Raw genomic sequence first — 110,234 nt, 5'->3', positions numbered from 1 at the left:
CGTCCACCCCTGGCCGGGAAGAGGCTCCGCCGACCCGGGAGGCTGAGCAGGTGGAGGGGGAGGAGGGGGAGGAGAGCGAGGAAATCAAGGAGAGGGGTGCGCAAGGAAGCCCAGCGAATAGCCAGCAAAGGGAGGAAGGCGAGCGACGGGACCTCGAGGACGAGGAATGGACGGAGGAGATGCAGAAGCTGCAGGAGCAGCAGCTGCGCGAGGAGCTCCTGGAACAGTACCGGTCGCTGGTGGTCGAGCGCAGCAACTACCAGCGCTACAACAACTACCTGCAGCACAAGATCTCCGAGGCGCTGCGCAAGAAGAAGGGCCTGGACGCCGCCGAGGTGCCCGACAAGGGCCCGGAGCCCGATGCCCCCGAGAAAGAGCAAGCATACCTCCGCCATCTGGCCTTGCTGGAGGAGCTGAGGAAGCAGCAGGCGGACGATCTGGAGTGGTACCACCAGGAGCTGGAGCAGCTGCAGGAGCAGTGCAGGGAGGTGCTGACCAGGGTGGAGGAGGAGTGGGCCGGCTTCCAGGCACTCAAGAAGCAGGTGGTGATGCAGGCCATGGGCACCTGTTGGGTGCGCGGCGGCCGCCAGGCTGCCCTGCGAGAGGTGGAGCAGATCCAGGCGCTGGAGGATAAGAAAGAGAAGGAGATGAGCGCCGTGAGGCTAGAGAACGTGCAGCTGAAGCAGAGCTTGGTGCACTTCGAGACGCGGATGAAGGCCCAGGAGGACCTGACGGAGGGGCTGCTGCTCATCGATTTTGAACAGCTGAAGATCGAGAACCAGACCTTCAACGAAAAAGTGGAGGAGCGGAATGAGGAACTTTTAAAACTGCACAACAAAGTGACCAACAACGTACAGATCATAACCCACGTGAAGGAGAAGTCACACTTCGTGGACTTAGAAAACATGTGCAAAAAGACACAGCTTTTGGAAACTGAGGCCCAGGTGGCCCTGAAGAGGGACATCCTGACCAGGACGAAGCAGGCCCGGGACAGCCTGCGGGCTGACAACATCAAGCTGAGTCAGAAGTGCGGGCTCCTGGGCAAGGAGCTCCTGCTCCGGGACATGGAGGAGAAAGTGGACAGGACAGAAGCCCTCAACCAGCGTATCGAGTCCCTGAAGCGCCATCATGCTGGCCTTACTATGTCCTGCAGAGGCGTGAGGCAGAAGATCAGGGAAGCCAAAGCCTTTCTCCCGTCTTAACCCCCACGACGGGAAGTATCCACAGGACATCTTCAATGTCAGCAACTTTTTCTAGCCTTCATTAATTCTTAAGTCTCTGCTTGTGGCCATTCTTTAAAAGGCTTCCGGTATTGGGGATGCAGCTGTATTTTGTATTAATCTCATCATTGTCAGCTCCTAAATTAGTCCTGAGCACAATTGGGTTAGCCGTCCATTTTACAAAGGGTGAAGTCAGGCCCAGAGACGTGACGACTTACTGTACCTGACTTCTCATAAAAAAGCTGTCAGAAGCCTTGTTGTATCTGAGAATGTCTGTAATTTCAAAGACTTGATCCTGTGGAAAACTGTTCCTCTTCCATATATCAGAGGGCTCAACAAACAGGTGAGGGAGCAAGAAATGTCCTGTGCTTATATAAGCTAATTATTAAATCCCCTTTGAACATGTTAAACTGTGTCATTCTGATTCACATCCTCAACATGAAGCTCACTAGTTTCCTTCGATGAATCTAAACTTGTTTCATATGTAAGCAGCACAGGCTTCTGGGTAATAAACAAGAGGAGGGAAACAGGAGAAATGGTAACTAGGAGAAGGAGCTGACGTTCTGTCCTCTTTCCTCTTTCCATGAGAGGAGGCTCAGTCTGCTTGACCATTAACGTTTTCTTCTGGCTCAACGACAGTCTGCAATTCTAATGAAATGTTTCCTGGGATCCTCTAAAGAAATGCAAAAACATGAAATTTTGTTTTCCAGTGAGGACGAAATGATGATTGCACAGTGTGTCTGGCCAGAATGCCCGTAAGCCTTTTGTTCTCGGCAAGGTATTTTTGGATCTTGGCAAGAGGACCCTTACTGTGCGTGTGATTTTTCTGTATCAAATGTAAAAGTGTCTACTATTCCTTGTGTTAATGTAAGAAACACCTGATAGGCCTACCTCTTTCATCCAGAATTGGGGATTCCATTTCCAACTTACTTTGGTGGTTTTGAAGCTAGGGGCTTGGTTTTATTTCTTCTTAATTTTAAATTGAGTTTTGAAATGTGCAGATTTGGGGTTGGAAGTATCCTCCCGTCCCCAAGTTTAAGTAGGTCATAAGAAGGATGAGTTAGGGGGTGACTGAGTGGCTCAGTGGGTTAAAGCCTGTGCCTTCGGCCCAGGTCATGATCCCAGGGTCCTGGGATCAAGCCCCACATCGGGCTCTCTGCTCAGCAGGGAGCCTGTCCCCACTGCCCCCCGCCACCCCGCCTGCCTCTCTGCCTACCTGTGATCTCTGTCAAATAAATAACCCTTTAAAAAAGGGGGCAGGGTGAGTTAGTTTTTGGTGCCAAATACCCGTAAGGAAGGGTAGAAACCCCTCCCTCTAAGGCAGATGACTCAGTTGATCACAAGAAGGTCACGATGACTTTAACTTTTGGGGGTGTGGCTGTTTTCTAAGGTGTGTTCTCTTTGAAGCCAATAAAGGTCGATTAAAATTCCTTTTCTAACTTTTACAGCTTGGATACACTCTTATAAGACCATACTTGTCAAACCACACAAATGTAAAATCAGGGGAGTAAAAAGCATTCACTTCCTGCTTCCTCTTCCAATCCTCCTTACCTTCTACACTTGTTGTCTTCCCTCTGCCCCGTTCATCAAGGCCAGAGAGGGTTAGTCCATCACCAGCAAGCACAACTTCATTCTCTTTGTGCCTTGTGCTAAGAGCAGCACAGGACCCCTGGTGTCTTCGGTGGTTGGGAAAGCTTCCGAGTGAACCTGACACCCTGTGTTCTGTGCCTTTCCCAGCTAAGCAGCTTTCATGGCCAGAGTGTCCCTTCGGCTCCCCAGCAGGAGCGTGGTAGTTTCAGCTGACTTTGACCCACTGGCAGTTCCCCAGGCTGCACCAAGCACTCCCTCACCAGCATTGAACCAGGTAGACAGGCCTCTTGAGAGCGCAAGATGCAGATCAATGTTGCTAGTGTTGCTTTAAGCTGCAAAGTTGCCCGTGTTCTTGCAAATTACACTCGCCCCCTCTAGAGACTGTTACAGTTCATTAGAAGATAATCTTCCGCTGATGACTTCACAACGAGGTTCCTTCTAATTGAATTACAGGAGAGCTCTTGATCACAAAATAGCAACCCATTCAGGGAGTGTTTCTTCATCTCACCTCCGAGGAAGAAAGCCACAGACCACCCCCACCCGCCCAGCTTTACTGACAGGCCCCATTCCAGCCCCTGACCCCCAACTCCAGTTCTCTGGACCCCAGGGAGACTGTCATCCTCCCTCGGAGCCAGCACGATGCCTACCTAGCCCATAATCGATGCTCAGTCTGTTGGGTTATTAATGTACCAACATCACAGCATTCTCATTTTCGGGCAATAAGTGTTGCTCGGATGCCTAGGAGAAGCAGACGCTGCTAAGTCCTATAGCAGACTCGAAAATAAGCAGAGGCCAGAAAGAGGAGCTTTCTAGAAGTAGAAGCGTTGAGGAACATAACAGTCCCTTCTAGCAGGGGACGGAGACCACCTCCAGGCAGTCTCCCTCCCTCTAGGAAGATGAAGAGGGGGCGCCCCCGCTGGATCAGAGACCTCTGACCTCAAAGGCTTTTAAAGAGCTTGTCAAGGGGCGCCTGGGTGGCTCGGTGGGTTAAGGCCTCTGCCTTCGGCTCGGGTGGTGATCCCGGGGTCCTGGGATTGAGCCCCTCATCGGGCTCTCTGCTTTCTCCTCTCTCTCTGCCTGCTTCTCTGCCTACTTGTGATCTCTGTCAAATAAAATCTGAAAAAAAAAAAAAAAAAAAAAAAAGAGCTTGTCAAAAAGGAGGGCCTGCAAAATGCAGGCACAATACAATCTAAGATGTTATGCAACACGACTTCTTTCTAAATGGGTTGGGGTCAGAAGTGTCCCCTTCCGTGTCACAGGTGGCTTGGGTGGTTGGGCAGCACAGGCACAAGGGAATTGGGCACTACCTGTGCATAGAGTACAAGGCATCGAAAAGGAAATGCTTTTCATGTGTAGGGAGGACGTCCTTGCTGGTGGCTTCAAACTGCATTTGAGGTTTTTCAATGACGTAAGCTGAGAAACATGCCTTCTTTTTTTGTAAGTGGGTCTGCAGCCATAATTTAGGTGTTTGCCATTGGTCAGGAATGCCTATCTGATCAAATCCTATCGGAGTTAATGCACCCTGATCTGCAACGTGGGTTTTAAACTTGAGGACCGTCTTCATGGGAGAAGGAAGAGTCACACAAGGGGCATGATCGGCAAGGACTCTAGGCGGGCCTGCGGCTGATCTGAGCGGCTGGTGGGCACAGGGGCCCGCAGGCTGGGCACCGCTCCTGGTCCACACCTCCTGCTTGCCCACCATGCCCACTCCTGCTGGAACCCTGTCTACACAGGCGTGAGTTTGAATGAATACACTTATGCATGCCCCAGCTTTTTAACTGATGCTGGCTTCTAATATTTTGCCCAAAGGATGCCAAAGTTGAATATAAAGGTGCCTCTAGGGGGAAGACACAGTGTCGTGCTTGCAAATAAGGCCTTGGAATCAGGCTGACTTGGATTCTGATCTCTTCTGATTGTGACCTGGGACACACACTCCACCTCTTTAAACCTCCACGTGCTCCCACGTAAAATGGGGTAAAAAATTTATTCATTATGGAAAAAGTATCTCTTCCCTAGGTGGTGAAATTATGGCTTCTATTTTTTGTATTTCCAAATTGCATACAATGAACATGCAGTTGTAATAACTAGGGGAAAAATACCGATTTTCAAAATCCCTAAGTTCCTCAAGAGTTCAGATACTAAAAGTTCACATGTCAAGGGTATGACTCTATCTCTAGTGAGGAGATTCTCTTAATGACACAATTCAGCATCTTCTTTTAATCCTCACAAGCCAGTGGATAGATGCTGGTACCTGTTTTAAGGTCTGGCTACAGAAAAGAAACGGAAGGCTCAGAGAATTTAAATACTCCTGATCTGACCAGTAACTAAATGACACCTGAAACGGGAGTTATTTTTGGCTGGAGCAGTTTCTCCCGGGTGCTCTGGAGTGCGGTCAAGAAGTCGCAGGACCAGAGACAGACTGGGGTGTGGGTGACTCGTGCTGCCTGCGGAGAAGGCTCCAGCCCCTACCTCCACAGGCTCAGGCATTCTGAGAGAAGGGGGTTTGGCGTGGCCATGGCCTGTGGAGCAGCCGTCCCCTCGAGCCAGCTGGCTGCAGGCGAGGCAGTGCTCACTGAGGAACCCGAGCTCCTGGGCCAGCCCGGCGATTCAGACCTCTCAGAAGGACCTGGCGACAGTGAGCTCCTGGGTGGCCCCGACTGAGGACTTGCCGGGGCTCTGAGGCCTCCCTCTGCTGGCCACGCCCATCCTCTGATGACCAGTGGCTGCTCTCAAGGTCCAACTTGGTCCCTGCCCTCTAGGACTGTGAGATTTCGTCCCCTCTCTGGGCCTTTGTGGCTGGCTCCACGTCTCGGGGGATGGGTTTTTGAACAGCTGGCTCCCTGGTTTCTCTTGGGAAAATGGTCCACAGCTTTCACCCCCAAAGCTGGGGCATCCCCGAGGTCCTCCCCAAGCCGGCCATCAGGCTCATGCCTCGCACACAGGAGGCATTCAGGTGAGTGAATCCAGGCCTTGCCCCAAACCTTGCACTTGGCTGTTGAGGACCAAGCGAGATGAGAAAGGCTTCCAAAGGCCCCAGAGCACACCTGTTCCCTGGGGAGGGGGTCAGCCAGGGCTCAGGAGCCACAGGGGAAGCATCAGATTCCCAGCCCCGTGGCTAACTGGCCACAGGAGCCCAAGCAGATCCGCTTTCTGCGTCACACCTTTGGGATGGAGACAGTGACGGGGTTGCTGTGGAGAGAAATGAGGCCATTCACAGAACTCAGCCTGGGGCCTGGTGTGGGTGCAGTAGGCAGCGAGCCCCGGGACACGACCGCTGCCCAGCACAGCCACCCTTGCCAGCCATAGCAGCCATAGCACCTCCCAGCGGGTGCCAGCTGGAAAGCAGCCTCGGGATCCCTGGTGGGACAGACAGGAGCCTCGTGCTGGGAGCTAAACGCCCAGAGCGGAGCTGCACGGTCTCTGGGGGAGAGAAGCGGGGAGACCAGTCACAGGCTCAACGGTACTGAGTGGCCCAGCGCAGACCACCAGCCTCAATGACACAGGAGGGCAACACTGTCTACTTCTCCCGGGGGACCAGGGGACAAGAGAGGGAGCAGCCCTGAGGCCCCCCCTCCTGGCCGGGCCTACTGCACTTGGATGAACAGCTGGCGTGAGCACGGGTGACACACAAGTGCACACGAGCACCGGCTCTGACTGGCGCCAAGTGACCGCTCAGACCGGGTTGTGCTCCCTGCCACCGAGCTGGGACAGCCGGACTGACGTCTGCCCCGGAGCTGGGAACAGAGGTGCCCCTGGTCACCCGCAGGCTGGATGGGGCGCTGCAGGCAGCCTGTGGCCTACGAGGCGCAGGGGGAGCGGGCACTCACCTCGAGAGCTGGGATCGGGGGCAGGGAAGGGGTCAGCGAGTCAGTGGTCCCCCTTCGATGTGCAAGGAACACACTCAGCTCCCAAATCCCTGCACTGAATTAACACAACCACCACCTTTTTAACGTAACCGAGTATAGTAAGCGGGTTCTAAAATAACGGGATGCTCAGGGCGCCTGGGTGGCTCAGGCGGGGCGTCCGCCTTCGGCTCAGGTCATGGTCTCAAAGTCATGGAATCAAGCCCGATGTCCCCGTGTTGGGGGCCCTGCTCAGCGGGAAGCCTGCTTCTTCCTCGCCTTCTGCCGTTCCCTGTGTTCTCTCAGATAAAATCTTTAAGAAAAAATAACGTGATGTTCGAAGTCGAATTGTTCCACACTTGAAGGTGAGAACTTCAACTGGAAGCCAAACTACAGTAAACGTAAGTAACAATTTTACATGACTTTTATTTAATAAAACCACATTATTTACAATTCAAAAAGTCTTAATTTGATAGACTTTACTAAATAAAATTAAAGGTTAACTGTACAAGCAGTTAAAACATGGTAGCAAGTATTATCAGGACGTTTCTATCAGCAAACTGTTCAAATAGTCAAAAACTGAGCGGTTAAAAAGTACCTTTGAAAGTGAACATTGCTTCTAGATGGGCTTTCAGGGATAGGTGGGGACACGGCTTTCGACTCTAAAGGGCCAGACGCACAAGGGGCCGAACCCCAAGTCTCAGATCTGGACAGCCGGCAGCTGGGCCGGGAAAGTGCAGACGCGCAGGGGGCACAGCCTTCCAGTGGGCTCCCCGTTTTCCTAAATGATGGCATCCGACAGAGCAGCCTGACCCCACAGAAGGGCCACATAGCCCGAGCTCCCAGCCTCTGGGGCAGACCCCAGGCAGCCCCCGAACGGGCCACAGAAACCTCTGTGAGCTAGAGATTTGGTTAAGTATTCTGCATCGGCTCGGAACCCGTTTAAAAACATAATGCCTATGTGGTGCCATGAGTCCCGAGAGACGGACGTCAGCCTGTCCCACGGAGGAGGTTGAGGGCTGGGTCTGAAGGCGCAGACGAGTGGCAAGCACGCCCTGCAGCGGCGGTGCTTCCTGTCCCGACCGAGGAACATCTGTATGTACAGTAAGAAAATATATACACCTTTCAGAACAGAAAGCTCACATCCAGGAGCGACACTCGGCCTGTGTGGGCAGAGGCCCGGGGCCGGCAAGGTGACAATCAGCAGCATGGTGGACGGTGGGCTACGTCTGGAAGTGTGAGCCCTCAGTGAAGACAGGACGCTTCCCCCAAGAGGACAGCCAGGCCAGCCCTTCCAGGCTGAGGCAGAGAGTGGGTCTGAGGCGCTCCGCAACCTCCCTGGAGACTTCAGTTAAGAAGACAGGGGATGAAGGCAACTGCTCCAGGAAACAGGACCCATGGCCATGGTGCGGCCCCCTGCCCCTGCTCCTGCCCATGCTGGCCATGAACATGGCAGACAGAAAAGGCCCCGGAGAGCCAGGCCGCCTCGTGGCAAGCCTGCTCTCAGAGCCCAGGGCGCTCCCCAGGGCTGCACCGAGGGCAGCCGGTCGGAGTGTGGCTGAGGGGGCAGCGGAGCCCTCGGACCCAGTCTCTCAAGCCCTCATGGACACCAGCACGCAGCCAGGTCCGTGCGAGGACCTGTCTCCACAGACCTGCCTGTCCTCTGGGTTCTTCTGTGTGAAAATCATTCCCGTCTTCGAATGTGCATGACCATACCAAAGCGCTTTTAACAAAATTCTTAGTTAAGGAGGGGTTCCAGTGGGAAAGCTGCTGATGAACTTGGTTGGGGCGGGGGGGACCACCTATGTGGGGAGAGGCCAATGGGACAAACACTGGGAGCCCCTGCAAGGCCATCTGCGTGGGTCCGTGCCTCAGCCCTCACAATGCTCTAGCTTTCAGCCAGACGCACAAGGAGGGAAGCACTGGTACTCGGAATGATCCTGCTGCTCGGGGGACACAGGGAAGAGCAGCGTTCTGGGGGAGCAAGGGCGCAGGCTGCCCCCGCCAGCCCGGCCTCTGGACACAGGAGGTGTGGGGCTGAAGGCGGTCTCGGGCCTCCTGGGTGAGCAGCCCTTCCTGCTCAGGAGATGGAGGGAACAATCTTGTGGGGGAGAGCAGGGGTTCCCCAGAACCCAAGTGGCCCTTTTCAGCCCTCATGCTGTGATTCTGTCAAGGTGACAGTGGAGAAAGGCCAACCTGAAAGTCAGGTCAAATCCCAGGTTGCCCACAGGCACGCTGGGTGACCACCTGTGAGAGCCTGCTTTCCTTTCCTGCTGTCTTTGGTAGGTGGGCTTTAAAAGCAGGCCCTCCAGCCCTGGAACGGTCCTCTCGGTTAACTAGCTCCACAACTCCTTCCTCGCTCAAGTAGGTCAGTAGCCAGGAATGCCTCCGAGGCCACCTACGTACATTTCTCCCGCACCTTGGCTAAGGAAGACTGTAATGTATTTTCCATCAGTTGACATAAGAGCATGACAATTTAATTAACTTTTGTGAAATCGTGGCGGGGGGGGGTTTAGCCACCATCTCATTTTTACACCATGCAGAATATGCAGCATTGGCCGCGGTCAACACTGGCTCATCGCCCCACTGAGCTGCTTAAGGCTAAGCCTTGGCTGAGTTCTTTAAAAGTTGTTTGTTTTAAGGCCAACTCCAGGGTTAGGATCAAACGTGCAAAGAGCCTGTTCGTCTTGGCTGTCAGTGTGTCCATCGGAAACGCAGGCACCACGTGGAGATCTGCTCCAGCGCTGAGAGCTCAGTGTCTGAGAGACGGGCTGCCTTTCTCCGTGTCACGGCTGTCCTTCTGTAAGGCGGTCAGCACCTGGGAATCACAGGGGAGACGTCCGTGGGTGATCTGCGAACATACTGAACACAGGTCCTGCCAAGCATAGCGACAGGCTGTGCAGCCTCCTGGTTGCAGAAGGCTCTGGCCCCCCACTTCCACCGCTCCTCCATTCCACCCCCTACGCCCGCACCACAGCCCTCCTACTCATGTGGACTGCAACCGTGCCATCTCTGGGCTAACATCCTACAACCACGTCCCAGCAGCCACAGTACTGTCAGGACCCAGTTACGGGGCTCTCCTTCCACCATCTGGCTCTGGCCCTGGTGCGCTCCACCCCCAAGCCAGGCTCTCAGCTCCTGGACACTAACAAACATGCCTGGGCTCTCACGCCCTCCCGGGCTTTCCCAAAGTGACTGAGCTCCCAACTCCGTGCTCTCCCAGCTCCTGGTTAACACCTTCATTTTCAGAGACACCACAATCCATTCTGACCGCTTAGTACCAGCTGCAGGGCTAACAGAGGCCCCATTTACTGGCCGCCTGAGTGGGGCACGTCTCCGGGGATCTCCCGCACAGCAGCTATAAGGACAAACAAGCAGCTCGGGAAGGTCAAACCCCCACGGTTGGGCACAGACACTCACAGGAGCGGCCATTCAAACAGCCTGTACCCACTCAGACCTAGACTGGTGGGAATTCAAAACCAGGGCCTAATCAACGGGTCAGGCACTATGTCACTTGAGCTGAATTACAAAGGACGAGGAGCTAAGCAGAAACACTTTATGTAGGTTTCAAATGAACTGCACAGAAAAAAGCCTCCCCTCTCTAGCTCTAAGTCGACAGGACCGGTGAGCAAACAGACACGTATACGTGTTTGCGAGCTCTCCGGGGCCTAAAATGGAGCATGTGAGAGGATGCGTACAGACCGCAGTTCCCGTGGAGCCTAGCACCATACGAACTCAACGATGCCTCCCGAGTTCCCCAACAGGCGGACTCCCATCATGATCCCGTGATTAGAAAATACCCTAGTATCAAACAACAACTGACCTAGTTTTGAGCAAACCTTTTTACTTTGTCTCTACAACACAAAAAGGGAAACAACAGATGCGGGTTTACCCCTGCCCTCTGCGTGCCTGCATGGGGGCTGCGTGGGGCAGGTGGGGTGCGAAGTCAGGCCTAATTGAGCTACGTGTGGGACAAAAACCATCAGGAAAGACCTGGGCTTCCCACAGGGACCTGAGAAAGCCCGCCAGCCAGTGAGCCACAGAGACCAGTGTGCCCTCTCACACCGGCCATCACATTGGGTCCCCAATCAGAGGGGCCTACATAGCCGGACGGTCTGCAGTCCCCTTCCTGAAACTCTCAGTAATTCTGAACAGCGGTTGCAGATTTCCACTGTGCACTGTCCACTGACGTCCTAACCAGAAAAAATCTCTTTTTCCCTCTTGGCAGATCCCGGATAATCACACAGCCAGTCCTGCTCGTGCATGAGCAGAGGGCATTCTCTAAGTTTTCCTGAGATATGATTCCTTAACCATATAATTTGTCCCTTTAGAGTGCAGAGTTCAAGGGTTTTTAGTGTATCTGTGGATGTGTGCAATACTACCACGGTCTGTGTCAGGGAACCCTGTATCCTCCAGCTACTCCTGCCCACTGCCGGGCGCCCAGTCACTGACTTCCTGTCTCCACAGGGGACCCTGTTCTGGACTTGCCTATAAGCAGAATCACAGAGCGTGCTGTCCTTAGTGTCTGGCTTTGTCCCTTCAAGTGACATTCTCAAGGGTCACACAAGCTGTAGTGTGTGTCAGGACGTCATTCCTTTTTATCAATAGAATGTATTTAACAATACTTCAGAAATGCAAATCCTATCACCCAAGCACAAAACAGTGCCCTCCCCTTCCCCCCACCGGCCCCCAGTATTACCCCAGGTCCACACTGCAGCCATGCTTCTTCCAGAAAAACACACACAGGGAGGGAGTCTGCCAGCCAAAGAGAGCATCATGTAACAGGCCAGGAAGGCCAGGAAGGACCAGCTCCAGGGCCAGGATGAAGGACCCAGGTGGTTAGTAAATGCTCCAGTTAGTAAGTGAGCAGAACTGTACACTTTCAAAGCGGTGAATTGTATGGTATGTGAGTTACATCTCAATAAAACTATTACTGCTATAAAAACAAAGGCAGGGGCGCCTGAGTGGCTCAGTGGGTTAAAGCCTCTGCCTTCGGCTCAGGTCATGATCCCAAGGACCTGGGATCGAGCCCCACATCAGGCTCTCTGCTCTGCAGGGAGCCTGCTTCCTCCTCTCTCTCTCTGCCTGCCTCTCTGCCTACTTGTGATCTCTCTCTGTCAAATAAATAAAATCTTTAAAAAAAAACAAAAACAAAAAACAAAGGCAGACAGCCTGGTTGCCCGTGAAGTAACCTTTAGCTCTAACAGTCACTTCATGGGAAATTCAGCTTTGAGGGTCGGGCTGAACACCACCACCAGGATATACCCAGCAAGATCCAGAATCTGGGAGACACTGCGGGACACATAAGCTCATTTCTTCAGCTGACAGAGGTCGAGGGATACAAAGAGAGGTGGGGTGACCTACGTATTAAAAAGACACTAAAAAGATCTTTCAACTAACGATGGTGTGAACCTTATTTGGATCTTGATTTAAACAAGCCAGAAAGGTGCCAACAGCTGAGACCGTTAGAAATGTAAAAACGCCTGCATATTTAACAAGGGCACAGGATCCGTTAACTACTTACTCTATTTTAGTATGCATTTGAAAATCTCCCACTAATACAAAGGGTCACAGGAGAGTACGAACCTCCACAGATAGTCTCCAACCATGATCTGTTGCTTGGACAAGCTAGGAGCCGATAGAGGGTCAAGAAGCAAGGCTTTATTTTTCCTTTCTGGTGCTATCAGCACTCGGAGACAGCTAACACTGACCAGTCCCACAGGGGCCAAGGCCTAGCTAGGCAGGACACCCAGAAGGGCCTAGAGAAATCCAGAAGGAGGTCCAGGCTGGACTCGCCTGACTCAGCCACCAGAGGGCCAGCGTGATCTGTCCCAGGGGAACCATCCCTCAGCCCTCCTGTCCCCTATCCACCTCCTGTTTACCAGCGATGGGAGACAATCCCACCACCCAGGCCCCAGACCGCCCGCGGAATGGGCAGGAGGCTTCTGTTATCCACCCTCTGTCTGACAGACTCTCAGGGACCAAAGGACTGTCCCAGACCCTGCGCAGCAGAGCCAAGCCTCAAACCCAGGCTCCTCGGGTCCAGTCCAAGAAGAACTTTATTTAGAGAGGACCATTTTCTCAGAAGGCAGCTGGAGTAACGACTTCCTCGGGGAGGCTGCTTAGCCAGGCTACCTGCAGGAAAAAAGAGAACAGAAGATCTGCTTACCTGAGCCCACTTCCTGTTCCGACTCTGCATCTGAATCGTAGCTATGGACGCGAACACCTCCTCTGCAGGCAGGTCGTCCGGCAGCCTCGTCAGGAACTGGGCTATATGAATGAAGTCCATCTTGGTCAGGATGTCCTCAAACAGCTTCAGGATGCCCAGGGCTGTCCGGAACAGAAACCCTTCCCCGTCACGACAGAACACGTCCCAGACACGACAGGCCAGGTCCAGGGGCAAAGATTTACTATACAAGGTAAAAATCCTGGGGGAAAAAAGTTTTGAGTTTTTCAGATTTTGGATGGCACAAAGAAACAGCTCTGAATTCAGATCAAATCCGCTAAAATGCTCCCTGACTCGGACACTTTCATACTTAAGACACAGTTGGGGATCTGGGGCGGGCGGGCGCGACAGGCCCGAGGCCTGTGTTCATTCCGAAGGCCAATGTTATGAGAAAACATCTCAGCTTTCACGCAGAATCCCAAACACTGTACAGTTTCTGAATCGCTGATTCTGATTACATCCATACGGGACAAATATTTATCGAGAATCCACTACGTGCTTCCTCTGTAGGAGGCGCTGGACACAAGGTTAGCAAGGTGGACAGAGCTCAGAGTCTGAGGTGAACAGTAACAGTCAACAATATAATCCGTGTACACACATACTCCCCACTTCTGAAAAACACTGTATTCTTCTCTCCCACTAGAGATCTGCACAGGAACAAAGAAAAACTTTCAAAATAATCTGAATGTAGATAAGAAATGGAACTTATACTTAATGCAAACGATCGGATGAAAAAGTGAAATGCAGATATGCATGATCTTAAAATGACGTGATAATCGCCATCCAAACTACCCAACACACACAACCTTGGGTGATCGACTACACTACCAGGTTGAAGCGTTTCTGATCTGGAACGTGTCTGTGCTGCAGAGTGAGAGAAGCCAGGTTGGGACGCAGGCCGAGCGGATTCTCTGTGACCCCACCCTCCTTTCTCAGCTCAGAGACACAGCCTGGGTGCCATCCCCGGGCATCTGCTGACCCCCAGGACCAGCCAGATGCTCCCCCGACCCTGATGCCTCTCAGAGCATGTGTTTGCTTCAGTCCTCCCCACAGAGAGGCCCGAGAGCCGGACCCTGCCTGATTCCCTCCCACCTGCCCCCTCGGCACCTAGCACAGCACCTGGAGATCTCTGCTGAGGAAGCAGATGGGCGGACGCCCCGCAGAGCTGCTCCAGGAGTCCTGGACATTGGCGGTTCTCACCACCTCCGCACCGGTGGCAGCGTTCATGAGAAGCAGGGATTCTCAGCAGCCGGGGGACAGCCCCCTCCCTTCTGGAAAATCACCCGTCCAGTTCCAGCACTGCCTAGGGCCGGCCCCATCTCTACAGACAGGTGTGAAGGCACCCGGCCTCAGCTGTCAGACCCCGACTACAGGGCTGAGTGTCCTCCTGCCTTCAACAGCGGGACCCCCAGCTTCCTAGAAGAGATGCTACCAGAGTCCCTGCCATCCAGGCCGACGTGCTCACGGGGCTCCACCGCACGGGCTTTCTTGCCTGCTGTGAGCTCCGAATGCTCACCGGGCAGCGTGCCCTGCCCCAGCCTTTCATCCGGGACGCAGAGGAATGGGTCACGCAGTCAAGGGCACGTACTGATCACAGCAGCAGGCTGAGACCCCCACCCACGCAAGAGACTTTAGGAAGGCAAGCCAACTTAGATTCCATTCAGCTCAGATGATGACATGGGGAGATGAGCGTCACAGAATGCCCCTACATCATGGAGGCGACAGTGAGCTTCAACTAGGGCCCTACTATGCACTCTGCATGCTCCCAACTTCCAGGAGCCAGGGCAGCTGTGGGAGGCAGTTCCTCTAACTCACTTTGACATAAATGGGAACCGAGGGAACTGAGCCCCAGGTCCTGCCACCCACAAGAGGCATAGCCAGGCTGTGACCCTGACTCCAAAGCCCAGGCCCCAAATGGACTGCTCTGAGGAGCTGGGGGACCCACCGCTGTGACCCTGTTAGGACACTTTATCTCTACAAGTCACAACAAGCCTTCGGCCCGAGCCGCTTGTTATCTCACAGATGGAAAACGATTTATGTCATTATTTGGCCCAGAAAACACAGTACGAGGGATCTGAGGGATTTTTCTTAAAAGTTTATTTTTATTTATTTGTAATCTCTACGCCCAGCTTGGGGCTCGAACTCCCGACCCTGAGATCACGATCTGAGCCGAAACCAAGAGTTGGCCGCGTAACTGAACGTGCCAACCCAGCGCCCTGCAAACCCAGAAAACAGACCCAGCTACAGGCAAAGAAAAGGGAGAGAAATGACAGAAGAAATGTCTGTGACGTGAAGCTCCTGGGTTCAGACTCACATGTGTGTCTCCACAAATCACTCTAGATGTCCTGAGCTTTGTAAAATTAAAAGAGTGTCAGTCTGTGCCTGTGACGCACCCCTGCTCGGCCCTCACAGCCATCAAGGCACCTACCACTTCTCTGTGAGACAACTGCCCAGGCTGGAGTCCCTCCGATGGCCCGCTGGTCAGTCTACCCACTAAAACCACCTGCGGAAGCCCACTGCCATGGGCTTACCAGTGCTGTGTGGTGGGACAGAGTCCCTGCCCTCCGGGACAATGTGAACTGTAGGTCAGAGGGTGAGAGACCACGAGCAGGGGTAGGAGGCAGGGCCTACGAGCCTGGGTGTGCAAGCACATGCACGTGCACACACGCACTTCTAAACAGGACGGTCTAGGAACGGAGCACTGTGAAGTGGCATTTCCATAAGGCCCCGAAAAGAGGCTGCAGGCCAAGAGAAGGGGTCGGGACGGCATCCAGACAGAGGAGGCAAGGAGTCCCCAAGCTCCAAGGCAGGAGTGAACGGGACACAGCTGAGAAGGAACAAGGAGGTCACCAGGCTGAAGACAAGAAGAGCGAAGGACAGAACACACAAATGTGCCCGTGGAGACCGGGGCCCCACAAAGGCGGGCCTCACAGGCTGTCAGGTCTCTAGGTTTTATTCTACGTGTGGTGGAAAACCAGTGGAGGGTCCTGCCTACCTCGAAGACATAGGCTTCCCTGGATGGCCACTGAGACAGCCCAGGCAAGGTCAGAGCAGGGAGGCCACAGTGGAGGTGGCCGGAGAGGGGAGGGACCCTGGACTCTGTGGTGGACTGATTTCAGGGACACTAGGTTGGATGGAGTGGTCACGTAAAGACATGTGGCATCTCTGGTTGGGACAGAGAAGTCCAGAGTTGAGTGCGAAGACCTGCCGTCTGAGAGCCAGACGTCCAAGTGGCTGCATGAACTCATCACTTGTGTGTGACCTGGAGATCAGGGAGGGCTCTGGGCTGGCGACAGTGTGGATGGTACTGAACAGAGGCCATATCCCAGGATCAGAGAGGGAGAGAGGCAAATGCTGACTGGATCACCAATGCATACTTCCTCCCCAGGGACGGGGATGGGGACGGCTCCCGTGGGAGCAGCAGGAACCAGAGAGCTCTGTCCTTTCCTGTTTCCAACCCTTCAGGCGCTCTCACCGTGCCCAGTGCACTTGGCTGCCTCCTGCTCGGCCCGTGAGTGTGGGAGGGGCAGGGCCCCAAGGCCTGCCCAGGATGCTACAGGCTTCTCCCCGTGGCAGCAAGACAGAGTTCCAGGCCGCTCTTCCCCGGACCGCTGCATGTTATTGCACTGGATGTCAAAAATGGTCACTTCAGGTACACATTCAACTAATGCAAAATACTCTATTTCCGCACTGCAGAACTAAAGAAGCGGCCATGGGCTTATAGAAGGCATCACACATACCTTAGTGTGCCTCTGCTCCCCCCGTGATGTGTATGGGAGGAGCAGGTCGGATTCTTCCCCCCAAGTGCCCCCAACTTCCAGAAAACATCCCAACTAGCAACGTCTGCTCTAACTGCTGGTCTTGGCTTGCAGGCACATGATGGGGTACGGGCAGGGGGAGAAGGGGGCTCCACGGCTCCCGAAGCCTCCACGGAGGCCAAGGCTCACTCTCAGAAGCCAGCCCTTCCCCAGTCCACTCCCCGAGCAGGTAACAGGGCTGCGGGGAGCACCGGCTCCATGCTGAGCACGGCTTCCTGCCACCTGCCCAGTTTATCCCATTTCTCCCCACTGCAACTCCACGAGCACGTACGCTCATCTCCGCTTTATAAGCGAGGAAGGTGCAAACACAGGGAGGCTGTGGGAAGCAGGTTTGAGCCTAGGGTGCAGGTGCCATCTGGAAGGCCCCCTGCAGAGAAGCCACAGCCAGATTCTCGGACGGGACCTTTGAGGCCCGATGCCACCGACCCCCAGCCATGCCCCACTTTCCCAGGGTTGCGAGCCTCTGTCCCTCAGAGCTGGTTTAGGAAGTGTCCCCAAGCCCCCAACCTCACCAGGTGCTCCCCGTGTTCCCCACAAACTGAGATGAGCCATTAGAACAGATGCTGCTAAATGAGATGATCAGACTCTATAAGAGCTATGAAAACATTAAATGTCAAACACAATCTGCATGTGTGCAAAGACTGGGAGATAGCGGGGCACCTGGGGGGCCCAGTCGGCAAAGCGTTTGCCTTCAGCTCAGGTCATGATCTCGGGGTCCTGGGATCGAGTCCTATATCCAGCTCCCTACTCAGCGGGGAGTCAGCTTCTCCCTCTGCCCCTCTCTCCCAACTCGTGCTTGCTTGTTCTTTCAAACAAATAAAACCTTAAAAAAAAAAAAAAAAAAGACAAAAGACAGGGAGGTAGTTATTTAAGACTCAGTTCCAACTCAGTTCTCAAGTCTAGCCCCTGCCCCAGGCCTGGAAGCAGTCAGATCCTGCTCTATGCCCTCAGAGCTCCCTCTCACTGGGCCCTCGTGCCACAGCCCACAGCAGGGCCGGCAGGTGGCAGGGATGGTTCAGGGCCCTGGCACTGCAGGGTAGGCCCCAGGTGCAGCCAAGCTGAGCAGGCCCTTCCTGCAAGGGGGCTTGCAACCCTCCCCGTCCCCCTGCAAAAAATGAGGGCCCCAGGGCATGCCAGCCACTAGCCCAGGTGCATGGGAGCTCGGCAGGACAAGCCCCTGCTCCTGAGCAGCTCATAGACGGACCTGTCACCGCAACATTAAAACCCACAAATGGAATGAGCACAGGATGCAACAGAAACTGAAATGTGCCAACAACCTCACCCTGAACCTCTCCTCCAAGGTGGAGATTCAGCGAAGCGGTGGGATCCCAAGGACCTCCAACCTCACTTCGACAAACACCACTCATGCTGGGGAACATCCTGCCAGATTCTTTTACTAATCCCAGACTGTTTATTACAACATCCGTTCATGCCTCCAGACAATTCTGCCATTCCACGGCATTGGGCAGGAGTCAAAGGAGGCCGGCGAGCACGTCGATCCTCCCACAGGACATGACATCCAAATGAGCACCCGAAACTACAGGGAGACCAACGCTGCCGGTGAGCCCGTGCTCTGGCCCTCATGTGTCCGTGGCGTGCAGAGAAGGGTGACACGCCACCCCAGGGAAGACCCCTCTTTCCGGGAAGGCCGCAGCGGCAGGTGAATCGGACTGCACCATGAGCTCCTGCGCCAGTGTCCCGAGTGCACGTAGACGGACAAGCTCCACAGCGGGCCTCAGGCTGGGTTCTGGCACGGGCCCCTTGGGAGTAGACGTGAGCCCTGCTCTAGGATTCAAAGCCACCCACGGGGCTGGACACCAGGGACAGCAAGAAAAAGAGATGCCCCAGGAGCGGGTCAGTGCTGTGACGAAGACAAGCTTGCGCCGCAAGGCGGAGAAGGACGAGCACATCAGGCCGGAATCTCTCTCCAACTGTGCTAGGTAAGAACTGACAGCACACCCTGTCATCCTCCACGGGGCAGGGGAACCGTCCTGGGAACGAAGCAGGAACCATTCCCAGCCGGCCTCTGGTGGACGGACGGCGCAGCCGGAAAGGAGATGTCATCTTTGTGCCCACGGAGCTCGCCCGGGACACTCAGCCAGCCAAGGCATAGGGGCGCCCGTCGACCCTCGGACAGGACAGGGGGCAGGAATGAGACTTGATCCGGAGGCTGCCAAGATCTGCCTCGTCTCCCGGCACACGGCCCCTCTGTGGCAGCGCCCTGCTGAGGGTGTGGACACAGCTTTGGGGAGTCCGGGGAAGCCCAGCAAGAAAGCCAGGGCTCTGGCATCTGACCGGGCCCAGCCACTGGCTTCTGGTGTGACAGGGCAGTTGGCTCCTTGGTGAAGACAAAATTCCACGTGGTCGGCTTCCAGGCTCTTTCCCGGCTTCCTGCCACCCGACCTGCTCCCCGCCGGAGCCATTCCCCGGGAGCACCCCACCAAGAACCTGAGTCAATGCAGCTCGTCCCTAAACTGCAAGGAGTATGTTGGGAACACGGGGGCTTGGCTGGGCCCAAGGCGTTTTCGCTGGCTGCCCACTGCTACTGTAAACGGAGATGCCGTTCTCCTCGGTCCTTACTCCAGAAAGCAGAGGCCTCCCCAGAGCGCAGGGCGCAGCATGCATGAGGCATCGGGGACCAGCCATGACCCACCATGCATGAACCCTGGAGCTTCCTTGTCCTGTAGACACCCTGTACGCTGCATCAGTTTCCATCACGGACAAGTCTGGTCCGAGGTTCAGCTCCCCGGAGCACCACTGGCATGCAGATGCAACCTTTGGAGCCCAAGTTCTGGGAGGCAGCTCTCGGGTTACACTGCCTCACCTACTCCCTCAGAAGGGCTCCGTGGACAGGCCACGTGAACCCTGTGACCTCGAGAGAGCCACTAGAGGCCTCCCCGAGCCTCAGTCTCACCATCTATGAGATGGAGGTGTCAGGGCTCACGCCAAGGGGTTGCTCTGAGGTTACAGGAGGTCCTGTGTGAGCAGCACTGGAGTCAATAAACGCAGTTGCCCTTGGCCTCTGCCCTCATCTGGACAGAAACTGTCTCCAGACGAGAACAGAGACGAGCCAGTCCTCTAAGACAGTGCGCTCGGTGCTGCCCCTCGCGATCCAGTCAAGACGACGGCACGGTGAAATCAACCCAAGTGGAGGACCACCGGTGGTTTTTAAGTAAACAGAACAGAACACGAAATCTCCGAATGCTTTACCACAAAGCAAGAGCTAGGTGTTGTCTGAATCTTGCTCCGGTCAAGCACGCAGAGGAAGTTTCTGCACATACGGCCACACACCGATCCCGACACAGAATCCCTTTCCTTTTGTGAGCTGGGGAAAGAGTGTGTAAGACGCCATTCCAGACAGTGTTCTCCACCCTCAGCTTTAGGCCAAAAACCCAAGAATCGGAGTTGGAGGCCTAACACGGGTGAGGCAGAAGCAAAGACTGTGGTGAGGTCTGATCCTCCCCTACTCCATGCAAAGTCACAGTCGGCACTGTGCAGAAGCCCAAATGGGGCTTCTGGCCGAATGACATCTTTTTTTTCTGTAGAGTCCCTCTGTGAGCCAGGTGGCAGGCACCGGGGGCATCACCTCTTAAGGCCCAACAAGGTTCATCACTGCAGGTGACAGAGGAGAAAACGTATGGAGAGAGGGTTAATGCCCTTCCCCGAGGCCACAAAACAGGTAGCAGAGAGGCCAGACCATGTCTGAGGGTTCCAGAACCACACTCCTCCCGCCACCGTCTGCTCTCCTGCCCCCGAACACCGTGTTCTCAGGGGTGACATTCCACCCCTTGCTCCGATGACCACATCCACCTCTGCATGAAGATCGGCCTGGCCTGCTGCTCCACTCACCCAGAACTCTCTGGAGCCCCCCGTGTGTATGTCTACTTAGATGTCTAGCAGGTACCTCCAAAGCAGTGTCCAAACCAAGTCCCTTAAGCACACCGCCAAACCTGATCCCAGCCAGGGATGCCCAGGAGCCCCTCACTAGCTAGACTGTGGAGTGCAGACGATTCTCGGCCTTCCCTCACACACCCACAAACTCCCTCAGGGACCTGCAGCTCTCATCTCCCTTGGCCTCCCAGCCCCCGCCCGTCCACCAGCTCCCCACACCTCAGTTCAAGCCCTGGTTTTTTGGACTTCACATGTCCCTGCCCTCAGGCTCCCCGGGATCCCATGGAACCTAAAGCTCACTTCTGGATAGAACTCATCTCCCTCGGCACCCTGAGCAGAAGCCTGCAACCATTCCCTCTGGGTCCTGCAATCCTGCCCAAGCTCCCTGGCATGGGACCAAAGTCCCACACGACCTGTCACCCCCTCACCACAGGCTCCAGCATCCCCAGGCCGACCACTACAGCCCGCCAATTCTAGGCCTCCACGTGCTTACATCATGCCTCAGCTCAAACTCACGGATCCCCTCTGCATACTCTGACCCCTGAGCCGGGGTCCAGAGCTCTGTCCATCTTCCCTTCCTAAGAGACAACACGTATGACATGCCGTACAGCTGTCCGTGGATGCAGCTCTTCCCTTGGGACAGAGCTCTGGACAGGCAGGCACCGTGTCCTGCTCCACACGGGTCACAAGACCCTAGCAGAGAGCCCTGCACAGACCGGGTGCTTAGTGACCTCTTGCTTAGTGCACGGATAAATGGCACTCTGAAAACAAGTAGGTCCAAGATGCCATTTCTCTCCTCAAGGGAATGAAGAAGGACAATTAGAGTCACAGTAATCAAACAGATCTCCCAGCACCTGGCAAACACAGAGCTTGAAAAGCCGAAGGCACCTCCGACGCAGGGCAGTGGGGAAGATGGTAAGATAATACGTAGGACGGAGACGGGCTGAGCCCAGAAAAAAGCCGGCAGTGAGGACAGTGGAAAAAGAGGCAGGGAGAGGAGAAAACACATAGAAAATTCAGTCTTACCAATCAATAAGGTAGATGTCTGGAGTTAAGTTGTTTTTCTTGAAATGAGCAAATAATTTCGGCAAATTTTCTTCAAAGAATACCTCAAATGCAGCAAAATAGGTCAACATCTGGGGAGATAATGTGAGACAGACCAATAAAGCAATTATCAGCACAGGTTTCCATTCTCCAGAAGAAAGGCCACATATGGATACTTGTAGGACAGGACAATCGTCATCGTCCGTAGTTGCTAACGTGTCCTGACCAGCACCCCTCTCTGGGCTCAGGCACTTTCTACCAAAGCCCCTTCTCTGCTCCCCATACCAGCATCACCAGCTCCATCGTCCTATTCCCCAGCTTATAAGGAAGACAGCAGAGGCCCACAGGAGTGTGGCAAGGCTGGGAGAGGAACCGTGCCGGACCTCCTCAGCAAAGGCTGAGTGTTTGTGGGTTGGCTCTTCTCCAAGAACCAGGAAAGAAGAACCTGAGAAAGCACACTCCACCCCAACCCCCATGCACAACCCTGGCCCTTCCCAAGGGAGTGCGACACTGACGGGTGGGGCACAGGCACAGGAGGCTGGCTCAAGAATGCAGCCCTTTTAATGCAGCCAAGGGAGAAGTTGTCAAGGGTAAACAAGCAGAGCTTTGTCCCCTGGCATGTGCTTTCCACCTCCTGGAGGGTTTATGGGACAACAGTACACCCTGAGAAGGGGAGCACTTATGGAAGGGGACCAACAGCAAGGGCGGGATTAGCCATGATGTGCATCAGAGAGGTGGCTCGCTTCTGGGCCACCCACCCCTGGCTACACGCGGGCAACCAGCCACTCTCTGACCCAACGAAGGGACATACTATAAACCAGGGGGTCTTGGTGGGGGTGTGGGGAGGACTCCGCCCCTCAGGGGGACACCTGACGACCTCAGAGGACGTTTCTGATGGGTCTGCCAACTGGGCGGTGCTACTCGCATTCAGGGGGTTAGAGGCGGTGGGCACTGCGGGCCTCCCCTGTGGCTATCAGCCCCCTACGAACACAGTGCTACTGCCGGGAGACCCCACTGTCAAGAAGGCCCTGTTCCACACCGTGATTCTCTGATCTCTCCTTAAAAATATACACAGCAACACCTAAGCTCAGTTTTTATCATAGGCATCTAAAGAGAAGGGGGGTGGTCTTATCTTCACCAATAGGAGATATAAAGATGGCGATCATTTTATTATATACAGCAGGTACTTTCCTGACTCTGGAAATCTGTAGATGTTGCCTGTAGAACACTTAAGTAGTACAGAAACAAAACAGGTCGTCTGTAAGTACTACTAATACCGTTCACTTCCTTTTATTGTTAAATATGGTAGCTGTTACGGAAAGTGGTCTGTTTCAGACACTTTTGAAAAAATAATCAGCTTTTTAATCTTGAATACTTTTCCAGGATACGATGCTTTGCAAACCTCAGGACTGCATCAGCTATGCTCCCAAACATTATTTTTTCTTATTTTAACTGCAGTATATTAGCACGCAGCGGTAACCTTATTTTCAGACGTACGATGTCATGAGGGATTCAGCAGTTCCACTCATCACTTGGTGCTCAGTGTGCTCCTAACCCCCAGGCCCCCGCCCACCTCCCCTGGGGAAACACCATCTTGTTTTCCAGAATCAGGAGTTTGTTGATTTGTCTCTTTTTTCCCTTTCATCGTTGGTTTTTTCAAGTCCACATATGAGAAAAAATCATATGGTCTCTTGTCTTCCTCTGACTGACTTATCTCACCTCGCACAATACTCCCTAACTTCATCCGTGTTGTTGAAAATGGCAAGATTTCATTCCTTTTCACAGCTAAGTAATATTCCACTGTGCATGTCACACACACCCCCTCCCTTAACCGTTCATCAGTGGATGGACACGTGGGCTGCTTCTACAGTTCAGCTCTTGTAGCTAATGCCGCTGTGAACACCAGCACACACACAGTCTTCTGAGTCAGTGCCGTCTCGTTCTCAGGGTAAATACCCTGTAGTGCAATTACTGGGTGCTAGGGCAGCTCTGCTTTCAGGACCTTGAGAAACCTCCACACTGTGCTCCAGAGTGGCTGCACCATTCTGCATTTCTACCAGCAGTGGAAGATGGTTCCCCTTTTTCTCCACAACCTCGCCAACACCCGTTGTTTCTACTGCTGGATTTTAAGTAACCATCTGCCTCCCTGAAACACCCATTTTAAAATGTTTTCATCTTCACAATGAAAAATATTTTTAAGTTATTACAGTATAAATAATTACATAACAACCACCTCTGTGCATAATGCTTTGTCCACACCTGTGACCTCAGGATTGATCTGCACAAGCCGAGTTACCTACCTGTGCCAGTACCACTACTGACAGTTGAAACCAAACTGTCTTCCAAAAGGTCTCTGACAATTCATAGCCCCCCAACAGCCACCATGTTCACAGCAGTGTTAAAATACTTTTTTTTTTTTTTTTTTTAAATGTAAGTACTACCTGAGCAAGACATACTCTGGAGGCCTCAGGACATTTGGGAAGAAACATGCCCGAGATCCTGTAGTACCGGTGACCATTATCAGCAAATAATCAGCAAATCTAGCCACTGGGCCCCTGGGTGGAGGGCTCTCAGGGTGTAGGGAGCCCGTGGGCTTAGGGAGCAGAATAGGTTAGGCTCGCTACTCCTCCATGCACCAGCTACGTACCTGGATGGGTCACATTATCTGGGCTTTGGTTCTTCATTGGTGCCCTGTAGGAGACCCGCCACTGGGAGCACGTGAGGGGCTGCCCCAGGGCAACTCCTGTCTGCTCCTTACATCCGGTCTGTGTCTAACCACGTCCCCTGTCCTGTGTGGGGCGCACTGCGTGAGGCAGAGCCCCAGGGTGACAGTGAGCAGCCACCGAGGTGGGGGATACCATGCTCTCCACGATGGAACTAAACGTGGACAGCCCCCCTGAGCTTCTGCTGGGACACAGGGCGTGCATGCTCGGGTAGCAGCCGGCCCTCCGCCTCTCCCTCCTTGAAAAAGTGTTTGTTCAGAATTGTTAAGAAATACATACAAATGGCTCTGAACCACGTGTTTGGAAAACAGACTGACTCCCTTTCCCTCTGAAAAGACACAAAGATCAGCAACCTGACTGTGTGATAAGACACACATCCTGGGGATACTCACAAGGCCATGGTCCACTCGGAAAAACGCCATCTGGCAGGGTTTATTCAAAAGATTAGAAAAAGCAATGAAGGCATCTGCAGTATCTAGGTTCAAGATCAGCACGGCCGCGATAAATGACATGCCCTGGACCTGAGGGAGGAGAGAAGGGGAGTTAAACTCACGGCAGCCACCGTGGTCCCAACTGCTCTTTCACGGGTTCAGAGAGGCACCAAGACACCCCCAAGCTCACAGAGCCCACACACCCCCCCACCCACCCCCACCCACCACTGATCCGAGAGCCTCAGCGGCACCCACCCACTCCCGCACCTGCCTGCTCTCCCTCGGCCCCCCCACCCCCCCGCTACATGGAAAACCATGAGCACATCGGGCACCTGACGGCCCGCCCTCCAGCACGGACAGTGTCAGGGCTGCAGAGCTGGGGTCTAAGGTCATGTGCACACAGCCATGGGGACAGCAGCACAGTGTATCAACAGTTATGCTTAAAGGCTTTTCTGATTTAATGCTAAGAAAAAAAGAAATCACATTCAAAAAATGAAAGTCAAATCGGTTACAATGTGATTAGTGCCACAAAGCGGCCGTGTCAGCTCAGCCCCTTTATGAGAAAGCGGAGGCGACTCACGGACCACGAAGCTCTCTACCAACCCCCTACCCCTGACAACAACAAAAAAATGAAGGCACTCAACCTGATGTGTGCAGCTAAGTTGTGCTGGGCAATATTCTGACTTTCTCTTTAAATGGTAACATTATAAAATATTGAAAAGATTCACTTACATAACCCACATCCGGTCGGTAACAAGTATAAGCGCCCAAAATACTGTGCAACATGTCATGATACGGACCACCCTAAAAGGATCAACACACCAAAAAACAATACGTGCGTAAGTCTGGTTAGTACTCGGGATGGCACAGGATGCTGCTACTGCCGGCCACACCAGCTGCTCTCGGGGGGGCGGACCAGGGACCAAGCATTACGCTTGCAGCTCTATGCGTCTGCGTGGTTCAACGAGTTAACGGCCAATCCACGGTTAATCTGAGCCTGCCGCTCAACCCACAAAGCTGCTTGGGAAAACGCGGAGGGATCAGGCGTTAACACTCCGCTCGGAAAGCATCCTCAGTCTGGCTCCTGCTGTGTGACTGTCTCCCCTTCAAGGTTCCACAAGCCAGCCAGCCACCCCTGGGCTCTTCAGAGCAGGTGACCCACCCGTCCCGCGTCCCAATGATCGTCTGTTTCTTCTGTGCGTTTCAGCATGGCGAGTTTAAGAAATACCCTGTGAGTGTCAAGTCCTGAGAGGAATCATTTAATTGACGCTCTCCCAGTCCTGTCCACCCAAGACCTGAGCTGGAATTTCCTGTTTTCTAAGAGCGCACAGTGGCAGTCACACAGGGCCTCCCGCCATGTCAGTGTGTCTGTAGACACCGTGAAAGGACCATCAGGGTCCAGACCCCATAGTCCCCAGCCACAGCTACTGTGCGGCCACAGTCAACTTAGGAAATGAAAGCGTACATGGTGTGTGACGAGGAAGTCACACGTGTGGCTTATGAAAGAATGCCACGGCCCAAACCGTCACATTCTGTTATGTCCGAGAAGAGAAAGAAGAGACACTCTATATCAGAGGGAAAAAAGAAAGAAATCCCACAAGGGAAAGTAAAAGAGATAGCATCCAGTGCCACAAGGGTAGGAGGAGGAAGACGGGCAGGGAGCTCAGGGGCAGAGTGCCAGAGGCCCGCGTGAACACTACTGCTGACCGTCACGCAATGGGAAAGACAAGAGCATCAGGCTCAACTTCTCTTAACGGTAAATGCTTTTAACTCCAAAGATGCTCCAGCCTTCTATGCGCTGAATGTCTTTTCTCTGAAGAAAAGACGGTGCCAGTGGATGGTGGCCCTGTTTCAGAACTCTTGCTTCGGACATCTCCCCACACTCTCCCCTCCCGCTGTGCTGTTTCTTGGTATTACCCACTGAGGAAGTCAGCGCTGAGGGAACCATGGACTGAGGCACACACCCAGAGGAATGTAGAGGGAAGAAGAAAAGCCAACTTCTCTGCCATCTGTCTCAAACCGCACCCGGGAGACCCCAAGAGCCCTCCTCTTCTTCTGAACACATCTCCCTGCGCCGAGATAACTGCCCAGTCAATCTCGAGGTCAACGAGGCTGTCCCTGGGAGAGACAGTACAGAGATCCCTCTGGGTCCCTGGTTTGGGAACTCTGCTCGTCACTGTCGGGAAGAGGCCAGCACCCTCTTGGGCCACGTTGCGGTTCCCAGACTGCCCTGGTCAGCTACACGGCAGGTGTATCTTGAAGCACGTCCTGACGTTGTCCTTCCTCTAGAGCACGGCTGAAGCACACGGGCTCCCAGGGCGGCCACCGTGGCCTGGGGGTGGTATGTGGGGCCACAGTACTGAATTCCACACTCTCTGCTCATTCCTTCAGAGGGAAGGGGGATCCCCTGCACCACCCACCGTCTGATGCTTCTGTTCCAGTTCTCCTTCCGCCTGGAGGGTCTTTCCCATCGTCTGGTCAGACTGTCATTCAAACCCAGTCCGAGCGCAGGCTGAGGGCCCCTTCCTTAGTGACCCCATTCCCGACAACCCCCGACCCCTGCTGGACCCCCAGCACAGTGGCCGCAGCTCCTCTGTGCTGGGACACACCTATATTTCTGCCAAGCCCACATGTGTCTAACACGTTTATCTGTGTGCCTGGCTCCTTCCTTCCCCGTGGCCGGTGAACTCTCTGTTCTGGTTCATTCCATTATCCTTTTACTGGTTATTCAGTTTGCACACGGCGCGACACCAGAAACACGAGCCTGACACAATCAGGTCGGGGATCCCAAGGTTGCTTGGCAAGCGCCAAGGTGAGCACATGGAGGAGGCCGGGGACCTGTGCGGGGACTGGCAAAGAGATCCACAAAAAGAAGGGAATCTGAACCAAGTAAGGGCAGTGGGAACAGAGCAAGGACAGGCTCAAGGGCACTTCTTCACAAGAAGACCTGGCAAAAACCATTACAGACTGGATGCGGGAAGGGTCAAAGAAGACCCCCGGGGTAAACATCCACTGCCAGAAAAGGTGTCCATGCCCCTCTGCTCCGATGACTCCAAAATCCATGGCCAGCAGCCCTGAGCCCCTCCTGGGCCAGCTCAGAGCCCCACGGGAGAGGCCACATTTCTCTTGACTGCCATCTAAGAGGCTACTCCATCCCATCTCCCATGGCTGGTTCTGCACCCAGGGGTGTCACCGCTCTCTCCTGGGCCATCTGTTCAGAAGCCCACTCTCATTCCAGCCCACAGCTGCCAAGGACTTCTGCATGCCCCCTCCGGCGCCCCAGGCTCCACACCCAGATCGTCTTCGGAGGGAGGGCTGTGTGTGCAGCCCTGAACAAGAAGCCGTGGCCAGGGACGCCCAGTCGGGTAGAGCAGCACACAAGGCCCTTCCTGGGCCAGACCTACTGAGGCCTGGCTACATGCACCGTAAGAGGGACCAGAACTGCCTGAGAGCAGAAGCGTGAGTTACCCTCGTCCGTAAAGGTCTCAGTGTGATGACGGAAGACTGCCCTCTCCCACCCGCACCCCCCAAACCCCAGTGCTTTTCAAACTCGGTTACAAACACAGGCAGCTTGGCATCTGTGACGTTTAGACAAAACACACTTAAAGCAACAAGGACCCCCACCTACCTGCTGAAAAATGCAGAGATTAGGAAAGGTCCTAGAGATGTCCAGTTTAATAAGCTCCAAGCTGGCTTCTCGGTCTGCGGCGGAAAACCCGGCATCTATCAAAAGACAGAGAATTGGGACACGTCTCAGAGGCGGGCATGCACAACCACACCAAGGCTCTAAGTGTGACGGGGGTGGTCACGGGCCCGATTACACGGGAGCCAGCACGGTGCACCGTGGGCTTCTGAAGAGCAAAACCTCACGGCACCAGCTGAGGCCGGACCGTCATCCGGGATCTCCCGGCATCTAAAGTTCCAATGTCACCCGATGTCACCGGACAGCAGCAAGAGTCCGTGGAAGGATGGACAAGGAAGGGAATATACATGAAACGCACCTTCCTTGGCTCCGAAACATTAGCGGTGTGAACTCAGAATGTGTGGCAGTTACCGCAGGGAAACAGTCCTGCATACTATTTCTGACTAATATTCACAAATAACTGGTTTTGAATTTTGGAATTCCAATATGACACGGACAGTTTAAACACAGATCAGCAAACACGACACCATTAAGCACCAGCAATAATCATTCCTGGGCATTGTGGGGCATTCTAAAAGCATCACATAGCAAATGTGCAGGGCTCCTGTCTCCCTGCAGAAGTTCCCAAGCTCCTATCAGAGCCAACACTCGACCAGTCCTGGGGGCCAGGCGGCTAAAATCAAGGGAACCGTGTAACCACAGCAGTTACGACTGGCCCTCTGGCCTGTCTGCACACAAATGCATCTCAGGAATTGGTCTTTCTCATAAGCTTCTCTTCAACTGGTTTCTTCTAAGGAAAAGAAATCCGGCGTGCCTTGGTGGCTCAGCCATTAAGCATCTGCCTTCAGCTCAGGTCATGATTCTCAAGATACTGGGATCGAGTGCCGCATCAGGCTCCCTGTTCAGTGGGTAGTCTGCTTCTCCCTCTTCCACTCCCTTTCCCTCTGCCTGATGCTCCTCTGTTCATGTTCTCTCTCTCTGTCAAATAATAAATAAAATCTTTTTAAAAAAAGAAAAGAAATCCCTTTTCCCATGAACCTTTTTATAAATGTGCACCAACCACTATTCCAGTGCCAGAAAGTTGGCTGTGTCATAAACAGTGACACACGACGGACCCACGTAGCCTCCCGGGTTTAGCATGGTGCATACCTTCGTTCTCCGCCTCAGAGCCTCCTGTGCTGAAAGACCGCCACCTCTCCTTGGCTCGGGCAAGACAGATGTCGAAGAGCTCTGGAAGAAAAGCCTCAGGGTGAGTACCACAGGCACGTGGGAGTCCGTGTCCTCAAAGCCCCGGCGAGCACATGACCAACTCGTTCCAATGCTTACAGGTTGGTCTCAGACGGCACACTCAGGAGGCCACGTGAGCAAGTCCCCAACGCGGCTTCTGAGGACGTCAGCACATACTAAGGAAGAAGTCACAAAGTATTAGCACGATGCCAGGTGCATGCTTCAACAACACAACACGCGCCTACCACACTTCTGTTCTGACTCGTGTCTGAGTTTACTGCCTCACTAGACTGTGAGCCCCTGGGAGGTGAGACGTAAAGGTTTCTCCCTCGCCTACGCAGCGAGGGCGATCGGCACAGGGACACAATCAATGACCACTAGACGACGGACGATGGAGGGAAGCAGAGCCCAGCAGAGACCCATGTGGCTCCAGAGAAAGACAGGAGGTGGCCGCTACCACGGGGGCCCAGCCGCCCTCAGCTCGCTGCCAGACGCAGGGAGAGGGCCAAGCACAGCGGGCAGAGGCTTCACGACACTGGGGCTCTTGCTGGCCGCCAATTCCTGGGAGGAGCCCCCAGAAGGCTGGCTCCCAACCTCCCCCACCCCTACAACTTTCTTTTTCAGTAAGTCTTCTCTTTGAGGAGCTTAGAACAGTGAAGTAAGAGCTCATGCTCACAAATTCTGCTGTCATAGCCAGCCCTGTGTGGGTATGTCCACGCCTCACTCCTGAAGGAACCCCACGGAGACCTCCCCGGCCCCCTGGCCGTTCACCTCGCCCCCCCGGGTCCCTCATCCACATCGGCGTCGCTGACGAGCACTGATGGATCATGAAGACTTTAACTGCAGCTACCCAGAGAATTTCTGTCACTTTATTTTTCCCACCATTACTTCTGGAATATACAACAGAGCACCCTGCCTTCCAGAGAATTCACGCTATTTTACTAAAACGTAAGTTTTAATAAAATAATAAGTTGTAGGAACCATACTGTGATGCAACAAGGGAAATCTTTTTTTTTTTTTTTTAAGATTTTGTTTATTTATTTGACAGACAGAGATCACAAGTAGGCAGAGAGGCAGGCAGAGAGAGAGAGGAGGAAGCAGGTTCCCCACAGAGCAGAGAGCCCGATGCGGGGCTCGATCCCAGGACTCTGGGATCATGACCTGAGCCGAAGGCAGAGGCTTTAACTCACTGAGCCACCCAGGCGCCCCAACAAGGGAAATCTTGATTAATTCCCTTTTCCAGCCTTGTTAAAGATCTGAGTCACAACACGCGGGCCGGCCAGGGCAGAAGAGGGTACGACTGTGAAATGTAACGTCATACCATTATCCCTGAACAGGAGGGTCTGGGGAACCTCTGCCTGCTGTCACGTTCCAGGAGGTGGGCCTGGCTTGAACATGGAAGGAAACCACCGCCTGGCCCCCAACCACTGGGAACCACTGGCCTGAAGAGGTATGAGATGGTTCAAGCACAGAAGCCAGCAGCCTCAGACAAAAACGAGTTGAAGCGTCAAGTCCCACAGGTGTCTCTGTCCTTTACTGTGGTGTCTGCAGTGATGAGGGGGCAGCAAACACACCTTCCTCCCAGACCTGGGTACAAAGGCCAAGGCTGACTTCCCTGAGAGCAAAGGCTCAGTAATGTACTACACCGACTTTCTAGAAGTTTCCAATCTTACAAGCACAACCTTCAAGAGCTAATCTCCAGGGCTTCCCAAGTTGGACCACAGGCTTCTGACCCAGCCAGGGTAGCAGAGAATCCTGACTCCAGCCCGCACCGGGGTGTGGGGCAGTCCCGAACCTTCTCAGGAGGGTTGTTGATGTTAGAGAAGACATCTAAGTAAGCAACAGAATGTGATGCCCGGCCTCACGTTCTTATGCTGGCTTAAATATTCAGTAAAACTGAGATTAAGGAGAACCCAAGAAGGTGGCACAGGCATGCACCCCACGGATACTTCCTGAGAGCCTGCCACATGCAGAGTGCTGGGCCGGGCCCAGTGACGGAGCGGAGAGCGTGACAGCTGGGACCGCAGCCTCCAGGGCATGTGCTCTCGTGGGGGAAATGGACTCCAGGCAGCCAATCATACAAGAACGATGCGATGTAAATAAAATGAACCGATATCAGCATCAAGACAAACTTTTAAGATATGTAATCGGGGCTGTGGAGCCCCATCTACTCTGACATAGTCCACAGAAGATTCTAATTCTCCTAAAATCAACGCAGGCATCAGTGAGAACCACACAGATACACACAGTACCCAGCACGATGCTCAGCTGTTGCTAGAGTTTAGAACATTTTTAAGAACAAGGATTGAGGTAAATGCTTGGCGATTTCTCCAAACGTCTGCAAACGATTTCAAAAGTTAAATGGTACATATAATCCTCTAAGGTAAAGAAATTAAAACTGAGCCTGGAGGCAGTCACTAGAAACAGAAACCAGGAACCATCCACACAACGAGCTGACCTTAATCAAGACAAAGAACGCTGCCTGGACAAGGCCGCCACTGTGGGGTAAGGTCAAAGTCTTGTAAGATTAAGGAGGAAAAAAAAAAAAAAGTAACAGTAATAAAAACACGAACCCTACCTACAAAGAGAAGATACAAATCAGTTTTCCACTTGAATGCCTTCCGTGAGGCGAAAACTGCCACCACCCACGGCAGGAGCACAAAGGGCGGGAGGAAGAGGTTCCTGTCTCAGCAGCCGAGACTGCGGCCAGGCAGAGAAGTGTCTCAGCTCCTGGTGTCCGGCTCCCTCTGGGCACACAGCCTCATGGGCTGCGGGGCACAGAGCGGGAAGCCAGTCCAGGGTGCACAGATGCTAGGGTACGACCACCTACATGCCGCACGGGGCATCTGGGGAGACGAAGAGCCCAAAGAAAGAGGAATACCTACACATCTCTACCTCCCCCTGGACGGCAGCTACCAGGACTCAGGGACCCCGGCCTGGCATGGGAGCTGTCCTTCTACGGCGTTTACAGATCAGACGCCTGGAACAAAACGCTGTCAAAAACCCCACCGCACCCCAACCACGAAGCCTCCAGAAAGAACGCCCGCCTCTCTTCCACTCCCACGTCCCCACCAAGCTGGCTTTCCACAGCACCTGGAGGAAAGATCCTGACATGACCCAGCCCACCACTGCTCTGAAACCTCTCTGTGCCCCGTCTGTTCCGGGAAGAGGACAGGTATCAGGAGGAAGGCAGGCGTCTGCTCGGAACTCCTGGGTAACAGAAGCAGGGAGGAGTGACCCTGGCTGCCCGCTGTCTCTCCCTCCTGGAGGACCCAGTTACCAGGCCTCTCAAAGACACGACCTCAGGGCAGTGGCTGCCTCTCTTCCTCACGGGGCAGAGTGTACGGGGGAAGCCAGAGGACTGGGGTTGGAAGGTGGCAGCGGGAAAGGATCCATTCTCCAAGCCTGGGATCAGGCAAGCTACTCACCATGGGTGATGTTTAACTCATTGCCAATGGCTAAGCTCCAGACTTTGCCTCTCACACTGGGAGGGATCCCCTGCCACCAGAGATCTCGAACTTTCCTAGAGCACCACCTGCACAAAAACAGAAGCATGGATTTATGAGTTTTTTCTCAGTGAAGAAACATCCGACCACCCCAGACCAGAAAATCAGGGGACAGAGTCTTGCACGTACAGTCCCCACGCTCATGGAGCCGCAGCCCCGCGCTCCAGAGGCCAGGAGATCAACAAGAACGGCTGTGACAGGGACGCCAAGGGCCCCGTGTGGGCAGTGAGGGCGCTGTTCTGGAGCTGAATCCTGTGTGACCGGCCCCAGTTTAAGCAAGTAAAGGGAAGGGCTTTCTGAGCAGAAAGCAGGGAATGAGAAACAGCCTGGGCCGCTGCAGAACTGCAGACAGCTGGGCACACTGAAGGGAGCCCCGAGAGCCCAGCGGCTGGCCACCACACCCTGCACGCAGGCCGGTCACTGGGAAGTGAGCCCCACCAGCAGTGGAGCCGCGGAGGCCTGCGGGCCACGAGGCACATGCACGGCCCACAGCGGGGATCGCCGCCAGCCGAGGATAACGTAAAGGGGCCCAGGCTCGGCTGGGGCTTCTCGGCACGGTGCGGGGAGAACAGCACAGGCTGCTGCGACTGATTCTGCCCTTACCTGTGGAACCCAGAGCAGATTCCTTCTCCCCTCTGCCCTGCAGCTGCTGAGACCCTCCCCTGGGAAGCGTTGTGAAGGTCAAGTGGGACAGAGCACAGGGGCGCCCAGCCGGAGCCCTGAACACGGGCTGCTGTCTAAGTGCCCACATCTAGCTCACACCAAGGGTCAGGCAGGGCAGGAGGCACCAGGAGTGGAGGGGCAGGAGGCATTTTGCAGCCACACAGGGAGACAGCCCAGGGGTTCTGAGCACCCCCATTCTCTTCCTGGGTCCCCTTTGAGAGAAAATATTTCCTGAGCATGTCCAGCCTATTAAAGACACCTAGAAAAGTGGGCTTCAGGAATAGCTTGTTTTCCTGGCAGAGATCCTCAACAGGGCCGTCTGACCCCTGTAACGAGAGCGAGGAACACCAGAGCGAGGAAAGTGCCAGAAGCAAGTCCCCAACATCCTGACATCCACTTTAGGTGGAAAGGGACAAGCCTGCAGGGAAACTCCCATCCAAGCTCCATGATGGCACCTGCTAACGGACCAAGACCCAGAAGAAGCCACCCGCCTCTGCGCGTGGCCCTAGGGACTGCTGTCTGCACACTGTCCCTCCCCATTCTGAACGTGCAAGGACGACAGATCTCTTGCTGTCCACGGGTGTTAAGATGACAGCAGGTGTCAGGCTCTGCTGCGTACTGGCCACTGGGAAATGTCATCAAAGACCCCATCCCCAGCCTCAGACAGAAGACATCAGATGCTGGAGCAGATGGGTGCAGTGTACCCAGGGGTCAGCCACAGTCCCGTGGGCAGGAATGTCTTCCCCAAGGAAGTACGAGCTTTAAAGAACGAAGAGTTAGCTGGAGGAGGTGTTACAGGACAAGGGCACTCTAAGCAGAGGGCACGGAACATGCAAAGGTCCTGCGGATGCCTAAAGAGAGGGGTCATCAAGGCGGGAGAGCTAGAAGGTGAGCCTAGATGGGAAGGGTTATCTCACAAAAGTTCCCACCAGGTAAGCAAAGGAACTCACACTGTATACAGAGCAGCAGGAAGTCACGGACATTCTACACTAAGGGGCGGGGGATGACACAGACCTGGGCTTTAGAAGGTTCCTCTGGATACGAAGCAAAGACAACCTGGGGGTCAGATGAGGGCTGTCCCAGTGTCCCGGCAGGGAATAGCAGGGGTGAACTGAGGTGGGGAGGGAGACCCACACCACATAAACGTAAAGGGTAAATTCACCGAAGGCTGTGACGGGAGCTCCAGTTCACACCGCTGCTAACGGCAGGTTCTAGAGGGAACTGCCAAGCCATCTAGCAGTACCCACCACATGACAGCTTACATTGTTTCCCAGTTAGGCAAAATCTCGTTGTTCCAGGTGAGGACGGCGTTGCCAATGCTCTCCTCCAGGCGGCACCTCTCCTCCAGCTGCCTTCTCCTCCGCTGGGCCTCCTTCAGCTCTGCAAACAGCGATGGCAAACAAGGATAGAGCATCGGTTAACTGACACCTGCCACTCGCACACAGGGTGACTTGGCTCAGAGTCACGCTGCGAAACACCCAGAAGACGCCACCCTCCCAACTCCCGTTCTGGGCCTCTCGGGGTGCAGGACACTTAGTCCTTGTCCACCTCTCGCTAAGCTTTTTAAGGAGAACGCACAGACAGAAGGACACGCGAGTGAGAACAGGGCTCAGCCACCTCAGGAGAGAAACCCAAGAAACTCCCTGCCCAGCCAACCTGGAACACTGCTGACCACCAGGTGCCCCCGGGCCCCCCTGCCCAGTCCCCTTCCCCATTGAGCCTCTAGCCTCACCTCTCACAGCTCGGGCACAAGTCATAGCGTGGGAGGAGCAACTTGGAGAAATCTCAAGCATCTTAAACTACACGTGCTTTTTGCTATTTCTTTTACTGCGCTATTTCGCAGTTTATCGCACTCTTTCTTTTACTAAAACAACATGCAGCATCTTAGCCATTCTCATGTACAACTGGCAGCACGGGGTACGTTCACATGGTTGTGCGCCACCCGCCACTCCAGAACTTTCTCACCTTCCCTGACAGAAGCTCACCACCGCTCTACTCTCCAGCTCTATGATTCTCACTGCTCTGGGGCTTCAGGTCAGCAAAATCTTACAATATGCGTACTTTAGTGAGTAGCTTATGTCGCTGAGCCCTCCAGGTCTGTCCATGCTCTAGCAGGTGGCAGAACATCCTTCCAGTTTACACTGAATTAATACTCGTGGGATGGGCCACACTGTGTTTATTACGTTTACTTTTTTAAACAGGCTGGCGTCTTAGGGTTTTTAAATGCTGCATGGGATTTCATCAAATCCAATGACATCGTCTTGTAAATGAGGAACGTGAAGGCCGGAGAGGGGAGGAAGTTTGCTCATCACCTCATCACCTTGGACTGAAGCTTTCCCCAGCCTAGCACTTCTGTCCTAAACGGTCTCTTTTCTCGTGTAAATTCATGGTATTACCTCCTTGGAGAAAGCTACTGGGAATGGACAGTCAGTGGAAACATATGCTTTTGATGAAAGATAATAAATTTCAGAATATTTAGGCATTCACCAAAGTTCAGGATCTAGGGCTCCGGGAGGTAAAAAAAAATCTCCAGAAAGACACGCAATCTCGTGGCATCTGACATAAGCAACACGTGTGAGAGCCGTTACCTCGTTTCTTGGCCTGAACCACCATTTCCTCGTACTGCTGCCTGTGTTTCTGGGCTTCTTCAGCTGGCTTCGCTGGGAGATTTCTTAACAAAAAACAAAGGATTTCTACTATTACAAACATCAAATAAAAGTCTTTGAAAAACAAAATTTGAGACTTACTTACTAAAAAAAATAAAAAACTCAAAAGACCAAAAAACTACATTTGTTAAGATGACCCAAGACACAGCAATTTCTTAAACTAAAAAGATTTAATTACAGAAGTAAAATAAGCTCAGTATTTTAAAAAATCTGAAGTACAAAGTTAGTAGAAGGAAAGGAACAGCTGCCCATAAACACTTGATCTTCTGGTATTTTTCACCCCAGTCTCCAGAACAACTGCGAGCTGAGCACGGCACCCAGGCAGCTGTCACACTTTCTGAGAAGCAGGGACCCCAAGGGCAGGTGTCACACATACGGAGGAATCCACTTTCCTACCAGTTTCTCCAGGGCACAAGCTTTCTATCAGCTACTGGCTCATCTGTGTTCTTTTACATAAAATGTGTGTCACAGTTCTGAGCATATAAATGGGGTGTGCAACTTCGAATCCTGGGTGAAAACCTCAAAAGCCTGGGCTCCTTCAGAAGGTCAATCTGCAGGCGCTTGACAGCTGGGGGCAGCAAGGTTGGGCTGGTATGTTCCCCACACAGCACAGCCTGCATTCTGGCATATTCTGAATGACTGCCCGCCTTTCTGCCAGAAGGCATGGCACCTTCTCCCACAGGCCCCGTTTCTGACAGTGCTGGGAGGGTGGTCCCGAATGGGCTCTTCCCGGGTCCCTCTCCATCCTTCTAACCCGGCATTGCAGGGACTCTCTCCCCATCCACCACACATACACCAGGCCCAAGGCCCAAGAGTTAACATTACAAGATCCATTTCTGGGTGGCTCAGTTAGTTGGGCGTCCGACTCTTGATTTCGGCTCAAGGACGTGATCTTGCGGTCATGAGATTGAGCCTCACAGCGGGCACTGCTCTTGGCATGGAGTCTGCTTGGGATTCTTTCTCTCCCTCTCTCCCCCCAACTCACACGTGTGTGTGCTCTCTAAATAAGTAAATAAATAGAAAAATAAAATCTTACCCCCCCCCAAAAAAAGACTATGACCCACTTTTGCAGATTTCAGGGTGGGCAGGGACCTAAGAGACCACTGTCTTAACAAGCTCTCTTTTTCCCTCTATCCAAAGCTGTGGGATAGTCCTATTCAAACACAATGTTCACAGAAGCTCAGTACTTAAAAAGAGACTGGCTGTGGCCTGGGACAACGCAGCAGTCTCTTTACCTCACTGATGCCTCCAAACGTGATCTGTAAAACCAGTCATCAAAGCCCATCTCATCTGCCGACAGACTCTAGAGGCCCCGGGACACCAGAGGTGGGCCCGTGTACAGCAGACCTCCAAGAAGCCAGCCGGCCAGGCCAGGAGCTGACCCACCATGCTGGGGTGTCCCCGCAACACCCCCTTTGCAGGACACTTCCCTGTTTCTTGCCATTACAAGTCAGCCCATAATGTACAGTGGCTACTGAAGTATTTCTAAATGCTAAATTACAATGAAAAACCATCTGAGTGGAAAACCTTGGTCAAAACTTTTGTGTTAATGAGAGTTTTGCAAACCGGTTATAATTATTATCATAGAACACACATTAACAAAGGGAATAATGAGGAGCTGAGGATTTTAATATGTACCAGGGGTTACTCTTCTTCCCTAGAGTGACCCGAGCTCTTAATTCTAACACAAATGTGATCAACAAATTGTGCTTATCTACTAAAGCAAACATCCTAGAGATTCTTAGAATCTTTTGAAGACTCACGCTGGTCTGTCTTCCAGGATGAGAGCGGTAGTGGACAGTGGCTCAAAATCAAGATTCTTCCTCACATTCTGCTTTGGAGAGGGCGGCTTGCTGGGTCGTCCAGCCTTGTCTTCATATTCCTGGGACAAAGAAACAATGGGTAACTCTGGGCCTAGCTGGTTCTGATACTACAAAGTCCCTCCAAGCACAAGAGAGCCGTTTTGTAGTGAGGTCCTTTAAGTCATTTTGAGGTTAGCATATTGAAAATATGTCCTTTTTGAAAGGAAACACTGCCAACTAGAGGGGTCGGTCATATAGCTCTGCAGTGAGGACTGCAGCTGCCCCTGCTGCTGGGGGCTTGCGGGGGGGTCACTGAGGACCACCATTCCAGCAGCCCCCCTCAGGCTTTATGCTTTTCCCGGATAAGAGCTGTTTTCTGGCTTCTGGATGATGCCAACTTCTACGGGTTATTGCAGTGGCCACTGGGAAACTCAGGGCCATAGCATTCATCTGACCCCTGGCTTCATCCCCGACATGCTTCCAACCCAAATTTCAAACCCCTTTCCTTTTATCTCATGGCATTTTATATGTTTTTGTTAGCCCTTCCAACAGTTTCCAACATGAGGAAAAGGTTAAACGTTTTTTGCAAAAAATAATTAGAAGTGTTTCTTTTCATAGATGTACTTTTTAAAGTACAGCTGACTCAATGTTACGTTAGCGTCAGGTGCACAACATAGTGATTCAGCCAGTGTGGTTGCCTCGTATCGCCATGAACGCTATGACAACGTCACGATGTTCCCTGTGCTGGGTCTTTTGTTCCCATGATTTACTCATGCCCTAAGTGGGAGCATGTGTCTCCCACTCAGTCCCTCCGCCCCCACCCCCCCTGGCAAGCATCAGTGTGTTCTCTGTACTTATGGGTCTGATTCTGCTTTTTGTTTATTCATTTGTTTTGGTTTTTACATTCCACATCTCAAAGAGATCAGATGGTATTTGTCTTTCTCAGTCTGATTTATTTCACTCAGCATAACACACTCCAGGTCCATCCACGATGTTGCAAACGCGGTTCCATTTTCTTAAGAGCAGGAACATAAAAAAAAAAAAAATTATTTAACATCTTTGTATGAAGCCGTCACTGCAAGTGGTTACGTAAATACTGGTGCTACAAGCAGACTCACTAGCACTGGGTCACTGATGTGTCCCACGGATTGTAGCCCAAGGCTTGGTCACACCTGGTGACCCACATTCCCAATGCCCAACCAGAGGAGTTCGGGGAGTCAAGCAAGTTGGCACCAAAGAGTCTGGCTTCTGGAACAGCGTGTGCGTTGTGTGCCTGTGCATGTGTGTGCGCGCGTGCATGTGTGCGCACAGGCACATATGTGCGCGCCCTTAGCCCTCTGCCAAAGAGAAAAACAAAACAATACTTTCTTATTGCCTATGTTACAGAGAAGGCTCTTGGGACCCTCCTGCTCGAGGGAAGACCATCTAACTGCCAAGACAGGAAAACAAATGAACAGTTAACCCACGATTTATTATTTTGTTTAAAGATTTTATTTATTTATTTGACAGACAGAGATCACAAGTAGTCAGAGAGGCAGGCAGAGAGAGAGAGGGGGAAGCAGGCTCCCTGCCGAGCAGAGAGCCCGATGCGGGGCTCGATCCCAGGACCCTAGGATCATGACCTGAGCCGAAGGCAGAGGCCTCCCAGGCACCCCTTAACCCACGATTTAAATAACCATTCCAGAGAACAACAGAAGCAATATCACGAGCAGAAAGCCACTGATTGCTAAAGGAATTAAACCAACACTGGCTGCCAAAGGGCTGTTACTGGTAACATTATTTGGCCAGCAATTATTCCCTCAGCCAGAAGAACCTAGAGAAGCCTCTAAAAAGTAGGAAGGCGAATTTGTTTCCTCAAAGGCTGCAAGACGGGGCACCCCAAGAAGCAGGTGGGTGGAGCAGTTTCTGTGCATCTGGGTGTGCAAGATTACATGCCGTCACCGTCTACCCTGAAATGGTCCCACTAAAACACCAAAATGACTCCTAGCTACCCGAAACTGAGAAAACAGACTCCCTCCTTCATGGAGTCAACATCTGAGCACACATGGTGTTGGGCACTCAGCTCTAACTTCACACGGCCATCGAGCCACTGGAAGCTTCACATCTAGCACCAGGATGTCAGAGTCTTGAATTTTAGAGACAATCTACCCAAAGCTGTGTGTTAAGAAAGATTCTGAGACATACTGGATTTTAACAAGAATTAGTCCCGAATGCCCCATAAGGTGCTACTCACCTGCTGACCACGGAGGCCGAAGATGGCAAGCCCAAGTTAAATGTCCCAGAACATGGACACCCATTTCCATTTGCTTTTGTGTGCTTTACACACACAGTCTTATTCTAGCTCTGTGGCAATCTCCATGGCAAGTCTCACCCCATTCTACAGACAGGGTAACTGAGGCTCAGAGTGAAGTGCCTTACCCCCCAAGTACACAGCCAGCAAGGGGCTGGGGTTGGCCATTCTGCCACTCTGCACCAGCCCAACCTCTTTGTGATTACACTCAAACAGGTATGCAGTTTTAGAGGGAAAAGGCCCAGTTCTACACGGGTTAAGTGCAGCCACTGGAGCCACTGGAGCCAGATGGGGGTGGGAACAAATTCAGATTCACCGAGAACCAGTTGCGGCCTCCAGCAAAGCCCTTACTGGAATCCCTGAGCTGCATGTCCACACGTCCAGAAAGGGAAGGAAGCCGTACAAACCAGAGAGGACTATCTAAGGAACAGGGAGAAGCTTTGTGCACAGAAAGTTCTCAATAAAGGGTAGCCCTGGCTGCTGAATGCCATTACCCTTAGGCCTGAAACAAGCATATAAAAAAAGAAAAAGAAAAAGAAAAACAGAAAGAAAGAGAAAGCAAGCAGGCCACCAGCCCTAGGGCCAAACAATCAAGGAGCCCTACAAAGTCTGCAAACAGCACAAATACAGAAAGGAGTAAAAGTAACCAAAAGCCTTGATTCGTAACCAAAAAATATCAGATCCCTTCAGTTAGCGCTCAGAAACTCTGTCACAACAACATGTACCACCGCACCGCCAACGAGCCGAGAGCTTTGCGAGAACCTGACACACACGTCAGCGTGACTTTGCCTTCCCGCCAGCCCTCTGAGCCAGGAGCCGCCTCTGTCCTCACGTCACAGATGGAAGGTACAGGCTCAGCTGTCAGTGACCAGCCCGCTGGGGAGCGTGGGACCTGGGGTCAGGAGACACGAAAGCAGCCACACTTCCCAGGACTCTAGAATGCACGAGAGCCGCTCACAGACACGATGAAGAAGTAATTCAGTCATTCACATTCTGTCTAAGAAAAGCTTTCAACCATGACAGAAACCTGTAATACTGAATTAAGGGCAGAGGTAGGGCAAATACTTTTGTTTTAACCACATAAAGCACTGCATGATTTAAAAAAAAAAAAAAAAAAAAAAAAGTGGCTTGTCCTGCCCATACTTGAAATTACAGGGAAAGCCTTTCCAGAACTCCAAACAGCACTGCCGGTGTGAATGTCGTTGGAACGTTGGAAACAGTCACAGGTCTCGCTCCACACCTAGTTCTTCCAGAGCCTCACACGGAGGTGTCAACAATTAGCTCATTTTCCCAATGCAACAAACTGACTTTAGAAACCAGAAAGGACTGACTGCCCTTTTCTGCCACCTGACCGTCGCCACCATGGACCACGCCTGCTCCTGAGAAGGGCCCGTCCCCACCCACCCTGCCTCACTGCCTGGTGTCCCCACCTGGCTGAGGGTACAGAGGGACAGATGTAAACACTGGCCAAGAAGGGCCTGACTCCCTCAGGAACCGGGGTGATCCCAAGAGGCTCATGTGACCTTGCCCAAGTGGATTCTGTGACAGGCACATAAAACCTGGAGAAGTCTAAAGTCCAAAGGACTTGCTCCTGATCTTCCTGAGGATCCCAACCATTTAACTGAGAAAGCTGTGGCTGTCTGAAAGCATCCTGGGAATAGAAAAGATAAAGATGCCGAATTCTGGCCCACTCTGACCCAGAGCTGGGTTTACCAGTTGGCTCCATATTCCTAAGACCAGGGAAGTCTTGTCCCCTCCCCTCAGTTGGAAATCCGAGTCACCCACAGCCTCTGTTTGCCCTGATTGCATAAATTTGTCTAAGCACTCAGCAATAAAATCATTGTTTAACCAGGAAAAAAAAAGAAAAAAGACAACTATTCACTCCAAGGCTCCTTTGGGGGCGGGGGGTGCGGAGGGAGGAGGGCTACAAAAAAAAAATCCCTGGAGAAACGACGTTCTGCCATGACTTACCAGTGTTAGGCACGTCATGGGGACGGGGACAGAGTGAGAAGCAAACAGTGAATCGGAAGCCTGGTTCCTATTCGGGCAAGAACTCCTTGTCCTCACTCAACCCACCTCCTCATCTCCGGGAAGGCTCCCAGGAGGAGGGGAGGTGAGGCCCGCTCCAGAGCTACTAGAGCGTGAGCCCTTCTGGGGGCCAGGCCTAGCCTTCGGCCAGTCTCTCCTCACAAAGTTTTTCTCTTGTTGGGACCCCTATGGGATCAAGTTTTGATTAGCCCGCAGGCTGCTCAGTACAGATCACCCTGCCCCACACTGCCCAGCCCCAGAGGAAACAGAGAATGGGGTTCTTCAAAGTTCCAGGGATAAATCAGTTTAAGTGGTCATGATAACATTTTCTTTAAAATCAAACAATAAGAGAGAGAGAGAAAAAAAAGCAGAGTCCACATAATAAGGACAGTTTTTTCAGTTCTATACTAGTTTTATCTCGGTCCAGAGTCTCAACTTAAATTGTGTAAGGCACAGGGGATGGGGGTGCAGGAGATTGTCAAAAAGGTTTACAGGCCACTCATTAGTCAGCATGGGAGGTCCCAGCCCCTGCCCTGAGGAGTTTACTACCCCCCACATCCTGCTGGGAAGACCAGACCAAGAGCAGCAACAAACAAACCAGGGGCTGAGCCATGGGTGTGGTCTGATGACCCAGCAAAGGGTCAGGGGAAAAAGCCAGGACAGCGGAGCAGGGTCCCAACTCCATGCAGGGGCCGAGAGCCAAACAGCTTTAGCAGGCTTTAGCAGGAGGAAAATGGAAAGGGCCCTCATCTGCAAAGGGACCACACGAGGCCAGCCCTGGAGGAGACCCAGACCTCAGCCCTGAAGGGCTCTGGGAGGGGCAGTAAGCCGCAGAGCCGAGGAGAGCAGATCAGGAAAACTGCCGCAAGAGAGCAAGGCTGGAGGACTGGGAGTCTACAGCGGCGGGAATCCAGGACAGCATCTCATCGAGGGTGCACCCGAGAGGACACAGGACAGGGCAGATCGGGGCTGGACACTGGAGAGGCATCCTGTCGGCACCAGCCGCAGCCAAGGGACACACAGGAGCAGGCTTGTCTGTGGGTCAGGACCAGTGTGTTACATGGGGAATGGTGCTGAATCCAAGTGCCAACAGCAAGCTCGCTGGAGCCGGAGGGATGAGCCTCGAGAGAGGAGCTGGACTTGGGGCCAGCTTGAAAGTGAACTGTGAGAGGAGCCCGTCTGATGTGCCCTGCCACAGGAGCCACAGCCACCATGTGATCGTGTGATCGGGACAGCGCTGAGGGCAAGGATAAGGGTGACAGACTCCTCAGATACGTGTTTAACTTGCCATTAAAGAGGAAAAACAAAAGACAGCGGGACAAACATTTGTTTGAGAGGAGGAAGAAAAGATCAAGCTTCTTGAATGATGAAAGCATTCCCGGCAGGATGACAGGAGGGGAGGCCCCCAGGCTGCCTGGAAAACTCCTCAGGCTGGAAAGAGCACAGCCGTCCGACAAGACCTGTGCTCCAGTCTCTGACTCAACTTACACCGTGGCAAGATTAGACTCTTCCCACAAGAGAGCTAGTGCTGCAGGGACCTCGGCAACAAAGCAAGGCGGGTCATCACGCGTGATCCCCACAAGACCCACCGTTCACAGCACCACAGTGGCCACACCTTCATAGGCCAAGAGCCCAGGCAGCCTGCAGGGGAAGCACCAGGGGGCCAGTAGGCCCAGGTTTCAATCTCAGCCTCCTCAATGACCACCATCAGCAGTGTGACCTTGAGCGCATTCCTTCGCCCTTCCCCTGAGAATGGATTATCAGATGACAGCCACGGCAGGTGCCCAGAAAATGGCTAGGAATTCTTTCCATTGCCGAGTACTACAAAATCACCCTTCTCAGTATTTCCCCAGCAGGGCCGTGGGGAAACGCAGAGCAAGGAAGAGCCTGGAAGGACACAGCTGGCTTCACACCTTGCTATCGGTGACACGCAGTTGGGGGGGGGGGGGGCGGGGAGAGAGGCTCTGGTCTGTTGGGACGTTCAGTGGCCTGTCCAGGTCTCCCAAGGACTCAGCCTTCCGGGAGGCCGTCCTGGTGACCACCCGCCTGACCTCACAGCGAGAAGGCCCCCTGAGGACCTCCGGGGCTGCTCGCCGGCAGCGCGGTTCCGAGAGCATCCCCCATCTCACCGGAAATGGCATTTGGGAAAGCAACTGTGGGGAACCTCTGTTCAAGGCCGTGCTCCTTACAAAACACGCAGAACACCGAGTTAATAGGCGGCCTGGGTAGTGCAATGTCTTAAAGACGAACCCGGGCTTCCAGCAAGCCTGGCCGCTGCTGCCGTCTGATCCAACAGGGCGCAGGCTGCCCCCGCCCGCCCCCCGCACGAAGGCTTCCCCCAGCATCCCGGGCAAGGCCCCCTGGCCGGGGAGAGGGGACCGGGCCTGGCCCGGATCGGAGAACAGGCTGCAGTCCCCCGCGGGGCGACAACAATCAGGACGCGGCGGCTCACCCTTCGGCCTCTCACTGCCTCCGCCGAGGCCGACCCCCAGGGGAGAATCTCTGACCGCCTCCGCCGAGGCCGACCCCCGGGGGAAAATCTCGCGGAGCCGCACACACAAAGCCTGCGGGGAGGCGCGCGGGGAACACGGCGGCCGCGTGCAAGCCTCAGCTCGCTGGAGCAGTGGTGTGCAACACACACACATGCACACGCACCCGGGCGCACCCACGCTAGGCGCCCGGCCGGTGGGCGGGCCGGCCGCACTCACCATGAACGCCGCAGGGCTCAGGGGCGCGCGGCCGGCGGCTCCATGCCCGGGCGGGCTCCGGCGGGCTGCTCCGGGGACCTCGGGCGGCGGCTCGGCGCGCGCGCGCGCGCGCGGGCGGGCGGGCGGGGGCGGCAGGCCGCTCAGTGGCGCGCAGATGCCGCGCCGCCGATGGGATCGCGCGCTCCGCGTCGGCGCATCAGGCCTGGCTCACGGGCGGTGGGCGGGGCTATGGGCGGGGAGGGGCGGGGCTCCCAGCTCCCTTCACCTCCCTGGGGTCCGCCCCCCCGCCCGCCCGGACGGTGGCCCGCACCCTCAGCAGAGCGGCACCGACTGGGAGCATCCCACTACAAACCATACCCCAGCTTACAGGTGCAGGGGCAAAATTCCTTCCCGGCAGCCCACGGGTCCAACGTCCAGGGGTGGACAGACTGGGTCTGGGCCAATGCCAAGACTCCCCGGGGATGGAAATGCACAAGTCTCCAGACTAGGACAAGGAGGCTTCCACAGCTGACTTGCTGGAGGCCAGCATTCCCGAATTGCCACCAGAAACTTCTTCACTGGGAAGAAGCCTAGGATTTCCACCCAGCTGTACTCAAGAAGATGGAGGAGTAACGGGGAGCACGTGCAGACACGGGAATTGCCACAGGTCATTGGCAGGTGCAGCCATTTTGGAGGACAGTCTGGCATCCCTCAGGGGCCAGTACACCGACCACACCCCTGTGAGCCTGCCCAAGAGAAACAAAATGTCCCTCCACAAAGAGACCTGTTGCAAATACTCACAACATGAACTCACATTAACTGAAGACATGGGATGGGCAGGAAGGCTCGGTGCACACAGGCTACTGGACAGGCGAGCCCCAAAACATGACTAAGGTCATCTGGAAGATTCTGTTTCTATGAAGTTTCTTTAAAAGGCAAATCTCTAGACAGAAAGCAAATTACTGTTTGCCTGGAGCTTGAGGAGGGAACTGCCAACAAGCCTGAGGGAACTTTCTGGAATGAGGAAAACATCCTAATACTGGAGTGCACTGATACCTGCACAGCTACATAAATTTCCTAAAAATCACTGAACATGGACAATGAGAAACTGTATAGTAATTATATTTCAATAAAGCTGTTTCAAAAAGTAACAGGAGGATCAAGGGAGAGAGGTTGATACTGGAAGAAGGATTAGGGAAAACCTTAAGAGAAATTACTCGAAATTTGGAAGACAAAAGCATTGGAGTGTGGGGTGTCCTTTCACTTCATCCCTGGGCACTTTTAACATATCAGCCAGTTTATTCAGTCCTCCAGGAGGGTGTGCCCATGTTATTTATTACTTTATTAGAGCCCAGAAAATGTGACACACTAACTTGTACACTGATGTCCAGTAGAAAGAACAACTCCAGAGGTTGTATTTTCTTGTTCCCACCAGTCTGTAGGTTTAAATTCAACCTAACAATCTTGTTCTAATTCTTTTTTTGTTTTTATGCCAATAAATGCCTAGTTCTTCAAATACCCTTATCATCAATTTTACCACCTCACTCAACTTCTCCATGTTTTAAATGAATTTTTGACCTATGGTCATGAAAGAAAGAAAGAAAGAAAGAAAGAAAGAAAGAAAGAAAGAAAGAAAGAGGGAAGGAAAGAGGGAAAGGAGGGAGGGAAGGAGGGAGGGAAGGAGGAGGAAAGGGAAAAAAGAAAAGGTAAATGTCATGAGAAAACAGCAGAATAACTGTTTTATACCAAGAGAATAAAGAGACAAAAAAGCTAAGGGCAATACGCAAGCCTGACTGGATTCTGGTTCATAAGAACAGTGTGGTGCAACTGGGGAAAAGCAGAATGTGGTCTGGTCGTGAACATGGTCACAGTCACATGGAATTACTGACCATCCCCTTAGGTGTGCTAACAGTCTCATGCTGACCGTAGGACAGCTTCCACTCTGTAGACCTGTATGCTGGCATATTGAGGGGTAAGATGTTACGATACCTGCAACTTACTTTCAAATGGTTCCATTAAAAAAAAAAAATAGAGGCATGATAATATGAATATCCTAATGTCAGTGACTGTTCCGTCTCAGCGGACCATATATGGTGCTTACTGAATTATTCCTGGAAACTTTCTGTAGGTTTAGAGTTTTTCTTCACAAGTGAAAGGGACTATGCAATGTCTGGTGACGGTCCTTCAGATCTTGTCGCAAACAGCAGAAATGCACCCCCTGTCCTGCCCTCCGGGACCAGAATAAGGCCCATCATTCTCTCCCAGCATCAGCGTCCGTTGCTCACAGCACTGATCACACTTGTAATTACATGTTTATTTAAAATGTATTTCCCTCGGGGTGCCTGGGGGGCTCAGTGGGTTAAGCATCTGCCTTTGGCTCAGGTCATGATCCCAGATCCTGGGATCGAGCCCTGCATCAGAGTCCCAGCTCAGTAGGGAGCCTGCTTCTCCCTCTCCCTCTGCCTGCATCTCCCCCTGCTTGTGCTCTCTCTCTCTCAAATGAATAAATAAAATCTTTGAAAAAATAAAAAAAAAAGATGTGTTTCCCTCAGGGGACCATAAAACCTCTGAGAACAGTGGCAGTCATTTCCCCTCCCTCCCTTCCATCCTTCCATCCACACACTTCTGGTGATTGGCCCCAGGAACACAGACGAACACAGACGAGCACAGTCCCTACCCTCATATCATCCCAGACCAGCAAGCAGAAGACTGCTAAACCACAGACGTGCCCAAGACACCTCCCAGATTTCCAGAGCCCCCGGAGGCAGCTGACTGGCCTATGGGCTAACTGTGGGCTTTCTGGAAGGAGTTCCTGGAGCCAGAGAGGGCTAACACTGCCAAGCTCCCTTCCCACAGACGAATGGGTTCTCAGCCCTCACGACTCCTACGACACCTAGGGCTGCATACACTTTAGAAACCAGCCCCTGGATCTCACAGGGATCAAAAGATTACCGAAGGAACAACTTTCAGTCCTGGGGATTTGGTTAAGTAAATCATGTTACACAGAAAGCCACTATTTAGTAAAAAATGAGATCATGAAAGAACATCTAAGGATACGGGAAAATGCCTATGTTGTCATAAAAATAAGAAGAAAAACGCCCACAAAGTGGCCTGTTTTGAATTTTGACACTCATTCATCCACTTAACAAATATGTATTAACTACCCACTAAATCTTGGTGCAGTTCCAGACCCTGGAGATAAAGAATGGTTGAGCAAACAAGTTCTAGACCTTGCTTTCGTGAGCTCGTAGTCTAGCAGGGGCTGAGAGGCAGGCCATAAATAAACAACCAAGCAAGAACTTAAGATGGGAAATAGCGAAGTCTGTGACCGTGATGGCTGATGGGGGCCGGAAAGGTCATCCAGACAGGGAGGGCAGGGAAGACCTCTCGGAACACTATCTAGGAGGGAGCACTGGGCTGAGACCCAGTGAGTCTCATTCAGTCCTAATGATCCTAAGAGGTAGAGATTGTGTTAGGCTGAGCCATGGCCCCCACTTTAAAACCATGCTGGAATCCCCAGCACCTGTGAATGTGACCTTCTATGGGAGAAGGGGCTTTGCCGATGTGATTAAGGTTATGGACCCTGAGATGGGGGGAGATTATCCTGGATTATCTGCAGGGACCCAAAATAACCACAGGTATCCTTAAAAGGGGGAGGCAGAGGGGGTGTGACTATGGAAGAGAAGGAGACAAGAGGATCAGAGGTTGGAGTGAGGTAGCCACATGCCAAGGAATGCCAGCAGCCTCCCAGAAGCTGGAAGGGAAAAAAGGAACTCCCTCCTAGAACCTCTAGAAAGACCAGCCTGGCCAACACCTTGATTTGGGCCTGGAAGACACATTTCAGACTTCTGACCTCCAAAGCTGTAGGAGAATAAATGTGGGCTGTTTTCAGCCCCCAAGTCTGTGGCACTGTCACAGTGGCCCCAGGACTCTAATACAGGCAATGCCAGTGTCCCCTCCCCCACCTCTCTGTCCCCAAACATGGCACCTGAGGCTCTGAGTGGCCTCTTCGGAAAGGCAGCAGATGGGAGGTGGCAAGGTCCAATCTGAACCCAGGCTGTCTGACTCTAGAGCTGAATTCTCTGGGGGACTGCCCTTGAACTAATTTCAGTTTCCTACACTGGCGCTCCCTTCACACGCCCACAGCCACATTAACGATTAGACTCAGCCATGAGACCAAGGAACAAACAGAGCACTTGCCTATTACTTCCGGAAACACCACGGGTAGTTTCCACTACCTTCTACAATGCAAAGGCCCCATCCAAAGTGCTTCCACGCGGACGAGTGGTTTTTTAAAAGTAACACTCTGAGTTCAAGTTAGACAAGTCACAGAGAGGTGTGGAAAATGTCTCGCTCTCCACCAATCTGAGGTTTCTCAGAGTCCTACACAGTCGCCTATGAAGGAGCACAGAATATAACACTGCAAACATGCCACTTTGGCACACTATTCCGAGTTAAAGTTTCTCGAGAAACACTGAGTGCGAGGACACTCTGGCCTTCGTCTGTCCGCCTGAAAGCAGGAATAAGTCTCCTGTGTGAGAGGTACCCTCCCTGTATCAGGAGGGACAGAGGCATCCTTCCCACCAGAGACTGAGAAATCAGGGCCAAGAAGGCTGCATCAAAAAACCTTATTATGTCTTCACTAATCTACTACCCCAAGTCCAAACCCAAGTCTCCCATACATACAAAATTAGTTTTTTTCCTGTTAATCTGTCTTATGTTTCATTACAGGACGGGCAATGGAACCTAGAAGGGGAGAAGGGAAAATTTTCCACCCCTAGCCAGCTGATCAGGTCTCCTCAGGCCACCTGCCGTGCATTGGGCCCTGCACTCCAGGCTGGACACACAAGACAAGCCAGCCAGCCCTAGGGCCCTCGCTCACTGGAAATGTCTTCCCGCTGCTCCAGTAGTGTTTGAGAGACTATAAAATACCCGAGAATCTCAGTCTTCCACTGCGAATTAGATCAATGGAAGAGCGGTGTTCTTCGGCTGTCACTCTTTCCATGTCAACACATTAAACTGCCCAGACAAGGGCAAAAGCATTTGAAAGCTCCCAATGGCCACCTGTCTTGGTCTTCCTAGGAAGCTGCCTCCGTTCTGCTGCTACCATGAAATGTATCTTTCTGGTTCTAGTGACAGGATGGGCCACCAGAATGCAGATGCCATTGCCGGAGCCCAAGGTCAGTGGGAAACCGGGTTCAGAATGTGAGTGGTTGGGGCTATAGTTCAGGGGTAGAGCATTTGACTGCAGAACATGAATGGTGCTCTCCGGCTCAGCACAAGCCTACTGTAGCTTTGAGTCGTTTCTTTGTTCCAGTTTCCCCAATACCTGGCATGCGCATGCCAAAGAGAGTGTGCGCAGCTCACATGGCCTACGATTCCACAACGACTGCATTTATGTGGTCGAAATGTGTATGCAAGCAGTGTGGGAAGGTGGGCACTAACCTGTCAGAGACTCCCACCAGGAGGGGCTCAGAAGTCTTGGGGTGAAGAGGGCGTTCCTGTTTTACCCTACCTACATCGATCATTTGTGTCTTTTTTCATAAATTATTTTGAATTTGAAACAAAACAAAACAAAACATTTTTTAAGCCATTTCAGATGGAATCCAAGGCTGATTTGCCAATTGTAATTTCCAAACCACACTGAACATTCCTGCAGCAAAGCTGGTTTGGTTTTTGGTTTTTATGTGTTTTGGCTTTTTTTAAATTTACCCTCCCACGACAGCGAGGGTGTAGCCATGAGGTTAGACTGGAACAGGAGGAGCCACTGACCTTTACTGAGCTCCCACTGGACACCAGCCGCTGCCCCGGGAGTGCTTTCAGCCTACTTGACCCTCCAAGCACGGGCAAGGTGCATAGGACCTTTGGAGAGTGGGAAACTGCAGTTCGGGCAGATAAAGTCGCTGGCCCAGGGCCACACAACTGACTGTGGATGACAGAACCAAGACAAGACTTGGGGACCCCTGATCCCAGTCAGAATCCTCTCATGGTTCCCCTGCCTTCCCAAACTGCAGACCTCTCACCCCTGCCCTGTCAGAGGCCCCCAGGAAGATCTGCGGGAACTAATATGTGGGCTTCTGTTCCCAAATCCCTCTCTCTTCCTGGGAGCCACATAGGCAGACAGATGGAGAATTTTTCACTTCCACATCAGGAAAAATAAGCAAACCGTAAGAGGTACTATGCACTGGAATTTCAGAGTTTCTATCCCCGAAAGGCACTTGAAGTACAAGAGCTATACTTCTCAGTACAAGAGCTATACTTCTCAGAATAAATTAACCATGACCACAACAGTGGGAGACAATCTATCCAAAGAATAAACACAGAGGTCAAATTCAATGACCTTGTCATTTTCCCTACAGAAACTTCCCATCACTGCTCTCCCTTCTCCTCCAGAAAGGCCTCATGTACAAGTCTGATAAATAATTAACCTGCTCCTTCTCCAAAAACCCAAATTAAGCGGGACTGGAAATTTTGCGCGACCACCTCCTGAGACTCCACCGAAAGGTCCCTATTGCACACAAACACATGCTGTCTGGCACCTCGACAAGCCCAAACTTCCAGAACTGGTTCAGCTTCCAGTAAGGGACCACCACAGCTGTTGAACGCAGCCCTCTTTGCTCTGGCCACTGGGCAGCTCAATGTCTGATCTGTACCATCCCTCTGGAGGGACATGGGTTGTGTTTGGGGACACCCATTCACCTCTGGCTTCATCTTGCTATCTTGGGCCCGAAACTCCTCAAATTTTTCCTCTCTCATTCTGCACGCATTTTTTGTTTTGTTTCATTTTTTTGTTTTTTTAAAGATTTTATTTATTTATTTGACAGGGAGAGCGAAAGAGCACAAGCAGGCAGAGCAGCAGAGGGAGAGGAAGAAACAGGCTCCCCACTGAGCAGGGAGCCTGATAAGAGGATTGATCCCAGGACCCCGGAATCATAACCCGAGCCTAAGGCAGTTGCCTAACCAACTGAGCCCCCAGGCACCCCTTTTTATATTGTTTTAACTGTTTCTTTAAAAAAAAAAAAAGATTTTTTTAATTCTTAAGTAATCTTACACCAATGTAGGGCTCGAACAGACAGCCTCAAGATCAAGAGTTGTATGTTCTACCAAAGGAGGCAGCCACATGCCCCCTACACACATTAAAAAATATATATATTTCTTAGGGGCACCTGGGTGGCTCAGTGGGTTAAAGCCTCTGCCTTCGGCTCAGGTCATGACCCCAGGGTCCTGGGATGGAGGCCTGCATAGAGCTCTCTGCTCAGCCGGGAGCCTGCTTCCCCCCCCCCCCCCGCCCCCCACCGGTGCCTGCCTCTCTGCCTACTTGTGAGCTCTGTCAAACAAATAACTAAAAAAACTTAAAAAAAAAAAAAAAAGACTTCTTTAAAAAAAAATATTTCTTAGACTAGGATGGCTGGGGGGCTCAGTCTGTTAAGCATCTGCCTTCAGCTTGGGTCATCATCCTTGGGGTCCTGGGATCGAGTCCTGCATCAGGCTCCCTGCTCAGCGAGGAGCCTGCTTCTCCCTCTGCTTCTGCCCCTCTCCCTGCCTGTGCTCACCCTCTATCTCTCTTGTTCTCTCTCTCTTAAATAAATAAATAAAATCTTTTTATTTTTTTTTTTAAGATTTTATTTATTTATTTGACAGAGATCACAAGTAGGCAGAGGTGGGGGGAAGCAGGCTCCCCCTAGCAGAGAGCCCGATGCGGGGCTTGATCCCAGGACCCTGGGACCATGAACTGAGCTGAAGGTAGAGGCCTTAACCCATTGAGCCACCCAGGCGCCCCAATAAATAAAATCTTAAAAAATATATTTTTTAGAGTAGACATGCACACAGAACAAAATTTAAAAGATACGAAAGGATATACAGAGAAAGCAGGTCACCCTCCTCCCTATCTCCCACATGTCCAGTGAATTCCCCTCTCCAAAGCAATTCGATCACGATCAGCTGTGTAAGTGTCCTTCCAGACAGAGTCACTGTGTCTACAAATATATGCATGTATCTTTACATGTACAGAGCACACTCAGAGAATGGTCATTTGTTTTGCTTTTTAGGATCTGCACTTTATTCCACTTAGGGATTTAACCAATTCCCTACTGCCAGGCATTGAGCTTGCTTCCAACCTTTGGCGCTGGAACCCTTAGCAACCATCATTTTACTTACATACTGATTACTGATATACTGATTCATCTCTAGGATGAATCCCTAGAAATGGAAACGTGGGTCAAAGGTGCCCTGATGGATTCATTCGTTGTACATTATTTTTTTTAATTAAAATATTTTTGATGTACATAGTTCTATGACTTCTAACAGCTACCGCCACCACAGAACAGAAAGTTCTACATCTTTCTTCCAGCCATCACCATCACAACCAAGATGAGGAGAAATTCTACCAGCCCCAAGACCTCCTCCCTGCCCCTCGCACCCCACGCCATCCCTGGAACTACGCCTGTCATTTCCAGTGTGTCACATGTATGGAATCATATAGCCTGTCAACTTTTGAAACTAGGTTCCCACGCTCAGATAAAACCCCCGAGGCTCACCCAAGATTGTCAGTATGGTGGACTACACCGACTGATCTTCAAATGCTAAACCAGCCTTGCATTCCTGGCAAAAATGCCACTTAGTTGTGGGGTATGACCTTTTTTTTTTTTTTTTAAGTATTAATGGATTCAACTTGCCAATATTCTATTGGGGATTACATGCATCTTCATAAGGGAGACAGGTCTGTAATCAGATTTTTCTGTACTGCACTTGTCTCCTTTGGTAGCAGGATAATAGAGGCCTTGTAAAATGTGTCAGGAGCTGGGCTCGCCTCTAAAACTGGTGTTAGTTTTCTTTAAATACTGGCATAACTCACCAAGGACACTCCCTGGGCTTGGAGATTTCTATTTCTTTAATAATTAGAGGGTGATTCAGGTCATCTAGTCATCTTGGATGAGATTTGGTGACTTGTGATTTTCGAAGAAATGGACCATTTCATCTAAATTCTCAAACTTATGAATATGGAGTTATCTGTGACATTCTCATTGTTGTTTTAATTTCTGTGGTATCCCCTCTCTCACTCTTATTGATAATCTGGTTTACTTCTCCTTTTGTCAATTTTGCTAGCGTTTGATCAATGTTCTTCATCATTTCAAAGAATCAGCTTTTGGTTTCACTGTTATTTTTCATTTTCAGTTTCACTGATTTCTGTTCTTATGTTTATTATCCCCCTCCCCTTGGCTTACTCTGGGTTTATTTGCTTCTTTTATGGTTCTTAGCGTAGAAAATCAGATTATTGATCAGAGAACTTTGTTCTTTTCTAACATGAGCCTTTTAACACTTTAAATTTCCTTCTAAGCATTATATCCCACAAATTTTGGTATGTTCTATTTTCATTCAGTCCAAAATATTCTCTAACTTTCTTTGTGACCTCCTCATTGTCCCATGATTTATCTAGAAGTGTGTTACTTATTTAATTTCCAAGTTTTGGGGTGGGTTCTTGCTATCTTTGTGTCACGGCTTTGTGATCTAATTCCACTGTGGTTAGAGAACCTATTTTGTGTCATTTTAATCCTTTCAGCTTTATGGTTGCTTTTATAACACAGGTTATAGTCTATCCTGGTGCACGCTGTATGCACGCTTGTCAAGAATGTGTGCTGTGCTCCTGCGGGAGGCCGGAGCGTTCTCCAAACACCCATCAGTCCAGCCGGCCCATAGTCAGTCCTTCAGAGTCCTGGCTGATTCCGTCAGTGGTCTATAGGTCACCGTTTAGAGTCGACAACCCAGTAGTAACTGTGGACTTGTACACGTGTTCCAGCTCTGCCCATCTCTGCTTCATGCATTCCACAGCTCTCGTGGGTACACACACATTCAGAGTCATTCTGTCTTTATCAGGTGACATTCTGCCTCGTCCCTGGGAACTTCCCATCCTCTGAAATCTAATTTTCCTTATGCTACTCTATCTACTCCATCTTCATTCCAATTAGTGCTTTCCTGGTATATCTTTTCCCATCCTTTCATTTTAACCTACGTATTTTACATGTGAAGTGAGTTTCTTTTATACAACACGTATTTGGGTCTTTTTAATTTTCTTACCCATTCTGACAATCTGTCAGGATTAGGCCCTCAGACACACAACTGGTGTGTTCAGAGCATTTATATTAATATAATAACTGATATGTTTCAGTTTATTATCTTGTCTGTTTTGTTTTTCCTTCCTCTATTTCCTCCTTCCTGCCTTGGCTTCATTTTTTTAACTTTTTAGAATTTCATTTTAATGTCTTGTGTTTTTTACTCTCTGTTGTAATTGGCAGTTGACCTAGGGATTATAATGCACATTTAATTGTTTTAGCCTCTTACCACCATATCCCTTTATGTCACACTGAGAACCCAGATGATGTTCTAGTCTTTGCTTCAATGGAACACGTTAGAAAGAGCTCACGAAGAGAACAGGGGTCTGTTGCACCTACCTAGAGCCTCACTCTTCCCCTCCTCTTCCTTCTGAATGTTCCAAGTCTCCTTAAGGTATAATGACCCTTCCATCTGAAAAACGTCCTACAGCAACTCAGATCTACTGGCAACAAATTCTCCCATGCTTCCTTCATCTGCGACCCCTGTGTTTCACCTGCAACCCTGCAGGGTTTTGTGCCCGACATAGAATTTGGAACTGATGGCTCTTTTCCACCAGTACTTTTTAAAAACCAGGTTTCTGATGTAAACAATCAAAGTCATTCAAATTGTCATTCCCCAGTAAGTAATCCATTTCCTCCGGCTGCTTGTAAGATAGTTTTGTCTTTATTTTCAGCAGTTCGATTAGGATTTGTCTCGGCATGGTCCTCTGTGGCTTCCTCCCGTCTGGAGTTCACCGAGCCCCCCTCCCCAAGTCTATAAGCTTAGATCTTTTGTCGGATTTAAGCCATATTCAGACACTATCTAGTCCAATATGTTTTCTGCACCCCGTCTTTCTCCTCTCTTTCCAAAACCCCAAGAGCACCACTGTTCAGCCTGTCAGTACTGCCCTATGTGTCCCTAAAGCTTAGTCACTTTCTCCAATCTTTTTTCTCTGTATTGTTCAGACGGAATGGTTTCTATGGACCGATCTCAAAGTTTACGCACTCTTTCTGCTATCATCTTTGCTCTACTACTGAGACTATCCAGTTAGCTTTTTGTTGTTTATTAGCTTTTTATTGTTACGGTTATTTTTTTTCTTTTTAAAGATATTACTCATCCCTCTGTCAGAGAGAGAGAGAGCATAGGCAGAGACAGAGGGAGAAGCAGGCTCCCCGCTAAGCAGGAAGCCTGATGTGGGTCTCCATCCCAGGACCCTGAGATCATGACCCGAGCTGAAGGCAGACACTTAACCTACTGAGCCACCCAGGCAATATAATAAATAAAAAATAACATGTTATTTTCATTTTTCATTTAAAAGTTCTGTGGAGGGGCTCCTGGGTTGTGGCTCCAAAGTCAGCTGACTTTTCAAAGCCTTCATGGCGCCTGTTGGCTACAATCCCCACCATGTGCATCGCCCAGCAGCCAGCATGGGACCCAGGTGCCGGTCTGTTCCTGAAGTCCGGTTCTCAAGTCTACTTTTGCTAGTTAGGGTCAGATCCATGCATCTGCAACTTGGGAGTCAGCCCAGGAGTTCATAATAACCTTCGAGGCCACTTTCCTGAGCTCTTCCTCTCTACAATGTCTCCAGAACTTACAGATTCCCTGGGTCACCCCTTCTCTGGTTCTCTAGCCACACACACACCTCCCACAACCTTGGGCCAAGTGGTAGGAGGAGAGAGAAGAGGGCATCAGAGGTCTCCCCCACCATCTTGGGAATAAACCTCCTCTCATCAGGTCCCCTTCCTGAGAGTTTCAGGCTCCTGCTGGCCCGTTTCTACTCTCGGGAGACTGCACAGGGGCTGGGGTGTGAGGAAACAGAGAGAAGGAAAAAATGAAGAGTAGGGCTTCTGCATTCTGAGTGTGAGAATACCACTCTTCACCCAGAACCACAAAGGCTTTGCTAGTGCTAACTCTGATCTAACCCGTCTCTAATACCTAGTGCTTATTAACGCCCATCTCTGGGTCTTAGGATACCTTGAGTTCGGGCTGTGGAATATCAGAGGAGAAAAAAATGCTAGGGTTAATCGAGTCAGCGGTACTCTGAGCTCTGGTCTTTTCCCGCGGTCCACCTGCTACCGTTTACACTCCAGAAGGCTCGAAGAGCTACTCTACATATGATGGAGTATGTTCCAGTTTTACAGCTGGGCTTATCAGGAGACAGGTTAGAGTGTGTTTGCTCCTTACCCACAACAAGGACCTGCTCTTTTTGTAAATGGGTTCAACCCTATTTTGAAGATGAAGGAAGTTTTCTCAAGTTGTTTTAGAATTACCTGCAGGCCCGTCACCAGCCCCCTGCACTGACCATCCAGGCTTTGTCTTTTCTGCAGTTTGTGATGGTTTATGTTTTTTTGACCACCCAGACTTCACAGCACCCAGAAGTGAGGAGAATGAATATTGCTTTCAGCTGTTCTGGATTTGCCGCCTTCTGGGATTCTCGCTTTCACATCTAAGGGCTGATTGGAAATTCCAGAAGGCCATCCAAGTCGTTCCAGGTTACACACGCCCAAACACATGTACGCTTCTCTGCTCAAATGACACGTCTTATCCAGGACATGGGAGCCCACAAGCCCGCACTGCCCGTGGCGGTCCCTACCCGTCGGCAGCTGCCTTGGAGCTCAAACAGGACGCTGTCTGAATCCCCGAGTCTATGTACCTGCTGTAAGGTCTCAAGGATTTACAAACGATGCTTGGAAGCGTCTCTCTAAATGTGGGCAGCCCTGAGCTCCTCTGACATCTCAGAATACAGAGACTCGCTTTGACTTTTTAAGTGGTCTTTTCCTCAAAATAAATAAATAAATAAATAAATAAATAAATAACAAAAGACCACGCATGAGAAAATTATTGAAAGGAAAAATACCAAAATGCAAACAGTGGTTATTTCAGGGTGATAAGATGCCCAGTGTATTCTTTTCCTTAATAGGTTAACATCTTATACATCTTCTACCAATTAACAGAACCAAGATAGTAAGTATTGCTAATTTATCTTTATTAATCCAACCCCCATTTCCGATAGTTTGAGCAACCGAGAGACAGTAAACCACAACTCCCGCACGCCAGGCGATGGCGGCGAGATCTTTTAATAAGATTTCATCCGCACATCTTCACCGGAGTACCCAAATTCCCCAGCAAGTCGCCACTTCTCAAACCCGGCTGCGTGTCAGTGTCACGGGCAGAACGCAAACAACAGCAAAACGCCAGTCAGGCTGGAAGGGGGCTATAGGAAGAAAGAAGTCAAGAACAATTCTCAAGTCTTAGACTTGAGAAGAAGAAGACTTGAAAAAGAAGGCTATCACTTTCCAAAATGGGGAAAGATGCAAAGGGAACAGGCCCAATGGTACAGAAAAAGCAAAGTAGGAGTCAGACAGGAAGTGGCTGGTGGATACCCAGTGGAACATGCAGGCAAGGTCTACAGTTCAAGGATGAGGTCCTGGCTGGGAACAAACGTGAGGGCTGCTGGGGAGCCTTGAGTCCCACTGAGGTTCCCTAGGGGGTGACCACAGACAGAGAAGCACCTGAGAGGCCCTCTAAAATCCAAAGGGCACCCCGCAAAGGAGAGTGCAGTGACCCGGAAGTCAAGGTCAGAAAGGCTCGCAAGGAGCAGAAGAGAGTTGGATAAGACCTGGGCTGAGGAATGACCCCTGGACCTGGGAACGGGCGGTCACTTGAAAAACCAGTGGTGTGGAAACCTTAGGATGGGTTTCCATCACACCGTTTCTGCACGCCACTTCTCTTCACAGGCTTATCACAGCTGCAATGACCTGCAGAGTTATTGTGCTTCAAGCTGTGTGTCCCCCGATCTATCATAAGGTCCAACAAAGGCAGGGGCCATGTTAGTCTTGCCCTTCACTGTAATCCCGGGAGGGACCGCCACGGTGGCTCAACTTTACGGGGCAAAGGACCGCTGAATCCAAGAAGGAAGACTCCTCTTTCTTCATAAGGCGAAGGATGCGCCGCGTCAAGGGGCCAATGTGGCCAGAGCCCCGCCCCATACAAACCCAAGGACAGGAGACCCCAAGACAGCTATGTTCAAATGCATTCTCCACAACTTTATTCTCAGGGGCCTCTCCAGTTCACCAGCAGCTGCCATGATGGGCGTCCGGTATATTCTGGACCACTTATTTAACCTGCTGCGGGCAAAGATGGCTATTTGCTTCTTATACCCACCAACCCCTTCTCTAACAGCAGTGTTTCTGTAATGTGAGCGTGCGTGACCAGTACCTGGAGCATTTGCTAGAACACTACTTGGGGTGCCCCCAGCCCCACAGTTTCTTCAGTGGGTCTGAGATGAGGCCTGAGAACCTGGGTTTCTAACAAACACCCAGATGGTGACAACATTAGTCCGCAAACCATACTTTGACAACCATGCTTTAGGGTCATTCTCATAGCTATCCTTGGTCATTTTTGTTTCCCCTGTTTAGAAAATCTCTCTGAAATAATGTAAGCAGAGAGAAAATTACTTTTCAAAACCTTTATGAAATTTGAAAAGATATCTGAAAGTAACATTTCCTAAAATGGCAGCCATGTACCCATACGTCTCAAGTTAAGAGACTCTGGCCCAGTTACAAGGAAGTCCAATGCATCCCAGGGCGCCCTGGGCAAATCAGAGGTAGCATCTGCCACTTGCTGGACCTATTAATTGAAAGTCACAACCACCCCTCCTTGAGTACTAACTCTGGGCCATGGGCTGTGGGAAACATGGGACAAAAATATTCCACATACGTGATCTCTTATAACAATCTAGTGAGTTGGATTCAGAATGCCGTTGCTGCCCAGGAGTAACTGGCCAAGGTTACACAGATAAGGGGAGGCGAGGCTGGAAATCACACGCAGGTCGGCAAATCCAAAGACCTTGGCTGGTGTGCGCACCTGTCCCCTCGGCTACACTGCAGGCTCCTTGAGGTGTCCCGACACAGCCACAGGCCTGGCCTCGGCACAGGGCGATGTTTGCTGAACGTGTAAGTGAAGGGGCGCATGGAGGCGTCAGGCTCATCCTCTCACACTGTGTTCTGTTTCTTGCGTGTCACAAGAAGGGGACAATAATAACAGCAAACACCTGCCAGCCCTTAAGACATTCCGCGCTGTTCCAAGCATGTGATGTCCACTCGCACACTGAATCCTTGCCCCTCCAAGGCTGGTCCTATGGCTCTCCAGGTTCTGGAGAGGAGGAAATGAGGCTCAAAAGGGTTATGGGACTTTCCCACCTAGCTGAGCTGTGGCAAAGCCGGGATATCGACTCCTGCACTCTGACTCCAAAGTCCACGCTCTTAAATCACCGTGCGATAAACACATTCCAAAGAGAGCAGGAAAAGGAACTCAGAGTCTCCTAAGCCCTTCTTGCTGCTCTGGCTCTAACGGGAGTCGTTGGTACTGCTTGGGCTCACAGGCCCCGAAACTAAGCCCTGGCTCCGGGCTCTCTAGAGAGTGGGAGCCGACACCTGTGACAGCAGCCAGCTCCAGCCCGATGCCTGGGGGCCTCTCCACTGCACCAGATCCCCGGCCCAGGATCCCCACAGGCCTTGCCAGCCCCAGGAGGGAGGCATGGGATTAAGGGCCAGAGACACAAAGCAGGAGCGAATAAGACTGCAGGCCAGATTGTGTGACTCATGCAGGTACAATTACATCCTTTATTATTGATGCTTGAAGCCAGATGGCCCTCTTCTCTGCAGTACTGTTACCACATGATTAGCGGACCTAGTCATTTCAGTTCACAAAAATCCTTTAGGTTCAAGAACATAATCCATGTTCACCTTAAAAAAAAAAAAGGGTTCAACAAAGATAATAAAGAAATTCAAACACGATGCAAGTGATACTAAGAGTCTTAGGGACTCTTAGTCCCTAATAGGGACTGGGAAAATCTACAGAAGCACAATGGTCACTTTTTTCCAAAGTGTGGATTTCTTTAAAAATTCAGCTTGGCTATTTGGTTTCTAAGAAATTTATAGCTGAGCTTTGCATATAAATGCATCACCTTTTAATTGTATGCTATTATACTAAGCCTACACAATAAGTGATTCCAATTCAAAATATAACAATCTATAGAAACTAATTCCAACACCGGTGTACTTGCTAAGTTCCCTGGGCCCAGAAAATCGCAATAAGGAATGTCAGACAATCTTCAGAACACCTTCAGACATTCAGTTTGCTGAGGCAGAAACACATGAAATGCGTGCAGATTCCCCATGCTGTTCAAGCCAGAGCCCCGGAATGCCCTCACCGCCTCCCACACGTGCCATGCCCCTCTACCCAGCACGTCTGGTACCCTCAACCCACAAGAACCACAGCGCTGGGCCAGACCCCACTTTACTCCTCTGGACTAGTCCAAGAGCCACATTCTTGCCAGGGGGACTTTTCACTCCTTAGGTAAGTAAAATCCTCCGGACTGCCCAGAGCCTTCAGGTGGAGAGACAGGTTCCAGGCCCAGCCAATGACACAGGCCCCAGGGACAGCCCCTCCCACTGCTCCCCAGGTGCAGGCCACACACAGCCCTGGCCCCTCAGCCGTGGCACAGGCCGCCCCCACTTTCTCCCGCCCCTTCCTTACAGAGACTCAGAGGAGCAGCCCTAGGGTAGGGTCTAGCTCTGCCCAAGTCACTCAGCCGGTCTCTCAGGTGCTTCTTTGGTAAGATAATAATGGTACCTTCTGCAGAAGGCAGTTACAAGCTTTAAATGAACTAGAAACCCAAGTGCTGACTCATCTGAAACTGGCACAGAGGAAGCACTCAATTCAGGATCCCCCGTCTTAGTAACTCTGCCACACCTCTGAACTCAACGGGGTGTGAGGCCTGCTGGCCCAGCCCCGCCCTCACACACACCTACAGTTCTCCTCCTCCTATCCGTCCTGGAGTCCTCTCCTTACCAGAGGGGCGCTCTGGAGCAAATGCTGCGGTCACTTCTCTCAGCCCAGCGCCACACCTGAGGCCGGGCACTTAGTAGGTCCTCAAAAGTATTCACTGAACAACTGTCAGTGAATACAAAACTGAGGTGGGAGGAGGCAGCCTGCTGGGGGGGCAGTGTCACAGCATTGGGCAAATGGCAGTCTGTGAGGATGGCTGGGACTCAGAGTGCAGGGGAGGACGCAGCTGGTAACAGTCAAAGTCCAAGCCATAGATACCTCTGGCCTTGCAGAGTCTGTGCACGAGCCTTCTTTGAAAAGATGAGCACATGCCTCCAGCTGTCGGCATCCCAGTGATGAGATATGACAGGCCGGGCCTGACCCTTGTATCCCACTGCCTCCCCCTGCTCGGAAAAGGGAGCAGCTCCCAAGCCAGCAAGGGGAAGGGGTCCTCCTACAGGGGGGAGGAGGGGGATGAGCGATGGCCCCTGCATTCCTGGCCAAATCAGCAACGGAAGGATTACACTCCAAGAAACCCATGGGACCGGAGGGGAGAGTACTTTAATAAGGAACACAATTAATAAAAATTTGACAATAAACACATCTGCAACTAGTACTGGAAAAACCGATCGAGTGACATTACACAGAGCGAAGCCAGCTCTCCCCTGTGCGCATGCAGGAAGCGACAAGGAATGGAAAAGGTTAAAGGCATCAACTTTCTGATGACAGACTCAGACTTTACGAAGTGGGCATGCAGATCAACACAAAGTTTTCCAATTTCAAAGCCTCCAGAAAGGTCATTTTCGCAAGGTTCATACATAGCGCTGCACAGCATATTTCTGCGTTTTTGGGTCTCGTATACCTTTTGTATTTTCTTTGAATCTTTCTGAGCATTCTCTCGAAGTGGTACTTTTCCAAATAACTTCCATCCCAAGTCATTTTGTTTGTCAAGTCTTGCATTCTGTTTTCTAGCAAGCAAATTCCTATAGGAAGAAAATAAGAGGGTTAGGGAACTTCTGGGTATTCACAGAAACACCAGGACCCCCAAGTCACTCTCTAATGAAAACAAGTAGACCTTCCTTTGAGAGAACACCATGAGGAACCACAAGTTTTAATTCTGCAGACCTGTCATCAGAGAAGACACAGAATTATGCAACCGGGAAAAAGCCCCATAACCACAAATAAGCTTTTTGTTGTTCAACTGTGATATGTATAAATTCTACAATTCGGAGTAAGGAAATACCTTGTATCACAACAAAATATCTCAGAAAAAGTGAGTTGTTTTTTTTTTTAACTTATTTGAGAGAGAGATCACAAGTAGGCAGAGAGTCAGGCAGAGAGTGGAGGAAGCAGGCTCCCTGCCAAGCAGAGAGCCCGATGCGGGGCTCGATCCCAGGACCCTAAGATCACGACCCAAGCTGAAGGCTGAGGCTCAACCCACTAAGCCACTCAGGTGCCCCCAGAAAAAGTGAGTTTTTAAAGTCAGACTGAAGTGAATTGAAACCCTGGCCCAGTTACTCACTAACTGTGTGAATTTGACCAGAATATTCATCTCTTTGAGCCTCAGTTTCCTTATGTTTAACAAGGGTCTTTGTTGGAATTAAAATGACAGGTACATAGTCAGTGCTTAAAAAATAAGAGCTGCTAGGCACTGGGGGCTCAGTGGGCTGAGTGTACCACTCTTGGTTTCGGCTCAGGTTATGATCTCAGGGCGGAGAGATCGAGCCCCGCGTCAGGCTTTGTGCTCAGTGTGAAGTGTGCTTGAGATTCTCTCCCTCTCCCCCTCCTCCCACTCTCACATGCTCTCTAAATAAAGAAATAAAATCTTAAAAAAACAAACAAACAGCAGTTGCTTTAATAATTAACCTCTAGCTTAGTTGAAGTTATCTATAAGGTAAATCTGCATTATCTCTTCATAAAGAGTCTCCACAGGCCATGAAAAGAAAGCCACTCAGCCAGCAGTCATGAGGTCTTCCCTCCCAACAACATGTAAACAAAAGTCTCGAAGACCACAGGTAAGTCCCCACTGGTAGTACAAAATAAACTACGTTTTGGAATGTACGTGCTGGTGCACTCATTAAAAACAAACAGTTTCCAGGGCTCACTGGAAATGTAAAATGACCCCGCGGCATCTCCTGTGCCAGAAAGGAAGAAAGTGCTCAGGGAAATATGGGGACGCGTCTAAAGGAAACAGAAGCCAACGTGAAATACAGACTCTCCCTGGCTAAATCGGGAACAATCTAGTCGTTGAAATAAATAATGAGGGCAAGGGATTATAATCCACTGAATAAAACAAGAATCCAAAAGCCCATATGGATCTGAGCAAGGACAAAGAAGCGGAGGAGGAGGGATGCAGCCTCAGAAGCACAGGTGGGCGCGTGGACATGGGAAAGGACCAGTGGGCGCTTGGCCTGGCAGCTGACAGCTGACGATGATGGTTTCCACTGATTCTGAAAGCATCTCCCACAAATTCCTTGTCAGTACAAAGGCAAGCCTGCTTGGGCAGGTGCTCAGAGCCCGCGTTCCCAGCACAGAGGAGCTGGCATGTGCCTCCCGCTCTGGGGCCCTGACAACAGCCCATCACGCTGACGGCGGCAACGGGCAGTCGGACTATCGGAGAAGATTCCTGAAACAACTAACGGGATATGAATACACACTGTGGACTAGGAAAGAGCGTGAGATTTATGTTAAATTTGCTGATCTTATAACCACACAGCGCTTATGTAAGAGTGCCCTTGCTCTTAGGGCTCTTCCTACCAGTTCTTCTAATGCTTCCTAGAAATACTTACTTGCTTATATGGCATAGATACCACAGTCACACACCAGATAAAACACCTGAAGTGAGGGGCACCTGGGTGGCTCTGCCGGTTAAGCATCTGCCTTTGGCTCAGGTCATGACATCCGGGTTCTGGGATCAAGCCCCAGGCTGGGCTCCCTGCTCAACGGGGAGCCTGCGTCTCCCTCTCTCCCTGTTCCTGCTCTCTCACTCAAATAAATACATAAAATCTTAAAACAAAACAAAACAACACACATAAACAACACACAAAGTGAGACACGAACAGTGAATCTGGGTAAAGGATACTTGGAAGTTCCTTATTTTTCTTCCAACTTTTCAACAAATTAGAAAATCAATCAAAATAAAGTTATAAAAACTTCTCAAAAGGAAACAAACGGTTTCACATACTCTTCCTTGCTTTTCTGTTGTGGTTATAATAGAAACCACTTCACAGGCCAAGGCAATTCTATACACCTTTGTAAGAAATAAACTCTGAGCTGTCCCCAGTCCCAAACTGTTTAACATCTAAGACTCGGCCAACGTTGGAGGACACACGATTCAAAAGAGAAAACCTCAGCTTCCAGAACTCTTGGCTCACTAACGGTCTACATTTTGCTGAAGAGGCACTGCCTCTGGAGAAGGGAACAGGGCACAAGAGACAAATAGTGAGGAACCCAAATGCTCCTGGAAGGGGAGAGGCCGGGAGTGAGGTGATGAAACGTGACCCCATTCTAGACAGATGCGGGTCCCCAAGGGTCTGGAGTGGTAAGGACTGGGACAGAGAACTGCACAGAAGCAACCAGTGACTGGGATCCGGGAGCAGGACCAGACGGGTGGAGCTAGTCGCAGAGACGGCCAGCAGAATCAGTAGGAGGGACAGAAACCTTGTTTTCTCCATCCCCTGCGAAGGCTCTGTAAGTCTGTACACAGTACAAAGAGAACTTATCAAAATTCACCATATAAGAGACGCCTGGGTGGCTCAGTGGGTTAAGCCTCTGCCTTAGGCTCAGGTCATGACCTCCAGGTCCTGGGATCAGGCCCCACATCGGGCTCTCTGCTCAGCGGGGAGCCTGCCTCCCCCTCTCTCTCTGCCTGCCTCTCTGCCTACTTGTGATCTCTATCAAATAAATAAATAAAATCTTTTTAAAAAATCACAATACATGATAGGCCACGACTTCTGAAAGGCTCACGAAAGGTATCCTTGGTTGGGTTATTTGTCATGGATGAGAGGCCAAGGAGCTCTGAAAGGACAGGAAATCCCACCAGAACTTCAGCTCTTTGTGTCCTCAGCACAGGGAACAGGGAGCTGGCCAGAAAGAGGTTCTGGCCTCTGGCTTCCCTTTCAGATCGGTGGGTCCCTGGAAGCCTGGCACAGAGCTGGCCACTGAGCCCAGGAGGCCAGCTGGAGCCAAGCCCCTGCCTCTAGCCATGATGTGCCCAAGCCCCATTCCCGGGGCTAGGTGTGCAGATAGGGCGGAGAGAGCCCAGGAGCCCTGACTGCGCCCTTTAAACCCTGTGCTGTCTGGCTGGCCCGGAGGCACCCTTGGGGTCATCCTGGATGAGAGTCACACACTGGTGCCGCTCTCCCCAGTCCAGGAGAGGCCAGAGCCACAGCTATGGGTCCTCAGCAAGTTAGCACCCCCTGCTGCCATTGCCACCATCTGTGACACTTCACCAGGGGCAAAACATAGGGACCGTTTGGTTCAAGCTTCCTATTTCATCAAGATCATTTCAAATGCACCTGCGCCACCAGCAGCTCCAGGAAGCCCTCATGTCTGCCCAGGTTCTGCAAAGCCTTCATCCACCGGCTACCACCAGCCCTAGCAGGGCTTCAACTCCCACAGCATGCAGCCAGTTGCCCTGCACTTGCTGAAGGGCCCCTGACTCCTCTCCACGCAGCTCCTCCTTGGGGTGGGGCTGCCAGGAGGCAGGGCAGAGTCGCCTCTGCACCCCCACAATCCCAGCCAGCACGAAGCAGGTGTGCCACACCTGTTTGCCAGCAAACGGAGCAGACACCGTACATGTGTGCAGGGGACGCAGGTGCAGGGCTGTGAGGTACGTAATGGGACTGCGGCCCCACCCAGCCACACCCGCAAGCCAACCCACTCAGCACCTCCGACCTGCACGCACCCTGCCTGGGAGTGGGCCTGGCTTTCCTCCTGACTACTGCCCCTTCTGCAATGCCCACTCAGGTCCACCCTCCTGCAGCTGGCAGGGGTGAGTAACGACGGGGAAGCACCTGTGGACTCTTCCAGAGGCGTCCTCACAATCCCTCAGGAGCTGGCCCTGGGAGCACCCTCAGGCAGGAGGCTCGCTCAACAACCCACCAGGCTGCATTCATCCAGGGAATTGTTCTGAGGGCCTCAGCTCTACAGAACAACAAATGAGCCAATCTGATTTGCTAAGAAACCTTCCATCTCTCTTCAGGTTAGCTCCAAAGCTCTCACCTGATCTGACAAGGGTCTGGCCGCCCTCCCCAGCCCTCCTCCTTGTGTCTTTTTGGGGCCTACACATCAGGCCTGCAGCCAGCCTGTCACAGCCCACATACGCCTACCCCAGGCTTCCTTCAAGTGTCCCTCAGGCACAGGACATGACCTGGCAGACCCTGGGGCCTTGCAGAATGCCCCCTGTATCTGCCACGATGCCCAGAAGTCTCCTCCACATGGCAGGCAGGGTGGTCTTCTGAGAGCACACACGGATCCCACCAGCCCTGTCCCCCAAATCCCCTCACCAGCTTCAACGCCACATGTGCTTCACCCCCTACCCTCAGTGTGCTCCTGATCACAGGCACATTTTGAGGATCAAATGAGGCAAGGGACCTCACGGGCCTGGCCTGCTGCTTCCACACATACTCGGTTCACGGGAACAGTCGCCGTCATCCCCATTGTTGTGGGAGGACTTCTCTTCTAAAGGACTGCCAGCCCTGCCCCCTCCACTCAATCCCCTGCAGCTGGGCCGGCACTCTGCACCCTGGAGGCATCAGAGAGACTGGGGGGCACAGGCCAGGTTTATGGGAATGGTGGGCTGAAGGGAGGTGACCCTGCAGGGCGGGCCCCACGAGGGAGCCCCACCAGGGATCTGTCGATGAGGCCTATCCGGATGCACTTTACAGCAATGCTGAGAGCCCTTGGGAAACAATGGGTGGTTGAGGACTAAGCCACGCCCAACTACAAGGACAGAGACTAACCCTCCCATCCTGTAGGGGAAAAGACCCTTAGGCAGGAAAAAGGAGGCAGGGTTTCACTTGGGGTCCTTACCCCTGGCTTACAATATAATTCTTTTCATTTCAAGAGGCAACAACTCAGAGGAAGAGATATGGGCCACCGGTGACAAAGTCATGCTAAAAATAATGGCGTGTTAATTTCTGCCCACCAGCTCTCAAGAAAAGTGCCACATCACAATTAGCAGCAAGATCAGGCACGGACACATTTCACCGGGACAAAATGGCCCAGCAGGAGCCAGTCCTCACCAAGAACAGCTGAGCACGGGTTTGCTCAGACCCTGACCGCAGCTCCCTTTCCCCCACCTCCTCCAGCTGTAAACCCCCCGCTTGTCCAGTGCAGCTCCGTAGGCAGGACACACACAGAAGCCTGACAAGGGGCCGAGTGGGGCTGAGGGAGTGAGGAAACACACAAACCAGTGACCTCAACAGCCCTCACCCCCTGACAAAAGAGTCAGGCCTACGCCACCCAGGACAGGGCCACCAGCCACAGATGCTGCTGAATGTGTGAGAAATGTGCTCATCACCCAAGTCACCCTGCCCAAAGATGCCAGCTGGAACAAAGCAGGGTTTAAAGATGTCACAAAAACACTGAAAACAGCCCAAGGGTTCATGACACTCCCATTTGCAGCACTAAGACAGTGGGGGGGGGTGGGTACTCTTTCAAAAGACTGCGAGCTACCTGTTGCTGAGGGAGAAAAGCGAGCTCTGTAAAAGTATAGAGCACAGACCGCCCCTGGGAGAAGAAAGAAACCGTATTGGCAGGGCGCCTGCGTCAGGTGGGAAGTGACTTATACAAGCAAAAAGCTGAAGAGAAAATGAAAATGTTCAGCTCTACTGGTGCAAAAACGAAAACCTTCTGGGAGAGAGAAGCGGAGAGCTACAGAGCACACCCATGAAGGCATCCAGGTGCTCAGCCCACATGGCCTACATGACAGCGCAGCTGGGGCACGGGCCTCCCCCCACGGTGCTTCAGGCCACCGAGCTGGGAGCGGGGGCTGTGAGAGACTGGGGACAGTGCGCCACGGAAAATGGCCTACAGGTTAGGCAAGTTCCCAAGATCACCCACCAGGGAATCAAAACCAGGCCCTTGCAGGCCTCCTAGCAGTGTCCCCTTCTCCCAGACCGAGGAGATGGGCGGGCCACCACCAGCCAGAAGAGCAGTGAGCCTGCACTGTGGTTAATGGGGCAGCGCACACAAGTTCCCGTCCCCCTCCCAAGCCTCCTGCGAGCCAGCACAGGCAATAAGGCAACGATGGCCAAAAGAGACATTCCAAAGCTCCGCCAAGTGGCCCAGGCTCCTTGCTATCCCCTCACAATGCTGGCACCCCCTTGCTACAGCAGCGTCAGGCAGAGGCAGAACAGCGGCCTTCCTAGTAAGTGGCCCCCAAATCTGAACCCACGGGGTTCCAATCAGGGCTTCCCACCCACACCCCCACAGGAGCGGCAGCAGCCCTGGGCCTGCTGTTCTTCATCTGTAAGCAGAGAGGACAAACCTTCCTGGGGCCTCGGTGAGGATGAAGCCGGGTGGGTGTGCGAAGGTTCCCAGGGGAGAGGTCACGCTGTAGCCCGTGTTTGCTGCCTACACGGTGTTTTCCAGTTTGAAACATCTGTCAACATTTTGTGTTGATCAAGAAATCACAGAACAACCTAGGTTTCTGTCTTTTCCTGAAGGGCTACAGGATCTGGCCCCCAGGGCACGTGCTCTTGCAAGACCACCAGCGGGAGGGAAGCCGCAGATCCCTGGCGGGCCACGCTGCACTTGGTCCTTCCGCTGTCCTCGCTTCAGAGGACCGGCCAGTGCACCTGTCTGCAGGGCCAGATCTGGGTTTTAGTGGGCTTTGAAGCTCATTTACTTTGGGGAATCCTTTTTTTTTTTAAAGATTTTATTTATTTATTTGAGACCAAGACTGCAAGCGAGAGAACACAAGAGGGGGAGTGGCAGAGGGAGAAGCTGACTCCCCACTGAGCAGGGATCCCGATGTGGGGCTCCATCCTAGGACCCCGAGATCATGACCAGAGTCGAAGGCAGACGCTTCACCAACTAAGGCACCCAAGGCACCCCGGGGAATCCTCTTGAGAAAGAAAATGATGGGTTAACTACGAACACAAAATTAAGCACAGGTGAGGAGTCCTGAAGGCTAAGCGTCGGTAACATCACAAATCCAACATTGTCCTCTTTTGACTTTTTGAAACCAAAACCACGTGCTTCCACATGACGGGACTCCAGCAAGGACTTCTACCCAAAGCTCCATCTCTCCGTTTTCTGACAAGAGACAGTAGAATCCAAGGACCGACTCCCTTTCTTCCTAGATGCTATGGGGTGAGGCTGTTACTGTCAGCCCTGCCCCCACGAACTTCACTTCCAGACGTGACTGAGGTCAAAACACAGTGACTCCGGGAGCAATCGAAAATGACAGCTGTCAATGGCGATGAGGGGCTGGCTCTGGGTCCCCATACCCGAGTATTTCAAAGCCCCGATGGTGTGCCAAGGGCAGCACTCAGAGCCAGCGCCCTGCAGACAGCAAGCCCTCCTGTGTATTTCCAGCTGAGAATGATAACTTGTTACTTTCTGTGCTTTCATCACCAGAAGGTAAAGCCCAGGATGCAAGAATCCCGTCTCTATTCGCCCACAGGAGAGCATATATACTGAATGTGTGCTTTTTGGAGGAATTATCAGAATGATCACAAAAGAACTACTCCTCTCCACTTAAAACAGAAGAAGCCGGGATTCGGAGGCGGGGGGTCCTGCCCAGAGACATGCACGCAGCTGAGTAACGCAGGGCCAAGCCTTGGACCCGAAGCTCCAAGGCTGCTCCCTGGCAGCTAGCAGCACTGGCCCAGAAGGCCAAAGCAGCTGGAGCGCAAGGTCGAAGTCCGCCCTGACCCGGTGGAGCCGGTTCCACAAGCCACAAACACTCATCGGGTTTCTCAAAACTTCTCTCAGAATCTTGGATAAACCTCCAAAGTCCTTCTCCTTGGAGACTCTACATTTGAACTCTTGCTTCTAATTCAGTAATAGTTCCCTGGGGCTCCTGGCTCTTTCCCTCCTCTGTCCCGCTGACAAAAGAGACATTCCAAAGCTCATTCCACAGTCGTCACAAATAGCCGACACATGTAGATTCCGTTCCCAGGACAGCAGACAGGTGTCTTCTTCCGCCATCTTCTGAGCCACACTCACCTTTCACAGAGCACCTGTCAGGGGCCTCGTGCTGCACCAGGCACATCACACATGCTCCACGCCAGAGACGGAACTTAGCACAGATGTCCCTGCTGGCGTGTCATTGTAACCCAGAAGCACCACCGGGGCATGAACCCCACCGGAGAGGTATCAGAGTGGACGTGGTACAGATGGGAAACTGAGTCTCAGTGAGGTCAAGGAACTTGCTCCTGAAGGGACACAGAAATCCTGGCACTCCTTTGGGGAGCAGAAAAGGAAAAAATCTTCAACGATTTCTCTAAAGCCCATTTCTTAGGTGTTTCTTCCAGATCTCCAGCCCGCAAAAACTGGCACGCTCCACTGCTACAGACACTCACACAGGGCCTCTGACTCCGCTCCGAGAGCCCTGGGGGAGAAGACCAGCCCACTCCACTGTCACGGAAACACAAAACCGCACTCTACAAAGGCAGCCTCTGCGTGACAACCCCCCCACACACAGGAAATAGGAGGTGAGTCAGACACACACTGAGGGGCTGTTATTACTGTGACCAAAGAGGGGGCTCAAACTTCCTAGTTCCACACACGATTAAAAGTACCCAAGAGCCAGAATCAATTGGTGTCTCTCCTCCTTCAGAAAACGTTACCTAAGTAGCATCTGATGCTAAAAAGCCGATCCCTAAAACCAGAGGCGACGATCAACACGAAGGCGTGTAGTGAGCACTGGAAACCACCTGCATACACAGGCAGGCCCGGGAGCTCCTGGCCCACGGGAACCCTCCTGGAGACACAGGACCACACCAGCTTAAACTGAGGAACACCAAAGACACAGCTCTGCCCCGGGGGCAGTGAAGGGGGGATATGGCTAAATCCTGCGAAAACCTACACACAGGCAAGAACCAAGCTCCAGGGATACCTCCACTTACAAAATCAAGAAAGGCAAGACAGCAACCACAAACCTGTCCATTAACAGGAATGCCGGGGAGACCGCCATGGTGTCGACAGTGGCCACGCAGCTCTGAAAGGCCAGCCCCAGAAGCGCAGACTCTCCCAGGCTACATTCCTGGGGCTGGGGCCACCGTCCTGGGGAGGCACCATTCGGGGCCCTGCTCCACAGTCTGGAAGGTTAAGACACAGGGACGTGGCGGCCCAGCTAAAAAGGCAGGGGTGGGGCGGGCAGCATTCTGACTCCTAACTAGTCACAGGGAGGGAGGAGGGTAGGCGGTCTGGGAAGCAAAGCCCGTGTGACCGGGTTCCCGACACAGCTCTTCTCTCACATCTCTGCAGTGACCCAGAGCCACAGCCTGGCAGCTATGGTGGGCTAACCAGCCAAGACACCGACAGCCGCTTCTTCTGAGGGCAAAAGCAGAATCCCACTGGGCACAAGGTGTCCCGAGTGCCAGACAGCACACTTTGAAAAAGCAATCAGGTATACAGGTGGGTCCCAAATGCTCTCACATAAACCCCTGGCACAAACTTGCATAAGAACCCTCACTAGAGGGTGCTCCCACCTTCATGACTTCAAGTACCGCAAGGTATAAAAAAAGGACAAGATCTAACGAACAACTACAAGGTCAGGAAAAATGACCTAATGTAAACCCACAAGAAGTTGCTCTAGGTCGGGCCTCCCTGGGGCGTCACAAGGGCATCCCTCAGTCATGTGTCAACAATTAGTCTGTGGTAAAACAATCCTTCATGCGCCCCAGCCCGGGGGTGGGGGTGATGGTGGTGGTGGTGGTGGTGGTGGTGGGGTGTGTGTGTGTGTGTGTGTGTGTGTTCACAACGGCACAGGAAACATCTGACTGCAGAGAGCCAGCAGGTGGCCAGCTCTGGCAGGAGGAGACAGTGAGGGCCAAAGAGAGAAATTCTCCTTTTACAAATTTCTGTACTGCTTAAAAAAGAAGAGAAACGAGCAGCAACAAATGAACATGTATTACTTTCGCTATCCAAAAGAAAAAAGAAAACAATCAAATGTGCAAGATAGCACGGCACAGGAACGGGCTCTGGGATGGCAAACAACACACCGACCCCAGCACAGCCTATGACAGACAGGTGCCAACTAAGCCATGTCCTCTGGTAGCACGGATCCCTAAGTGGGGAACCTGGACTGGAGGCCGCATCACCTGGGAAGGGGCAAGAAACACAGATTCTCGAGCCCTGCCCAGACAGACTGAATCAAACTTGGGGATAAGGCCAGCAGGCTCCAAATGAGCCCTCCGGGTGGCTGTGATGCTCACTCAGGTTTGAGAAGGACTGCTCCGACTAAAAATATTTTTTAAAAAAAGATTTCACTGGGGAATTGTTTTAAAATACAGATAGACACACATACGCCCACAATGTTAAATGGTCCTTGCGGGGGGCAGCAAAAAGTCCTAGTTGAATACATTTTTCTTGGTGAATAATGCCTATAAATGTTTTTATTGAATGATCTACTGTATTTCCTTGGGGTGCTGAGGGGAGGAATAAGAGGTTTGTTCTCTGAGTTTGTGTACTTCTTCCTTAAAGATTTGGAAGAATTCACTAGTGAGGCCATTTGGACCTGAGTATTCTTTGTGGGTTTTCAAAATACAGATATTTTTGGATATTTTTTTTTTCTGACGTACAGTGGAGAAACCCACATATGGCAGGTTGAGGAACTATTTGGAGGGACGCAGGCACATGAAGCTGCAGGTGGCTAGTGCAGGGGAGCGTGGCATGAGGAGAGTGACAGGGAGAGGGGCCGGAGGGCTTGCCTGCTCTATCCCGGCCCCACTCCCCCACCCAGACCTGCTGCTGCGCCAGACCAGGTCTCCTCCAGCAGCACAGCAGGAATTTGTAAGTGCATGCATTTAGTCAGAACAGTCCTTTATTTGAGAGGCAGAGACAGTGGTAGAGATAGCAAGAGAGAGGGCGGAGGAGCAGGGAGGAGAGAGAGAAGCACTCTTCTTGCTGAGCAGACAGCCTGATGCAGGACTTGAGCCCAGGACCCAGAGATCATGACCTGAGCGGAAGGAAGAGGCTTAACCCACTTAGCCACCCAGGCGCCCCTCCTGTGAAGCCTTTTTATTATTTTTTAAGTTCATGTACAATAGCGGTGCCTGAGTGGCTCAGTAGGTTAAACACGTGACTCTTGACCTCAGGGTCATGATTTCAAGCCCTGCATTGGGCTCCATGATGGGCACGGAGCCTACCTTTAAAGAGTAAGAAATACGGGGGGGCGCCTGGGTGGCTCAGTGGGTTAAGGATCTGCCTTGGGCTCAGGTCATGATCTCAGGGTCCCAGGATCCAGCCCTACATTGGGCTCTCTGCTCAGCAGGGAGCCTGCTTACCCCCTCTCTCTCTGCATGCCTCTCTGCCTACTTGTGAGCGCTCTCTCTTTCTCTCTGTCAAATAAATAAATAAAATCTTTTTTTTTTAAGTGTAAAAAATACATATACAAGTAAATAAAACTCATATACAATAAAATTTAGTCTTTTGGTGTTTGGTTCTGTAAGTTATAACATATCAGTAGGATCATTCAACCACCAGAGAAAAATCTTATAGAAACTTTGAGAAACAGAAAGCAGAACACTCAACCCATTTTAGAAAGCCAGCATAATCCTGATACCAAAACCTAAGGAAAATTACACGTCACATGCTTATAAATATGGACAGAAATTCATAAAGTATTACCAAACCAACCCAACAATAGGTATAAAAGAATGATGTAACACAAACAATTTGGGATTTTTTCTTAAGAATACAAAGTTAGTTACTTAACATTAGAAAAATACACTGTTATTTACTATGCAAAATAAAGGAGAAAACACATGCAAAGTCAACAGATGCAGGAAAAAAAAGCATATGATAAAATGCAACACAGTCATGATTTTTTTTTTTTTTAATCATAGAACCAGGAATCAAAGGGAACTTCCTTAATCTGATAACAGGTTTCTCACAAAAAGTAAGGTGTCTCATAAGAGGGATCCTAAGGCAAACACCACAGTCAATGGAGAGACAGTAAATCTCTCCCAGAGACCAGGAGCCAGACAAGGGTTTCTACCCACACCACTTCAGAGCAGCACTGTCTAGGAGTTCCTGGCCATGCAATAAGGCGAGAAAACGAAATGAAAGGTGTAAGAAATGGAGGAAGTAAAGCTCATCCACAGACAAAATATCTTCTATAAAGAAAATCCAAAGAATCCAAAGATAAACTATTAGAGTAACTGAATTTAGCAAGATTACAGGATTCAAGTTCTCTACACAATGTAATTGCATTTCCAGCAAACATTTATAGAATGGCATCCATAAAACCATCAGAAATTAACAATTATCTTGGAATAAGTTACAATGAAAGACACACAAGACCTTACATTAAAAACTAAAAAATATTGTGGAGAAATTATAGAAAACCTAAATAAATGGAAGAAATACCACATTCAGAGATCAGAAGTCTTCATATAGTAAAAAATAATCAAAGGATTCAATGTAATTGCAAAGAAAACCACAGATGTTTTTGTGGTAATTGCCAAGCTGATTTCAAAATTTAGATGGAGGGGCACCTGGGCGGTTCAGTCATTAGGCATCTGCCTTCAGCTCAGGTTGTGATCCCAGGGTCCCAGGATCGGCCCCACAACGGGCTTCCTGCTCAGTAGGGAGCATGCTTCTCCCTCTCGCTCTCCCACTCCCCCTGGTTGTGTTCCCTCTCTCACTTTTTCTGTCAAATAAAATCTTAGAATAGAATAAATTTTTGAATAAAATAAAATAAATTTTAAAAAATAAAATAAAATTTATATGGATATGAAAAGTACCTAGAATAGTCAAAACAATCCTAAAGAACAAAGAAATAGAAGGGCTTACTCTATGAGATACCAAGACCTATTATATAAGCTATTATTGGTGAAAAACGGAACATATATGGTCACCTGATTTATTTCAAAGGTTCAGTGAGCAGGATGGTCTTCACAGTAAATAAACATGAACCACGACCTCACACCATACAGAAAATTAATTCCGATGGGTCAATGACACAGTTGGCAAAACAAAGCTTCTGGAAGAGAACGAAGAATTTCTTAAACAGGATACAAAAGGCACTAACCATAAAAAAAAAGATTCTAAAAAAAAATTCATTACAGCTAAGAACTTCTGTTCGTTTGGAAAACAAAAAACACTGAGACAGTGAAAAGACAAGTCACAGTGTCGTACATATTTGCAGTATGTCCATCTCACAAAGGCCTCTCCTCCTGAGTACATTAAGGGTGCCCACAAGTCAGTGAGACAACCACAGACACTCCACCAGATTCCACATGGTCAGTACAATTTGAAAAAATGCACCAAATCATTAGCCATCAGGGAAATGCAAATGAAAACCCAATACCCTTTACTCCATCTATCACTGGAATGGCAAAAACAAAAAGCTAGTGGATTTTGGAGAGGACCCTGCACCCAGAATGCCCACCTGCCGCTAGAAGTCTGTACAACCACACTGCCCGCCCAGTGCACCGGAAACCACCCAGTGGCTGTGACTGACGCAGACTGATGGTGGGAGCCCCCCACCCCCCCGGGACCCGTGCACCACACCACGTGTGCGAGAGGACTGTGATGAGCGTTCTCCTGAGTTATCAAAACCGAAAACAAGTCACATGTCCCCCCCATGGAGAACACGCGCTGGTATATGTGCACATCCGAATCACACATAATGAAAGCAAACAAATACTGCCGTCCAGCAGCCACCAGGTGAATGTCCTGGAAGGGGAGCAAAGCAAGCCAGACACAAAAGGCCATGCTATAGGACTCCAGCTATTTAAAGCTAAAAAAAAGCACACTGATGTACGGTGACAGAAGTCAGAACAGTGGTTGCCCTAGCAGAGTGAGTCCTGACAGGGACGGCATAGGACGGTGACTGCGGGGGTGTGGGCAACACTCTCCACGGAGCCAGTGTGTGAGTGTGCTTCCTCTGTACATGCGACTTTGCATTCCCTCCAGTCACCAGCAGCTTAGCTCAACCACTCCTGGGTCCTCTCTGGCAGACAAGCCCGTCCCCACCATGTCTATCCTTGGGGCTCTGGGCACCCGTACATCATCTTGGGCGGAGGCCTGGAGAATCCTAGTTGAGGGATCACTTCCCGCTGCGCGGGGGTGCAGGGAAGGCATGGCCTCCTGGGCCTTCGTGTCCCCAGGGCCTGGCATCTAATCTGGATGGTAGACACCTAACATAACATTAACTAAGTCTGGCCTGCAGGAAACTGTGTGCCTCTCACCACTAAGTCACCGAGCCCAAAACAAGTCCCAGGGCTCTCCTGCGTCACCACAGCCTCCTTGAGACCTCCTTCAAATGCTCTCCAACTGTCAAACAGAAGCAGAAGTGACACGGGGACACATTCTCTAGCGTCAGCTTAGGAGAGAGAAGGCAGGGCGAAAATGCCTGTAAGGGGGAAAATACAAATTTATTCTTAATCTCCGAATGGAAAGCAAAAGAAGGAAAGATGAGTTGCTGGTTAACAAAGGCCTGTAAGCATCATAAAGCAAGAGCCCACCGGGGACTGGAGACAGGTGAGAGGCGGCATGAATGACTAGTTCCTTCCTGTTTTAGGAACCTGAAGGAGTAAGATCTGACCTAAGGCACAGACAGTGTGCGGGGGATTTAGTGTCGGGCAGACCCGGGCTCAAGGGACAGCTTCATGGCAAACCGACTGTGGGTAAGAAACGAGCCACCTTTCCTTTTCCCACCTGCGGAACAGAGTCCCCGCCCCTCGGTGAGGTTTGGGACCGGAAAGTACGCTTATTAATCCCACCAACAGCAATTCATTCACCACACAGGGCCAACTATCTCACCTCATCTCATCCTAATCCCATGCGCTCACACTGGTTTCTTTCATTCGACAAGTACACGTGGGGCACCCACTACACCCCAGGCACCAAAGACACAGACCACAGTTACCCGATGACCAGACATAGGACTTCACCCCCAAGGGGCTCACACGGTCTTCCTTATCTTAACAGACGGGGAATTCAGAGCCATCCCCTTTGCCTACGGTCACCAGAGAGACCACAGGGCTCGGATTCTACCTGAGATCTCTACCTTCTACTGGCGGTTCTCAGTCCTCACTGCACGCGAGAACGAAAAAAATTCCTAGTGCCCAAGTCTCACCCCACTCATCTCTGAGGGTGGGGCCTGGACGCTAATTTCTTTTTTCGGTTTTCCGGACAATTCTATTGTGCAGCAAGAGTGGCGAGAACTTTGCTCTTTAATTAATAAATGTTTCCCTTCCTTGTTTCTTTAGCTGATACTTTAACCTATATGAATTTGAGATTAACTCCTTTCCAGCAGCTTCCGTGAACAGCGCATTACCACCTTTTAGATTTTGCTTTAAACTACTTCAACAGCCATACTCACTAAAGCAAAACCACACTGTGAACACCTGCCTTACAGTGTGAGTTCTTCTAGTATCTTCCTGTCTTTTTCCACTGATCCAGGCAGTGGGGAGACTCCTAACCCAGGAGTGTACCCTCTCCCTCCATGCAGCAAATCTAGACCATGCTCCATGAAGCCAGCAGATCCCTGTTTTCTCGAATACAGAACATGCGTAGCACAGAGCGCAGCAGGAAGCAGGCCAGCCCTCTGTGGATTTAAAAAGCCACTTACACGTGGGTCCAGGAAGGAGTCCACGTTGCACAAGTGCACAGAACAAGCACGTCCAGCTAATCTGCCAGTGCCGGTCAGGAACCTGAGCGGGGCAGGAGCTGGGGATCAGGGATGACTCACATTCAGACCCTGCCCTTGAGTGGCTCACGGTAACCCCAAGACGTACAAAGCTAGACTAGACTATAGTAAAGCTACAGGAGAGTAGGCCCAGTGAGAGTGCCCCTGGAGGAGGTCCCCTCTGTCCTGGAGACGCCAGGAAGGCTGCGGAAGAGGTGTCAGTGAGAACAGGCCTTAAACACGTGCAGAAATGGGCCAAGGCGACATGGGGCAGAGGGGAGGGGGGCATCTCAGGCAAAGCCAGGGTCAGTCTCATGAGCCCAAGCAAGGGCCCAGCAGGAGAAGAGGAGAAAACCACAGGCATCTCTTCATTGAGCAGACCGGAGTCCCCAGAAGGACATATCCCCCCAACAGCCATTCACGGTAACCTGTGGCCAGAGCTTCGACAAACTCTAACAGTCCCTCAGCCTCATTCATAAAACAGAGGCCGGATTTTCACTGCCAGTAAAATCACACCATTCTCAGACAGCTCCAGCGGCGTCACCATCCACGCTCATGAGAGGGCAGACCAGCGGTCGGGACATGGTCACGGAAGCAGGAAGTGGGACGGTGGTCACCTGGAATCCAGTCCCAGGAAATCATGGGAATGGTGGATAATGCATGCTGACCTGCACACAGGTGATTTTATCATCCAAAAGCAGGAACAAAATCTACTTCCTTACTGTTGGATCAGTAAATGATTCACAGGATGGAATACCACAAGGTCATTAATAAATGGGTGAACAAGGTCTAATTACGAGCGGAAATGTCTTCTAGAAGTGAAAAGGAGGGTACCAAACTACAAAACACACAGTTTTAAGTTTAAAATTCATAAAAAGTCTTTAAGGAAATACGGCAAGAGGGAAAAATCGGTAGTAAGTATAAAAGTGGAAAGGACAAAAACAGAATGATGAACATAAACCAAAATTTTCCTGTGTATTTTTAAACAAAGAGAAGCATTAAGAAAAAATTTATTGTCCTAAAAAAAAAATCCATAACAAAACACATCGAAGATCTCAGTAAAAAAAATTAAATTAAATTAAAATTAAAATAAAAAACTCAGAAGAACATTCCAGCTCTGCAGACAGCACAGGTATGGAGGCAGTACATGTGACCCAAAAGCTACAGAAGCTGGGTGACCCGACATGGCAGACCAAACTACTGAGGAGAGACTTCTCTCTGCATCTAGAACAGTAATAAAATTGAAAAGGAAAACATTCAAGTTTTGAAGTATGCCAAATTTACTACTTTTTAAAATGTATAGCCTACCTATTGTTCACTTCAGGTTATTTACTGAACATCTACTAAGGTTCTGCACCGGCTAGGAAAACAAGGAGTAAGATGTGGCCCCTGTCTTCAAGAAGCTCACGGTCCAGGGGTGGGAAGGGTGTCCATGCTGTGTCAGAAGTCCAGGGGCTGCAGGATCCAAATGAAGGCCCTGGAAGGGGTTGCAGAGATCACGATCACAGAAGGCCTCCCAGAGGAGGTGACACTTAAGTGAAATCCTAAAGGACAAACAGGAGTTTGCCAGGCAGAGGCAACAAAATGGGCTGAGGTGCAGAGACAAGACACAGGTTCGGAGAACTCCAAGTATGGCTAGAGTACAAATTGAACTGGAGGTCTGAGGGGCTCAGGGGTGGATCCAGAATGTTCCTTGTGCCGCACCACAGTTTGGAATCCCCCCCACAACTGGTGGGATCCACCGTTTAGGCAAGAGAATAACAATGCATTCACCTCATCAACTCTAAGCATTTAATCCTAGCGAAGGAGAGAGAGGAAGGTGGCTTGGAAAAAAAAACAACGATCCCCAAAAGGGCCGAGGCTCCCGGCTATTGCTAAACCCACCTCCTCCCGGTGCTGGGCACTGGTCCCACTTCCCGATCTCCCTTCCAGGTGGGCTTCACGTGACCAAAAGTGCCAGCTGGGCCCTGAAACTGCAGCCCCACCAGCCCCTTCCTGGCTTGACGCAGAGAAGCCCACAGAACTCAGGGAGCAATCTCCAGAGCCACCAGATGGCGAGACCCTGGGAGAGCACCAGCCGCAAATGAACTTCCATCCACCTGGGCCACCACGCAGGTGTCAAGTTTGTTACAGCAGCTGACATTCACAGGAGTAAATGTACATCCATGGGTCTTCCCCACCAACTGGGACCACCACTCGATTTCTTCTGCTTTAAAAATACCTGTTTTCAAAGGAACTTCTAAAAGGAATAAAACCTGCTCGTTCTGGGATAGACCCCTTAGGAGCTAGGACAAGGGCTGACCCAGCAAGCCAGTGTCCTCGTCCACCTGGCCTCTCAGTCCCCCCACCCCCACTCCAAGGCCAGGCCCCTTCCACATCTGCACCACTTTGCCCAGATCTCCCATCCTGGAGGGAGATGGGTCGCACACGCAAATCTGAAACCTGAAAGAAATTAGGGCTAAAATTCAAACCTAGTTTTCCAAGTCCTGCAGACATGTACTATTTCCATAACACTGTGCACACAGAGCCTGGATTTGAAAAGCCTCTAGCTGGAAGCAAAGGGGAATTAACAGGAAAACGGGATGTTGCAGGCCCATAACGGCTATTAGGCAAATCTGGATGACGCATCACTTTCCCATTTACAGAACCTTACACGAATCCTGAGATAAACCACAACTACTCACAACAAAGAATCAGCAAAACTGAAATCAAAACAACTCTCGGTTACAAACTCAGCCCACTTAACAGCAACAGGAACTAGCAGACTGGATGTGGCAATCTGGTATGTCCTTGCGCACATGAAAAATACAGAAGGCATAAGAGAATTTGATGTTCCCTTTGCCAAATATTCAGGGTCCTCCAAACAAAATAAATCCGTAAACACTTTAGAATGGGCGCTGATGGGTAGAACATAGAGCAGGACAGCTTTAATTGCTCGGGTGTTCTGTGAACATTTTCTTAAGCAGGCAAAGGGAGATCAGTGTGCGAGCAGGAAGCAGCCGGTGGCGAGAGAAGCACTTTGTAGGAACGGGGCGGCCTGTGGGTTTCTCCGAACCCCACAAACTGCCATGCCGCCACGGTGTCCTGCGTTTCCTGCTGATCCCCCCGTTCCCAGGCTGACCATAACCTCACCACGGACAGAAAGAAGGCAGACTGGAAAGTCTCTAAACACAGAAATCTGGGACTTCCCATAAAGACCCAGTGTGTGATTTCCCAATAGTGCCAGCGCATGGAGGGTGGCGCACACATGCGGAAAGCCAGATGACTCTCGCATGGAACAAATACATCCTCCTTTCATCCACTGCCCAAAACTATCTTGCTTATAGGTATGAAAGGGTTTTTTTTTTTTAAGATTTTATTTATTTATTTGACAGACAGAAAAATCACAAATAGGGAGAGGCAGAGGGAGAGAGAGAAGCAGGCCTCCTGCTGAGCACAGAGCCAGATGTGGGGCTTGATTCCAGAACCCTGCGATCATGACCTCAGCCAAATGCAGACGCCCAACTGACTGAGCCATCCAGGTGCCCCTGAAATTCCTTTTTTAAAAAATATTTACCTGAGAGAGAGAGAGTGGATGACTTAAGCAGACTCCACACCAAGCAGGGAGCCTGACATATGGCTCCAACTAACAGCCCTGAGATCATGACCTGAGTCGGACGCTTAACCAATTGAGCTACCCAAGCGCCTCATGGCTGTGAGATTTCTAAGGACAGCACAGCTCCCAGAAGCCAGGGCAGAAGCACTGAAGAGAAATCAGTGTAACCCGCGAGGTCCACCAGGACACGATCTGGCTCCTGAACAGGACGGGTAAGCAGATGTGTAGGCCGGCAAAGTCCCTTCCTGGTTCAGTCCACACCACTCCTGAACGCCATCGCCTTGACATGCCACAGCAAAGGTGCCTGCCCGACCCACCCGAGACAAACGGGGATTTCAAAGTCTACATTCAACAAAAAGTGGCTGAACTTGAAAGGTTTCTTCCTCAAACAGAAGTTTCCTAACCCCCCAAGGGAAGGACAACAGATCATCAGACTCAACCTGGAACACAGAACTTGTTCGTGTTCCCTGGAGTTCAACATGCGGTCTCGAGCTGGCGGGATCACAGGAAAGCCAGCAAGTGGCCTGCTCTGACCCGTCACCAGTCAATCACACAGAGGAAGTCAAGTCCGTTCACCCTTTGGGACGGATCAAATCCTTCTTTTCTCCATTCTCCCTTTTTTAGTGCTCAGCTCCTGGGCAGGTTGGCCCTTGCTAGCATTCCCTCATTCAACCACAGGGGTACACAGAGGCCTCTAATGAATTCTGGTGGGGTGCAAGCACCAATCACTACGCCAAGCACGCTGTATGCTCAGCCTTGTTATTGCCATTTGGGAGAAAAGAAACCAAGGTTCAGGAGAACACAGCTGGGTGCCCAGAACCCGACAGGACAGGCAGAACAGATACTCCCGTCTCTGGCTCTGAGACTGCACTCCCTGAACGCCCTCTGGGTTCTCAGTCTCCGGGCTGGAGGCACCGCAGGGCAAGTCCGAGGTGCTCACCCCTCCACCTCCCTGCATGCAGCTCCCCAGATGCTAGAATGTGCCCCAGAGCTCAGGGGCAATGTTGGACAGGACCTCGAGTGAGATCCCCAACACCCTGCAAGGCAGCTGCTGTCCCCGGGCCGGACCTAGGGCAGGTCGGCCCTCCCCCCACCCCAGCCAGCCTTCCCAGCAGCGGGCTGCCTCCCCTCAGCCTCTGCCTTCCCCCAGGGGTCCTAGCCTCCGGTGCTTTCTGCTGCAGGCTTCCCTGGGCTCCATTCACTTCCCTCCAGATTCGCTTCTTTCACAAGAACAAAGGCCAAAAGTAAAGTGCCAGCTCATCACCTAGACCAACCAGACCAGCGCTGAACAACGCAGCTTCCCACGGGGATGGAAAAGCCCCGGAATGTGGCTCAGGCAGCTGCAGAGTCAGACTGCCAACTTCAATTCAGTCTCAACTGCTTCGTGTGGCTAGTGGCAGACACACCAGACAGCTCAGGTGACAACCGCGCCCCAACGTAAGACCCCAGATGATAGAAGAGGCGAGACAAAGTGCATGCAAGGCACCATGGGACCAGGGACCTGAACCCGCTGGTTTCTGCTTCTCACAGAGGTTGGGCTCCCCCACATCCCTCGTCCCTCCCCAGACACCCTGCGGTTTACCTCTCCCCGGCACTGGCACCAAAAGCCTGAGCTGGAGCATCTCTTGCAGCTGTGCACCCACACCAGACTACAAGGGGCATCTGTTACATTTACTGGGGGAACAGGGCTGGTGGTGGCTGCGTCCTCAGCACTCGGTCCTGGGGAGGTGTTCACCAAGGACATGGAAGCCGTCTCCACTCACCCATCTGACAAACGTTTACTGAATTCCATTTAGGTGTGAGTGTGGGGGTATGATGCAGGCCCTCAAGGGGCACCCACCAATGGTACCGACCAAGCGGGGGCTGCTTGGGCCGGGAGCTGGGGACTCCACTCTGCTGGGAATCTTCAGTGGGCTCCTCTCACGAAGTGTGGGCAGCAGCAAAGGGCAGAAGTGCCACCTGCTCCCAGAAGAGGGTCGCTGAGCCTGGCGGAGGAGGGAAGGAGGGCTGCAGGCAGATGAGGCGCCAAGCTGGGAAATGTTTCTCCTGCTGGAGAAGACCACCAGCCCAATTCTCCATTTGACACGTGGGACACAGCAACTTGCTGCCAGTGCAGGGGGGAAGTAAGTGGCAGAGCTGGGATGATATTCACCCCTGCGACATGTGGGAGGCTTCACTGTGGCCTCCACAGCCCTCCCCACACAGGGCTGTAGCCCACGACAGCCACGATGCAACGGCAGCCGCTGGGACCTCCCTGTGCGCACTCCCCACTGACCTCAAGGGGCTCCTGCTCCAAGAGACGCTTGGGGACACGGATGCAGGAAAGGGACCCAAGGACCTGAACACGCGGGAGATCGGGCCCATCAGAAGGACAGCAGCCAAAGCCACAGCAGCAAGGCAACTTCTGGGACACACACAAACCCACCCCCAGCGTCTTCTCTGTGCCCCTCTGGTGGGAACAAGGACGCCCTGGAGCACACAGAAGGCCCATGAGGCTGGTCCTCACGTGGAGGCCGACGGTGGGTGAGCATTTACAGCAACAATGCAAGGATGCAGAGCCTCAGAGAAGCATGGAAGTGTTCTGAGTGAGCGAGCTCCCACCTCCGCAGGCCTGGCCTTCGGGAGGCTAGTCCCTGGTGGGGAATGCCAAAGAGACATCGGCTGCGAGCAGCCAGCTGGAGGGAGGACGGGGTCCCCTAGAGAAGGCCAAGGACTGAAGAAGAGGAAGTGACGGCCCCGGCATGACGATGGTCCGTGCTCCTCCTGGACATTTCCTCATGGCATTTCCTTGCCTTCGCGCCATCCTGGCCTGGGCCACTCCAGAGGATCGCAGCCCAGAGCAGGGCGCCCCGTGCCGGCCGTTCCGGCAGGAGATGCTGCTCGAAAACGGGAGCTTCCGTGTACCCGTGGCCAGCCCAGCGAAGGAGCACCCATCCCAACAATGCCCCCGGGAGGGAACTGCTACCTCCCTCCCCTCCCCGAGCACCAGAAAGGGGTCCCGTGAAGGTGCTCTGCCTCCTCCTCCCAACCCCCTGGAGGAGTTACCAGACACCTGGAACAGCACGTGACCTCCCGGGGTTGAGTCTTACGGTCAGACTGAGCAGGGCAGGGGTCCAGGTGGGGGCTGAGCCCTCCAAGCGCCACGGCCAGCTGGCTGTTGCCCTAAGCCCGTTTATCCACACCATGAAGGCTCCCCGCTACCCTTGGGCCCGGATCCCTCAACCGGCTCCTCGGATTCCTCCACCCACCAAGATCCCACTGGCCCTTCCTCCTTCGCTGCTGCTTGCCCTCCTGACGTCCCCCACCCCTTCCCCAGCTTCCACGCTCCCTCAACTCCCTTGCCTGCCTCCCCTTTCATCCCAACTCAGCATAATCACAACCATGGCCCACACACACGCCTAGGCCCAGCACACGTACCCCCCAGAGGCAGGCTGCCCACTCTCTTACAGAGCCAGATCCTGCAATCCCACGCCCCACGATGACTCTCGCACCTTCTCCTTTCATCACACTCCCTCCTTCACCCCAGGGGCCCATCCCATCCACAGAGGACCCTGCTTCCTTCCTAGGGCACAAGGAAGCAGGCTTCCTAGAGCCGCAGGAGCCCTCGCTCACTGTGGGTGGGCACAGAAACAGGACGGCTGCTCCACAAGGCGGTCTGGCAGTTTCTGCTGAACTAAACACACTCTTAGATTCGATCCAGCATCAGGCTCCCTGCTGTTTACCCGAAGGAGTTGAAAACTCCTGTCGACACAAAAACCCGCATGGAGATATTTACAGCCACGTTATCCACAACTGCCAAAGCTTGGAAGCAACCAAGATGTCCTTCAGGAGATGAATGAAAAAATAAATGGTCCGTTCCAGACAATGAGATAATATTCAGTGCTAGGAAGAAACGAGCTTCATCGAGGCATGAAAAGACAGGGAGGAACCTTAAATGCACATTACCAAGCCAGAGAAGCCAGTCTGAACAGGCTGCACTGTTAGGATTCCAACTCCCTGACATTCTGGAAAAGACGAAATTATGGAGGCAGGAAGAAGATGGGTGGTCGCCAGGGGTGTGTAGGGAGGGAGGGGAGCAGGCTGTCTAGGGCAGGGCAGCACCTCATGTGCCATGGTAACAATGGATACAGGTCACTCCGCATGAAACGTGACCTGGCCACTAACCGCGGACTCTGGGTGACGATGACGTGTCCACTGACTGTAAGGAGGTTTCGCTCTGGTCAGGACGTTGAGATGGGGGAGGCGGTGCCTCGGCTGGCAGGTGGGCATTCTATGGGAACTTTGCACTCACAGCTGGGCATTCTATGGGAACTCTGCACTCTCTCTCTTTTCTTAAGTGAGCTCCATGCCCAACCTGGGGCTTGAACTCACAACCCCGAGATCAAGAGTCGCATGCCCTACCAACTGAGCCAGCCAGACGCCCCAACTCTGCACTTTTTTTTTTTTAAGATTTTATTTATTTATTTGACAGAGATCACAAGAAGGCAGAGAGGCAGGCAGAGAGAGAGGAGGGGAAGCAGGATCCCCACTGAGCAGAGAGCCCCATGCAGGGCTCGATCCCAGGACCCTGAAATCATGACCTGAGCTGAAGGCAGAGGCTTAAACCACTGAGCCACCCAGGCGCCCCAACTCCGCACTTTCTGCTTAATTTCACTGTGATATAAAACTGCTCTAAGACAGTTAAAAAAGGAAATATGCTGAAATTAAAAATCTATATTCACACACAGAAAAACAATGACACAGCACTAAAGACTATAATAAAGTAGTCCACATTCACTAAATAAAGAAGGCAAGGACTCCCACAGACCCCCCACGGCCACATCTGTCCTCCGGCCCTGGTGCCAACATCCTCTGCTTCACCGCTTCTTAATCTAGACGATTCCATGCAGCTGAAGCCAGTGTGTCCCGTAAGCACCAGACCCTGCTCCTTTGGAGGCCACTGAAGGACACCTCTCTGCAAGGCCTCCTCTCTCTGGTTACATCTGCATCTGCTCTTTTGCTAGGCTATTCTTTTTTTTTTTTTTTTAAAGATTTATTTATTTGTCAGAGAGAGTGAGCACAGGCAGACAGAAAGGCAGGAAGAGGCAGAGGGAGAAGCAGGCTCCCTGCTGAGCAAGGAGCCTGAAGTGGGACTCGATCCCAGGACACTGGGATCATGACCTGAGCCGAAGGCAACCGCTTAACCAACTGAGCCACCCAGGCGTCCCTGCTAGGCTATTCTTAGCAGTAAACAGAAACCCCTGTTTCTCGAGCCCTGGAGAAAAGAAAGACCCCTCATTCCACGTCTTCATCCGGCTGTCACCTCACGTGTTTGCTCCCATCTGCCTTTGCTAATAGCAAGTCCCCTCCTCTAACTCTTTCTCAAACTCACCCCACACTGGTTTCCAGGGTACACCGCTGCCCCCACCTCTCCAGCAACCCTCAGTGTGGGTATAAACCATGACTGTGTCGGACAGTCACTCCCATGGTCAGCTGTCGTACGGCACAGAAATTTCGGGAAAGGGAGGTTATTCTTGGTTGGCCTCATCAGTGAGCCCTTAAGAACCAGGGCTCTCCCTGGCAAGAGAGAGTCAAAGTGGGAGAAGGACTGTACACAAGCGGGGGGGAGGTTCCCTGTTGCTGCACTGAAGACAGCCGGGACACACGACAAGGCACAGCAGAAGCACCTAGGGACTGGAAGCAGCCCCAGCTGACGGCCATCGAGGAACCAAAGACCATGGGAAACCAAGCACTGCCAATGATCTGACTGAGCCAGGAAGGCGACAGCTCCTTGCTCTCCACTGCTCAATGTCTGGGTTCCATCCTTGTGAGACCCCCAGAGAAAACGTGGCCATGTGACGTTTTCATCTGCTATCTGGTTACTTTTCACTTGCTGTGTGGCAAGCTAGTAGAAGACTAGCACGCCTCCTCTGCCCCATGTTCTGCCGTTCTTCCCCTTGCGCTCGGTCAAAGGCAGCTCTTGACAACCTGCAGGCCTGCAATAGGACCTGGTCCCACCGACCTCATCTCCACCCCTGTCATGGCTCACTCTGTCCCCCCAGCTTCCGTCCTCTTCTCTAGTCACCAGGCCTACCCGGGCCCTTCCTGGCCTGTTTCAGCTTCGCCAGGAGGCTGCAGGGTCAACTTCCCTGCCTCCTCCGTCTCTGCTGAAGTGTCTCCCACCCGTGCACCAGGCAGGCCCTGCTTCCGTGGGCCCCGCTGACCAGTGTGTTTTAGAGCACGCCCTGGCCAGTCTCTCCTCCTGCCTCCGCTGCCTTGTTCTCCCCATGGCACCACCTATCACCATCAACATCTGTGCTCCCCATACTTACTTCGGGTATTATCCTCTCCTCCCACTAGAACAGAAGCTCCTCAGGGACAAGGGTCTTTGTCTTGTCCACAGCCGAATCCCAAGCACCTAGCACGGTGCCTTGGCAAAGGGCAGATGCTTGGTAAGTATTTTTTTTTTAATGTTATTTATTTATTTGTGAAAGAGAGGGAGCAAGCACACAAGCAGGGGAACAGCAGAGGGAGAGGGAAAAGCAGGCTCCCCATGGAGCAAAGAGCTGGATGTGGGGCTCGATCGCAGGACCCTGGGATCATGACCTGAGCGGAAGGCAGCAGAAGTCTTGCTTAACAACTGAGCCCCCCAGACGCTCCTCGGTAAATGTTTCTTAAAAAAAAAATAGGCCTGATGAGAAACATGGTGAAGGGCAGAGCACAGTGCACAGCAGCACCCCCAGGCCTGCAGGGAATCGTGCCGGGGCCCACCATCACCAGGAAGCAAAGCTCAGGCAGGCAGCATGCCCTTAGCTCGGCTGTTCAGAGTGAGCTCCTGGAACGGACCCCTCATGGACACCAGCCGCCTGTGGCTGCTTCACCATCCACGCACCGCTCTCCCCACCCCCGCCCCGGAAGAACCCCTGGAAATGAAGGTCAGGTGGAGTCAGGGCATCAAGGACCTGGGAGGGGCTGTAACAAGGGCCAGTGGCAGCTCAATGGGGTCAGCCCGTGCTCGGAAAAGGCAGGCATTCCATAGCACTGGGGTCGAGCTGCTGAAAAGCCACCACCTGGCACGAGAAGTCCTAGAGGGCCTGAAAGCCCGGGAGTGGGGTCATCCAAACAGGGCCAGGGAAAACTCTCCTCGCACAACGGACAGTACTCGGAATCATCGAGACACCGCATGGATGTGTACTTAATACAATAACGGCTGCCCTCCTGGCGTCCTTGCCAAAATCTTCTCTGCTTCTCCTGCTCCTGGCTGCCCTGGCCTGTCACTGATTCTGCTCTGCACCCCCTCCCCACAGCCAGCCCAGGAAGGCCTCAGGACTCAGTGAGCGAGGACAGCCTTCTCAACCTGCTCACACACCATGCCCTCTTCGCACTGAGACGCTTCTGTGCCCCGAGGGGGTGCCGCAGAGCGCACCCCCTGACCTGCGAGCAGTGCCCCCGTCGGCCCCAGCCACACACCTACAGACCCTGCCCAGCCCGAGCACAGCGCATCTCCTCTTGCTCTCCCAGCAACCCCCCCAGAGCTGATCATGGCACGCATGTCCCCAAAGGCCATGCAGGGCCACCCTGCTGGCTCCGTCCATACAGCAGATGACTCTGGAGCTCAGAAGCTGAATCTGAGCCCCACCTTGGGCACAGAGATTACTTAAAAGTAAGAATAAATTTTTAAAAAAGAGATAGTGTGGTGTCTCCGGTAGAAAGAGCAGGGACTGTGGAGTTGGGCATGTGAGCCTGTCGGCTCTCCATCCTGGGCACCTCGGGCCACAGTGCTTTCCCAGAAACACTGGGCTTTCTCCTGCTCCTATGACTTCACACATGTTGATCCTTCCACCTGTGGGACACCATGTTGACCTTGTCCATGCGGAAGACACTCAAAGACCTGCCAGCCTCTAAGTCTCCGTATTTCTTTCTGGACTTCTACGTCTAAGAACCGTCCTCACACGCCACAGGGCCCCCCTTGCTGCCTGGCGCTTGGAGCCCAGCACCGGGGTCACACGGCTACTTTTTCTTTTCACAGCTGCATAAGGCAGGTGCCCTGAGCCCCTTCTGCAAACAAGGACAGGAAGCCCCCAGAGAGGCTGAGTGCCCGCCTTACCCGTGCCCACACAGCAGCAGACAGCTAGGTCCAGGGAACACCCACCAGGGCTGTTTCCTGGGTATCATGCATGCACACATACACACGCACCACAAGCGCGCGCGCGCGCACACGCATCTGGGCAAAAGTCAATTAGTAACGTAGACGGTGTGCCTCCTGCGCGCCTGTGCTTCACACCCACGCACACCTCCTCCCTTTGACACCTGAACTTGTTCCTGTTCTCCAGATGAAAACCCTAAGTTCGGAGTCCTGTGCCCAGTGCCGGCTGTATCCCTTGCGGGCTACTTAACCACCCCCTGCCACAGTCTCCCCACCTATGAGTAAGAATTACTCACAGGACTTACCTGAATCCATCAGCTTTCGGCACAGGTTACAGAAACCACCTGCAAAAGTTTAAGCAGAAAGGATCTAACAACGCAAGGACTGAGGTGATTTCACACTCCCGTTGAGGGCCCAAGTCTTGGGCTCTACCCTGGGCCCCTAGGCCCTCTGCTGCATCAGAGCCACCCCCCAACCCTCAGAAGTCAGGGTCAGGACCCTCCCACTTCACCCCACCACAGCCGCAGTGGCCTGGCATGAGCCAGGGGACAAGCACAGGGCCGACACTGGAGAGCCGCACGGCCCTGACACCACCCTACGGGACACTACCGCCTAACTTTCTCCGCCTCCTCCTGCCTCGGTTGGCTCCTCCCGGGAGAAGCTGACAGCATCCAACTCCTATCCAGAACCCCAGCTCCGAGAGACCCCGACGGCCACACAGGAAGGAGAGCGGCCTGCCTGCAGAGTCCACCTACCCACACACGCTCTCCCCCACGGGACTGAAGATCAAGCAAGGCCGCCATGGCCACGTGCTCCGAGGGGCCCGCAGCGGCCACCACCTGTCACTCCCCGTGCCTCTGAAGTTTCTCTGCCCGGCTCATAAACAAACTCACCTCTCCAAAGAGAAAGTGAGGAGGGGGGGCCTGGGGGGCCCAGTCGGTTAAGCGTCCAACTCTTGGTTTGGACTCTGGTCGTGATCTCAGGATGGTGAGGCCGAGCCCTGCGCGGGGCAGGGAGCCTGCTTCGGAGCTTCAGGTTCTCTCTCTCCCTCTGCCCCTCCTCCCGCCCCTCTCTCCCCCCTTAAAAAAATTAGTTTCTTTAAAAAAAATGAAAAGGAAAGAAAAAAAGAAAGCAAGGAGCACATTTCCTCCTCAGCACTGTCCAGAGCTCCTTCCAAGTTATCAAACCCCCAAAGCCGAGGAATTGCAGTTGAATGAATTCACACCATGTCAAAATGCCTTAAAGATTTTTCTCAAAAGAACGGTTTCACCTTTGTCCCTACACAAACCCGTAAAAACAGTGGACTCTTATGTGAATCCCCAACAAAAGCAGACAGCAGGCCCACAAAGCCAAGCTGCAAGCTGGGGATGCACTCAGCCTGGACTTTGTCCCGCGGCATCTCTCTGAAGACTCCATACGCTCCTCACCAGAGCGGCAGTGAACGCCCGCCACCCCGTACACACGGGGGACCACAGACCAGAGGGGAGTTGTTGGGGTCACACAAGCCCAAAATGGCAGAGCCGAGGTTCGAACCTGGGTCAGAGCAGCTCCAGCTCACCCAGCACCCTGCTCACTGTGTCACAGGCCCCCACCGCTGGGGTGAGCCCCATGCAGACTGCGTCCCTAGGGGCTCTCGACCAGGGTGGAGGGAGGTGATTGGGGAGTGGGAGCAGTTCAGAACACAGCCAGGGCACCACATCTCCCAGCCTCCCCCACCCCGGCAGCTCTCCATCCTCCCTCCCCCTGCAAGCACCTTAATCTGCTTCCACTACAGCCCAAGCATGGCTCCTCAGCAAGGACACCCAGTCTCTGCTGAGAGCAGCATACAGAGCTGCCTGAAAAAACTGTAAGTAGGCAAAGCGGATTATCACCTTCCAGGCCCCCAGGCCCGTGAAGATTAGCAGCCGGGAAACCCTGCCTTTACAGAAACAAGCCGTCTCCTGTGGAAAACACGTGTATTACTGGATTCCTCTCGTCTACACAAACACTGTTCAACTACACGGGTGAAACAGGCCTTAACACAGGCCCTCTCTCCAAACAAGAGGGGATCCTGCTCCAATTATGTGACATCAGTATATTTCCTTCATGGAAACAGACACCAACGTCTATACCTGCCAGCGGGGTGGTTCTCACAGGCTGGGTGATCCTGCCGGCCCCTCCCAGCCCTCCCTGCCTGGGACAGAAGGCAGCACCCGGTACGACCCTGTGAAGGGCTCCTGGCATCTTGGGGACATAAGCCAGGGAGGCTGTTAGACAGGACGGCCCCAACCACAAAGATTCATCCACCCCAAAATGTCAACAGTGCAGACATCCTGATTTAACTTTTTCCATCACAACTTTTGATCAAAGTAAGCACCACATTAGGATAAGAACCAGAGAAAGCTTCAGAAAAACTTATTTCCTAGAAGTGGTAACATTTCTGTTAGCATCACAGAGAGCCCCTACTTACTACTTCTCAGGGAGTGTGCTAAAGGCTTACTGATTTGATCTCTAACTTTACAGTTTCATGCCCCCATTTAACAGCTCAGAGGAGAGTAAAATGACTTGCCGAAGGTCACACAGCTACTAAGCAGGAGAGCCAAAGGCTCATAGGCTCACACCCTCATGACTGCACTCATGCCCCCCTACCCTCGCCGTGCCTGCTCTGTCCTCCCCACCAGCCATGAGTCCCTGAAGGCCCAGGACCACCTCTCAGCTCAAGGCGGTATCAGTACCACAGGGCTTCCGACAGCCCAGATGGAGAGCAGGTCAAAGCGACAAAGGGAGCTGGGTCCACAGTGGTCAGGCCCAGCCTGCCATCCTGTCCCTTCTCTGCTCCTGTCTCTCCCAGACCACCATCATCAAGCAGTCAGGGCCACCAACCAGTCTGCGCCCTCGGACCACAAGTTCATTTCGTGAATGCGTCCAACCCCTCCTCTGAGCCCCATTCTCCCAGATGAGCCTTCCACTGCTACCGACACTTCCTCCTACAATTTCCTAGAAATTGACTCAGTGAGGACAAGGAGAACAGAGAAGCACAAGGGTAAAGGAAGTCGCCTGGGTCAAGGGATGAAGCAGAGAAACAGGAGGACTCAGAAGGCTGGGCCAGAAACCCCAGAATGCAGCTCTAGCCCTAGCCCTGCCCTCGACAAAACTCATACAGGCCTTACTGTGAGCAGGACCCCCTGTGTGACTCACCTGTAAAACGTGTAGTGGGTTCCAAACACCCTTGCCACAGAACCCTCTTCCCCTCAAAGGAATTTGAGATGGAAAGCTCCTCTAACACCTAAAGACTCTAGGACAAAAAAACTCACTAGACTCAGCCCAGGAGATCACAAACTTTGATCCATTTGCCATTAACATTCCACCTGCTTCCCCAAAGTGCTTAATAATGGCTCACAATAATGTCACAGCCATTAAAAGGGTAAACGAGGGGGTGTCTGACCAGCTCAGTCAGTGGAGCACGCAACTGTTGATCCCAGGGTCAGGAGTCCCAGCCCCATGTTGGGTGGAGAGATTCCTTAAATAAATAAATAGAATCTAAAAAAAAAAATTATTTAATGTTTTATGAAAGGGCTAAGGAGACAAGAACCAGAGAATAAAACAAAGAGGAGACATTTCGTTTCTGCGGCACAAAGCTACGAAAGATTTTCAAGAAACATAAGCTTTACCATACTATATAATTTCCCTTACATGCAGACTCTAAAATACAACACAAGAACAGACTGCGAAATGAAGAGCAACCTGGTGGGGAGGAGGACGGGCCGAATAGGGGAGGGGGATCTAGAGGTACAAACTTCCAGTTATAAACTAAATAAGACAAAAGAACACAGCGCACAACACAGGGAACACAATGTAGTCGACACCAGGTAACAGCTTTGAGTGGTGACAGACGGTACTGAGATCCAGCTCGACGATCATTTAGGAACACGCGTGAAAGTCCAGTCATGCTGTCTTACACCTGAAACCAGCATAACAGCGTAGTCCGCTATGCGTCAATTAAAAAAGAACAGTAGCCTCAGCAACGATCCAAGTAACTGGCAGTGTTTCCTTCCAAAGGGAGAGAAGGCTCCATCCCGGTGAGACAAGGCAGCGGCCAGAGCCAGGCGCAGCAGTGACGGTCACACACGTGGACCCACTTCATTCCCGTGACCGCCACACGAAGTAGGTCTCAGAAGCAGACCTAGTGTATCAACAACGTAATGGGCACCTTGGGCTGGGCACTTACTCGATGCGATCTGAGAGGTGAGAGAGCCAGCTCAGACAGGTGAAGTGACCTGTTCAAGGTCACACAGCAAGGACACAGGTGCAGGTGTGTTCAGTCCAAAGCTCAGCTCTTTCCTCTAGGCTGCTTCCCAGCTACCCCCACTCTGAACCACGTTTCCAAATTTGCCAAGAACCCCCCACACGGTCTCCCCAGCCCTTCCCCTGAGATTCGGATTCTGGAGTTTTGGGATGGATCCTGAGGACCCCACGTGTCCCAGGCACCCAGGTGGGATCTACAGACCCAGAATGCTGAAAACACTGACCTGAGTAAAGAGAACAGCTCGGCCATGCTAATCAGAGCCACAACCACAGATTCTGGGGCAATGGCCGCAGAAGGGACGGTGACTGTTGCCCCCAGAGCTCCTGGGCGCCTCCCACTGAAGGCGGTCCTGGGTTACAGAGCTCCGGGACCACAGAGGCCTCACACCTGACTGTCAGCACATTGAAGAGATCCCCCACGAACCACAGCCTGCACTGGACATCTTTTCGCTCAAAACTGGTCTCAGGTTCACTCAGGACGAGGCCCACATTCAGACGGTGAAACAGCTGGGGCTGTGGTGAGTTAGGCTTCAAGCCCACAGCCACAGATGTCTCCGGTGGATGCCCACCAGCACAGCACACCACCTCTAATGGACAACCAGGTGCATCTGGCTGGCTCTGTCAGTCAAGCATCTGACTCTTGATTTCAGCTCAGGGTTGCAGGATCAAGCCCCAGGTCGGGCTCCACACTCAAAGGGAGTCTGCTGGAGATCCTCCTCGTCCCTTTGCCCCTTTCCTCACTTGAGCTCTCTCTCTCTCTCCCAAATAAATAAATAAATCTTTAAAAAGGAAAAAGGGGACACCCAGTACCACAAAGTGTCTCCCTGGGCTTTGCTACAGTACACACATGCGGGGGGCAGCTGCGCTGATCACAGTAATGGGTCCCCCAACAGGCAGTTAGGGACAGGTCACCACTTCCCTGCACAGCGACTCACACGCGCCCCCCCCCCCACCATGCCCTTCCCCACAGCATGGCACAGCCCAGAGGTCCCCGGCTACTTATACAACTGATGTGTCCCCTGCCCATGCATCCGACCCAAAGTCAGTTCCTGTAACACTTCGATGCACACACCCCTCCCACAGTCCCTTACTAAGAGCTGGGGACACACACACTTGTTGAATGAAAGCAAAAGAGGACAGGTAAGAAGCAGGCCCCGTGGGAGCTGTGCACCCCAGGGCTAAAGGTGAGACACAGGGGCCCCAGAGGCCCTGGTTTGGCAACCGAGTGGCCTGGTGCCAGCCTGGGGGGAAAGCAGAAGCCGCAGGGCAGGGCCAGCGTCAGAACACGGGCCCAGCACACAGCCCTGTGGGGGCACGGGGCCAGGGCTGCCTGGCAACACCAGAACTATGTTAGGCCGGCAGGGTCCAAGGGGGGATGTTGGTTCCTAACCCTGAGCTTAACCCTGAGCGTAAAGGGCCCTTCAGAGGACAAGGCTGACAGAGTAAGGCTGCCAATCTGTTAGCACTGGCCACTTATGGGTCACCCTATGCCACAGCAACTCAGAAGCCGGGAAATGACAACAAAGTGTGCGAGGGAGCCAGGGAAGGACACAGAGGTGACGGCGAGCGGTGAGGCCTCAGACAGTAGGGTCACCTCCAAACCAGTCCTACCCACCACTACACCTGGTTCCAGGCTCTGGGCAGAAATCACGGTCGCCTGTAGGACTTGGGGCCTGCTTGGCAAGGCAGGAAGCACACAGCACATTTCAGATGAGAACAGAGCAGCCGGTTCAGCGAACCTAACTCTCGTGGAGACAAAGACGGCGTTACCTGGTAAAGAAGCTGCTAAGTGGTCCCAAAATTTTCAGTTTACTCCCATCCTCGGTTCCATCTGCACAGTCCTGCTGGTGCAGCTCACGGGTTTCCTTGACAGAGCTCAAGGTGACATCCGTGAACTGCGGGTCATCGTCGCTCTCCAGGGTCACGATGGCACTGGAGCTGCTCGTGACCACGAGGTCCAAAATGTCCTCGTTGCTGACGGACAGCGTGGTTGATAGCTCCGTGCCAAGACTGGACACGCTGCACACGGACACATCATCGCTGCGGCTCAGGGCTTTGGAGGCGGGGCTGTAGAGCTTCACTGAGTCATAGCCCGTCCTGGGGAATGTGGACGACTTCCGCACGCTCTGCTCCCACTCGGCACCGCCAGTAGCCGGGGGCGTGTAGGATGGCAGTGGGCAAGCACTCTGGCAAGCTCGCTCAGGGACGATCTCCGGCTCCGACGGCTTCCTCTTCACATGGACCGCGCTGCAGGGGACGGGTTCCGGGTTACTGATCTCGAGGGTGGGAATGCCGGAGTCCACAGACTTGAGGCTGTGACGATCGTCTACAGGACCAAGTTTCAGCCTGGGCCCATACTCTGGCAACGAGAGGGATCGGGGGGCCTTGAGAGTCAAGTGCTGCAGGTTCTGAATGTGGTTTCCCGGCTGACCACCCAGAACGCCCATCAAGGCTATGCCATTTGTAGAGGTGGACAGGTTTCCATCAGTCATCTTGGTCCGAGGAGGAACTAGAAAAAAACACAAAGATGGAAATTAAGACAGTAGCTATAAAGCCTAAGACACACTCCTCTGCCATAGAGCTCGAATGTTCTGATGCCCTTTTTAGGGACAAATCCTTGAAAAAAGTCCTACATAGCAAGTTTTAATGCAGAACCAGAAGCTACAGTTCTAGCATGTATCACCACGATATGAAATATAATCTTCTAAAAAATAAAAAACAATGGGACAATAACCCCAACAAAGGCTACAGGTAGGGTAAAACAGTACTTCAACAATCACCTTGCTCTTCATCACCAGCACCCCACCAGTCACGTGTCTGACCCCCTGGGCTGGTACAGCGGGTGTGAGGGCAGGCCCAGGCAGAGAAAGGGTTATTTGCTTTTCATAGTTTTTTGAAAAATGATAAACAAAAGGGGCGCCATGGTGGCTCAGTGGGTGGAGCGGCCCCTCTTGATCTGAGCTCGGGTTTTGAGCTCATGGTGGTGAGCTTGAGTCCCACACTGGGCTCCGCACTGGGCGTGGAGCCTACTTAAAAAATAAAAAAAAAAATAACAGAACACCTGGGGCGCCTGGGTGGCTCAGTGGGTGGAGCCTCTGCCTTCAACTCAGGTCATGGTCTCCGAGTCCTGGGATCGAGCCCCGAATTGGGCTCTCTGCTCAGGGCGGGGGGAGCCTGCTTCCCCGTCTCTCTCTGCCTGCCTCTCTGCCTACTTGTGATCTCTCTCTCTCTGTCAAATAAATAAATAAAATCTTAAAAATAAATAAATACATAAATAATAGAACACCTCTGTCAAAAGTATGTGAATTCATAACCCACATGTAAGTCAAGTGCTACCTGTTCCAAGACAGCATTAAAACCCAGGTGTCCTCATCAAGACAGGAAGCAAGATACATTGTGTATGCCACATGCCGTGAGATGGCCCCAACCACATCCAAGTCAGCCATGGCCTTCCACGTATCCACAAGGCCGGGCATATTACCCCCATTACCGTGGAGGAAACCAAGGAAACCTCAGTGAGGTCAAGAAATAGCTCCAAGATCATAGTGTTATTTAGCAGCACAGCCAGGATGTATGGGACTGACCCCCAAAACAGGCCATCCCCGGTGGATGAATAGCTTAGTGTGGAGTCATAAAAACCCAGGTAGAAGGCTGCCTCAGGAAGGCAGATAATAAAGGAAAAATAATGGGTCACCTGGGTGGCTCAGTCAGTTAAGCATCTGCCTTGGGCTCAGGTCATGAACCCGGGGTCCTGGGATCCAGCCCTGCGTCAGGCTCCCTGCTCAATAGGGAGTCTGCTTCTCCCTCTGCCTGCTGCTCCCTACTCTCTCCAAATAAGTAAATAAATAAATAAAATTTAAAAAGGAAAAATAAAGACCATAAACCTACAATAAAGACTTGAGTGACAAGAGTCAAAGCTGTCAGTGACACACACACACACACACACACACACACCTGCCTACGGTTCTCTGGCCTAAGACATGGGTGGACTTGATGGCACAGGAGGCACACAGCCTGGGACAGCATAGCCCCCAGCAGACAGAGAACCCTGGAGTAGGCTAAGCCACCTTCCACTGTCCTTCAAAACATCAAAACTAGAGAAATCTGGTGGGGTTATTGAAATCTGCTCCACGGGGACGCCTGGGTGGCTCAGTCTAATAGGGAGCAGCCCTGAGCCGAAGCTCAGGTCATGATCTCAGGTCCTGGGATCGAGTCCTGCATCGGGCTCTCTGCTCAGCGGGGAGCCTGCTTCTCCCTCTGCCTACCGCTCCCTGCTTGTGCTCTCTCGATGACAAATAAATAAATAATCTTAAAAAAGAAAAAAGAAATCTGATCCACAGTGTAGAACAACATAAAGAATGGTACTTTGGGTGGTTTTTTGGTTTTTAAGTAAGCTCCACACCCAGCATGGACACTAGTGCAGGGCTTGATCTCACGACCCTGAGATCATGACTGAGCTGAAGGCAGGCACTTAATCGACTAAGCCACCAGTCGCCCCACTTTCTTGGGTTTTAATGGGACTTTTCCTGGGCTCTAATCCCCACTGTACTGACTGCCCAGGGAGAATTAAGTCCACTACCATGAGAAAAGCATCTAAAGGCAGAGGGCCCAGCCAGTGCTCTGCTGGGGGCCACCATCATCAAAGAGTCAGTGGGGGAAGGTTCTGAAGCACAGTGGGAACAATGATAGCCACTCCCTTTCGGGTGTCACTGAGCCTTCCCACTCCCCTTCAGGAAGCCTGGCCCTTCTCCAGTCAACACAGCAAAAGCAAATTCATTAGAAGAACCAGGGAGGGGGTCATTTCCCTCCCTCCCAGAATTCGAAGCAACCAGCCTGACAGTGCAGCACTGAAGAAAAAATAAAAATATGAAGGAATGTGGGGCGCCTGGGTGGCTCAGTCTGTTAAGCGTCTTCCTTTGGCTCAGGTCATCATCTCAGGATCCTGGGATCGAGCCCCACATCAGGCTCCCTGCTCAGCAGGGAGTCTGATTCTCCCTCTCCCTCTGCCCCTCCCCCTGGTTCATTCTCTCTCTCTGTCTCTCAAATAAATAAAATCTTTAAAATAAAAAATAAAAAAATATGAAGGAATGAATCAAAATGCAGAATTCAGAAACAGACAGAATATAAAATCTTGAAATATGACCCGGTGAGTGAGGAAGGGTTATTAAACCACGATGTTGCACTGATCAATTAGCGATTTTTTTCTTACAAGGTAGAAACCACACTGCACTACACCAAAACAAAAACACAAAATTAGGATTAAATACAGAAACAAAATTATAAATGTATTCCATCAAGTGCTTCTCTAACCTACTGAGCAAAACCTCAGTTCATCCTCTGGAAGCCTCTGGGCACCACCTCAGCACACATGAACACATTTTCAGGCCACAGTTCCCACTGCCCTCGGTTTCCTGGGCTGCAGCCACCACCCCGAGTCCCCAGGCCTGGGCTCCTCCAGCCAAAGCCGCTGCCAATATTGGGGCCCCTGCCCTAGGAAATCCCTGAACCCAGCCATGCAGTGGAACAACAGGAGTCCCAACAGGGAGACACGGGGAGATTCAAATGCACATACGCTTGAGACTTCGACTTTTTTTTTTTTAAGGTTTTATTTATTTATTTGACAGACAGAGATCACAAGCAGGCAGAGGCAGACAGAGAGAGAGAGGGGAAAGCAGGCTCCCCGCTGAGCAGAGAGCCCAATCTGGGGATCCATCCCAGGACCCTGAGATCATGACCTGAGCCAAAGGCAGAAGCTTAAACCACTGAGCCACCCAGGCGCCCCAAGACTTCGACATTTTTTTAATTAAAAGGAAAATACAGCAAGAAACATTTCTAGCACACAGTGAAGAGCTAATCTCTTGCAATGTTGAGAGTTATTAGAATCATCAAAAAGCCATCAATAGTCTGACAGGTCAAACTGGCAAAAAGCCAGAAACGCCGGAGGAAACCCTCACCACACATGGCGATGGAACCTGGGTGCCTGGACCGGCTGACATTCTGGCTCCGCCACTTACCACAGGGAGAAAGTGTAACCTTCCTGGGCCTCAGCTTCCCCCCCAGCTGGCAGGAAAGTGGGCGATACAGGGATACAGACAACGAGAGGGCTCGGTGGGGGCACCTGCTCTCTCCATTCCAACCACAGTCTAGGCCCAGTAGACAGGAATTCCCTCCCCCGCAGTCGTGCAAGGAGCTGCAGGACCTGCACAGGTGCCCGCAGACAGCAATTCTGAGACGAGAAGTCACAGAACACAAAAAGTGTGCCGAGTGGATGCAGAGACCCCTTCCCAGAACCGCCACCCCAAGAGCACAAGGGCGCCGAACCTGGGGTGACAGGGTCCAAAGCTGCCTGGCCGTGGCCTCCTCTGCACCCCTCTCTCCTCTCTGCTGGGGCCCTGGCCTATAGAACAAGGGCCTCTTCCAGGGAGAAGATGAATGACCTTTGACACCTCCCTCGGTCCAAGTCCAAGTGAAGTTCCTTAAACCCCACAAACAAGGCTGGCAGCCTGCAGGGAAATAAGCTTAAAAGCAAACATGTCCTTCTGCTTGCAGCAGACTCACAAACCAAACCCCACAAGGGCCCAGGCCACCTGTCCTCAAACCCCTCCGCCTGGGGCCACCAGTCCTAGGAAACCAGAAGCCCCTGGCCAGAGCACCTGCCTTCCGAGCGTACCCCAAAGGGGGGGCTGCACACACAAAGCACTCGCTTCTCGGAGAGGCTGCAGGGTGGCTGTTGGATGCCTGCCAAGAGGCCAGCTGCAGATGGCCTGCCTCCAAGTCACACATTTTCTTAAAGACAGGATCAGCCTAAATTCCCTGAGCTGGCACAGAGCCCTCCCACCCTGGCCTTGACAGCCTTAGCAGCCTCATGTGGTCACCCTTGCCTCTCTCAAAACCCCACGGCCGGGGCCACCAGCATCCCTGGGGATGTGGCAGCAGGTGCCACAAGAAGACACAGCACATTCCCAAGGCCACCTCCCCTGAGAAGCTTTCCCCTGCTCCCCCAGGAATCTGCAGGTCCACCCTTCTCTGAGGCTCCTTTTGGTCACACCTGAGACAACTGTCTATCCCGCTGCTCCCCTGGCACTCTGCTGCTCCCCGTCCACTGCTCCCCTTGGCCCTCCGCTGCTCCCCTGGCCCTCTGAGGGTTTCTAAGCCCAGGCAGGCATGGGGCTAACAGGTTCCAGATACCACTGTCTGGCCAAATGCCTTGCATGGATTAAGGATTCAAAATCTACTTGCTGAGTTAATTATTACTAACAACTAGGTTCTAAGAGGGCAGGTTTCCGGGACAGTCCGTCCAAGAAACATCTATGGCGAATGGGTTCTGCTTCAAGAACAAGGTGAGCCCTGGACCCAAGGAGATGAGAAAGAAATGCACCCCCCTCCAATCAAGTTCCCGGCAGCAAGCCGGGCATGACCATCCCATGCCCCGTTGGCTGCCCACCACTCTGGGAGGAACGGTCAAAGTGATAGAATTCCTCCCTCTACACCGGCTTCCCGAAGCCTGGGACAATCCCCTCCAGCAGTGGCCACGGCAGACCCCGCAGGCCCTCCATCTCCTCCAGACCCAGGTGGCCAGCCATGGGATACAAGTTTAAGGATGACTAGCCATCACCTCTCAGACAAAGGAAAAACCCATAAGATGTCAAGTACAGATCAGAGGAAGGCTTTCTCCCTCCAGGCAGCAAGAAGAATCTGCATCTTATTTATCGCCTCAAGAGACAGCACACCTCTCACCCCACCCGCCAGACCTGCACCTCTCACCCCGCCCGGGCTAGGCCTTCCAGACAAGTCCGAAAGCCCATAGCAGCTCTGCCAGTGACTCTGAATGAGACTCTGGAAAACAAGTCCGTCCTGAACAACAGTTTAATTTGCTTCTCTTTAAAAAGCAGTGACAAGGTCTTGACCATGCCTTCGTAAACAAACGGTTTATGAGGCCAAACCCAAATGACTGAGTTATGTCCCCAGCCGGCACACCTCTACTTGCGGGCAGCTTCGGGGAGAAAGGGTGCTGCCCATCCATGCAGACATCCTCTGATGCTCACCTGCCTGCAGCTGCTTCCTGCCTATGGGCATTCACTCCCCGGCGCCCTCCCCATCCGGGGTCCTCACTGGCTGCTGCTGGGGGCTGCTTCCTCACACCCCCACCAGCACCATTGACACAGTGCCTCTCCCTGAGCCTCCACGGAGGACACGCCTGCCTTTGCTGCCAAGCATCCCATCAGCCCAGCTCTGCCACTGATTTCCGTATCCCCTTACTCTTTTTTTTTTTAACAGATTTATTTTAGAGAGAGAAAGAGAGGGACAGTGAGAGAGAGCGCACACGCAAACGCATGGAGAGAATTTCCAGCAGATTCCACACTGAGTGCAAAGCCCATGACGAGGCTCGATCCCAAGACCCTGAGATCATGGCCTGAACTGAAACCAAGAGTCGGATGCTTCAACAACTGAGCCACCAGGCACCCCTCCGTACCCTTAATCTTAAGAGAAGACAGACACTGCTCCTTTCTGTCAGCCACGGCCTCAGAAGCCACCTGTCCCAGAGCCAAAGCTTCAAGAGGATAGGACCAGGTCTGCAACACCAAAGACCCCAGAGCATCACCTTTAATAAAGCTACAATTTAATGAGTACCAGGCCCTGTGCTAAGCTCCTAAAATGGTCTCCTGCTTTACAACCCTCACAATTCTACATGCTAGGTATTGTCCCCACTGTACAGAGGAGGACACTGATGTCCATGGCTTACCCAAGGGCTCTGCTTTTATGTGGCAGCAACGGGGGCCTGAACCCAAGTTCGTGACTCCAAGGCCCCTCAGACAACTGGGCTATTCATGCAGCCCTAACAGACTTCGAGAACCTCCCTAAATCCTCATTCTTCCTGTGAAAAAGCAGACTGTCTTCTGCCATTTCCCAGATAGGAACAAAGCCGGCTTGAGCCCGGTACAGTGACCTGCCCATGATGGTACAGGTGAGGCCCTACCTGTTCTCTCTCCAACACCTACGTCATTCCTCACGAGGCTCCTCGGGGTCCTTCATCTTGACCCTGGAGGACAGGACCAGTCAGGAGAAACCGGCTAGTTAAGCCTCTGAAATAAGGTCCTACCACCCAGGAAAGCCCCCTGATCTCCGGGGCATCGCCCACATGAATCAGCTGGCTTTGTAGAAGGCTCCACGACTACCAACCATGCTGATTCACTTTCTCTAAGGTTGTGGCCGAGACAAAAAGGACCCGGGAGAGAAAGGCACAGGCCGTTCTGGAACTCGGGTGCTTTGGCGTCAACAATTAACATGAGCAGCTGCCTCTGCTCCCCGGGTCTGCCTTGTACATCGGGCACAGTGTTCAAAGTTCACACCCGCCATCTCTGTAACCTTTATGACAACCCCGGGAGTTCCCGGCACCATCATTACCACCTCGCGGACAAGGAGGCAAGACGCAAGGGGCTTGTGTAATGATGCGCCCTGTGCGTGGTCCAACCTGGGGAGGGCTCCCGTCGGCTCGCTCTTCCCACTGCACCAGGGCCGAGAATAATGGCTCAATTTGCATTATGCACAATGGAAACATCAACCATAAAAGTAATTTGATTTTTAAATGGGTTCTTCTTCAGGATAAAAACACTCCCAAAAAAGGATTTCCTAGAAGTTCAATATATTCCTCTGGGAGGTGAACAGCAACTTTCAGGTGCCTAGAACGTAACAGAATGTTGTTTAAGTAAGTTTTGGCCCATCAGCAAGCCAGGCAGAAACTGGGGGTAAGCCGTTGAGGGTCCCCAAAGGCTCTTCCACAACCCAAAGGAGAAGACATGTAACTTTCACTGCTCCAAAGCGGTTAAAAAAAAAAAAAAAAAAAGGCACAGTTGGGAAATTTTAAATTAAGGACTTTCACTGCACAGGCAGGGGGAGGGGCTTTGTCCCCCAACTACCCCCAAATGTTTCAGCTACATACAGTGACTTAGCAAAGTGACTCAGCATAAGTATCTCAAGGTGACTGACAGGTAACTGACAGAAAAGGAAGGTATTCAGACCACTTAGCAAAACCAGCACAACTTACAGTCTTAATTATTAAGAAGAGAAAACCATTTATTAAACACTCGCCAGGCAGCAAACCTGCTTCGTGTAATCACACGCTCCACTCATCACAAGGCTGCCAAGCTCGGTGGAGAAACTGAGGCTGAGTAAGTCATCTAAGGTCACACAGCGACAGAAACTGGATTCACACCAGGTCTGACATCAAAGCACACACCAGCTTTGCAATGCTCGATAAACTAAATGCTTAACAATTTTTACAAGCCTCTGTATGTTAGAATTCAGGGAAAGGGTCTTTAAAAATGAAATACACAAGGGGGAAAAATAATGCAGGCTCTGGAGGCAGGCTGCCCAGGGTTCAAAACCTAGCTCCTCCACTTACAAGCTGTGTGACCTTGGACTCGTTTAACACCCCTTGCCCAAATTTCCATGTAGTAAAATGGGAACAATAATAGCTCCTATCTCCTTAGGCAAATAAAGCATTTTGATTTTTTTTTTTAAGATTTTATTTATTTATTTGACAGAGAGAGACACAGCGAGAAAAGGAACACAAGCAGGGGGAGTATGAGAGGGAGAAACGGGCTTCCCGCTGAGCAGGGAGCCCGAGTCAGGGCTAGATCCCAGGACCCCTAGATCCCAGGACCCCAGGGCCATGACCTGAGCCTAAGACAGACGCCCAGCAACTGAGCCAGGCAGGCGCCCCCAAATATAAAACGTTTAGATCATGCCTGGCACGAGTTAAACCTCAGATGCTGGTGTTACTTCTTCCTGGGCAGATACGGCCAGCAGGCTCTGGCCCACCATTTTAGCAACTCATTTGCATAAACAAAGCCCAGACTCAGCCACTTTGTGCAGGCAAACCTCACCCTCTGGTTTCTTCCTGTCACTGACATCTCTCCTCACACCTGCTCTGTGGCACTAAGCTCTGGGCCTCAACTGCCCATCTGTCAAGTGAGGTGATAAGCCCAGCTGATCTACCTGAGGTCCTTCCAGCTGGGCAACCTAGAATTCTTAACAATTCAGGCCCTAGAAATTTCATAACCGTCCTAAAACAAACATTAACAGATGACACCCACTCATTTTCCTAAAACCTTCTCTTCCATATTATGTATAAATGCCTATTTTCATAGCAAATCTTCTCCAAGGTCCCCGAGCTCCACAAGCACTCACTATAGGCTGGGCAGGCATCCCCTGTGTTAAGGCTGGGGACATGACGGTCAGAAGCTCTGACCAACAGGGGAGACAGATTCCAAACTAAGCTGCTCTGATAAGCAGGTCCTCAGGGTTAGAGAGGACTTCATCAGAGCACAGATGAGAGGAAGTGCAGGCCTGAAAGACAGAACTTGGCCCACTGGACAGCGGGGAATAGGGCAGTGGGCCAGAGGAGTGACAGAGGAATGGAGAGGAACGGCGGGATCAACAGAGGCCAGGCAGGGCAGCAGTGATGCTGAATGTGAGAGGGTGGGCTGCAGGCACACTGTGAAAACAGTTTCACCAGGACGAAGCAAGCCCAACTCAGCACACAGCAAAGTGCTAAGCAGGAACTGGGACAGGAACTGGGACCGGGCTGAACACCAAGGTGAGGCGAACCTGGCCGAGCAACCAGGGCCATCTGAATCCCATCCATGCCTCTCACCCCGCTGGGGGGCCGTGGATCAGTTACGTTACCTCCTTTAATGTTTCCCAAAGAAAATACTCACTCAATAACCATGTTCTCATTAGGGCTGGGGATCAGGTGGAGCCCACAATCTACAGGGATCAAATATATACAACTAAGACAGCCTGCAAGCGGTGGAGGGTGGAGGGGGAAAGAGCAACCCGGGCTGGACAGGGAGTTAAGAAGGAGTCAGGAAGAAGTCATTGCCTCACTTGAGGCAGGGGTGGTATTGGCCAGAGAAACTGAGCCAGAGGCAGTGTTCCAAGACCGCTGTAAGACCAGCCGGGTCCAGGCAAAGCACCTAACGATGTGCAGATGTAACCCAGCTGTAAAAGAGGGGAAAGAGGTGATTCAGCTGGTTGAGCACCTGCCTCTCAGCTTCGGCTCAGGACATGACCTCAGGGTCCTGGGATCGAGCCCCACCTGGCTCCACACTCCGTGGGGTCTGCTTGAGATTCTCCCTCTCCCTCTGCCCGGCGGTGCCCGTGTGCCTGCGTGTGTGCTGTCACGTGCTCTCCACCCCCACTCCTCTCTCAAATAAATAAATAAATAAAATCTTAAAAAAATAAAAAATAAAGGAAGTCAAGACAACAAGGAGGTACAAACATCTGCTGATAGGGTCCCAAAGACGCCACCCTCCTCAACCAGCCTCGGGAAATAAAATAACTGAATGCTCAGGACCCTCCTGCACACTGAACTTTCCAAAGCAAAGCTTTCAATACTCTCCTGGGGAAAATGGTGCTGTGCAATTTCAAAACAAACAAACAAAACCAAAGGAGATGGGGGGTAGACTGGGAGGGCTCCGTCCACTAAATGCCCACTGCCTGAGCCAGGAGCCTGGAGTCTGTGTGGCCAGTCCTGTCCCTTCCTGAGGCTTCCACAGCATGGCCTCAATCTTCCTCCTGGCAGCTCTGTGCCCAGGGAGGCTGCCTGTGCGCCAACACACCGGCTCTGGCCCCTCTGTCAGCCCGGTGGATAGGATCCCCAAGCCCACTTTCTCTGGTCTCTCCTGCACAGAGGAATTCTGTGGCCCAGGAAAGGGGGGGCGGGTCCCTGAGGTTACCGGAGCCCCTGGCTCCCGGACAGGAGGTCTGAGAATGTGGGTTCTGCGGTCTAGTGACCGCAGTTCCAAAAAGAAAAGGGGTCGGGAACTCCAAGGTAGAGGGGAGTCCCAGGAGTCGGAGACCCCAAATGCCAGTGGCCCCTAAGTGGAGGCCACTCTCAATGATTCCTGGGGTGGTAGGGGCCAGGGGTCGCCCTCCCCCCAGGTGGACAAGAACCTGTGGGGGAGGGGGCCCGAGATGGAGGTGATCCCAAGATGGAGAGGGTTCCAGTGGTCGGGGCCCCACAGTGGAGGGGGCTGGGAGGGGGGTTCTATGGTCCTGGGGGTCGGGGGTCAGAGACCCCGGAGGTGGCGGGGACCCCGCGGGGCGGCTGCGCGCGCCGAGCTAGCTCCTCTCGGGCTGAGGAGCCCGGCGCCTCAGGAACAAAACTTTTCGTCAAGTTCCGGAAAAGAAGTGTGTCAGCGCGCGCGTCTCCAAGAGGCGGAGGAGTCGAGAGGCCCCGGCCCCGCGAGGTCACCCTGGCCCCACGCGCTCCCCGGGTGCGGGGGAACTCAGCGGCCGCGCGGCCCCGGGGGGACACAGGCCAGTCCCTAACCCGCGCGCCCCGGCCCGGCCCGCCTTCCGCGCCCGCCGACGCAGCAGCAGGTGGCAGCGGCCCCGCGCGCCCCTGGCCCCCCTCCCTCCCTCGCGTCCCGACCCCCGCCGGAGCCCCTCAGTACCGGAGTCAACGCGGCTCAGACGCCATCCCCGGGGCCGGCGGGCCCGCAGCCCAGGCCCCCTGGGAGCCGCAACTTGCGCGGCGAGGACGCTGGGCGCGCCGCAGGCAGTGGGCCGGGCGGGCAGGTGCGCGCGAGCCGCCCGCGGCCAACAGCGGCGCGCGCCCTCGCCCCGCCCCGCGCGCCCTGCCCCCGCCCCGCGAGCCCCTACCCCGCCCCCTTCCCCGCCCCGCCCCGCGCGCCCTCGCCCCGCCCCCTGCCGGCTGCAGCTGCTCTTCCGCCCGGCTGCCGCCCCCCGCTGCGCCGCCGGCACTCCTGGAGCTCGACGCTCGCCCCACTGCCACTCCTGGGCCGCTCGCCCGCCCGCCGCGGGCTCCGAAGAGGTGTCGCCGGCCCTTTTCTCTCCCGAGGGCCCAGTGGGACCGCGAGGGGAGGCCTGAGAGGATCTTCGGGTCCGCCCGGCCCCCGTGGACACCCGCCAGGGGCCTCCGTACCTGGTCAGCTCCACCCGCGGCCATCTTGGAAGTGGGAAGCGGCCGGGAGGGGGAAGGGGCGCGCGCGGGCAGGGACCAGGCGTGGGGAGCCGAGCGGCGGAGCGCATCGATGGGCGCCCCTGCCTCCCGGCAGGTGTGCGGGGCGAATGCGCCCCGGGACGTCCGGTGGCCGTTCGTCTGGTCCGGCCTAAGTCTATTGATCTGTAAAACGGGCTCTGCTGGGAGTGCTTTGCCGAGCTGTTCCGCGGGGCCAGCGCCGTGGTTCCCGCACTGAGCCGCGCTGGAGGGTTTTTGAAAAATCGGACGCCCGTGCCGCGCTCCAGCCCTGTTAAATCACAGCCTCGGCAGGGGGATACAGTCTGGGCCGGGTCTGCGGTAAAAGCCGCCCTGCGGAGTGGGGGATGAGGTCGATGGCCCGGATCCCTGGACCAGCCGGAGCAGAGACGGGTCAGAAGCCAGGTGCCCCGCGGGTAGCCGCCTTCCGAGACGAGGCGAAGCCTCCTTGGGGGATCCAGGCTCCCGGGGCCAAGGCGAGTTTATCTTGTGCGCTGCTGTGTCTGTTCCCTGGTCCTGGCAGGGAGTCGGCACTTCAGTAGTCGCTGAACTGTTCTATTCTGGGGACATCAGGGCAGAGGAAAGAGTTCAGTGGCTGGGACCCCGGAGGCCTGGGGTCCACACAAGGCTTGGAGCCCTTGGGGCTGTTCCTGGCCAGAATGATCAGAGAGGAGACGTCAGAGAGTCGGGTCCGCTGCGAATTGGCCGAGCAGTCAGGGAAGGGGAATGTCTCCTTCACAGAGTATCTGGAAGCCTGCAGCGGAAGATGGACTTGTCCGAGCCATGGTCATTAGTGTTGGGCCAAGGAACCCCTGGCTTGTTTCTACTGCCTGCGTCCTAGGTCTAAAAACTCACATGGGCCGCCTGGGTGGCTCCATTGGTTCAGGGTCTGCCCAGGGTCCTGAGATAGACCCTTCTTCCGGCTCCCTGCTTCTCCTTCTCCCTCTTCCCCTACTTGTGCTCTCTCTGTGTCAAATAAAATCTAAAAAAAAAAAAAAAAAAAAAAAAAAAGTTAAAAAAAAAAAACCCAACTCTTAACACCTATTCGTTAAGATGACAGGAGGGGTGAGAAATTTTAAAAAAGCAGTCTCTCAAGAGAATATATGAACACCCCTTACAGTGCTTGGTGCATAATAGAAGTTTTACAAATGCTTACACTTCTGGGTGGTTTTAAGGAAAAATGCTGACCCTCCTT

General features: G+C 52.3%; 2 protein-coding genes across 6 annotated transcripts; one reads left to right on the top strand and one right to left on the bottom strand.

Annotated features, from left to right (window-relative positions):
- Positions 1-8: 8 nt before the first annotated feature.
- Positions 9-2,073, top strand: CCDC96 (coiled-coil domain containing 96; the record flags this gene model as incomplete). Its single annotated transcript, XM_032852727.1, has 1 exon — positions 9-2,073. A coding segment is annotated over one exon (1,194 nt), but the record flags the coding sequence as incomplete, so codon positions are not given.
- Positions 2,074-7,054: 4,981 nt separating this feature from the next.
- Positions 7,055-109,035, bottom strand: TBC1D14 (TBC1 domain family member 14). 5 transcript variants are annotated; one of them, XM_032855448.1, is made up of 14 exons: positions 108,986-109,035; positions 96,805-97,543; positions 63,080-63,200; positions 38,254-38,372; positions 36,413-36,495; positions 35,087-35,204; positions 33,084-33,190; positions 29,578-29,658; positions 28,414-28,508; positions 25,518-25,589; positions 24,747-24,875; positions 21,614-21,723; positions 12,822-13,080; positions 7,055-9,470 (listed from the first exon to the last, which is right to left on the bottom strand). In XM_032855448.1, exons 2-14 carry the CDS (start codon positions 97,524-97,526, stop codon positions 9,405-9,407), a joined length of 2,082 nt encoding a protein of 693 aa, XP_032711339.1. In that variant the 5' UTR covers positions 97,527-97,543; positions 108,986-109,035; the 3' UTR covers positions 7,055-9,404. The 5 variants fall into 5 exon arrangements, with proteins under 5 accessions (XP_032711339.1, XP_032711365.1, XP_032711347.1 ...); XM_032855474.1 differs by lacking the exon at positions 108,986-109,035 and adding an exon at positions 108,495-108,621; XM_032855456.1 differs by lacking the exons at positions 25,518-25,589; positions 108,986-109,035 and adding an exon at positions 108,495-108,597.
- Positions 109,036-110,234: the final 1,199 nt, after the last annotated feature.

Source organism: Lontra canadensis, unplaced genomic scaffold, assembly GCF_010015895.1.
Source record: "Lontra canadensis isolate GAN:19392208 unplaced genomic scaffold, GSC_riverotter_1.0 scaffold1, whole genome shotgun sequence".
NCBI lineage: Eukaryota > Metazoa > Chordata > Mammalia > Carnivora > Mustelidae > Lontra > Lontra canadensis.
The sequence above is the reverse complement of the archived record's forward strand: the minus strand, read 5'-3'. Positions and strand labels throughout refer to the sequence as shown.

What these genes read in the sequence shown, in the direction of transcription:
- TBC1D14 (XM_032855448.1), bottom strand. Translation starts at nt 97,526, where the DNA reads ATGACTGATGGAAACCTGTCCACCTCTACAAATGGCATAGCCTTGATG. An exon ending in ACCGACCGGATGTGGGTTAT is followed by an intron (nt 24,876 to 25,517) that starts GTAAGTGAATCT and finishes CTCCTCCCTCAG; the next exon opens with GTCCAGGGCATGTCATTTAT. An exon ending in GGAACAGGAAGTGGGCTCAG is followed by an intron (nt 9,471 to 12,821) that starts GTAAGCAGATCT and finishes TGTGATTCCCAG; the next exon opens with GTGCTGACCGCCTTACAGAA.